Below are 119,130 nucleotides of genomic sequence, written 5' to 3'. Positions count from 1 at the left end.
AATCCACATATTTTGAAACAATATGAGAACAGAAATGCTACCATCCTTCGAAATTCACACTTATCCAAATTTTGAGATGTATTTCTCCAATCACTGTTTTTAAAAATGCATATATTAGGGGAGAATTTGCATAAAAATGATTAGTGAAAATAACATATAGAAATGTGTTATATTAGAATAAATTACTTGGAAAATATATGCATTAGTCAAAACTGCATACAAAAATGTTTCTTAGGAGGAATTTACAGTAACGCTGAATTTTCTTGAGGGTTTTTTTGAAAAACAAATTGCTTCAGAAATGTGGAGAACAGAATTTAAGTTTTAAAAAATGAGAATTAACTGAAATTGGCAGCCTTCCGTGCTTACTCTGAAGTAAAAGAACACAAAGCCTCTGCCATTGTTTTGTTTAACATGTTTAGGCTGTTAAGTGCTGAAGTTCTCCTTATTTGTCATTTGAAAGCTGTGCCTATCCCTGCTGGTACTCTGTTCCCTCATGAACTAAACAAGATCAATACAGGAGGCTGCCTCGTTCCTCAACCAAGGACAGTATTCCTTGGATCCCCCTTTTCATCCATTCTTTGCAGCCAGAGTAATTAAACACAGGCATCAGCAACTCTAATTAGGGGCAAATCATGTTAGCAATGGTGGAAATGAATAATTCAGGAAATAATCCAGCAGGGAGCAGACTTTTAAAAAGAAATAAAAGAACTGTGTGTAAATGCCCTCTTAATTCTCAACCTACTTATAGGCAGAGAAAGCGGGTGAAGCATTTCTCTGAACTTGAGAGGGAAGAAAAAAATCTCCCAATAGTTTACTGGGGATGGGGTTTACCATTGGTAGCACAGCTCTCTGCCTGAAACTTTCTTTTTAATTCTGCTGCAAGGGGCAGTAGCAATAGCAACTGCGTAGACAGTGTGGCCATATATGGTGTCCCATATTTAAGAGTTCTGGAGCACTTAAGAACATAAGAACATAAGAAGAGCCTGCTGGATCAGGCCAGTGGCCCATCTAGTCCAGCATCCTGTTCTCACAGTGGCCAACCAGGTGCCTGGGGGAAGCCCGCAAGCAGGACCCGAGTGCAAGAACACTCTCCCCTCCTGAGGCTTCCGGCAACTGGTTTTCAGAAGCATGCTGCCTCTGACTAGGGTGGCAGAGCACAGCCATCATGGCTAGTAGCCATTGATAGCCCTGTCCTCCATGAATTTGTCTAATCTTCTTTTAAAGCCATCCAAGCTGGTGGCCATCACTGCATCTTGTGGGAGCAAATTCCATAGTTTAACTATGTGCTGAGTAAAGAAGTACTTCCTTTTGTCTGTCCTGAATCTTCCAACATTCAGCTTCTTTGAATGTCCACAAGTTCTAGTATTATGAGAGAGGGAGAAGAACTTTTCTCTATCCACTTTCTCAATGCCATGCATAATTTTATACACTTCTATCATGTCTCCTCTGACCCGCCTTTTCTCTAAACTAAAAAGCCCCAAATGCTGCAACCTTTCCTCGTAAGGGAGTCGCTCCATCCCCTTGATCATTCTGGTTGCCCTCTTCTGAACCTTTTCCAACTCTAGAATATCCTTTTTGAGATGAGGCGACCAGAACTGTACACAGTATTCCAAATGCGGCCGCACCATAGATTTATACAACGGCATTATGATATCGGCTGTTTTATTTTCAATACCTTTCCTAATTATTGCTAGCATGGAATTTGCCTTTTTCACAGCTGCCGCACACTGGGTCGACATTTTCATCGTGCTGTCCACTACAACCCCGAGGTCTCTCTCCTGGTCGGTCACCGCCAGTTCAGACCCCATGAGCGTATATGTGAAATTAAGATTTTTTGCTCCAATATGCATAATTTTACACTTGTTTATATTGAATTGCATTTGCCATTTTTCCGCCCATTCACTCAGTTTGGAGAGGTCTTTTTGGAGCTCTTCGCAATCCCTTTTTGTTTTAACAACCCTGAACAATTTAGTGTCGTCAGCAAACTTGGCCACTTCACTGCTCACTCCTAATTCTAGGTCATTAATGAACAAGTTGAAAAGTACAGGTCCCAATACCGATCCTTGAGGGACTCCACTTTCTACAGCCCTCCATTGGGAGAACTGTCCGTTTATTCCTACTCTCTGCTTTCTGCTTCTTAACCAATTCCTTATCCACAAGAGGACCTCTCCTCTGATTCCATGACTGCTAAGCTTCCTCAGAAGCCTTTGGTGAGGTACCTTGTGAAACGCTTTTTGAAAGTCTAAGTACACTATGTCCACTGGATCACCTCTATCTATATGCTTGTTGACACTCTCAAAGAATTCTAATAGGTTACTGAGACAGGACTTTCCCTTGCAGAAGCCATGCTGGCTCTGCTTCAGCAAGGCTTGTTCTTCTATGTGCTTAGTTAATCTAGCTTTAATAATACTTTCTACCAGTTTTCCAGGGACAGAAGTTAAGCTAACTGGCCTGTAATTTCCGGGATCCCCTCTGGATCCCTTTTTGAAGATTGGCGTTACATTTGCCACTTTCCAGTCCTCAGGCACGGAGGAGGACCCAAGGGACAAGTTACATATTTTAGTTAGCAGATCAGCAATTTCACCTTTGAGTTCTTTGAGAACTCTCGGGTGGATGCCATCCGGGCCCGGTGATTTGTCAGTTTTTATATTGTCCATTAAGCTTAGAACTTCCTCTCTCGTTACCACTATTTGTCTTAGTTCCTCAGAATCCCTTCCTGCAAATGTTAGTTCAGGTTCAGGGATCTGCCCTATATCTTCCACTGTGAAGACAGATGCAAAGAATTTATTTAGCTTCTCTGCAATCTCCTTATCGTTCTTTAGTACACCTTTGACTCCCTTATCATCCAAGGGTCCAATTGTCTCCCTAGATGGTCTCCTGCTTTGAATGTATTTATAGAATTTTTTGTTGTTGTTTTTTATGTTCTTAGCAATGTGCTCCTCAAATTCTTTTTTAGCATCCCTTATTGTCTTCTTGCATTTCTTTTGCCAGAGTTTGTGTTCTTTTTTATTTTCTTCATTCGGACAAGACTTCCATTTTCTGAAGGAAGACTTTTTGCCTCTAAGAGCTTCCTTGACTTTGCTCGTTAACCATGCTGGCATCTTCTTGGCCCTGGCAGTACCTTTTCTGATCTGCGGTATGCACTCCAGTTGAGCTTCTAATATAGTGTTTTTAAACAACTTCCAAGCATTTTCGAGTGATGTGACCCTCTGGACTTTGTTTTTCAGCTTTCTTTTTACCAATCCCCTCATTTTTGTGAAGTTTCCTCTTTTGAAGTCAAATGTGACCGTGTTGGATTTTCTTGGCAATTGGCCAGTTACATGTATGTTTAATTTAATAGCACTGTGGTCACTGCTCCCAATCGGTTCAACAACACTTACATCTCGCACCAGGTCCCGGTCCCCACTGAGGATTAAGTCCAGGGTTGCCGTCCCTCTGGTCGGTTCCATGACCAACTGGTCTAGGGAATAGTCATTTAGAATATCTAGAAACTTTGCTTCTTTGTCGTGACTGGAACACATATGCAGCCAGTCTATGTCCGGGTAGTTGAAGTCACCCATTACTACCACATTTCCAAGTTTGGATGGGGGGAGTATGGAGTATGGAGACTGCCACCAAAAAAAAAGTTGGTGAATATTTTGAGAAAAGTTTGGAAGACATAGCCGTTTTCTGTGGGGTGAAACAAAAAAACATTTCTCAGGATTTTTTGGCTGTGCTCCAGTCTTCTGGGGGGAAGAAGTTACATTTTCTGCTATAGGGAAACAACAGGAGGGTTATAGTCAGGAGCTGATGCCATCTGGTCTCCTTCCCCTTGTAAAATGTGAGTGAATGGGGCCTGGCCATGCCATAATGTTTGGCCTGAAACCAACCAAAGTGTGTTCTAACATTGGCAGATGGATGGAAAGCAGAGTGTTTGTAATTTGCTTTGTTTGCATACTAGTTACATATTCATTTGCATCGCCCAATCCAGCCAAGAGAGATCTACACATAGAAACGGTGTTCATTCAAAGGGTACAAAGCAAGGGACCACTTATCCAGCACTTTGTGGTGTGTACAGGATCCTGAGATGTAAGAAGAGCCTGCTGTATCAGGCCAGTGGCCCATCTACTCCAGCATCCTCTTCTCACAGTGGTCAACCAGATGTCTGTAGGAAGCCTGCCAGGCATCATGTTTTTACTGTAAAATGTCAACAAGAGTCTTGCAGAGTACGCATAGAAATATCATGAGATGCTGGCTTTGACAGTGCTGAACCCTTTAGATGGGTGTGAGGAGCCAACAGTGGATTTAGATCAAACTCTCCTCTGCTCAGAGATTCAGATCAGGATATGTGTGCACTGGCTGTCAGTTGGGGGCCTAGGTTTTCTATTCCCAAAAGGATCTCTAAACTGTGACTAGGCCTAAAACATTAATTGATGTTTACTGTAAGCAAGTGTAAAGTACCACACACTGGGGCGAAGAAACAACACAAACCTTGGTGCCTGGCCAAGAAAGGCATCTTGCAGTCATGACTGATAGCTAAATGAAAATATTGCCCCATTGGGCTGCTTCTGTGAAAAAGCTGGATTCCATGTTAGGGATCAAAATAAAACTATCAGAAAAAAATTTTTTGGCTGTGATCACTGTTCATGATATTGGCATAGCTTAAAACTATGCGGAATAAAGCAATCAAAATGATAAATAGGCTGGATCAACTCCCAAATGAAGAAAGGTAACATTTGGGGCTATTTAGCTTAGAAAAAAGGTACGGTGGAGGACATAATAGAGATGTGGAAAAAGGATAGACAGAAGTATTTCACACAGCACACATGGCACACCATACATTTAAAACACTCTGAAAGCACATTTTCCCCAAAGAATCTTGGGAACTAGTTTGTTAAGAGTGCTGGAGATTGTAGGGTGAGGACTAAACCACAATTCCCAGAATTTTGGGGAGGAAGTAATGTGTTTCCATTGTGCTTTAAATGTGTGGTTGTGTGTGCAGCCTTTAAATTATGGGATTTGCTACCAAATGTGGTGATTAGGCATGGGGGAGAAATTTGATTCAGTTCTCAATTAAAGCCAAATCTATCAAATTCACACTTTCTGAAACAATGAGAACTGAAACAGCCATCATTTGAAATTCGCACTTACCAAATTTTGTGATATAGTTCAGTGTATACAAAAATGCACATATTGGGGAAAGTGTGCATAAAAATGAATATCTTAGTGAAAATAACATACAAAAATGCATTTTAAGGAAAGATTGCTTGCAAAAATGTGTACATTAGTCAAAACTCCATACAAAAATGTGTTTATTATGAGAAATTCACACTAAAATGCTGAAGGATTTTCATGAGGATTTTTCTTTAATTGCAGATTGCTGCCAAAATATGGAGAACTAAATTTAAGATTAGAAAAATGAGAAACAGAGCTGAAATTTACAGATCTTTCCATCCCTAATAGTGGTGGCCACCAACTTGAAAAAATGGAAATGGACTGCCTTCAAGTCAATCCCGACTTATGGCTACCCTATGAATAGGGTGTTCATGGTAAGCAGTATTCAGAGGGAGTTTGCCTCCCTCTGAGGCAGAGCTTGGAATATTACTTTTAAAAAGTAATAAGTTACAGTTACAATTACTTGGCCCAAAAAAGTAGTAACTACCATTACAATTGCTCTGAAAGTAACTGATTACTTTACTTTTTCTCAAAAGTAATCACTACAATTACATTTCAGTTACTTTTTAAAAAAAACTCCTACAAGGTGCTGGCCTTGGCTGCTGCACATCTAAGAAGCCTAAAACAATATTAAAAATAAACACACACACACAGGGGGTAGTAGAATAAAAAATTTTATCCATAAGATTAACATAATGGCATAACAGAATCTCACATCCCCCCAAGCAATGAAGATACCCCAACTCTTGAAATCAAATTTTACACTTGAAATGCTTTTATAATATGTTTCTGTTATATCTCAAAAGAACAAGATGCTCAAAGAGCATGTCAGACAAGGAATGTCTTTTTACAGTCATTACGTTGCCACCAGTACTGAACAGGCGTTCTACTGCGGCGCTTGAAGGCATGCCTGTGTTGTGCTGCAAAAAACACCTCAGCACACGTGGAAAGCCATGGAGTGATGACAGTTCCCTGCTGGGAGACCTCAGGTACCTCACCAGTTCCTCCTCAGCAGTGTCCACTGCTGACTTCTTGCCCTGGGGCAGAAAGTTAAAGAAGTCATATTCTAAGTCATCTCCTTCCTGGTCTTTATCTGAAGACTGATCACTATCCTCATTAAGTACACCCATCTTTATTTCAGCTTTCAACAAGGCTTCCATTGTGTATCTAAGAAAGAGAGAGGATATGTTAACACATATATGTTAGGAAACCATCATCTGCTCTTCATTTCCTGATGCTTATCATGTCCCCTGGTTCAGGGTCCAGCCTGAGCCTGTGGATGATGACATGGAAGGTAGGAAGGTGACCAAGTCACCACACTCATGGGGCAGCACAGCAGACCCTTAAGGATTACCTGCAGCAACCCAAGGTTGTGATGAGGAGCCCCAGGAAGAAAAGGACCAGCCCCTGCCTACCACCTTAAGCCCTCTGATGCCTCCCTTGAGACAACATTTCCCTTGGAGTAATCCACCCAAAGGGCTTTCCTAATGTTCTTACTTGTTGGTATGGGTGGCGGCCTGACACGATTCCAGCCAATCTAGTTTGAAGCGTGGGTGTAGGCAGGCTGCCAGAAGAAGCCTCTTGTCCTCCCAGATAGCTGCAAACCGCTTTCTTAGGGCTTCACGCACACCTCTCAGCAGCTGAAAACAGTATGTGTACCTCTCAGGTTTGTTTTCCAGTCCTTCTAACTTGCGGTCCAGATTGCAGAGCGTTGGTAGCAAATACCCCATGAACATGCCGTTCTCCCGTTGCAGGATATCTAGGGACTGGGCTAGTGGCTCCATAATCTCTGTGTATTCCTGTACCACTTCAATCTCAGCAGCTGTGATCCTGGACAAGGAGCAGCGGTCCATTATGGCATGCATTTTTAGTGGCACAGTTGACAGGAGCTCATGTAGTTGCTTCAACGCATCAAAGGTGGAATTCCACCTGGTCTTATTCAGTACCTTCAGATACACACCATATTGCGCATGGATATACTCAGCAATCTGGGCTGACTGGTTCTGCTTGGACCACAACTTGCTGCACTTTCCCATCAAGGAACGAAACTCTTTCTTGAAAGGACCAAGAAGACTACTTTTGGAGGAGTCAGAAAGCATGGCCTCTATGTCTTGTGTTGCCACAAGGTTGAGGGTGTGGCTAGCACATCTCTGGTGTGGTGGTAAAACAAAATCCTCTCCTGAGTCTGCAGCTTCTTCCTCTGCCTCAGGTCCTGTGTCCAGGATCTCACAGATAGGCACAAACTCCACCTCAGCCTCCTCCTCCTCCTGGTTATCACCATCATTGTCACTGGTGCCTACAGCTTCCACTGGTTCTTTGGCCATGAAAACTCTGAACGCTTTCACAAAGTTGGAGCCATTGTCTGTAGTAGTGCACATAACTTTGTTGTGGATCCTGTACTGCACATGTACATCATGCAGTGCTTTTGAAAGGACATTGTATGTATGGCGCCCCTTCAGACGCTTACAAGCCAAGGCCCTGACCTTACGTTTCAGGGTAGTTGGGTTGATCCAGTGGGCTGTTACCCCAAAGTAACTCTTCTTGCCATTGGTCCAACAATCTGCAGTGGTTGCTATATATGCCACAGCACCCATTCGGTTTGCAAGAGTTTCTCTCATGTGGCATGCTCTCTTCTCAATTCTGTCTCTCAGAGTCTTGGCACATATGATGGTGAGATCTTTGGGGAGTCCAATGCGAACCAGATTAATGAATGATGGTTTGTCCACAGTCTGAAGTGGTAATGTCTCCTCTACAATGAAATCAATGATTCTCCTGTCGAGATTGCTCTGGGTGACAGGCTCCCTGCCAGATCCCCACCTCTCATGGGTTGTCTGCTGCTGCTTCAGCATTTTGGGAGGAGGGGTGTCATGCATTGGTTCAGGAAGGCCACGTCTCCTTGCCTTTATTGCTTCTTCAATTGCTCTCAGCTTCTCAGGGTGTGCCCTCTGAGGAAGAAGAACAAAGCATGAATCCAAGAAAAAATGGAAGAGGAACTTCACAATTTAAACATCAATAGACAATGGACACTCTTTGAGGACCAGCATGACAAAGGCTTACCTCAAAATGTTTCTTCACATTGGATGAGGAAAAAACAGCTGAACTCAGATTTTTGATCCTTGGAAGGCAGTAATTGCATCGTACAACAACATTTTTCCCACTCTGGCTCACAAATGTACAAGCTTTCTCAAAGCCAAACCATGGTACTTGCTGTTCTGCAGATGTGGCTGTGGGCAACTGGCACTGCTTCATGCCCTCCTCCTCCTCATGCACAGGGCCTCCTTTCTGAACCTCACTTTCTAGTTTTGCCTCCTCAGGATCAACAAGCTGTGACTCAAGTGGCCGCACTAACTGACTGCTGCTCTCAGCAGCAAAACCTGCAACAGGCGTCTCTGTAATAAACAAGAGATAATGCTCCTATATGGGTGAACTTCAGCTGTGATGTGCCCCCATCTCTTCCCCATGCTGCAAGATGCCCCAGTCAGAGTGGAAGTAAGCAGGTCGATAGCACAATTAAAAGAGATCCTATTTGCATCATTTTTGCTCACTGAATAACCCTGCCTGGGCCAGTCTAACCTACTATCTCACAGGGTTGTTGTGAGAACAAAATGAGACTAGAGTAAAAATCCCCACATAGCCATGAAGCTCACTGGGTGACCTTGGGCCAGTCACTGCCTCTCAGCCTCATGAAAACCCTATTCATAGGGTCACCATAAGTTGGAATCAACTTGAAGGCGGTACATATATTTTTTATTTTGAATATGATGATTATGATAATAAATATGCAGCATTTCAAATTAATTCTGTATGAGAAGCATTCCATGCCAAGCTTGGAAAACCAAGGATGAGGTATAAAATGTAGACAAAAATACTTTTGACAAAATGCCGTTTATCTTTTATATCTGTATCTATAATTAGCAATACAGCTGAATGATGTATGTAAAGTATTTTTTCTTTCCCTTTTCTTTTTTATTAATATTTTAGTACTACTGCTAAAGTTCTGATGAAAGAATAAAGCATTCATTAGCCAAATTCAAATGATTAGAACACATCACATAAATTCCACTGAAGTTGGAGTTTTTGCCATAGAAAATGAAAAAAACATATAACCTATGATAGCCCAATAGACAATCAGAACTAATATAAAACCGTGTTGCTTCTCATTGCAAATCTTGCAAGATCTAAGGTAACTCTAGATCATGTGAGTTCAGGTGATGCATGTTATGTACATTTGTATAGATATTAGCAGAGATTGTCAACAGTCTATCTCTCTCTGGGACTGGGAATCTCTCTCTTTCTCACAGAACATGAGTTTGAGAGCTGGGGGACTGAGAGGAGGAGCTGCAAGGACCCTACTTCTCACCTCATCTCTGCCAAGAACAAAAAAATCAGCCTTAAGCCATTTATTATACGCCTAATGATTTTTTATTTTTATTATTATTATTATTATTACTGAGACAGTTTTTGTCCCACATACAATTCAGTCTTGTGATTAAACAGGACAAAAATACAAATAAAAAGAAAGATGGAGTTCAAATAAATATACAATAAAAAGTTAGCCGGCATTTTAAAAGGCAGGAGTGCTCTGTCTGGATAAATACAGCACACAGGTATACATGGGAACAAGGGGGAGAGTTCAAAAAGGGGGGGAAGGACTGTAGGCCGAAGTTTCAGAAGTGCCTTGTGATTGATGGAGGGGGCAGCAGAGGCAAGGAGAGGCAGTGGGGGGGGCAGAACGGTGCTGCGGGGGGGCACACACACACAAATCATCGTCACTCACCTCCACAGCTCTTCGGCATTCTGCTGCTGCCTTCTCCTCCATTGTCCTTGCCCTGGCTTTTTCCTCCGGCGTCCATTTTGTCCTCTCAGACGCTAGCAGGCCCTGCCTATTCACCTCTTCCCTCGTGCATCCTAACACAGATCACGAGGGAAGAGAGAGTCTGCGCAGAGGTCCAATCAGTGTGAGGCACATGCCTTGTGTTAACCAATCACAGCCAGGAGCTGTCTTCCCCTTGTTCCCACCCCCAAGTAACATGCAACCTAATGTGGAAACGTTAAAGTTGCATTGAAAAGTAGGGAAATTACTAGTCGTTCCGTTACTTGCCAAATGTAATGGAATTACCCACTCGTTATTTAAAATTGTAACGAATTACAAGTAACTCGTTAAAAATAACGAGTTACTTCCAAGCTCTGCTCTGAGGCTAGTCCACCCCAGCTGGCTAGGGCCTGTTCAGCTTGCCACGGCTACACAAGCCAGCCCCTTCCTTGTCTGCAACTGCCTGGGGGGCAACTGGGCTCCTTGGGACTATGCAGCTTGACCACAGCTACACAGGTGGCAGGGCACGTAACCCCTGAGCCATTCACTGTGGGGGTGATCTTAGCTGGCCCTTTGCACCCAGGAGACACGAGCGGGAATTTGAACTCACAGACTCTGGACTCCCAGCCAGGCTCTCCTCCCCACTGTGTTATAGCTATAAATGATTAGATAAATGAATGGAGGATAAAGCTATCAATGGCTACCAATCAAGATGGCTATGTTCTACCTCCAGATCAGTGACAGCATGTTTCTGAAAACCAGCTCTTGAGGAACAACAGTGGGAGAGAGCTGTTGCCCCCATGTGTTGCTTGTGGACTTCCCATAGGCATCTAATTGTCCATTACAGGAAACAGTGCTGGAGTAGGCAGGTCTTTGATCAGATGCTGCTCTTACATTCTTAAGATGCTCCTCTTCACCCCCCCCCCACTACTCATGCTTCTGGTTCACTATTGCAGCTTGAGTAGTTGCTTTAGCTTTTCTTAACGGAAAACAAGTGTGTGGGAATCAAAATCCATATGTAGCTTGTGCCTTAACCCCATGTTGTTTTTGCTAAGGTCTTTTCTCTTTTTTTAAAAAAATCTACCATGGAAATCCCCCCACCCAAAAAAAACCCATGTAGGAAGCGGCTTTTTAATTCTGGCAACTTCCCTCCTCCCCCATGGATAAAAAAAAATACAGTTCTACCATTGTTCATTTCCATTTCAATAGAAAAAGTAGCTGTGATTTTCAGCAGAACTACTCAACCCCCCCATGTACTGTTTCTGCTGCTGCTCTTCCAAGGAAGCCTGCAACCTCTACTGCAGTGTTTTTTTTATTCTAAATGAATAAAACCAGTGCCAAAAATTACACACAACTTTGTTGTACGTAGCTGGTCCTTCTGTATGTATACACTTTCCAGTGACAATACGCAGGTGGCGGTGAAATATGCCAGGCCTGTTTTCAAAGTGGTCTGCTGACTAGGGCATTGCTAAGCGAGCGTGTGATGCCTCTAGCATTGTTGAAGTTAAGCAGCTGTGTGCACATGATCAGTATTATAGATAGAACACTGGGTGCCTTATGTAAGACATTCATAGCTTTCTAAAAGAGCGGAATATAAGCGTAATGAATGTTTGCTTTACCAGTTACAAGCCACCACCCAGACCCTGCACTTGCTGTATACAGGAGCAATGCTAACTATGGGAAGCCAGTGTAACTTACACTGGCTTACATTAAACCGGCACAAAGTACACCAGATCCAAATCCCATTTAGGAGCACAGCTACTTCTGGTTGAGCCAGCCCAAGCTTGACAGAGGGAAAGTAAGTTTTTAAAATAGTTTGATTTACACTACCCTTTTTGCCACTGTAAGTTCCGCTGGGTTGCCAGATCATATGACTGAGCTGAATAGAGTTAGGGTCCAGCATATTTCCCCCCCCTGCCCAGTCCTGCCCCTTTTGGGGGAGTGGTGCCTGCCTCAGCTCAGCCCCAGCTGAGCAGGGATGATGGACTTATGCCAGCATAACCCAGGCTGAACCAGAGATCCATCAGATCCTATCGTGCTTATCCTGGGGGATCAGGGGTTTGGATTGCTCCCTATTTGTCCCAGTTCTAAAAGCCTTCTTGTGACATTGCTAAAAAAAAAAACCTTCCAAACTTGTGTTTTATTCCAGGTATATTCTGTAACAGGTTCTTGACAAAATAATTGAGCATTATGGTGCTTTACTAGTTTTTCTGTGATGTTTCCCCAGTACTATCACATTACTGCTGTTCAAAGGGGCTACAGTGCAAAACAAAAGCAACACAAAAATAAAAACAGAATTAACAATATTTGTGGTATTAAAAGTTACAGGAATCAGCAGGAAGTTACATGAAAGGCACTCCCTGGGGATGACGGAGGAAGACTGCTGCAACCCTTTGCTTTACCAGTGATCATCACCCACGCCCATACCCTGCACTGCTGTACACAGGAGCAATGCTAACTATGGGAAGCCAGTGTATGACCTGAATAGTATTGAAAATAGGATCATGTATGACTGGAATGTGCAATAAAAAGAATTTCTGGAGGGGCCCTTCAGTAAAGGTGCAATGCCAGCAATGCTCAGCAGCTGTCAACAGTATGCAATGCAGACACCAACACATTTATAGTACAGATGGATACACTAGCCAAAAGCCACAGTTGATCATGTAAATTCTCATACCAGGCTCCCAATTATCTCCTTTCCCCATCCCCTTCACATTCAAGACCCCTATCTATTATATGAATGTCCATAGGTACACACTTGCACAGAACAGGTACAAAAATTAAAATATTTTTATGACATCGTAAAGAAGACTGGAGCAAGCCAGGGATGGTGGTGGATCTTTTCAGCATGCTGCTTACTAGGGAATGACAGAGAAATCCTAACCATGCCTACCCAGAAGTACCGTAATTCCTACTGAAGTCAATGGGGCTTATTTCCATATAAGTGTAGTTAGGATTTTGGCCTTAGTTCCATTCAGCACAGTAGGACTGAGTTCTGAGTGAAACAAGCAAAGGCTTGGGTTGTGTGGCTGCAGTCTTTTGCACATTTACTGTACTTGAGATTGTATCCAACTGAAATCAGTGAGACTTCCATAAGCAGAGTGTGATGTAGTGGTTAGAGAGTTGGATGAGGACTGATAAGTCCCAGGTTCAAATCCCTCACTGGGTCATTTTGGGTGAGCCGATATCTTTAAACCTAATCCACCTCAGAGACTGATTGTGATGATAAAAACACATAAAAATTGTTTTCAGTATTAGAAATGAATTGAGCTCAGTCCTTTCACACAAAATCCCACTCCTGATTATCTATCTTCATGTCAGTCTAATTTTGTTGATTTGTGAAACAAATCAGAGTTGGGTTTTTTTTAAAAAAAAATCACACTACATGTGTTAATGGGATTACTAATGCCAGGATGTCTGTTATCAGCAACTAGTTTTTATTTGGTGGTGGGGAGAATGGACACTATTAAAAATTATAACTTCTGCACTTTATGCCTGTCATTTCCTTCAGATCTCATTGTTTATAACCCCACGTGTGTGTGTATCAGGTAATTCTTCATGCATTCATAAAAGCTCATGCCATAATATTGTTTTTAGTCTTTAACCCTTTGTTTTTGCTGCAACTGACTCACAAGGCTACAAAACCTTACAGATGTGCTAATGTAGCAGCGGGTCCTCCTGATCTGCCTTCTGCCCACCCCTGGGTTAGTCTGGGTGGATTGATGAGGCTCAACAGAATCCAGCGGAGGAGGACGCTACTCAGCTTTTGTATATTTGGCAATGCCACCATTCGCCTCTACCTCTTAGCCAGATCTATCCAAACTGCGATGCTTTATGGGAAACCACTGACCAGAAGCAGCGGATTGGCTTGCCTGGACTGAGCAGGCTCTTGCTTGGGATTGGCTGGGACCTTTGGAGAAGCCGGCCGTTGATTGGTGCCGGCCGGGAGGAAGCTGTGCGGCGTCCTGCGTGATTCCGTCACTGCGTCGCCGCCGCGCCCTCTCACCGAGGTTTGAATGTGAAGCGGAGCTAGAGCCGTAGGAGGAGTTACTGCTGCTGTCGTCGTTAGCAGCCCTGTCAGGGGGATCCGTCAGGTGAGTCCGGGTTCATGAGCGCGGTGAACCCTCTTTGGTGGGGTCTGGAGTCCTGAGGCGGGAGGAGTGGAAAGGGGGGAGTACTGCCGCGGTCCTCTGTTTTTCCTTCCTTGAACGGCTGTCGGGTTTCGGGCCCGCGGCATAACCGAGGGAGGGTTGTATCTGAGCATGCTGCGTCTGTCTCAGCCCGCCCCTTTTGGGCTGCGCGTGTTCCGGTTGGTTGTTCAGCCTATCCCGCGATGAAAACGCCCAGTTGATTGGTCTTCACAGTTGTCACTCTGGCGGGTAATAACGAGGTAGTGTGATCCGAGTACTTTCAATCACTGTCCCTCTCCATTTTCCTCTTCCTCGCCTAATGATTAGGAGAGGCCAAGGCTTTCTTTACACATTCAGTCCGAAGGGTCCACACCGCACCCCGCCTCGGAAGAGAACTCAGGGGCCAGTGACCCTCCATGCTGCTGACGGAACCGAATTCTTATTTCCTGATTCCCAAATGTAATAAGGGGATGCTCACAAAGCTTAAGCGGCAATCCTGCCCACATATTCCTGGGAGTAAGCCCCACTGAATAGAGTTAGGTTTACTTCAGGATAATAATGCATAATATTGTGCTGTTAATAGCTCTAGAAAGACATGTTGGGTGTCACACTTGTATGGAAATAGTGTGTTTCCTAATTTGAGCTGGATAAAGAGTTGTGGTTATTCAGTGGTGAGGGAAACCCACTCTGCACATGCCCTGAAGGCAATTCTTAGCATCTGTACAGTGCGTGTATGGAATATTGCATTTCAAAGCATTTCCATGTACATTTGTGGTAATTTGTATACCATATCTTTTCCGTATTGCAAATAGGGGCTGGATAGTGGCTACTTGCTAAACTAGTAGCAGAGGCAAGATTTGAATTTGGTGTAGTCTCTGGCCCCTCTACCATTAAGAATAATTATTTTGAAGTTGGGCTGTTCACTTCAGTATAACGACTTATGCATCTTTTGGTATTGCAGTTTTTCCATAAGCCAATAAGCTCAAAGCAGCTTGGACAGATTATTAAAAACCTAATACATAACACAACATATTAATGCTTTAAAAACGAGGCAATAACACTGCCACCACCTTAAAAAAATCATCACTAGGTTACAACATATTAACCAGAAATGTCATGTCTGCCAAAATAGTCTTCAGCCTTTCTTAAAAGTAAGCAGGGCCAAAACCTCTCATATGGGAGAGAATCATTGTGCAGCCTCAGAGCCACCTCTATAAAAGCCCTGCTTCTAGATGCAGAGAGTTGTACATCATACAGTGAAGGACTATGTGAAGCTAGAGTGGAGGTGGATACAGGGACAGGGTCTTTAAGGTATGTGGGTTCTAAACTATGAAAATCTTTGAAGATTACCTTGAACAAGGTTTGGAAGCAATCAAGATAACCAGTGCAAATGGTTTTTAATGACTGAATATTTTAATGGTATTAAATGACTGAATATGTTCATATCTCCCAATATTTTTAGGAGCGTGCAATAACATTTAGTAGTTGCCAGTTAACTACTGGGTTAAGTTTGAGGTGCTGGGTTTGGTGTATAAAGCCCCACACAGCTTGGGACCAGGTTACCTGATCTCACCCCTTATATGTCCAGTTGAGCAATGCGCTCTGCAGGTGAGGGCTTGCTGCAGATACCATCTTATCTGGTGGTGTGTTCTGCAGAATATAGGAATCGGGCCTTTAGTATTGTGGCACCAATCCTTTGGAATTTCCTCCCCTAAAATATTAGACAGGTGCTGTCTCTGTTGTCTTTTCGGTGCCTACTCAAGACCTTCCTCTTCAGACAAGCCTTTTAAGTAGAGACCTGTATTCCAGTGTGCATCTATATTGGAGTTATTTTTAAGGTAGATTTTTTTTATTCTTTTATCACTTGTTGCTTGCTGCCCTGGGCTACTTTTAAATAAAGAAATAAAATTTTGCATCGGTAAAACAGGCTTATAATTGGCTATATGCTCCTTATGCAACAGTGATTTCTTAAGGAGTGGGTGTAAAGTTGACTTTTTAAAGTTGGGCAAGACCTGTTCTTTTCCAAGGGAATGTTTATAGTTGTAGCCAGAAGCCATCATCAGCCATGATGGGCTTGGGACGAAAACTCACATTGTAGCCTTCACAGCTCCAAGCAACCTGTCAGCATCCCCTGTGGAAATTAGGTCAAACTGATCCAAGCAACTGCAACAAGTGATGCTTCTGACAATATTTATTAGACAATATTTAATTGTGTCCTAATTGGACTGTACTTGAGTAACTTTATCAGCGAAACTGACCGCTAAATAATAATAATAATAAATAATAAAATTTTATTTATGAGTCGCCTATCTGGCCGAATTAACGGTCACTCTAGGCAACGTACACTGACATAATAAAATACAATATAAAACCAAAACCACATTCAACAATTAAGCTAAGCAATGTTAAAAGCTAACCCATCCCAGAAATCCCATAGGCCTGCCTGAACAGCCAGGTCTTCAAGGCCCGGCGGAAACTTATCAGGGAGGGGGCATGACGAAGATCGAAAGGAAGGGAATTCCAGAGGGTGGGGGCCACAATCGAAAATGCCCTCTCTCTGGTCCGCACCAGCCTAGCTATTTTAACTGGTGGGACCGAGAGAAGGTCTTGTGTGGCTGATCTTGTCGGGCGGCATAATTGGTGATGCTGGAGGCGCTCCTTTAGATAAACTGGGCCGAAACCGTATAGGGCTTTAAAGGTCAGCACCAACACCTTGAATTGGGCCCGGTAGACAACTGGTAACCAGTGTAGATCTACTAACACCGGAGTGATATGATCACGGCGACGGCTGTTCTTAATCAAATGTGCTGCCGCATTCTGTATCAGCTGTAATTTCCGGACCGTTTTCAAGGGTAACCCATGTAGAGCGCATTACAGTAGTCTAAGTGGGAGGAGACCAGAGCATGTATCACCCGTGGGAGCAGATGGGCAGGAAGGTAGGGTTGCAGCCTCCGTATCAGATGAAGTTGATACCAAGCCGCCCGGCTCACTGCTGAAACCTGAGCCTCCATGGACAGCTGGGAGTCAAGGATGACCCCAAGGCTGCAGACCTGGTCTTTCAGGGGCAGTTTTACCCCATTAAACACCAGGTCCATATCTCCCAACCTTCTCTTGTCCCCCACAAGCAACACCTCAGTCTTGTCGGGGTTCAGTTTCAGCCTATTCCTTCCCATCCATTCACTTACGGAGTCCAGGCACTTGGACATGGTGTCCACAGCCAATTCTGGTGAGGACTTAAATGAGAGATATAGCTGAGTGTCATCCGCATATTGGTGACACTGCAGCCCAAATCTCCTGATGATGGCCCCCAGCGGCTTTACATAGATGTTGAATAGCATGGGGGAGAGGATAGAACCCTGTGACACTCCACAATTGAGAGGCCAAGGGTCTGAAACCTCATCCCCCAATGCCACCCGTTGGTACCTGTCTGAGAGATAGGAATGGAGCCACCGTAAAACAGTGCCCCCAATTCCCAATCCCTCCAGGCGATCCAAAAGGATACCGTGGTCGACGGTATCGAAAGCCGCTGAGAGATCCAGGAGGACTAGGAGAGTATATTCTCCTCTATCCAACGCCCTCCTCATATCATCCACCAGGGCGACCAAGGCTGTTTCAGTTCCATGTCCAGTCCTGAAGCCCGATTGGAAAGTATGGGCGGTGTCGTATAGCCCCTGCGTAATCATGCAGAAGATTCCGCTGGATGTGTTTCAGCTGATTTAGTGGTAATGGAGGAAAATTATTTGTTTGCTGCCATCATGACCACCTCAGAGTTCTCCTAATGATCTCTGGCATTCTCAATCAAATCAAATCAAAATTTTATTACAGTCAACAGAACACTGAATCATCAGATAAAAACAGATAATATTATTACAACCTCGTTAAAAAAATATAAATGGAATATATATAAATAAGTAAAATAATACTTAAAAATAAGTGCAAAGGACCAAATAACAAACAGTTGGTTTGGAGACTATCAAAAATCATTAATTGTCTAATATGAATAGCCAAGTTCAAGTTCATATCTCAGTCAAATTTAGCATGAATGTTTTGTCACTTAGTGTTAAAGCTGGTCAGTAAACTAAGGAGCTGGATCCATGGTAGAGACACTGGAGGGTCACTCTCAGTTGCCTCAGTCAGTGGCCCTATTCCATATCTCTGTTAGGGTACAGACTGAGTAAACTACCTTCATCATCTCTCATATGATCCATCAGACCCATGTGTTTACATGTGATGTTCCTCCGTCCTTTGCACAGCTGTTTCTTCCTGGCCCCATGGCTCACAGCACGTCTGCCAGTAAGCTAGAATTCAGGAGAAGAGCTCAATGCTCCTACCTCTACTTCCTCACTAAAGTTCATGGTTGCAACTGAAGCTGTCAACACCAGAGTTTCAGAAAAGAATTGAGAGTATAGTGACCTTTTTGTTGCCCTGTTGGGCTTTAGAGGAAATTCTTCCTGGACTTGTTTCAAGAAGTCTCTGACATTGTAGCCAATGGTTGTGTGTGTGTGTGAACATGTGTGTGAATGAGCACTGTGGTTCCTAATTTTGTGTGTGTGATGGTCAAGAATGTTGTATTTGTCCTGATCTGGAATCCAAAGATTCTCATGTAGATACCCAGAAGGTTTCATGTGTGCCTTTAAGGGGTTTCTTCTTCAGTGGTTGTTCACAAGGGTTCCCTGACTTTCCAGAGAGCTTTTCAGAAAGCAAGGGAAAGAAATATATCAGGCAATTCAGAATCATGGAGCAATATGCAGAAACTTCGCTTGCGACTCTTTTAATCTTGTTTCTGAGTTTTTAGTAAAATGGCCAAACACCCAATTTTGCATAATCTTGTGTTTCTCTTCTTGATGGTCTCTTGAACTATTAGGTTCTGCAGTTATGGAACTGAGTGATGCCAATTTGCAGACATTGACAGAATACTTAAAGAAGACGTTAGATCCTAATCCTGCCATAAGGCGACCTGGTAAGAGTTTTAAAATGTGAAAGTTAAGCCTGCATTGAATTATTTCTAGTGATAGTTTACTCCAAAACATTATAGGACCTGTTCAGCCATTTTGGATGTTTCTTGAATTTTTTAGATTCAATGGTATTGGCAAAGAACAGGGTTTTTCAAACTCTTGTAGCACCATTCATAGTAATCAAAGGGAAAACTGCTTTAAATTTTCGCAGATATAATTCTTGAAGGAACAGTCTGATGCTCACCAAATTTTATTTAATTTATTTATTATTTGATTCTTCCAAATGGAAGAAGAGTACTGAACTAGATGAAACTAATATATATCAGATTAGGGACTGTCTTTTTGCCCCTTCCCCTGCCACTTTAAATGCAATTCAGTTGTGTGGACAGGATGACAGACCTCTGGAAGCTTCATATGAGAGCTGAACGTATATAATGTTTTAAAATATTAGAGGTCCATCTGTGCCCTTTTTTGAATCACAGCCAAGTTGCTGATTATTAAAGGCAGGTTAGCTTTAATCTATCTACAATCAAATCTTGATGAGGGAGCCAGTCGCATTAACTGTCCATAGTGAAATCTGTCTTGGAGGTGATTGAGCATGATGCAAAGAAAGTTGGGTGCATTGAAATCTAAGTGAAATCAGGTTTGGGGTTGAAGTATTTAAGCACTCTAGTCCCTTTGACTTCATCGGGCAAGCTTTACATATCTTAATTATGCCCCACGGCCTCAGGATGCTAAAGGTGAATTCAGAGGGTTCTGCTCAGGCAAAGCATCTGAATCTGATTCATGAGAATCTGAAGAAAAAGGAAGCTAGTTTCAATAAGACAGGAGGAGGGACATGTTAGCAACATACATTAGGAACACATGAAGCTGCCTTATATTGAGTCAGACCATTGGTCCATCTCGCTCGGTATTGTGTACACTGCCTGGCATCAGCTCTTTGGGGTTTCAGACAGGGAATCTCCCCCAGCCCTGCCTGGAAATGCTGGGGATTGAACCAGGACTTTATGCATGCAAGGCAGATGCTCTACGACTGAGCTACGGATGTGTATTTTGCACTTCTCTACTTATTAGCTATTCAGAGAAACTAGTGCTACAATCATATGCATGCTTATCTTGGAGTAAGCCCCATTGAATGTAGTGAGACTCATTTCTGAATAAACATGTACAGAATTGCACTGTAAAGCAGGTAGATAGTTTAGTGTGGCAGCACCTACTCTGTGGAATTCCCTACCCTTAAATATTAGACAGGCACCATTTCTGTTATCTTTTTGGCATCGGTTGAAGACCTTCCTCTTTCAACAAGCCTTTTAAGTTGTGACCTTATCCCAGTCTGCTTCTGTGTTGGAATTGCTTTTTAATATGTTTTTAAACATTTTTTTAAAAAACAATGTTTTTTAACCTTTTTTTAAAGACGCCTTCAAAGCTCTTCTAAAAATGTTTTTAAAGTTGTTTTGTTTTAATGTATTTTAAAGTCTGTTTTTATGGTGTTTTAAAGTGCTTTTAGTGCTTTTGTTTCCCTCCCTGGACTCCTGCTAGGAGGAAGGGCGGGATATAAATCAAATAATAAATAAATAGATAGATAGTTCTGACTCTGCTGGCTTCTCAAAAATAGTCAAGATCACAAGAGCTACTTTTGCCTAGTGGAATTGTTAACTTTTTCCCCTATGAGCAGCAGATGCTCAGGTCAAATCTCACATACCTTATGAAACTGCTCTGTTTGAAGATAGGTTTGCCATGCAGCATGGAAGTTCAAGTAACGTTAAGTAGTCTTGGCTGCGTGGAACTAGTTGTGTAGTTCTTTGAATCCAAGCCAAAATATTCTATTAATACTTCAAAATATAAATGAGTAAATATATTAGCACACACATATAAAATTCTACAAAATACGTAACTATTTATTAACTAACCTCATTAATTAATTTGCTTATTCCTGTAATAAATTTTGCTGTATATTCTACATTTCTGAACAATTTCAAGAGGCTAATTACCAGTCAGAGTTTTCCAGTAAAGTGAAGGGGAGAAGATGAATATTTTATGTATCTTACCTGTCAACAGCCATAACATCTACTTTATGATAGTCCAGACTGGGCTGCCTTTGCAGAGATTGTTCAGAAATATAGAATTTAAGAGCAGTGTCCTGATCTACATTTAAAACTATGTGCAGTTGACATATGTCAGACGTTTAGTACTGGTGGGAATGCAACTCTACCATCATATATTGGTAGTGATATCCAGCTAAGTCAGCCTTTGCCAGACTGGTGTCCTCCAGATGTTTTGAAATATGACTCCCATCAGCCCCAACCAGCATCCCAAACATCTGGAGTGCACCAGGTTAGTGAAGACTGGACTAAGTCATACTCAGAATAGCCCACTGAAGTGAATGGACTTGTTAGTAATGAATAAAGTCAATTGATTTTAGTGGGTCTATCCTGAGTATGGTTTAGTTGGATACTACCCATTAATTTCTGTTTCTTCCCTATATAATGTTAAATATTTGCTTGCTTTTGTATCTGATTGTGTTAAGTGGTTGGAATTAGACTGTGGAATTGCTATCCTTTTTGCTAAGTTCATGATAGATGAATAAATAAATATTTACAGCGGAAAAATTCCTTGAGTCGGTTGAAGGAAGCCAGAATTACCCACTGCTACTCTTAACACTACTGGAGAAGTCACAAGATAATGTCATCAAAGTCTGTGCCTCTGTCACATTCAAGAATTACATTAAACGGAACTGGAGAATTGTAAGTATTTTGATTATTACAATCGTATTAATATAGTGTGTTTCTTTGTAAAGTAAGTGGTTATTCATAATGGACTAAGATGTTGCCGAAGGATTGTAGGACATCAGATATGGTATTGTGGCAAGCCAATGAAGAAAATAGTAATTTTGTATATGAAATCCCAGATGAATAGTTTTCTTAGTACTTGTGTGTTGTGTCATATTTCAAAAACCATGCTAGTGTTAGGGATCCACATATCTGGCTTGCTTTTCTAACTAAGCCATTATTGGTGGTCTCCACTGGCCCCTCTCTTCCCCAATTTCTGTAGTGCCTGCATAGAATTTTGTGAAAGGATGGATGGTGGCCCTTGTGTTTGGCTTTTGCAGGATACAAATATTTTGCTGTTACTGTCTTCTGCAAATGACATGTGGGAAGAAATATTAGAACTTGAGGAAGGAAAGTCCTTGCTAGATGGGGAATGGGGTATCACTGATGAGTAGGTGAATTAATTTATTGAACCTGGGCTACCATATGACATTGTTCTGATTTTGAAGATTGTTACTGTCATGCCCTACACCACCCCGCAGTTGCCAGGTGCATGTTAAGGACTCAATTCCCCACTCTGGGTAATTGATCCTGTCCAAGCAATCCCCCTTCCCAAGGCTGTGCAAACCAACACCAACCCTGCAAGGCAGAAGATAGGCTGCCACCACCCCTTAACTTGAATAACCACTCTGAGTCAGGGGAAACCCAGAGCCAGCAATAATTCTACCAGGGATTTCTAAGGACAAGAGCCAGACAGGCACTCCTCATCCAGAAGCCCCAGGCAAAGCCGAAACACAGTAGTTCGTGGTCAGTGACCAAGGTACCAGGTTCAAAGCCAAAAGTGCCCTCCCGCAATGAACACACATGGGTAAATAGAAGTAGCTTTATTGAATAAAACATGTGCACAATAATAGCAGCAAAACAGTTCCTTCAAACCTTCACCCAAACAGGGGTTTAGGTAACAAATATAAGAGAGTTCCGACACAACCAAAAATAACAAAATTAACTAACCTGGTCTACTTACTTGAAGAGGTAGTCGTCGTAAATCTCAGCTCTCCCCAGAGAGGCATAAGTTGGTTAGTGAAGGCAGTGGAACCCTACTCAGGTAACCACCCGTCTAGATGGAACCCAAGGGACCAAAGCCATAGGTCTCACCCCCTATACTTAAGAAAAATCCCTCGCAACAGCTCACAGTACATTAGCCAATCAGGGGGCTTTCCAATGAAGTAATCTTCCCGAAGCTTCTTCACTTTTCCCGCCTAACAGGCCCCCTCCTTCCCCCCTGATCGCTCTCTCAGGCCTGCTTGACCTTGAGTACCAGGCTTTCAGCAGATAACAGAGATAACCAGGTGCTGCTTCTCCAGCTCTTAATGGCAGCTGAGAATGAAACTTTAAAGTTTTCCATTCACTCAGAGGCCCATCTCCTCCCAAGATGAAATCCCCATAATTCTCTGCATCTGAGCCATGTTACAATAACCATTCTGAACCATGCTACAATGTCATGACAGTTACTGTCATTAGAATTGGTCTGTTAACTTTTAAAACTGTGAAATGTGTCTAGTTCAGATCTTGCAGCTATTGCTATTTTTGATTATATGAAGTTAGAACACTTAATCACAGCTGCATTAAATGGTGCATGCTGATATTAATATTGATTGTTTTAGGGATTTGGGGGATATTCCAAAACTTGTTTTAACACTTTAAACTTTAGTGACTTTTCAGGTGCTGTCTCAAATATGGATATTGATTGATGCTGAAAAAAATAAGTTCATATAAATTGTTAAATCATCTTGCTTGATGCATCCACATGCCAGTATGTGGTGCTTACAGCTGAGGGGTGCAGCTTTGGTTCTAGTCTGTTATCTGACTGTCTGTTTTTTAGGAAAAACAAACAGGAAGGCATCAGTCACAGGAAGAAAAAAGGAGGCCTGCAGAGGAAAATTTTCCATAGGAGGTGGGCCATCACTGCGGGTAATAGTTCCACCTATCGTGCGAAGGCAAGAATGTTTTTGAAGTCAAGACTAGGGGCGTCAGGCCCCTCCCACTCTCCAGTTCATTCTTGCCTTCGTACGAACAAGATTGGATCTATAGCGTAGCAAGTAGCTTTTAGCTAAGTTTCGCATATTTGTCTGCTCATTTGTCTTCAAGTCCTTCCTTTCCCTGTTTGTGTTTACCTTTCCATTTAAGTTTGAGGGTCCCCACAGAGACCGCGGCTGCGGTTCTCTACGTTTCTTGGCCAATTTTGAGCTTTTTATTTTTTGAGCCTTTATTTCAGCTTATTTCTCTTACTTGTTTGAGGCTTGTTTGAGGGTCCCCTCAGAGACCGCGGCTGCGGTTCTCTTCGTTTCTGTCCGCTTTTTATTTAAGCTTATTTCCCTTACTTGTTTGAGGCTTGTTTGAGGGTCCCCTCAGAGACCGCGGCTGCGGTTCTCTTCGTTTTTGTCCGCTTTTGAGCTTTCCCCCTGGCTCTGTTGCATCCATCGGGAGCTCGCGGCTCTATTTTTTTCCTGTGCCGGGCTGTCTCAAGCAGCGCTTTGAGGAGCTCTTGGAGAGACTGCGGGCTGCGGTTCTCTCCCAGGTGGGAGCTTGCGGCTGCGGCTTCCTGCCCTCTCTTTCTCCCTCTCTCTCCGTGACTTTAATTTTCGCCGCGGAGAGCTCTTTACTCGGCGGTGACAGTGACTTTCCTCCTGCTGCCTTTCCCGACACAGGCTTCTCTCGGCAGTCTCCTTTTGGGTTTTTTTAGAGCTGCAAGTGCGACTATCGACCCCGCACCTCCCCCTGCGAGACTGTGCTGGGCAGCCCTTCCCCCAGTTCGTTACCAGTCGGCCGCCATTGCTTCTTCCCCCTCCGCCATTTTCGGATCATTTTTTCCCGCTCTTTTTTCCGGGCGCCATTTTTGTTGAATTCAAATTTCCCGCCTTTTTTGTTACCCCTTTATTAACCAACGGATACCTTCCCTGCAAGTTATCTGTATGTGTGTTGTATGTGTGTTGTAGACAGACTTACAGGGCTTCCTTACACACAAATTTACAGTGGCTGACTTGTACTAAATTTGAATTATATTCAGTACCATCAAGGCTGGAGCTTTAATATCAGTGGCTGACTTGTACTAAATTTGAATTATATTCAGTATCATCAAGGCTGGAGCTTTAATATCAGTGGCTGACTTGTACTAAATCTGAATTATATTCAGTACATCCTGCCCCCTCTGTGGCCGTGTACCACGCCTGAAATCCAGCCTACAGCACTAATCTGAACTATATTTTGTACATCCTGCCCCCTCTGTGGCCGTGTACCAAGCCTAAAATACAGTCTATATTATACTAATGCTGATACCACAGTGCATCCTGCCCCCTCTGTGGCCGTGCACTTAGCCATCTGCCAGTGTATTCTACCCCCTCTGTGGTCGTACACTGTGCCAGTTTGGGTCTTTACATCCTGCCCCCTCTGTGGCCGTGTACTGCACACAAGTTAATATAAGATGGCAGAACACCCAGACATGTCGCAATCAGCCAATATGATGCCAGATCAGCCAGGCATGTCACAAACAGCCAAGCCACAATATTCTAAGGCGACTAAGACTAAGCATGTTAAAGCACTGGCTAAGACAAAACATCTTTCCAGCCATAGCAAACCAAAGCGTCCACGCTATGACTCTGTGCCAACCACCGCCACCACCACAGCAACTCAGGCACACATAAGCGATATATTTCATTCCCCTGCTGCTTCCTCTGACGAGGAGGATTTTGCTGGCTTTCCCACTCAGCTTTCACATAACCAGCCTCCCTCCGTTTTACCGCCCCAAACATCTGCTCCAATACCTACTCAGGCACAAACATCTGCCACAACCGGGCTGCAGCTGTCCCCAGATTTCCTCTCCCAACTTCAAGCCATGCTGGCATTTTTCACCCAAATGCAGTCACTACCACAAGTTCCTGCCATACCTCAACTCAACATGGACCAACGTGCGTGTCATGTAGCTCATCCTTCCTGCTCACCAAATCCCTTTGATGTAGCCAGAGGCAGATGCATTGACGAAGCCTCGTATGCGGAGGAGTCAACCTTCACTGACCACGTTGAAGGAGATGACTGTAGCGACTATTCAGATCATGAGGAGGATACATCGTATTGTTTGTTTAATGCCTCAGACTATCAGCCCCTGGCATGCAGGGTAGTTAATACCCTTGGTCTCCAGACTGTGCCTTCAACTTCTTCCACCCCAGCCATCAAAGGGGCCAAGGTTCTCAAATCCCCTGCACCTATTGAACACTACATCCCGGTGCCAGACCCAATTGCCAAATTGGCCTCTGAAGAATGGGCTCACCCATTTCAATCTCGCCGCTTCAAGAAACAGGCTGACAGGCTTTACGCCCTAGCTCCGGACTTTGCCACCAAGTTAGACGTCCCTGGCATAGATGAACCAATCGCTCGCCTTGTTTCACGATCTCTTTTGCCCAGGGAAGGGGAATTCCAACTAAAGGACACTACTGAGCATCGAATAGACTTCGCCCTCCGCAAAAATCACGAGGCCACTGCCCTCTCCATGCGTGCCTCCGCTTCAGCCTCCATTTTCTCCAGAGCAGCTATGATGTGGCTGGATGATCTTCTAGAGGACACTAACCCTGATCCTGTCGCCCTCAGAAGGTCACTGATAAAGTTGCGTAAGACAGCAGCTTTTGTGGCCGATGCCACCTTGGATGCTACTCAATTGGGGGCACGAGCCATGACAGCTCAGATAGTCGTGCGACGGACCCTCTGGCTTCGCCACTGGCAGGCTGATTCAGTGGCCAGAATGAATCTGTCTAGGGCTCCTTACTCCGGATCTTTACTCTTCGGCGAGGAAGCTCTAAAGGCAGTGCTGGTTGATCCCAAAGACGCCGACAAACCGGTTCTGGCCGCTGTCAAGAACATCGACCACAGGCCTTTCAGGCGATTTCCTTCCTTCCGTACTAACCAGCCCTTTCGTGGAACGCGGCCAGGAGGACGAGGCCGCGACTTCAGATCCTATGACCCCACTTCATTCAGGGGCTCCTGGAACCGACGCTTCCAGGGCAGAGGTCAGTATCAAGGGCAACTCATCGTCCTCATATAGGGGAGGTCCTCGCCAATGCAAGCAGTATTAACACACTGCCCATAGGTGGCAGATTACTTCATTTTGGAGACCGTTGGCTGCGCCTCACTACGGTCTCCTGGATCAGGGAACTTTTCAGTCATGGCTATGCCATAGAGTTTTGGGCAATCCCATCAGACAGATTCCATCCGTCCCCTTGCCCAAGGGCACGAGCCAGGCACAGAATCATGCAGACAGCTATACAACACCTCTTGGACATAGCGGCAATAGAGCCAGTACCCACAACTGAGAGGTCGGAAGGGATGTACTCCCTCCTATTTGCTGTGCCAAAACGAGATTTATCATGGAGGGCGGTATTGGACCTCAAGTTTGTCAACCGTTTTGTAACATATCGCAGGTTCAAAATGGAATCACTCTACTCCATTACAGAGAGTTTACATGAAGGAGACTTCCTGGCTTCTATTGACCTTAAGGAAGCGTATCTCCATGTGCCCATTTCCATAGCCCACAGAAAGTTTCTTCGGTTTGCTTTTGGCCACCAGCACTCGCAATATAGAGCGATGCCATTCGGCCTCTCCTCTGCTCCAAGAGTGTTTACCAAAGTGCTACTCATCCTAGTGGCTTATCTCCGGACCCAAGGGGTTCATCTCTACCCATATCTGGATGATCTGCTAATACGGGCCAAGTCTGAGGAGCTGGCTCATCATCATTTAACAATCACCCTCAATGTTTTGCAGGCCTACGGCTGGCTTGTCAACTTCAACAAAAGCCATCTCCAACCAACCCAATGCCTACTACATCTAGGGGCAATGTTGGACACCCTGCAGGCAATGGTCTTCTTGGCTCCAGATCGCATCACTGCCATCACAAGCATCGCAAGGTCCCTGATGCAACAAACATCCGCAGACGTCATGCTTCTCGCCAGAGCGCTCGGGATGTTCATCTCTACAATCCACAGTGTGCCATGGGCTCGAGCCCACACTCGGCACCTTCAATGGACTCTGTTGCCATTTCAACAGGACATTGCCAGCTCCAACCATCACAAAGTTCGTTTGAGCCCCGCACTACGCCTCTCCTTCCGCTGGTGGACCAAGGTTCAACACCTCTCCAAGGGCACGTCGTTCAGAGAACCCCGCAGAACCGTTGTAACCACAGATGCCAGCCTCATCGGTTGGGGAGCCCACTGCAACTCCCAGTACGTTCAGGGGGTTTGGTCCACCGCAGAGCAAACTCAAAGCATCAACTGGCTGCAGCTAAAGGCTGTCCACTTAGCTCTACTTCATTTTCAGTCTCTGTTCCCTTTGGACCATGTGCTCATTCGAACAGACAACACGTGTGTAAAATCACATTTGAACAGACGGGGGCACCAGGTCTCGTCCTCTGCAGGACTTAGCCTCCCTCATCTTTGTCTGGGCAGAACAACATCTACAATCCCTGAAAGCAGAACATCTCAGAGGGATTTGGAATGTGACAGCAGACTGGCTCAGCAGACAACAGGTCTTTCCTGGAGAATGGAAACTTCATCCAGCCATTTCCCATCGTCTCCAGTGTCGGTTCGGCGTCCTCTCAGTCGACCTGTTTGCTTCCAGTCGCAATTGCCAACTTCCCAGGTACTTTGCACAATACCTGGACTCAACAGCAGAAGCAGTGGATGCTCTGACAACACCGTGGCCAGACGGTCTATTGTACGCCTTTCCTCCCATACCATTGTTAGCCAAAACCTTGAGGAAGGCGCGAACCGAGAGGGAACAGCTGGTTCTGATAGCACCATTTTGGCCACGCCGACCGTGGTTCTCAGATCTTCTGGCAATGTCAGTGATGGATCCTTGGACACTTCCAGTCAGGCCAGACCTCCTATCCCAGGGTCCAGTACTGCACCAGGACCCTACTTGGCTCAATCTAACAGCGTGGCGTTTGAACGGGGACATTTGAGGTCGGCTGGCCTGTCTGACGCTGTGATTGATATTATTTTGGCCTCGAGAAGACCATCTACCACTCGTATTTATCAACATACCTGGGTGGCTTTCTCCAAGTGGTGTCAGTCCCACCACCATGATCCATCCCAGGCCACTGTGCATCAGGTGCTGCAATTTCTCCATAGCGGCTTTATGATGGGACTTCGACCCAACACTCTACGTAAACATGCGTCCACTCTGTCGTCCATTCTCTCAGTGTCCTCTCCTGGAGATCATATTTCCTCACATCTGTTCATCAAACGTTTTTTGAGGGGAGTCGCCCTACGCTCTCCGGCTGTTGTCCATCGGTTCCCCTCATGGAGTTTGCCGAAAGTTCTGCAGGCTTTGCAACGCCCTCCGTTTGAACCCATCAGGACTGTGCCCCTACGTATGCTGTCCTTCAAGGTCTTGTTCCTGATCGCAATCACATCTGCCAGACGCGTTTCGGAGTTGGGCGCATTGTCTTCTGCTCGACACCTCTGCGTCTTCCATAAGGACTCTGTTGTGCTGAAGACCGATCCTTCCTTCCGTCCCAAGGTCAATTCAGTTTTTCATTGCAACCAGGACATTGTTTTGCCTTCCTTTTGCCCAAATCCTACCCATCCTCTCGAGAAGGCTTGGCATTCGTTAGATGTCCGGAGGGCTCTCAAGACCTACCTGTCTAGGACCCAAGAGATTCGACGAACGGAGTCTCTGTTTGTATCCTTTCACCCAAGGTCTATGGGGCATAAAGTATCCAATTCTACCTTATCCCGTTGGTTAACGGCATGCATTACTTTAGCATATGAGTCCCTGAAGCTGTCAGTTCCAGCTAGTATAACGGCTCATTCTACCAGGTCAGCTGCCACTTCGGCTGCTTTTGCCACTAATGCTCCTGTTGCCGATATTTGTAGGGCTGCAGTCTGGTCTACCCCACACTCATTTATAAGGCATTATAAAATTGATCGTTATGCCTCTACTGACGCATCTTTCGGCAGACGAGTGTTGCAACAGGTTCTTAATGAGGATTAACACGTGGGTGGTCCCTCCCTGTATGGGCTGCTTTGGTACATCCCGCAGTGATGGCCCACCTCCTATGGAAAATGTACCATTGGTCTCACCTGAAAGGTGATTTTCATAGGAGTGGGCCATCACGACCCTCCCAGTTGGAGGATGACTAGAGATTTTATAAATGGGTTACATGTTATTGTTACGCTATTATATTTAAATGTAAGAGTGAAGTCAAGACTTTTAGTTCTGTTATGTTGTTATGTTAGAGTCATGTTGTTATGCATGTGACTATTATGTTATTTTCCTGGCGGGCCTGTTGGCCTTGTTCTTGTATTTTTAGATATCTCTTTTTAGTCTCACTACGAATGAACTGGAGAGTGGGAGGGGCCTGACGCCCCTAGTCTTGACTTCAAAAACATTCTTGCCTTCTCACGATAGGTGGAACTATTACCCGCAGTGATAGCCCACTCCTATGAAAATCACCTTTCAGGTGAGACCAATGGTACATTTTTATCAGGTCCAACATGTTACGTTTCATAATAAATTCTTCAGGGGCACTACAGACATAAGTGATATGAAACTTAAGATACACACATATGAACAGAAGCTTAATGGCAAAGCCTTGTGCACAGTTATAATAGCACAAATGGTAACTAAAGTTTTACCATCGTGGCTTGTATCTGATGGTGCTGGTCCACTGACGGAAGAGTTCCATCAGTGAAATGGGAAGGAAAACCTATTTTTGGCAATTCTCCCTGCCTGGTAGAATTTTGCCTTGCTAAATCTTCTTGAAAGAGTTGAGGGACCCTCTAGAGCAGATTTACGGGTGGCACAGGGAGAGGGGCAATGACCAAACATGGCTTCCCTTCCTGTTCTGCTGACAGAAGTTTTCAATCAGCAGAACTGCACCTCTGGATACAATGTTTTGTTCATATGTGTATCGTAGTTTCATATTTATGTTCATAGTACCCCTGAAGAAGAATTTATTCAAAAACGTGTTGGAGTTAATTTTTTCCCTGTACATTTCAAGGTCTTCTCCCTTGTCTGATTTTTATCAAGCTTTTCCTCAAAGAAGCTCAGGTGGCATACATGATCTCCCCCTACTCCCCACCACCACCCTTAGTCTTCATAACAGCCTTGTAAGTAAGAGACTAAGAGATGGTGACTTACAGAGGTTTTGTGGCTGATTGTGGAGTCTAACCACTGCAGCGTACTGGCAGCTTTCATGAGACGTTTGTGCCTCTGAGGCTGAGATGGCTCTTGAGACACCAATCTTGTGAATACTTATGGCAGGAGTAGGCAGCCTTTTTTTCTGTAAAGACCTACATTCTGTTGGGGGCCATAGGCTGGCAGTTGGTGGCTTTCTTAACATCCCCTTTGTCCAGCAGGAAGGTGTTGAACACTCTGGTCTTGCCAGATGTCTGAACTAATCTCTTGCACAGGGCTTTTGAAATTAGGCCAAGGGTTATAGGTTGCCCACAACTGAGTTACAGATTAGCCATTACTGTTTTAGCACTGGTGAAATGGTTTTCTGAGATATTTGTCATTACTTGTGCAGAATTCCCTTGTTTTTGAGACACTTTAAATTTATCCAGAGCATTTACTGACAAGTGTATTAATTGTATTCAGTTTAGCACTAAGTAGTTCTGTCAGTGCAAAGATTCCTGCTTGTGCAATGAAACTTCTCCCTCCTCCCCTGCATGCCCCCTAAATCTGTTCTAGGAGTTCCCCCAACCCTCCAGAGCAGTTTTTGGGAAGGGGGAAGTCCCTGTTGCATGGGTCCTAACCCTTGTGCTGATGGAACGGGTTAGTAAAATACTGCCCAGTGTATCTAAGAGATGTTGTTATACTAGTGTAACTAACATTTTGTTTGTAGATTGAAGATGAACCAAACAAAATATGCGAAGCTGACAGGATAGCCATTAAGGCCAACATAGTGCACCTAATGCTTAGCAGTCCAGAACAAATTCAAAAACAGGTGAGCTGACAATGTAGAAAAATGGAATCCTGCTTATTTCAACAGGGTATTGTTCTTGTGCAGGAAGAATGTGTTGATAAATAAAATTTTGTTTTAAAACAAGTAGCAATACATACATCGAGGATATATGAGTCAGTCTGTTTCTGATCTGTGTCAATTTGACATGTGTTCCTTTCTGTTTCTTCATTAATCTATAACTTTTTAAAAATCTGTATGTTTTGTTTTTAAACATATATTGAATGCATATTTTATCTCGATGTATACATTTCAAAACGTATTTTATCCTAAAATACATTTTTGCTCGTTTTTACGCATTTTGGTAAGCCCAGAATTGTACCACAAAATTTAGGAAGTCTGAAATCCAAAGGATAGTTCTGTTCCAATCTATATAAGTATTAATATGAATTAAAATATACATATTATATGTGTATTATAACAAGAACAAAAGCTGCCATTTTTTCATTAGAAATGAGATAAAATCTGCATTAACACTCTAGACGAGTTGCACTTATCCCTCTCAGTATTATCAAATACAGCTGATGTGCTGAAGATGCCAGAATAAACTCTGAAAGTAATGTCCAAGACTTCACATAGAGATGTGTGTGATTACAGGTGTGCAGTTGAGAAACAGGTTGGGGGGAATCCTTTGAAACATTTGGATAGATTTTAAAGTCCAGGAAATGTTTAAGAGGAGTGTAAAACTTCCCCTGTATGCCAGCTGAATTTTTAATTCAGAGTGGCTTTCTTCCTTTTTCACTTCTCATATGCAATATGTTATAGCTTGGTATCCTGGGTGAGTAGGTAAAAAGCAAATACTTGACTAAAAGTGCCATAATCTTAGGGCAAAATTAGCGATGATACCGAATGTGTGTCCTCCCACTGAAAACGGCAGCTGCACATGCAACCTCTTCTCCATAACATCTTGTAGGACTTAATTGTGGCCCGTTGTCATGTGGTCCCCTGTCCCATAACTCCTGCCAGGTGACATTGGAGTGGAGAAGTGCAAAACCTTGTGAGCGAATAAGATCAGCTAGACATTACAGAGTGAGGAGCAGGGAAGTAGGCATGTACTGGCTGTGCAGTCAGTAGCAGTCACATAGTGAACATGTAATTTGTTCCCTAGATGAAGGCCTGTATTACTTTAACTAAGTATCTACATAATGTTTATATTTATCTCTGTTTTTTTTTTTAAGTTAAGTGATGCTATTAGCATAATTGGTAGAGAAGATTTCCCTCAGAAATGGCCTGACCTGCTAACGGAGATGGTGAATCGCTTTCAGAGTGGAGACTTCCATGTTATTAATGGAGTTCTTCGTACAGCACATTCTTTATTCAAAAGGTAATGGGGGGGGCATAATCCAAGTTCTGATTTGAAAACAAAAGCACTTTCTATTAATAATGGATTTTGACTGCTAACTTCTTTCCTTTGCTTGACTCTAGTTTACAGACCCCCAGAAAATAATCAGACACAAATTAAATAAGTGTGACTTTACATCTTTTGTCAGGTATCGTCATGAGTTTAAATCAAATGAACTGTGGACAGAAATCAAACTTGTCCTTGACGCCTTTGCATTACCCTTGACAAATCTCTTTAAGGTACAGTATTGTGTTTGGAATCTGGAACTGATTGATATACTATATAGGCAAAGTGCTTTACAATCTTTTTTTTACCTTCACAGCCATCCCTTAAAACATTTAACGCTAACTATTATGAAGTCGCTACTTACATTTTACATGCTGTGATAGTAAGATATACAAGGTGTCTGAGAAAATTTGAATAATAATAACAATAAAATTTTATTTTTAGGCCGCCTGTCTGGCCGAATGAACGGCCACTCTTGGCGGCGTACATAATTAAAAATACAACATATAATACAGTTTTAACATATAAAACAATTATAATCCACCAACCTACATCTATACACTGTAAACTAAAATTATCTAGGAGACTTGTATGCCCGCTGAAACAACCAAGTTTTCAATCGTTGGCGGAAACCTGCCAGGGAGGGGGCATGGCAAAGGTCGTATGGGAGAGAGTTCCAGAGGGTGGGGGCCACAACTGAGAATGCCCTCTCTCTGGTCCACACCAGCCTAGCTGTCTTAACTGGTGGGACCGAGATAAGGCCTTGTGAGGCAGATCTCGTCAGGCGGCATATTTGGTGATGCTGGAGGCGCTCCTTTAGATAAACTGGACCGACACCGTATAGAGCTTTAAAGGTTAACACCAACACCTAGAATTGGGCTCGGTACACAACTGGTAGCCAAATTTTCATGCTTTAGACCACTCTGTCTCTTCTTTAAGGGTGTGTTAGCTTCCTATGGTATGCAGACGAAGAGTAACAAAATTATATTGATGCTTCTATAAAAATAATGCTGGTGGTGTTCAGGCCGCTCTTTCTGTGCTGTGGCTTTGGTTTTATTTATTTATTATTTGATTTATATCCTGCGCTTCCTATCGGCAGAAGTTTTGTTGGTTTTATATTTTATTCATTTAGAATATTTGTTTTTGTATATATCCTGTATTTTTAGCATAAAAGAGAAATTCATTAGATTTCATTGAAATTGGAAAAGAGGGCCTAATTTGTACCATCAATGCATTTTCAACAAATGAAACATTGGCAAGTGTCTTATACTCTACAGATTTTGTTAGTGATTGCTACTAATTTTTTTATTTTTCTAGGCCACAATTGAGCTTTGCAATACTCATGCAAATGATGCCAGTGCTTTGAAAGTTCTCTTCTCCTCGCTGATTCTGATTGCTAAGCTGTTCTACAGTTTAAATTTTCAAGTAAGCCATCTGTTATGTGTTCTTCTAGCAGATAGTTCTGATCCTGCAAGTAACCTTCTAGTATAATCAAGCTACTGTAGAATTAAGGAGCAATTTCATGGTGGATAATTGAATGATCAAGGACATTGGTGCTGCTTCCAAGCAAAATACTTGATGGGTTATGGAGATGATGGAATGTTTAACACAGGAATCTGATTAAAAGTCAATGCTTCACAAATGTGATAAGTTGTTTGTTAGAGGATAAGTTGTTTGTTAGAGTTTTAACAAATCTAAAGTAATGTGCACATTACCTGTTTTGTATAACAAGCCTGGCTTTTCAGATTTAGAATCAGCATTTCTTCTTTCTGTTAAGGGTAAGTTTGATCAAAGCTTATGTTCAGAGGCAAAAGAAAAAAAAGCGAACAACAGTTGTTGACAGACAGAGCATCTCAAATTTAGGGGTAATAGACCTAAAGTGTAGTTAAAGCAAAGTAAAGGTGGGTACTTTAGGTTTTATTCTTCATGTGCCGTGGTGGACCAGTAAATGAAGAAGCAGGGCAGATTACATGAATCTGTTGTGGCTATGACTGATGTGGTCTACAAAGATCCTTAATGGTGGGAGCCCAAGGTGAGCAAAAATGATCTGACATAATAGGCTGCTGTTCCATTGGCTTGTAGTACTGTCAATTGCTAAAGCAAGCTGGTTGTTACAGAGCTCATGCTATACTGATTGAGAAATAAAAAGGGTGATGGGATGCATTGTGAATGAGTCAGAAGATACACAGAAATTGACTTGATCCATGTCTCTTCGGTTTTGGAGTTCCTTTAACAGTTGAGAAATACATTTCATAAATTCTGTTAATGTAATGTAGTGTTCCTGTATTTCTGAGCTGATTGCATGTCAGAATAGAAATGAAAATGTACTTCTTAAATAAGCAAATTATCAAGTAGAAAATAAAATAAAATATGGATCTGTTTTTTAATTTTGCAGGATCTTCCTGAATTTTTTGAAGATAACATGGAAACCTGGATGATGAATTTTCATAATCTTTTAACTTTGGATAACAAACTCTTACAGACAGATGTAAGTAATAGTATAAAACTGGGGAAGCTATGGCCTCCAGATGCTGCTGGACTACAGCTCTTGTCTTCCCGACTGTTGGTCATACCAGCTGACACTGATGGAGTCAATAACATCTGGAGGACTAGTTTCCTCATCTCTGGCATAACACCTTTTGTAAAGTTTCTATGTAGTGGGAAAGGGAATAAAAGATTCAGCATGAGCTGCAAAACAGATGCTTTCCCTGAGTTCTGAATAGGGTACTGATGTTGCAGTAATTCAAATTTGATTTTTGTTGTTTTTTTGGAGGGAAACTGCAGAACCATCGTAGGAAATATTGGGGGCAGATGGGGATTTTCCCAAATAAAAAGTTGCGTCTCTATGGTATGTGTAACATACCATAGTAACATGTCCATATGTATATAGTGGTAATTCTCTTGCCATTGCCTTATGTGATGATTTGGCAATGGGGAAATTGACTTCAGAAAAGGAAAACTATATTACTACCGTGCCTGCATTCAGATGAACAGGGTAGGTAATTAGAGGTCATTTTATATTAGTAATATGGAGCATTCCCTCAGCCTGGCTCAGATTTGGGCTTTGAGAAACTAAACTATTTTCCAAAATGCTTGGATTATTTTGGAGTCCAGTCAGGACTTTCTTGTACTAGAGATTGTATCTTTAGGAGTGTGACAGTGTCCAGTTCCCAGCCACTATGAGCCTCCTAGGCCACCTACTAGCCTACCCCCTCCAAATCCCCTCACCTCCTTTACTTTGCTTGTTTGGGCAGATGTCAGAGATGCTAGGAAAACTACATTTCCCAAATAAGTTGGTGGATTTTTTTTTAATACCAGGATGAAGAAGAAGCTGGTCTTCTGGAGCTTTTGAAATCCCAGATTTGTGACAATGCAGCCTTATATGCCCAAAAATATGATGAAGAATTTCAGCCTTATCTGCCCCGCTTTGTCACAGCAATATGGAATTTGTTAGTCACAACAGGTCAAGAGGTTAAATATGATTTGGTAAGTAGCTCTTTTCCATCCAGCTTGAAATGAACCTCTTATGTTTTGTCCAAATTATGTTGATTTCATGTTTTTTTCTCTCTCCCTGCAGTTGGTAAGTAACGCAATCCAGTTTCTGGCTTCGGTTTGTGAGAGACCCCACTATAAACACCTGTTTGAAGACCAGAATACACTGACAAGTATTTGTGAAAAAGTTATTGTTCCCAACATGGAATTTAGAGGTAAATATATCCCTTTTTAAGATGTTTGATTAACGTTTCTCAGGAAATGGAGTCTTTAACAATGTGGGCTTTAGAACTGGCACACTATCCATGCAGCTCCCACTATCACTGACCATTAGTCATGCTGGCTGGGGTTTATGGGAGTTGGGATTCCAGCAGCATCCAGAAGGTTACCGTTTCCCCATCCCTGGTGAACATTAATAGTCAGTGACTGAATTAACTCTCATATGTTCAGAGGAGTTGAGTTCCTCTTCCCCTAGTGCTTCTAGATCAGTTTAATCTGAGTTTGATAAACTGCTTTGGTAGTATTTCAGTTTGGATTTTTCCCTTCTCTATATGTTTAGAACTGGTTCAGACATAACACCAAACCAAATTTTTGTATTCCAGAAGTGAGTCTTCAAGCACCAAACAGCGATTTCCAATTGTGGTTTGTTGTTGATGCTTCATGGTTTGGCATTATGTCTGAAGCATCCCAAAGATGAATGTTTGCTACTACTCTAAACAATCCTCAAAATCTTTTTTATGCAAAAATACATATCAATTATAGTCAGGATCTAAAGCAGCTTATGCCACTTAAAGTAGTTAAGTGGAATCTTTTCTTTGAACAGCTGGGCTTACCACCACCACCTTTGGCAGTGCCACATCATAAATTGCTTTCAGAACTCTCTCAGCTTTAAAAGTAATTTGCCATGCAGTATGGGGCAGGGTTGTTTAAAGGAGGAATTAAAACATGCATAGTTTTTATGAAAATAGTTCCACGGTGTGATTTGCATCCTTGCCTGGACTTGAAGCATTCTGGACAAAAGAGCTTTATTTACTAGTATCAGTTAAAATACTGATGGTTCATCAACTCCAATGCCTTTGTCTTAGTAACTTCACAAAATAGTGCATGTTGCTGATTTAACATATTATTTACAAGAATATTTGATATTAAAAGAAATCTAGTTTATACATCAGGGCTGATCCTTTACATATTTGTGGGCTACTTTTCTGCAGCTGCTGATGAAGAAGCTTTTGAAGATAACTCTGAAGAATATATCAGAAGAGATTTGGAAGGATCTGGTAAGCTGTTTTATACTGAGTGTATACAGATTAGATAACTACTGCAATTTTCTGGAGAGTTGACATCTGCATAACTACATCATGCTGATCTTCTTGCCCTAGAATATGCATGTAGTTATATAGGGCTTAAATACTGCTGTCCTTTAGGCTTCAAATATATAATGGGTGTTGTTTTTCATTTGTCCTGTAATTCCATGGATTTGTACGTTGGTCAGTAGATGGTGGGCTACATCTGACTTGACCCTTCAAGCAGTTTTGCTTTCTCTGGGATTATTTGTTTTTGCTTTACTTTTTAATAGTTACTAGTATATTACTGCAGTAGCATGAGGACAGACACTACATCAAGTTGCTGCTACACCTTATTTATTTAATATTTACAGCCTGCCCTTATGGGAAAGCTTAGCTTCCACTCCTCAGTTACCCCAAACAGGTCTGCGTATAGTTCTGCTGTAACCCAGCCTGCTTAAGACTTCATATATATAATTCACCCTCCACTCCATTCTCTTCATGCAGCTTTAAACACCCTCTTTTCTAATGTATGTAGTCTATTTCTATGGATTACCATAGAAGCTGAAATAGTTGGGTTAAGAGTACTCTCTTCACTTCTTACTTGAAAGCTTCAGTCATGTGAGTGCATACTTCAAATTTAACACTCACTGAAATCTGTGGAACTGCGAGAGTTCCTTCTGGGCACATGCTGTAAGGAGCAACCATTTTTAGTGAACATTTTGTTCCCCATGTGGTCTTACATGGCTGACTATATGAGGATTATTTATTTGTTTGTTTGTTTGTTTGTTTGTTTGTTTATTTATTTATTTATTTATTGTACTTATATACCACCCCATAGCCGAAGCTCTCTGGGTGGTTTACAGTAACATATATTTTATAGGAGCTCAAGCTATATTTTAGATTGTTCCAAATTTCTTTGTTAAAATTCTACTGCTAGTTCTTTTAGTGCTACTTAAGCTAGTTGCATTTAAGCACCTCATATGGGCTTATCTTTACTAGCTTGGACTCAGCATCCTAGCTTATTTATAAAGCTTAAAAAGTCATATCAGGTGCCCAAATAGCAATTTAGTACCATCTTGTTAGATTGCCTTGAACAATTTTTATATGAATATTTTTCATTTTGGGGAGAGTAAAGTACCAGTTAACCAAGGCACTGAATGTTGTTTTACTCTTGTTTTGATGTGATAGCCTTACAATGTTTACTTTTATTAATATTCATGAGAGTCAATCATTTTGTCTGTCTCTAACACAGTAGAGTGAATCCAGTTTAGCAATTTTGTAAGTAGAGCTTCAAAATCAAGAAAATACTACATTGTTTGAGTGTAACCTATCATGCATCTTATTTTTAACTCTGTGTGCTGCAGATATTGATACTAGACGCAGAGCAGCCTGTGATCTTGTAAGAGGGTTATGCAAGTTTTTTGAAGGACCTGTGACAGGGATCTTTTCTGGCTACGTTAACTCTATGCTGCAAGAATATGCAAAGAACCCATCTGTCAACTGGAAGCATAAAGATGCTGCTATTTACCTTGTAACATCTTTGGCATCGAAAGCTCAAACACAAAAGGTACTTGTTGGTGTTTGATTGGAAGTGCAGGGTGCTGTAAGCTTAGTACCCATGCAGACCCTTTCCCTTGGTGAGGAAAACATTGAATATTAAGCACTCTTTGGAAGAGTTTCATAACAGTGTTTGTCAATCATGACATGTTTTACAATTCACAGTATTTTAGATATATAAGGTAGATATCAAAGCAATCTGTATAGAGTTGGTCAACCCGGTAGCACAATGGAGTATTTGCCCTGGGAGCTGCCCCTGCCGTCTCTACTTCCAGGGTAGCTCATGTTGCCTCCCCTCCCATGTCTTTCCAGAAGTATGTTAACTGTGTTGTCGATGGATTGAATTACCATGATTTATCAACCTCTTCCAGGCTTGGCAAAATGTCTGGGCTGGGACTTGAGCACTGCTGGAAATATCTGAGGTGGGGCACATGGAAAATAGAGCGGAAGTAAAGCTTCTGACTAGGGAGCTTCATAATGTAAAGCTAAAGGAAGCACAGCCTTTGGTGCTTTGGGGATACCATGTGTCATTTTGTTCATTTTGCCAACAAAGTGGAATCAGAAGCACTAATTTACCTATTGTGCAGATTTAGGGCATCTCTACACATCTTGAAAAGCAGCCAGAAAGCTCTCTCTCAGCAAACGGCTGTGCCATGATTAAAGTGTGTCTTCTCAAGAATTGTTGTGCCTTGAGGTACAGGGGTATCTATATTTAGTCTCCCTGCTTCCCAACACTCTATGGTTGAGGTCACTCGAGTTTTTCTGTAGGTTCTAAAGTTCTGTCAACACTTTAGATCAATATATAGAAAATTCTGTTCGCTGCAGTTTATCAAATTTCCCCTTCAGGGTGCTATTGCTGCTGTCCTATCATGTCCCTGTTCGGGCGCCATCTGTTACCAGCAAGACTAGCCCCCTTGCCAGAGAATAATAGGGTCCAGGGTTCTTGCTTTTCTCCCTTCCTCCATGTGTACATAGAGTCCTTGTATGTTGAACATTAGGTCACCTAAGCTCGCAGGTTATCAACAGCAGTCATCTAGTGTAGGCGGAGAATAGAGGAGATCCCACTCAAGAATTCTTGAGTCTTGGGAGTTACCAGAAATCTTCTTTTTGGGAGTCAGACTTCAGACAGCCTTTATAATACATGCTATTTATTCATAACTGGCACACTACAACTAATAAAATGCATTCTATGTGGTCTTAGCCATCATTGCAGAAACAGAAAAATAGAAATATATATATCAGCATGAAAGAAGTTGCTGGATATCCATTTAACATCAAAGTACAAGACTCTAAAGGCACATCCTAGTTAAAACAAGTTACAATAGTTGAAGGACTGAGTTAAACTCTAAGTCATATCACACAGCCAAAGTACAAAGTACATAGGTGATGCATGATGACATGTATTTCTATCAGATGTCATGGATGGAACAGATGGATGGTTCTCCTGCTTTCTTTGCCCCCCCCCACTAGCAGCACTGAGGGACCCTGAGTGCTATAAAACCTGGCCTTTTATACCCTTTTTTCAAAGGGAAGGTGTGTTCCCATGGTCTTATCTGCTTTTTGCTACTTCTCATCAGACTCCCATCAGATGCTCCTGCTGAGTCTATCTCAACTAGTTTGCTTAACCTCTCCATCTAAGGATTTCCTCTTACTTCATATCGACTGTTTACATGACACACTGGCTGTCTGCCCAGACCTGTTATCTTGTATCATACTCAATTGCATGAGAAAATCATGCTTTGTATATCCCAGTTGTTTCTCGGGAAAATTACAGCTGTAGTCAGGAGAAGGAGGAAAAAAGGAGGCAGTTTCAAACTACTTTTGTTTTACTGTTTGGCTTATACAAACAGCAGACTTTATACACTATTTCAATAATTCTTAAGCATCTTGTAAGCAAATCTAAGCATATGTAAATGATTTCAGCACATTATTTGCATATTTTAAGCCATATGTGGGGCTTCCCATTACAAAACCTAAATAATATGGGTTTGCCTTAACCATCATGAAGAATCCTTAGCTCTCTTTCAGAACTATTAAGTTTGCAGTGTGGACTGCTAATATCAGCTGTATTTTAATGATAAGAAGCATAGCTTAAAATACATTGTAGTTAACTTACCTTTCACTTGCACCTTTCATTACTATAGCCAACTTAAAATATCTAATAATTTAGTACCTTATAAGTAGAAAACAAGAGCATATGTTCTCCATTTTACATGCTTGAAGCCAAAATACATAGTGAATATTTGCAGAAACTGCTATATGTAATTCACATGAGCACTTCAGTAGTGCATATTTAAATGGGAGCTTGTGTAAACCAATCCAAACAATTTTTTAAAAATGGATTATCACACTTTTTTTGTTCTAGCATGGAATAACACAAGCCAATGAACTTGTAAATCTGACAGAATTCTTTGTGAATCATATTCTACCAGATCTGAAGTCTCCTAATGGTATGTTTATAAATTTATATAAAATATCTATAATACTTATAAATAGAAAATAACAGGAGAATCATTTAGGATCTATGTGACATGCAGGGAAAACGTCATATATAACTAAAATAGTTATTTAGTGAAGTCAGAACTTTGGAAGCTCTATTTGGTTTATCTTATCAAATTTTAATGGACTGTCATGTATATCAGATTTTGGTAAATACATGTTTGGGATTGATGGGAAAGATTTCTGACTTGAGATCCTGGAGCACCTCTGTCATTCAGAGTGGACCAGGAGTGGGGAACTCTTCTCAGCCTGAGGGCTACATAAAAAGTCAGCTTTCTATGTTTTTAATATGGCATCCAGAAACTGAGGGCAACTGGAGTTATTTTTTGGAGCGATGGGGGAAAATAGTGTGGAAAGGTATAGAACAAAGAAGAGCCAAGTAAGGATGAATTTATTTTGTGTCATTCTGCTGTCTTGTCTCTCACTTTAGCAGCTTGAGACTGTTGGTGGAAACCTTGCTTCTGTTGATAAATTGTGTAAATACGCTGTGAAATTTTAGGGACTCTTAAGCTTCTGTTTTATACATAATTTGTATATATGGTAACATTACAGCTGAAGTAACTAATTTATTTTTACAGTGAATGAATTCCCTGTGCTTAAGGCTGATGGTATCAAGTACATAATGATTTTCAGGAACCAAGTAAGTTGTTGGTTGGTTGTTGTTGGGCTGAATTATTAACATTCAGCTAAAATTGTTTAATAGATGGACTATTTTGTGTATGCAAAATACTCTAAATAGTGTACATACATACATATGAATTATTTTACAATGTGATTTCACTATTTCTGGAAGATAACATAATTTATATTGAGTTTTCTTTCATCTATTGTGAGCAAGGTAACGATTAGTATACAGATGGGAAGCCTCCTTCCCTGACATCTAGGAAACAGACCATAATTGATTTTTTGGGAGGGTGCTCCAATTTCATGGTGGATGCTTCTTAGAACAAGACAGTAGGTCACTGACAGGGCTCCTGTTTTCCTCTGTGTGGTCTTTTTTTTTAACAGCCTTGCCTGCTATCTTTTTCTTCATTCCACCTCCCTCCACCCCAAACTATACTCTTCTAATAGTTTGAAACATTTAAGGATATAGTCCAGTGGTCCCTGAGAGTGTCCTTGGGGCCATAGGATATTGTGGATTTCATTTTATGTAGTCAGAGGCAGAGGTCTGCCCCTGGAGGCCTCTTTGATGTGGCTGGAGGAACCTCCATGGCTGTCCCTTCTCTGGCATCAGCACTCTGAGAATAAGGAGAAAAAAGGAATATGCTTGGGGCATATCAAGAGAGGCTTTGGATCCATAGGTTCCAGTGTCTTCCCATTCCTCTGACAAGGAAGGGAAAGTATGCTAGCCTTGCAGCTGGGATACTTGTTTTCCCTCCCCCTCCCCCTCACTGTCTGCCTTGCTGGGCTCTGGTTTTGTTGGTTCTTCCCCCACCTACATTGGATTGCTCTGCCCAGGAATTCTACTTTTACTGACCCATGATCTTGGTTTAATAGAGTATACACTCATTTAGGAAAAGCTTAATACTGATGATGATGATGATAGGTTCTATACTGTCTGTATACCTCAAGTAGGGAAATTACAATGATGTAGTGTATAACAGGTGCAGTGACCAAAAGACTGCAATCACAGATGCAATATTTCAATCAAATGTTTCTGCTTAATTCTTCCAAACTGCTTGGTATTTGCTTCTAAAACATTTTTACTTACGTGTCTATTTTGTAGGTACCTAAAGAACAACTGTTGGTGTCTATTCCTCTCCTAATCAATCATCTTCAAGCAGAAAGTGTTGTAGTTCATACTTATGCAGCCCATGCCCTTGAGAGATTATTTACAATGAAAGGGGCTAACAATACTACACTGTGAGTTTGTGTTCAGTTATGTCTGCTATGATACTTATCCATTCCTTGATCCTTTGTCGCTCTGGCTAGATCCCTTCCTGTATTTAGAGAACCCTAAAATGATAATACCATGCACATTTTTATAATGCTGGTGCTTGCCTTTTCTAAAACCAGAGCTTTTAGTTGACTTTCGATTTGACTTTTCAAGTAGGGCTTAAAAGTGGGTTTGCCCTTCTCAGTCTCTCTGTTCCTTACACCTTCATTCTCTAATATTTCATACATTCTCTCTGGTGTTCACTTAGGATTGACAAGACTCCTCACAAAGGGGGTCTTGATGATCGATTGGAAAAAATACTGGAGATATTCAAGCACTCTTTTCTTCTACAGAATTACAGCTGCCGAGATGGCACCATATGTGGAAATGCTACTAACAAACCTTTTCAAAGCTCTGACGCTTCTGGGATCATCTGAAAATGAATATATTATGAAAGGTAAGAGGCTATATTTATTAGTCCAAACAATTATCCTCAAGTCCATTTTTCCATAACTTAGTTCCCCCCCCAAGTTGGTATTTTTGAATGTTGTACTATGTGTTTGTACAGAACTTAGTAAACAAGTTGCCTTGGTTGCATTGGACGTTCTTGTTTTGTTGCTGCCCTGGGCGCCTTCTGGGAGGAAGGACGGGATATAAATTTAATAAATAAATAAACAAATACATACAACAAGATCTGCTATGTTTATGCAGATCCAAAAATTGTTGCATTACATATAATGTTACAATATATTCTGCATTCAGTAATATAAATCTCTGAATTTCCAGCTATCATGAGAAGCTTTTCTCTGCTTCAGGAAGCAATAATTCCCTATATCCCTTCTCTCATCACACAACTCACACAGAAACTGCTGGCTGTCAGTAAGGTAAAAAAGATACTATTTCTATTAACATATTACTTCTGATTTAGAGCCTCATTTATTGTCACTTGTGCTGAAACAATGTATAGTCAATTAAAATACTAAACTTGCTTGAAGATCATTATGGAAGCAAAAGGTACTAGCCAGGATCCAAAGATCCAGTATGCTAGTCTGTGCATGCAAGGTTGCTTGGGCTCATATTTTTTTAACAAAGGCCCCTCAGGTAAAATGATCCTTTCTTTTTGTAACTGTTTGGTATTGGGGGAAGTTGCGGAGGTGGGTCAACTGTTCAGAGGTAGGGGAATGGTTAAAAGTCACTGGGTGAACAGAAACCTTGGGTTAGCTGTTCAAACCCTGGCCATTTTATGAAAGTTTTTCACCTTTCATTTTAAATAAATGCTTTAAATATATCACAGTTTACCATTTGGAAATTTACATTTTGGTTTGTATGAACAGTTTGCATATAACACATTTGGAACAGAAACTTGAGTTTGACACTTGTAGCCAATCCCATGTTCACTCTGTCTCTCTTCACTCGATGCCCCCCTTCTCTTCCCTGAGACTGTTTAGCCATATTTTAGATGTTTTAGGGGCCTAATCTGCTGGACAGTTCACCTGCATAAGCACCATTAAAAAGAATGTGAGCTGTACATGAGCAGTGCTGCGGGGCCTATTTCCAGTAGATTTAGCCTTTTTATTTGGCTAACCTGTGTGGCTTCTGAAGAATCATCATGTGCCTTAGGCTATATTGGAAGTGGAAGATGTGGCCCTTGAGAAGTTGTTGGACTCCAGCTCCAACAAGCAATGCAAATTGTCATGAATTACAGGAATTGTAGTCCAGCAACATCTTGAGGATCTCAGGTTCCCCATCCTTGGGCTAAATATTTAAATACAGTTTTTAGTTGCAGAAGAGGACAAGATCTGGAACACAATTAATGGAATAGTAACTTTCTTTAACCTTAGGTTTAGTCTTATTTATATAACTGTTTTCACAGAATTCTCATGCATGTTACATGAGGTTCTCCAGTGGGTACCAGGACACCCCCTAGTGCAGCCTTTCCCAACTAGTGGGCCACCAGATGTTGTTGGACCACAACTCCCATCAGCCTCAGCCAGCATTGCCAATGCTCAGGAAAGATGGGAATTGTGGTCCAACAACATCTGGTGGCCCACTAGTTGGGGAATGCTGCCCTAGTGGGTATTGTCTTCCCTTGCTAGTGCTTGAGGCAGGAAAGAGTTAACACTCCAACATACCATGACCCCTCCCATGGAATGCTAGTTCATTCTTCCTGCCTTGCTTGAGCAGTACTGATTTGAGGATCTGTAATAAGGTGTCATTTAAGCTGAATATAAGCATTTAAGCTTGTTAGAGAAAATACTTGTGTTTGATTTTTGTTTATGTTTACTAATTTGTCCATCTGTAACTTAATTTGCATGGTGGAAAGTAGCTTGGTAATTAGAGGCATACTGCTACTAATCTAAGAAGTCGTTGGGATTCAAGAGGGGATTCTAGCCAGATTAGGCTAAAGTTGGCCGTTTGTAGTTCTTTGCATGATTAGAGACTTAAAGTATGAAATGTTATGTTTGAAAGGGAAGAAGATCATACACAGCTTATTATGTGATCTACACGTCATCATGGGTGTGCAATCATTTGGCATTGCTAGGGAAGTCAGGTTTGAAGGGGTGTGTGGGATTTTTTATTGGTTAAAAAGGGGAATGGGTTTTTAAAGGTTGAGAAACACTGTTCTAGGTAATGATAGTTGCCCTGAAAACAACTTCCTATTTTTATTTTAAGTCAAATCATATCAGTGATTTTAGGCTGTTTACTTCTTTTTTTAGAATCCAAGCAAGCCTCATTTTAATCATTACATGTTTGAATCAATATGCTTGTCAATAAGGATAACTTGCAAAGCAAACCCTACTGCTATTGGAAGCTTTGAAGATGCCTTGTTTATGGTGTTCACAGAGATTCTGCAGAATGATGTGCAAGGTATAAATAAAACATTAATCAGTTTCTTTGAACTACGATATGCACAGTAAATAAATCTGTGCATGGCAGTTTGATGCTGTGTACCATACCCATAGTTCAGATAACAAGAAGATGTACCTATTTAGATCTTCATTTTACATAAGGAAGATTTACCCCTGATCTACCCAGATCCATATTTTCTTGGCTTTATGATGTTGCATGAACTAAAGTAAACAAAAAGAAGGAATTTGTTTGTGTGGCTACCTTCATTTTAGTTATGTTCTTAGCCCACCCTTTGTCCAAGAACCTCAGGGTGGCATAAATGATCTTTTCCCACTGCCTGGAAAGATAGATTAGCCTGAGAGTTTGTGACAGGTTCAAAATTACCCAGTGAGCTTCATAGCTGAGCTGGAGGAAAGATCCCAGGTTTCCTTCCCCAATCTGGTGCTCACCAGATATTGTTGTTGGACTACAACTTCCCAAATTCCTCAACACCTTTTGGTGGGCACCAGAAGACTGACACTAACCATTGCACCACACAGCCTCTCATTCAAGAAGCAGGGAGGCCTGAGTCAGCCATCTTAAGCTGTGTATGTAGCAGTATTAGCACGTATGGACATTACCCTCCGTGCCACTTTTTAATATGTTAACATAAATTGTTTTTTCCTTTTCAATAGAATTCATTCCGTATGTTTTTCAAGTGATGTCTCTACTTCTGGAGATGCATAAAAATGACATCCCCTCATCATACATGGCCTTATTTCCACATCTGCTTCAGCCAGTCTTGTGGGAGAGGTCAGGAAACATTCCCCCTTTGGTGAGACTCCTTCAGGCCTACTTGGAGAGAGGTGCAAATACAATAGCGAATGCTGCAGCTGACAAAATCGTATGTATAAGCTGATTGCCATGTTTGATTTCTAAATGTGTGTTTCATAAAGATGAAATTGGAAATGAAATTGGATTGTGCTGTTAATTATTTTGGTATCTGCTGTCTTTTTCTTGCATTGGAAATACAAGTTTTTAATTCAGATTCATTTGTGAATAGCTCCTGAGCTTCATTAGACATGGTTGCTGACACTAAGGAAAAAGTCTGTACCAGACTGCAATCCTATTAAGGTGGAATTCAAAGGTTCCACACATATAGTTTATTGCACCAAACTAAACACATTTTGAACGAATGCTCTTCAGCAAGTTCCTTGTCATGCTGCGCTGGTTTCAGACTTTTCCCTCCGCATATGGGAAGGCTTCTTTCATTCAGGGAAGGAAATGAGATCCAGTGGAGGTTCCCACTGGGGGAAGCAAAGGAGAAGTGATTTTTCCCAATTCCCCTTCTCCCCTATAAACCCCACAGCCACTTCACACACTGTTCTGGAAGGTTCCCTGACCCTCCAGAGCAGATTGTTGTGCGCTGGGGGGAAGTGGGGAAAAGTTACCTCTCTTCATTCTTCCACCAGACTGTCCTGTAGGTGGAGTTCTGCTCACTGCTAGTCTGGGTCTAACCCGCTGTCCTTAGTCTTCCTTAGTTTGGGTATGAACAAATAGCAACCAAGGCTGCCAGTTCACTGCTCACTGCTAGTCTGGGTCTAACCCGCTGTCCTTAGTCTTCCTTAGTTTGGGTATGAACAAATAGCAACCAAGGCTGCCAGTTCACTGCTCACTGCTAGTCTGGGTCTAACCCGCTGTCCTTAGTCTTCCTTAGTTTGGGTATGAACAAATAGCAACCAAGGCTGCAACGTCCCTCTTTCCTTTGACCTGAAGACAGATGACTTGGTCACACTCTACTAACTTCCAAACTGGATTATTGCAGTCCAGTCTACATGGGTCTTTCGTTGAAGATGACTCAGAAACTTCAACTGCTGCAAAACATTGCAGCCAAATTCCTGACTAGGGTTCCATTTAGAACGCACTTAACCCGTTTTAAATGGCTGCATTGGTTGCCAGTTTGTTTTCAGGCCCAATTCAAGGTACTCATATTAGTGTTTAAATAACTTAGGCCCCAAATATCTGAAAGACCATCTCCTTCCCTACAGACCCTCTCAGGTGTAAGTTATTTTTAACAACGGATAAGAAATAAAACAACAATGAATCCTTAGCTTTTCTATTCTGTTTGCTTCTGTCTATTTAGAGTAGCCTTGCAAATAAGTTCAGTAGAGTTACTAGTCCAGGTTTCAGACTGATCCTTCAAAAAGTTGGGGCTGAAGGAGCTGCAGATGGATTTCATATGAGTGGCTGGCTGATTATAAAGAAGCGGCAGCCCTTCCAATCTATTGCAGAGTGCTATTGTGACCATGTCTATTGTGACCAGGTCCTGTTTATCAGCTTTCCATAGGCATCTGGATAGCCACTCTGAGAACAGAATGCAGGACTAGATGGGTCTGATCAGGAGAGTTTCTTATATTCTTAATCTGCATTTGATGTTAGGCATTTGTCACTTATAGAGAATGAACTCTTATAAATCTTTCCAACTGATTGTCTAGAGATTTTATTGCAGCATTGCTATTTACAAGGTATAAATTCCCCATCATGACCAGAAAGGAATTTTGATATACCTGCTTAAGTAGGCAGTCATATCAGAATTCCTTTCTGGGGGGATTTTATAACTGCTAGGTCATTAATTATTTCTCTTAATAACTAGTAATATAACTTTGATTTGTTTTTTTATTTAATTTACAGCCTGGACTATTAGGTGTATTCCAGAAACTTATAGCTTCTAAACTTAATGACCATCAAGGATTCTACCTTCTCAACAGTATTATAGAACACATGCCCCCGTGAGTACAAACATATCAAATTCAAGTAGCTTGCATGCTTGGAGATCTCTGATAGGATTCACTTAAAATATGCTGAAAGAAAGTTATGAAATAGTATACTGAAATGGTTTACTGGGTTGATTAACCAGTTTCAGCATCTTTTTACATTTCTAGTGAATCCATTGATCAGTACAGGAAGCAAATTTTCATCCTTCTATTCCAAAGACTCCAGAATTCCAAAACAACAAAATTTATCAAAAGTAAGCTCTTTGTTTATAGCTCTGTGATTTGGGGAAGAAATGTGGGTGGCTTAGTATGCTTTGAATCAGGACATGCATCTCTTGGCTTTTGATTTGACTTGAAAGATTAAGAGAGAGAGCATATGGGTCAGAGTAATGGGAATTGGAAGCAACTTGAATTCTGTTTCAGACTATTGTGAGGGCTGACTTGGAGAGTATTTGTGATGGTCTCTCTGGGATAACAGCTTTGCCTGGTGAGTCCTGGAGGCTCTGTGAAAGCAAAAAATGAGTTTTGTGGGCTAATAGCAGTAAAGATACAAATGCTTATTCACTGTGTTTATGTTTTTGAGAGAGATGCATGCTAATACTCGTATAGGTGCCCTTTACAGCTTTTCATTAATTATTCTTCTTTTGATAGGTTTCTTAGTCTTTATCAACTTGTATTGTGTGAAATATGGAGCAATAGCACTTCAGGAAATATTTGACAGCATACAGCCAAAGTTAGTATTTTTTTAAAATTTCTATTTATTTACTTACTATTACATTTATACCTCATCTTTCCTTCAAGGAGCCCAAGGTGGTATACATGGTTCTCCCGCTTCCTGTTTTATTCTCACAACAAACCTGTGAAGTAGGTTAGACTGGGGGGGAGTGACTGGCCCAAGGTCTGATGACTAAATGGGGATTCGAGTCCAACACTCTAACCACTACATCACATTGGCTATACCAGGGATCTCTGTGTTCTCAGGGGCTACTCTGTTTCTCAGGCAGAAGGTGTTGGGACTGGAACTGAATCTGAAAAACAACTCATCTCCTCACAAGTAGGCTTCATAATTAGGTTGGTGCCATCTTGCAATAAGAGCTTGACAGTTATGTGCTCAGCATAGTTGGAGCATTACATACAAAATCCCTAAAAAGAAAAGTTGTGAAAGGGTGGACTAACTTTCATCATTTGAAAATGTTGTTTTCCTCTCCCTGACAATTATGAAATTATGGACATTTTACCACATGCATGACTAAAAATGACTAAAATGACTAAAATCTGGCCAGTGGCCAGATAAAACAGCTTCAGGGGCCTTTTTTATGCTGCCTATTGTCATGCTGTGTATGTATGTGGGCTTATATGTTGCAAGCATTCTTCCATTCCAGTGATGGCACAATTAATTTATGTGCACTTGGCCTATGGAATCATAGTTGAACCACATATATACAAATGTCAGGGTGAAGGGCAGTTTTAGCATTTACTGGATCAGTGTTCTGATGTATGAAGAAAAAACTCTTAATTATATAGGAGAAACTTGATTGCTAGCCCATTCCCCCCCCCACTGCTCCTATCTGCCTATCCCCATCTATACAAAAATACTTCCAGTGAACATTTGCGGAGGGGATGCTTTTTAAAGCATCTATTAGCTTTAAAAAAGTCCTTCAGACACCGACTGTTATAACAGTGATTGCCTGTGACTAAGTGATATTGCTTTCCCTGTTGTCTGGAGCTTTGTGTTCATGACAGTGTTATGGAAACTGACCCAAGTAGTGTCACTTTGATAACTGCCTAGAACCCCATTGTACAGAAGTTGTAATGGAGAGATGGTGGGATTTTACTAGACTCAGTTGCAACCTTTACCCTATTTTTCTGTCAACTGTGAAAAATACTGCATCAGCCAGGAAAATTAGGAGGCTGTGAGGACAGCAATGGTATATTGAGCATGGGTATTCTGGGTGTATTGGGTTATCCCTGTAGAGGAGGGGTGAAGAATTGGATCCAGACAGAGGGCTGGGTCCTGAAGCAGCGATAGTGTTAGGTGATGCTACCTCAGTCCATGGCTGCAAAGGAAGATTCTTTGTAGATGCAGCTTGAATTGCAAAGGAAGAATCAGAAGTAAACTCTAAGTGTAATCCTAATTATTACTTTGCACGCGTGATTTGGTGCCTTTTCTCTGTCGCCGTGTAGTGTTGAGGAAAGCCCCTGTATTCTTGGGGAAATAGTAGAAGATGGAAAAATCTGTTCAACTTGCATCAGGTTCTTAAAGAGTTTCTGAAGTCTACCACTTCCACAGAAATGCTGAGCCCTCCTAACACTCTTCTCTTGCAAGTAACACTACATTTATTTTAAAAATTATAATGTATACTGGTATGGCCAGGTGCCTGTATCACTTTCTTGATAACATCCAGGTTTTCAGATGTCTGAATCAGTTGAGTCCAAGCCTCTCTAAATACCTGTACTTGATGCTTAAATGCATTAGGTGGATTATAGCAAAATTAAATTGCTTTCTTTTCACACTTAACAGGATGTTTGGGATGGTTTTAGAGAAAATCATAATACCAGAAATACAGAAAGTATCTGGGCAAGTAGAAAAGAAAATCTGTGCAGTTGGCATCACAAAAATACTCACAGAATGTCCTCCTATGATGGATACAGAATACACAAAGCTGTGGTAAGTGCACTTACTACTCTGATGAAGCTGATTGACAAATAGCGCTTCTGAAGATGAAGAAGAAATTCCTTTTTTAAAAAAAGTATATCTTACCAAGGGAATGCACTAGTTTTTGCTTAAATAGTTGCAACTCAAATTCAGTTACTACTAGGAAGTACTCCTTTTACAGTAGTAGGAACAGTTCCAGTGGTACTTACACTACTAAAATAGTGGTTACATTTCAGTAGAATTGCACAAGAAGTATGAATTATAAGGAAAACAAATGATGTATAGCATAATGGAACCAAGAACACAGTATATTGTTTTCCTTGGGCTCCATTCAAAATACAGGAGCAACTCAGAGTACAAAAATTCTAAGTTTTTCTTAATCCGACTGAATATTTGTGCCATTATAAATTTCTGCTCTGGCTCTGATAAATGGATCTAGTTAGTCCTCTGCCTAAGCAATATTGGGCAAATGTCTGCTGCTGAAGATTTGTTGTTTTCCTGGATCTGTTTGTAGGCCATTGTAATGTTTCGTTGTAATGTGTTATTTTTGTTTTTATGCTATACTTTTGGCGTTTATATTTTGTAAGTCATTTAGATTCTTTTGCAGCGAGTGACTAATAATTCAAATAGTATATTTAGATATTTTTCTATTTAGGACACCCCTTCTTCAGGCCCTCATTGGTCTCTTTGAGTTGCCTGAAGATGATACCCTTCCTGATGAAGAACACTTTATTGATATAGAAGACACCCCAGGATACCAGACTGCATTCTCCCAGCTTGCCTTTGCTGGGAAAAAAGAACATGATCCAGTGGGCCAAATTGTGAACAATCCTAAAATCCATCTTGCACAGTCCCTTCATAAGTTGTCTACTGCATGCCCAGGCAGGGTAAGTTACTTTAATGTGTTGTTGTAAACTAATGGGGGGGGAGATATGAATTGAGATGGAAGAAGTCATTTGACTCTTCTAATTTTGTTTTCTTAATCTAGAAAATATGGTGTGTCAGAATTAAGATTGCTTTTTGACTACTATCCTAAGAAGACTTGCTCATAATTGCACCCTGTTGAATCCAGTCATGCTGGTTTCACAGATGTGTTGGGTACTTGGGTGCCAGTTTTCTACAAGAGTGATTTCCAAAGGGTGTACTTCACTTTCTCATTATCTAGTTCTGATGTACCTTAATTTGTCAAATTCTGGTCAGCAACTAGATTGGCCAACTAGATTGTTACTTGGTTGTGGCATTGTTCCCAGTGCTACCTCCCTCTCCCAGGTCATCCTCACTCCAGACTACTCATCAGGTAGAAGGGCCCGAGTTGTTACTGCTGCCTCCACTTAAGCTTAAGAGATGGGAGTGTAATTTTCCACCTAGGTTCATGCTGGTAGGATTGAGGAAGAGTTTACTTTGGAAAACTGCATACATGATTCCACCTTTTTCAATTTACTTGTATCCAAAGTTAACCTTCCTCAGCTCTAGCAAGATTATGTAGCGCCCCTGCCCCCATGGGTTAAGGGACCAGGAGTTTTACAAATGCCTCTAATCCTTAATGCAGCCTTTCCCAACCTTTGGGTCTCCAGTTGTTGCTGGACTCCAGCTCCTAACAGTCCCAGCCAGCATGGCCAATCGTCAGGAATGATGGGAACTGTAGTCCAGCAACATCTGGGGACCCAAAGGTTGGGAAAGGATGCCTTAATGGCTAGAAACAGAGGAGGTACTAACTGTACTAGCTCTGCGCATTGTTTTCAGTGACTGTATCAAAGTGAGGAGACACAGATAATACCCTAAGTGCTGACAGCAAAACCAAGCTGCAATATAGAAACATATGTTAGGATGCACAATTAACACTTTAGGATTTGGGAAAACTAAAATGTTTAATGTTAATGAGTATCAGCAGACAGATGTGTTAAAAGTACTGCAATTTAAATGCATATTAATAGTTATATTGTATCTTGTGCTTAAAGGTTCCCTCAATGCTGAGTACTAGCTTGAATGCAGAAGCTTTGCAGTTTCTTCAAGGATACTTACAAGCTGCAAGTGTAACATTGCTCTGACCTCTTTATTTTGAGTGACAGAAGTTCAAAGTTGCGTCAAAGAATGCTGAAATTGACTGTTCTAAACAAAGCTCAGACAAAGCTCGGAGTTGCTACTTCAAAAAACACATCACTGAATTATTGCCTGATACAGAAGCTGAATGATATTTTGTTCATTTGATCATAGTTAAAGAAGCAAGTGACTTTCCCATTCCCAGTTTGCTTTCAAAGGGAATAGTAATAGGAGTTTCTCATTTGGGATTGATTGGATTTCCACATCTGCAGTGTTTGGGTAACATTTTTAAATGTATAGAGTACTGGCTGCAAACTCATGTGGTCACTATATTTTTTTTCAGTTTACTGCCATTTGTATTTCTTTTGTGTCTCTAAAAAAATTATCCGAATTGTGAATAAATAAGCTCTTGTTTAAAGTATTTGTCTAGCAAAATATATCTTAATATCGTAGAATAAATTGTAGCTGTCTGCAAAGAAATTGTCAAGTAGTCCCAAGCGATACCCAGCACTACTTACTTTGCTTTCCACCTGAGCTTTAACTTGACACTATTCATGACTAACATTAAAACTGTATTTGGAGAGACATCTTCATAGCATTCTGACTGTCTCTTTAGTGTGTCAGCAATACTTGAACATCATACATTATACCCATCTTTCAGGAAATGCATTGCTATGAAATTATAGTGGAAAATAAATGTCTCAGATTTAATCCATGCAGATGCTTCCTGTTAAGCAATTGTGTTCAGCTGTATTGGGGACTTCCTGGTAATCTTCAACATAATATTCTAAAACTGAAAATTTGAATATTAATAAGTAAAAGGCAACAAATATTGGAGGACATGTATCTTACTAAATTCTGTCTAGGAGTGTGTAATTGCTAGTGTTAATAAAATATGGTTACAAGTACCTAGGAGGCTACCATGAAGCTAAACTGTTTAAGATTACAGATATTCAGAAATAAAGAAAACCAAGTTAGGCATTTTATTATTTCTTGTCCTATCCTAACAAGATTGAAAAGAACTTTACAAATTAAGTGCTATATAAATAGGAGTAATAGAAGCAACATTTTTAACATCTTCACAGTTGTATGCAGCTTGAACCTCCTTAAAAATAATTACTATGCAGCTTCAATATTATAAGCACCAGACTCAGAGAAGACTCTTGAAGGTACATGATGCAGTTCAGCTGTGAAGTGTGAGGGTCTGGGCTTGAGTACTGCATAGATGTAAGACTACTGAAGAACCATCTGCAAACCATTATCTGCAGCAAGAATGGGACACAAGCAAATTTAAAAGTTAAAAGGATCAAATGTATTCTGATTTTCTTCTGTAGTACAGACCTGGTTGTGTGTATATAGCACCAAACATCCTGGTGCAAAGGCCCAATAATGGGCCTTAAAATATGTTTTTGTGTACCATTAGTGCCATGTCTTGTGAATCTTATCTTTTGCAGAAAATTATTTATTTACTGTTTTTCAGTCCCATTTTTATACACTTATCGTCTCCTAGAGTGGCTCACATCAATAAAAAAGAAAAGGCCCAGTCAGCAGGCTTACAAACTTAAAAAAAAAACACAGAAAAGAGGAGAAGCACAGAGCAGGGTGATCAGGTTCTTAAAGGCTACAACAAAGTGGTGCAGTTTAAGGGGACATTTATATCCAGTTCAGGCCAGGCCACCAACCATCGTTGGTGGTTATGCTTGAACAGTAATAGGTGGCTCTTGGTCCTTTGACTAATGGATGAGGCCAGAGTGGTGTTTCCCCTTCCTTCTGTGGTCTTGGGGCAACCATCAATTGAGCTGAGTGTTCTTGCAGGCAGAGAGGGGATGAGGCCAGGATGGTTCTCCCCCCACCCCTCATCCCTTGCCTTGATGATATCCTTAGGGGCAAAGGACGCAGTCTCTCAGTTGCTGTAGGTCCCCTGGCCAATGGCAACAGCCAGACTATGTGGTGGTCAGTGCTAGTCCTACTCAGAGTAGATCCATTGAAGTTAATAGAAATAACGAACTTAGGTTAATTTCAATGGGTCTGCTTTGAATAGGGCTTAGCTGAATGCAACCCTGTGCTTCTCTTCTTTTCTCTAGTCCCAGCGAAATTGTACAATACATTTTTCTTCCATATCCATTCCTTCAGGACCTGTGCTAATATGAGTAAATACAATTTCTTTTGGGTGATATCGATACTTGGAAGTATACATATTCAAAGCATTTTGGGAATGTTTGCTTTTGGGAAAAGCTTGCTATTTAGGGATTTGTTTACTACTGAATTTCCTTTAAAAAACAAAGAACTTGTACTGGTTGTAGACTCTCATTTTGATTGTTTAGGTTATACATTAAAAGATTATTGCATAATTACGCAGATACAACCAAGCCCTTCTGTTCTGGGTGTTTCTAGTTCCCTGGGGAGGTTCAGAACCTCAGTCAGCCACAAGGTGGCCTTGAACATATCAATACATTTTCCTTATCTGTGAGAATAATAAGAATAATCTGTGTTGTGTTCAGCTTGTGATAGCTGAAATCTGTTGCACTTACTGCTGTGTACCTGAGAATATTCAGTTTCTCAAGAAACAGGCCAGAGTCTGTGAGGGAAGGGAATTTCTCAGTTTGTCTGGGATAAAAACCTTTTATGGAGTGTCCGAGAACTAGGAAGAAGTCCTGAAACGCAGGGAACTTTCAGGGTGACACCCAAAGGAAGCTGAACAACAGACAAAAGGCCTAGGAAACAGCCTCAAGGGAACAGTAGGTGATGGACGAGTCTTGAAGAAAAGGCAGATGATACAGAAAATTGAAGAAAGAAATGTCTACTCCAAGAAGGGATTCTGAAGAAACTTGGCAGTGCTTTAAGAATGCTTTAAATATATTGAGGAGGGTGCTTTAAGAAGCAAGCCAGGAGGGAAGCAATAGGGCTCTGTACTATTGGCAGGGAGAAAATGGGCAGATGAAGCTGGTTTTGGAGAACAAGACAGTGGTCAAGAGCTGGAAAATACAGAATCAAGACCCTGATAAGAATTCACCATTTGTGTTGTCTGTCATAGTAGCATTTGGCAGCCAAAAGGGGGCAAAGAAATGTTAAGTCAAAATGATTGAGTAGAGCTTAAAATTTACCTAAAATGTGCTTCAGTTATAAGCACACAAAAAAAGTGTTCATGTTGTATGTAATATCTCTTTGTTACGCAATGCTAAATGGGTCCTTGTTTTGCTTATTTAGGGCTGTCACTAGAAATATTGGTGGTTTTTATGAGCTTTAGATCAATTATATTTGCATAAGTATGAAACCATGAGTTTCTGGCTCAGGCTGCTTCTAAGAGGGGCTTACTGATTTCAGTGAGACTTGCAGGAAAGCAAATCTGCAGAATTGCAGCTTATGTGGGAATACTTCATGTGCTGGTCATTCTTTTCCTTGCCAAGCCAACTCCTTCACGAGACAAAGAGCAGCAATGCCTCCAGCATTCTGTCCCTGTTCTCTTACCCAAGGCTGAAGGATGGCAGGAACCAATTTAGAAATGTGGAGAGAGAGAAGGGGGAAACGACTCCTCTAAAAATTATAGGAATCACTTGGAAGGCTTTCAGTCAATGAAACAGTGCAGTTCTACTTCAGAACTCTTTTTATAAGCAAAATATCCTGTGCTTTGTTTCCTTAGTGTTATTTTCGGGGTCTACAAGGCAGCAGATGCTGGGGATCTCAGTGGCAGGCAACAGCCTCCCCTCCCTCCAGTTATTCCTCCTGAGTGTTTTCAAGATGGATAGGATCAGGCTGCAAAAGTAATTCTTCACAGGTAAACAGAAAAAGGAAGGAAGAAAAGACATAGTCACCTGGAAAGGATATAATTAATCATTGACCTTTTTAGGGTCAGTTTGTTTTAGATTTTTGAGAAGGTGCCACCCTCTCTTGTCACTTCTTACTCTCCTCCCCTTCCCAGGATGACTTCCCCCCCCCCCCCGAGACAGAAAGGAACAGACTGTACATGGTCGTTTTTCCAAGAGATCTGTATTAAAGTCAGATCCAGTAGAGTTAATCAGAACCTTGAAAAGTGCATAGAGTATAAATCTTCCAACTTCCTCTGTTGCCTCTGTAAATGAGAAAAAGGTAATCACCCTCATGAACAAGAGTGTTAGTAACTGGTGGTAGGTTCCAGGGGAAGACCTCAAGGGCATTACGCTGGCTACCCATGGGATATATTATACCTTATGCCATATATTTCTCTGATTCTGCGTGCTTTGGGGGTCCATATCTTAGGCATATGGGAAGAGAAGACAAGGGTCTCAGTAGTGTTGACCATGGTTGCTCTTCTCTAATGCTCTGAAAATTTTCCTTAAACCCAATTTTGTAGAACATAGCTTTTTTGTGGTGGGTGCAAGGAAAGGCTCCATTTGCTGTTCTACCTCAGGTGGGAAAATGTCAAAGGTCAGCCCTATTTTAGACTGCGAGCAGGGACTATATAACTCTTGTAAGGAGCCATGTACAGTCACATCATTTGATTTCCTTTGTGTTGTCTGGAGAAAAGACCGCCCTGCATTGGTTAGGTCTGTTCTCCACTGGGTGCATAGTGAGGAGGAAATAAAGATGGCTGTCTATGAACATATGCATAGGAAGAACACAGAAGCATAAACTCCATTAACCAAAAAAAGGACAAATAAAACAAAAACTACATTGTTGGGTTGTAAAATACTCTGAAGATTTTGGCAATGCAACCACCAATGCATGGGCCTTCTGCAATCAGAAGTGATGTAATAGGGTTAAAAAGATGACTATATATTGTAAGAGCAAAGTTCTACCAAAATTAATATTTGTTTAAATAGAGGTTCCTGTGTCTTTGATTAAATCTAAAATGGCACACAGTTTTTGTCACCCAGCTTTTGTGTGCCTTATAAAAAAAAAAAACCTTGAAACATATTAGAGGAGGAATCCAATTTTCCACTTTCAAGTACATCCTACCTGTTAAATAGGAAGGACTTGCTCAGAGCTCTGCCAGCCTGGCACCCTATGCTCCATTGAAGGCAAAGGGATTTATTTTTTGAGTAAGATTGGTTAGGAGCTTGCTGTAGTAGGTCATTAGACCAGGGTGGGCAGCAGGTAGAGCTCTGGGTGATTTGAAGTAGACATATAATGTCCGTTTAACAGTGAAACGGACCGTTTAACAGTGAAATGACTTTTTCTGCCTGAAATAGGCTGCTGAAACAAAAGCTAACTATGTGTGGATTTTTATTTTGCGAAAGGACTTTTGAGTTCAGGTGTGTTTTGGTTCTAAAATCAAATCCCTAGGCTCAGAATGTGCTAGGAGGCACTCGGTTCTTTAATGTCTTTTGCTCCTGGTTCTAATTGGTAGGTCTTGGGGTTCTATGAAAAAACATAGATCTGTCAAGCCTGAAGTTCTGCAGAGATGTACAGCACTTTAAAAAAAGCCCACTGGGTTTGAGGGAGCGTCTGCAATAACAGCTAGAAGTTCGCACAGGGGCAATTTTGCTGCAGTATCTACCTCCGATCACTTTCACCGCTAGCGCTATTAGGACATGTAAGCACTGTAAGCACTTACCTACTCATTTGACGCATAAGCACTTTTCGGAAGCCTCCTGGGGGCCTGCAACTGGTTTGCTTTAAATAATGCAGCATGCTTGGATCAGCGGCTTCAAGTACTATTTGGTAAAAGACTACAACATCCAGCATCCCCCAGCAACTTTCTTGAGTTTTAGGCAGAGCACGAGCGAAGTGAGATGTTACAATCCCCAAGAGTTATATATGTAGCTGACGTGTCCTATTTATAAAGCTGCAAAATTGCTTGAAGGGGTGAAGTTAGAGCGTTTGACCTAGCTGAATAAGAAAGCTGCCCCTCTATCTCCCCTGCACCCTATTATGCATATTTTTTCTCATTTTGGATTTGGGTTTCAAACTTGGTGACTCAGGCCACAATTTTAAAAAGAGGAGCGGCAATATATTCATCATGTCTATGATTCAGGAAGAGTATGTTGAATTAACGATACCTTTAAGCTAGAGATGAGAAACTTCTAGATGATGATGCTCCTATCAGCCCAGCCAGCATGGCCTATGGGTAGGGATGATGGGAGTTGTAGTTCAACAACGTCTGGAGGGCCACAGGTTCCCGATAGCTGCGCATACGTTTTTGGGGAGCTGTTGGTTCGTGCTCTCGATTTCAGTAGAGCTAACATGAGGACTTGTGCGCTATCTAGAGCAAACCTGAGATTTCGAAGAAATAATTCCTACATTAAATAATTATAATTCAGGACTTCTGCCAACCACGTTCTTTATTCGTCCAAAGATTTCCTGCGACATCAACACTACAGCTACCAATAATAATTTTACAGTACTAGACTTCCCCCCCCCCTTCTGGTCTTTTTTTATCTACCTGGAGCTGGGAAAACAAGTTTATTTCTAGTTTGTTGTACCCACTTTCTTTAAAGGAAACGAAACTCAGACTGCAATCCTATTATGTTGCACGCTTATCATTGTACTTAACGGGACTTACTGCTTAACGAAAATACACGTGCTCAGCCTGTCAAAAGGGGACCTCCTGTGAGGCCCAACCTTGGGAATCCTCCAGGGATCATTTCCTCGAACGCTTGTCCCTGTACCCGTGCGCGGTCCCTCCCCGCGTTCAGCTCTCAGATTTTTTCCATCCCGTTGCCGGTAATATATAAATGAAGGACACTGTTCCGCGTAGCATCTGGCCCCGCCCTTTGGCTACCCTCATTCTTGCAGGTACGAGGGAAGTAGGGCGCGCTGGAAGTTACAAGATTCTGGCAGGCGCGTGGTAGGAGACGTGGAAGCGAGGCAGTCTGTGGAAGAGTAAGAGCCAGCTGTCACTTCCCGGGGGGGGGAAGGCGCGCGCACGCAGCATGATGGGAAATGTAGTTTTCTCCCTTAGTGTGTGAGAGGGACGCCGATAAGAGTCGCCTAATGACAGCCAGGGAGCGGTAGTCCACCGGGAAGGAGACGAAGCGAAGCTCTGGGAAAGCCGGTCCATGGCCGGATTGGCGACGTGCGCTGCGTTGGGCGGTGCTATAAATAGCCGCAAAGAGCCTGGTTGGCTCCTCCCCTCTTCCCCCTCCCCTCGCGTGGTGCCGTCACTTCCTTCCCGGCCGGAGCTGGCCCCGCTCATTCTCTTTAGTGTTTGCCCTGTGTCTGCCGCCGCCGCGACTCGCTCGCCTCCCCCCCCTTCCCCGGACCTCCCCCCTCCTTGCCTGGGAGCTGCCAATGGACTGAGGCGCCCGATAGCCCGCCCGCCAACACGACGAGCCGGCCCGGGAGCTGCAGCCCAAGCCGCCGCCACCACCACCAGGTGAGGGGTGGAGAGGAAGGGGGAAGGGGAGAGAAAAGCAGCGGGAGCCTCCCTCTCCCCCCCCCCCAGCAGGGATGGGATATGTGGGAGGGGAGAGGCCTCAGCCGGGCCTGCGCTTAGGTTGGGGCCTAAGCGGGACGGCCGGGCTTGGGTTGTGGGAGGGAGAAGACTGGCTGCTCTGAGAGGGTGGCCGGCCGTGGCTCTCGCGGGGACGCTGATGGGCAGGTGGGGGGCGCCGAGCTGATACAGGTTCTCCCTTCCCTTTTTTATTATTTAGGGAAGGGGTGAATTGGGAGCCCGCTCGAAGACCTCCCCTTTTCTCCTCTGTTTCCCCCCCCTGTTTCCCCCCCCTCCTTTCTCCGGTCCGTCGTCGTCTTCATGCACTCTTTCGTTCTGCCGTCGTGGTTGCGGTTCACGCACAGGGCATAGCCAGCCAGCCACCGGCGCGCTCTGTCTTCTTGTACTCCTTCTCCTCCTCCTCATGTCCTGTTTGTGGGATTCCCGGGGGCATCTGGTTGTGAGGAACATCAGGACGCCGGGCTTGAAAGGCCTTTCTTTGGTCTGATGCTGCATAGCTCGTCTTATATGTTCCTGATCGGCATTTCTGATAGGATCTCCATTGCACATAAAAGTTCACGGGTAGCAAGATGGGAAAGTAGGAAAGTATTCCTCCTGGCTACCCCAAATTACTTGTACATAACGTTTTTGTTTTAAAGGGTAGTTGGTAGCAAATCTCGGTACAGTGGGCTATGGTACATGTCTCTGCCTGTCTCTCATCCTGCCTCTTCTGATCAGTTGATACTGAGCAGTGTATTTAATGTTTCTTACTGATCATGTGCCTTGTGTTCTTAATATGTACATGTATTTGCCAAATTTCCTGGTGTTCTCATAATATCTGTGTAAGGCAGATGCTAATATTTCTCTTTCTTGAACTGGTAGTCATAGCAGTTGCAGGGCATGTGGTTTTTCATTTCACTGATCCAAGAAAATAAGGATATGGTGGAGTGGAGCTTCAAATGTAGATTCTGTGCTGTATACTGAATCATACTTTCTCTCCTTTAGGCTTCTTCCAGGACTTGCTTTCTCCAGCATAGTCTTGGAATAATGCTTTCACTTTAGCTGGAAAAATGGTATTTTGTGTTCTCACTTACAAACGTAAAGCTTTTAGTGCTTCATGGAAGTAACAAATGGCTTTAATGGCTTAATTTTTTCCCACTATACATGCCCACAAACTTAATTGGTCTCATGCCATTTAACTTTAGCTATATAAGCAAGCCTTTTTCTCTTTCATGTGGAGCAAGAACCACTTTTGAACCGTAAATACTTTTGTATTTGCGTCTCTGCTTCAGTTTGGGCAACATGAATTATAGAGAAGAATGCTTTGCCATAGCCACATTGTCACAGTTTACTATCCAGCTGAGAGGAAGAGGAGGATAGACTTTTTCAGTGAGAACCTGAAAAAAATTTAATACCTTGGGTTTCATGAAATAATAAATCTATTCCACTAACACCTTGAAATTTTGATGATTTTCTTAACATTTTTGGCTCCTTGTAAAACAGACAACTTTTTCCAAAGAAAAAAGTTATCCGGAGAACCAGCAAAGGACTGTAGCTCAGTGGTAGAGCCATCTGCTTTGCCCGCAGAAGGCCCCAGGTTCAATTTCCAGCTTCTCGAGGTAGAGCTAGCAGAGAATCCTAGCTGAAATTCTGGGTAGTCACTGCCAGTCAGACTGTCTGAGCTAGATAAGCAATAGTCTGACTCGGTATAAGGTAGCTTCCTATGTTCATATGAGGAGTGTTCTAAAATGAAGAAATCACAGGTATTGGTGTTTGCATGCCACAGATATCACCAGCTCTAGTGTTAACTGGTAATCAAGAGAAACATCAGTCTGGTTGTTTTATATGGCATTATATTGTGACAATGCACACTTACCTTAAGTATCAGATGTTAAAATTGCATTTGCAAGTTCAACATTTAAATTAAACTTCAGCCTTGTTGGACTACTAAGACACGTTCTCAGACTAAAGCTCCAATCTTAATCACAGTTACTGGCAAGTAAGTCTTACTGATCTTGGTGAGACTTGTGCATGACAAAGTTGTCAAAGGAGAAGGGAACAATCTAACTGAATTTACATTTGTGAAACTATTACAGTCATGTTGTACAGGTTTACTGAGGGCTGATGAATATATGGCCTGTATATCCCTTGGTTGCACAACACTTGGCAAACTGACTATTAAAAAGCATTATTTTGGAGGAAATGCAATTCTATCTGTGATGGATTATTCATACCTGCCATGTGGAGCTGCAGTCAACAAGCGATAAACACAAATGTGTGAACCTCTTTGCAGAGCATAGGATAACACTTAGTTTTCAGGCATATGCAAAAGTGTCTAAATTTCAGTAAACATGTGAAAAATGCTTGTCCCTACAGGTTGTGCTTCTACTTGGCAAAGCTCTAAGTAAATGATGTTGTACTGTATGAAGCCTTGGCAGAAACAAACTGAAATGAGGCCAGGCCGGTAGGATGCTCCTACTTCAGTTGAAGATGGTGAAATGAGCAGAAGGTTTTCTCACTGTGAATACTTTTTTTTTTCATAACAAGTATAGCCTGGGGTGATCCACAACATCAAATCTGTGATGGTGCAGATATGGCCGAGTACAGTGTTCTTCAACCTTTCGTCCCCAGTTGTTGCTGGAATAACAACTCCTGCCATTCCTCAACCATTGGCCATGCTGGCTGGGAATGATGGGAGTTGTAGTAAAACCTGGGAACTCAAGGTTAAAGAACACTGGCCTAGTGCATGAATATTTTTCCTGACTATAAGAGCTGTGTATGTGGTGTTTTAAATAAGCAGGCCTTAACCCTTCTGAAACATGGGAACCAGCTTCTTTAATAAACATTTATTCTGAAATGTAATCTGAGCCCTCTTTACAGAATTCAGTACTATTGTAACACAAGTGTAGTCAACATGGTGCCCTCCACATGTTACTGAACTCCAGTTCCTGTCAGCCCCAGCCAGCATGACCAATGTGCAGGGATGATGGGAATTGTAGTCCAGCAGCATCTGGATGGCACCATGTTGGCTACTTCTCCTGTAAAAGTTCAACAGTCTGCTAGGGACTGCACAGCAAAAATAAAAATCTAATAGCAGTAGGAGAGGCTGTGCTAGGATCTTTCAGATAAGGATAGAGTGCTGATCAAATATTATTTAGAGATGTTCTCAGTAAGGTAAACTTTTATATTATAGCCAGTTTGCTGAGAGGAACTAAAACCAACTGTATGCAAAATACCTCTCATACTGGTCATGTGCTATAACTGCACCCTCCAAACAATACTGATCAGGTTTTTTTTTTACAATAATTTTTATTCAAATTTTCATAAAACATACAAAACAAAATCATAAAACATTCAAAGACAAAAAACAAAACAAAACAAAAATGATTAAACAAAAAAATAAAATGTTGACTTCCCATTTGTCGCAGATCAAATCAGTTATAGGTCTACAATATATAACAATCCTGTCTCTTAAATTATATTATAAAATCACTTTCCTCCAGTAGTTATCTTAATTAATCATCAAATCTCATAAACATTACTTTATTCTTTCCACAAAAAGTCAAAGAGAGGTTTCAATTCTTTAAGAAATATATCTATCAATTTTTCTCCAAATAAACATGTCGATTAATCCATCTCATTAATAATAATAATAATCTTATTGTCATAGCCATAGTCCAAATAAACATATCGATTAATCCATCTCATCAAAATCTGTTAGGTCCAATAATTTCAATAGCCATTATTCCATTATCCATATTAATTCCATCTTCCATCTTCAATAGTCCTGTTAAGTCCAGTAATTTCAGTGTCCAATCTTCCATTATCAGTATTCCATAATAATCTTGCTGTCATAGCCATAGTCATATAATAAGAGTCTGATGGGAATTTCCTCTATCCCAAATATTTTCTTGCCATCAATTCTGAATAAGTTGCTGAAATATTGTTGTAAAGTCATATCTCTGTTCTTCTTTTTTACAAAATGCACTGGCTCATCTCTTGAGAGTTTTTCCATTGTCACATGGCTGCAGTTAATTCCATAGATTTTCTCGATATCAAGCTCCATCATGTCATTCCAGTCCAGAAGATTATCCAAGCCATTGATAACTTTATCTCTAATATCTTCATTAATTTCTTCAGAGATAACGTTAAATTCCAAACAGTAGATTTTATTTCTAATATCCATAAACTCCAGATCTTTTTCCAATTCCACATTTGTTCCAATCTCCAGGGCTTGTATCTTCCCTTTATTTTTTCTTTTCTCATCTCTGATCTCATTCTCCTCTCTCACAGGATCCCCTATTTCTTTAAGCTCCTGCGTCATTTTGCTCAGTTCAATTTTCAGCTCCTTACTGCCCTGTCGCAGGGTTTGTTTCGTTATCTCAATCTCATCCATTATTTTCTGAAACATAGTTACTTCCAGATTCTCAGCCACTTTCTTGATTGCCATTTTTAAAACCACGAAAACAAAGCAAAACAAAAATAAAGAAGAACCACTTCTTATTTCAGCAACAATTGGGTTAATATTCCAGGCTTGATGACATCACAGTATAAACAGAGCAGCCTGCCTTATCTCTCTATGTTCAAGAATACAAAACAAATTTAGTTCCCAGCATCAAAACAGTTAGTGGCGTCGTGAAGAAGCAGATTCGTCAAAATAAAGTAGACCAAAAAGAGAATAGTCCCAGACAATATAATGTTCCTCGGAATAGAAATCCCTCTTCTGTTTATATCTTTAGAATGCACTTCCAGGACAGCTTTTTGCAATAGAAACAGAGATAAGCTGTTAATTTCGTGAATAACAGAGAAGAGTTATAGCTCACCCAGAAGTTCTTTAAAGCTGATTCATTTGACAAATCTCTTTTTGCTGCAACAATTTAAACCAAGTAAAAAAAATAATAGAAAGAAGGGTGCTTGCCTGTTAGTCCGTTTTCTCTTTGAAGAAAAGATAAACGTATCGCATTAATCAGATAGAGCTTGTTCGGAAGTCCGTCCGGCATTGCTGGCTGGACCTTTTCTCATAAATTAATGAAATCCAGTCCTCCCAACAAAAACAGGCTTTTGAGGTTGATCTCTACGTTTCTCCCTGCCCGGGAGAAATTTCATCAGTCAAAAAAAAAATGTTCTGACTGATTTATATCTGAATAAGCTTCTTTTGAGGCAGGAGCCCGTCTCAAAAGCAGGCACAAGCGAAGTCACCCTTCCCGGAAGTCACCCAATACTGATCAGTTTTGACTGGCCAATTGGTATACTAATCAATCTTGAATAGAGATGCAATCAGGGGCGATTTCTTCTGTCTCACCATCCCTGTGTCAGTATAGTACTTTGTCTCTCAATACCCAGCAGTTGGGCAAATTGTGATCTTCCAGGATGGTTTGAGCTCTTCATCATGATGTTCTACTTGCAAAGTTTACTTACTGTTTTCTTATTGTCATTTTCATTCTGTATGTCACCAGTATGTTCAGTAGCTTCTTTTTGTCTAAGATCTTACTGGTCTGGATACAGCCGAGCTCTTTCTTGCTGGCTTTGGCCACCAGTGCAGACCTACTGAAGTGGAAGAAAGAGAAAGGACCTGGCATAGAGCTGTGAGAGCATAGCCAAAGGTTTGCCTTAGACTGGGGCTGGCTCAACCGACACTGCATCTTCTGCTCCTTCCTTCCTCTTAATTCTAAAACTCAGCTTGAAGTCTAGCCTACAACATGGGACCTGCTTCTATTCTTTCACCATATATTTCTGTCTGCTTTTCCATATGGCTAGTTTGACCCACCATGGGGCATCATAACTTTACCAATTGTTTTGCATCTGCCCTACAATCTGCTTATTGTGCCATCACAGACAGACTGAATTGAGCTAAGGTAGCAATTCCCCTTCTTTCAGAAGCATTAATGCTCTCTGCTTTATAGCATAGTGGACTGTTGAAGGCCATAAAATGCCAGGAGGTATTTCTACTTCTGCAGCAACAACAAAAGCATTGCTGCAGGCACCATCCTACTAGCCATCAGTGTTGGAATTGGCAGTCTCTCTTAAAATATACTTACCCTGCTACCTTAGAGTTTGGCAGACCAAATTGTTTCCATTTCAAAGTGTTTGTGTACCTTCTGCCATTAAACATAGAGGTTAGAGCGACTAGAATGTGTGGATTTTGTTTTTTACAGCTACATAATGCAATCCATCAGAAAACCTGTGAGCACAAGTCCTGCTGAAATGAATGGGAACTGAGAGAGAGCACTGATGCACAACATTCATTTCACTTCTTAGAGGAGTAGCTATATTTGTCAGTTACAAAACAAAAGATCTAGTAGAACCTTAACATTGGACAGATTTAGTATGGCATAAGCTTCATTGATTTTTTTTTACTGATACATCTGATGAAGTGTTCTGTGAACAATGACCTGCTTCCCCCATAATGCTAAGCTGTGGTTTATTAAACTATGGCTTTTAGGGTTTTGTGAGGACTGCCTAGTGGCTTAACTATTGTTTGTTTACTGCAAACAAACATAATCTGAAATTATAGCTTGTTTTAAGAACTTTGGTATGCTTTATTTTACTTGGAATATTTATAAACTGCTAAACATAATACATCATAGTGGTGCACAATAAAAAGCTCACCAAAAAGAATCAGATACTTCCCACTATTCAACTTATCCTTATGTCTGAGCCTGTGTAACTTCAATGGGCAATGTGTTTCACAAGACAGTTTCCAATGTACTGAAGGACCTATTACAAACCTCCAGCGCATGTGGTACTACATGTCTGATTACTTTTGCAAGGCACTATATTTTTTCAACTGATGTTATGTGCAAGATACTATGAAAGTCTTTGCACACTCCTATAAGTCTGTGAGCAAAGATAGACTAGAAAAGCAATGCAAATACGTAGGCAGATGCTACTAGAAATGGACAAACGTGCATTGTATGTAATGTTGCTGTCAGGATGCTGTTATATGCTATACTCTACAATACAGTAGTATATCTACATGAAAATGTACTGTGATATGGCTTCTGTGAACTTTGGTAGAAATGTGCACAGTTCATTGATTCCCTATTGTTGAATTCATTTATTCAGCGAACAAGCCCTCATTTAATTCATTAATGTTCAACTTTTTTTGAATCAAGGCTTTAGCCCAGCTTGCGGGATGGGCCCTCTTAACTTTTCCTACATATGTTTTGCCTTGCTCTTTCTCCTCCCCCCCCCCCGTTCTTTCTCTCCCCTATCTTTTGTCTTAAAAAATAAAGTCCTGAAGTGGAAGAGAAAATAGATTATGCCAGCAACAACTTCACTTTCTTGAGTTCAGAGAGTGAACCACTTGCTGATGACCCATCTGCTAAATTCTGCTGCATAACTTTTAAAATTTAGTAAATCTTCACCTTAGACTAATCTACAAGGCAATACTTGTTAACAGTTAATCCTTCCCTTTTCTTCCCCTTTAGCATGTCATAGTACAAGCCCCTAGACATGCACTATCTAGCACAGTGCCTAGCACTCTTCTGGTATATTTAATAAATTATACCACTTGGGACCATATTTCCTGCGGAAGTAGTCTTGGGGTTTTGAGGAACAGTGTTGCTTCGCATCCACCAGAGGATTCAACTCTAGATTAGCTGTGACAGTAATAGGTGAGCCTGAAACTGTTGATGCATTGCATGATTACAACATTTAGAACCCCATGAAGTACCTGCTAAGGAATGAAAATCCAATTTTAGGATTATACTTGAGTCTTAACACAAATGACTTCTTAAACACAAAGTGGAAGTAATGTAATGTAATCCCATAGTGTCAGTAGAAATTGAACCAACATCTTTTTTTACGTTCTTTCTTTATTTATTATTTGATTTATATCCTGCCCTTCCTCCCAGTAGGAGCCCAGGGCGGCAAACAGAAACACTAAAAACACTTTAAAACATCATAAAAACAGACCTTAAAATACGTTAAAACAAAACAGCATTAAAAACATTAAAAAAACTTTTTAAAACATCTTTTAAAAAAGGGTTTAAAAACATATTATTAGAAAAGTTCTTATTAGTGTTATTTAGCTTGCAGGGCCGGCTCCGAAGGGCAGCCAGGTGGGACCCTGGGTGAGGGGCCCTGGGGCTACAGGGGCCCCTCCTCTCCCCTTCCACGATCTGCGGAGGGATCGCTGCTGCAGATCACAGGGTGGGAGCTTTGGAGCCCCTGCCATTCCCTTGCTCCACCTACCTTTCTTGGCTGTGTTTTGCAGCTGCGCAGCTGCCGAGTTTTCCCTAAGGGGCTGAAGCCTCTGCTGCCATCTTGGTTGATGGCATGCATGTGTGCGCATCCCTGCCATTAAGCAAGATGGCGGCAGAAGCTTGAGCCCCTTAGGGAAACCTCAGTCGCCATCTTGGTTAAGGGTAGCCCTGCGCACGCAGCCGCGAAAGGTAGGTTGAGCGAGGGAATGGCAGGCGATCTGCGGTAGGAGAGCACTGGGGCCCAGGGCAGGCTGATGCCCAAGGGCCCCATTAGGTTGCAATGAGTTCTGGAAAAAACACTCATTGCAATGGTAAAGAAAAAGTACACAATCTACATCTGGGTTTCTCTCTCCACTTTGTCCCCCTTTTTGACTTTCATTAGGACTAATTTGTGGCCAGATGGTCAGTGGTCAGGGATGACTGATTTTATAGTCTAGCAATATGTATCCAGCCCTGGCTATTTGTAAATATTTTAATTAATAAAATATGAACATGTACTTGCATCAAGTGCTAGGGGAGAGCAAGAGTTTGTGTCTTTTCTGTCACCAAAGTTAGTATTTGTGTTTTCATTACTTGTGCAAGAACAGCACTGAAAGGATTCTAAAAAGCATATGACCTGCTGCATGTATTATTTACATCATCCACCAAGCCCTCACAGGTCAGCTCATGCAATCCCATCCTAATGTGCCAGAAGCAGAAAGCAGATGCGATGCAAAGGTACCTGCAGAGCAAGTTAAGATGGCTCTTGCAAGCAAACTAACCAGCATGAGGGAAGATAAGGGTTCAGCCTGTGTCTTCTGGTCAGTTGTAACACTAACAGTCGGTACTGTTAGGAACATCAAAGAATGCCGATGTTTTCACGAAGTGGTCTGGCCAGTTTTGCTTGGAGCAAGAGGGAACTTGATTAGTAAACAAGTAGTTGGGCAAATTACAAACTATTTTTGGCTTCCAATGTCATTAAAGAATTTCTGTAGTAGATTATCTAACTCTTAGGTATGTATTTGTTCTTTCCTTAGAATAGTTACTAATTAGCTCCTGTTGCTTTTTTGCATTTTAAAGTTATTTGCTACCTGTTGTTGCATGTGACTTGTGTAAATGACAGACATAATTGTCTGATGTTCCTAGAAATGTAAAGGTTAAACATTCAAGCAGTCAAAAAATAGTATTTAAATTCTCACCAATAATTCAGTAGTATCTTAGTATTTTGAAAGAAATGTAGATTGATCACTTGGTGGTTCGTAAAAGGGTCACATCAGTTTGGGCTTCTAATAGCCATTGTTGAGCCCAATATTCAAAGGCTGCAACCTAGTTGAACATGTGCGCTGCTTCCACACTACTCTGTCACTTCCTCTGTGTGAGTGCTGTTTGAGAGATCATTGCCCATTGAAGGTTTGAAATGTCACCTTGCTTACCTTAGTTTTTAAGAGACATGGAATGTAACTTGTTAGTGAAGACAATCTTGCTCGACCATGAGTAATCACCGATGATGATGATAATAGCGGTGATGGATATATATCTTATAACTTGACCCCTCTCAAGTTCTTGCACTTTCCACCTTCCCAACTCAGTATCAAACTCATTATGCAAGTGAGCACATGGAGATTCATACAACAATAGTGTGTGTGTATATCATCTTCTACATCATGTGAGAACAATAAATCATCCGTATAGGGCAGGGAACCATCCCCAAGCAGAGGCAGGTGGTGTTGCAGCACCAAGATGGGCAGAAGGGAAGAAGCTTCTGTAGCATCTTACTATCTTGAGCTTTATTGTAGTCACTAGTATCCCCAATTGCCAGGACAAATGCCAGAACTGTGTGTCATCTTTGGAAGTATCACCAGCTGCAGTGCCAAGCTTGAGCTGGTCTGGGGAAAACTTCCATGTGTCTTAGGGTTCTCTCATTGCCTGATGCTCTTTCCCCTCTCTCTCTTCAGTATTAACAAACAATGACTTTAAAATGACTGAGAGGTGAGATTGGCTGTTTCTATTCTGAATCATAGGAACATGGGCAGCTGCCTTGTACCAAGCCAGACCATTGGTCTTGTTAGCTCAGTATTGTCTACTCTATGCTAACTTGCAATGGCTCTCCAGGGAACATTTCAGACGGTGATATTCTTAGCCTTACCTGGAGATGCCGAGGATTAAATATGGAACCTACTGCATATACAGCAGATTCTTTACCTCCGGGCTGCAATCTTTCTCTAGCCTAATGTCCAATGTAAAACAGAGTGTATTTTCAGGAAACTAAAGCTTGATAAAATCATGATAGGGTTACAAAATGAAGATTTAATGGTCACAGGAGCCACAAAACATTTGTACCTTGGTTGGACCAAGAGAGACTTAGTTGCCATGCTGTGTTTTGTGCCTCCCATGTCATAACCCACATACTTAAAATGGTTGAAGAGGAGAAAGATTTGAGCAGTTGGCCTAATGATACATTAGTGTCCTGCAACTAGCTCTTGTGTATACTTGTCGCTACTGCTCCATAAAGCTCCCAGCTACCTACCTATCTCAACATATTGTGTTAGCCTTTTTTGTTAAAGAAGAAGAAGTTGTATGCCCAGTTTTTCTAACATCTCCACTGTTATATATCAGTGTAATCAAATCAAGGTTTGTCTGGATGGTGTTCTGTTATTTTCAGTTCCATGTAGAACATAGAGCAAGAATGGTACTCAAGCCCCTGTCATCTTTCTACGTTTACAAAAAAAGGGCTGGAGTGGGGAGAAGTGAGAGCTCGTAGGGTGGCATTCTATCCAATAAAAATGAATGGTGCGCATTCAATTTAGCTAGTAACTGCTAAGTATATTCTTTATGGTCATCAGGTTTCTGCAATCCACCACTGCCATTGTACAAAACAGTAAGAGTGTCACAATTAAATTGAGACAAAGGGCAGTTTCATATGGAACTATATTGCAATAACTAAATTAGGTTAATGTAACGCATTTGCTATGAAGAAATTATTAATTGGGAATGTTCATGAATGTTCTGTAACTTTTTTAAAATTAGAGAAATGATCAAAGCATCTGCAAAAAATACTTTCTGAAATATATTCTTGCCTGATTTGGGCTTATACAACTAGTGTCACTTAACTATGTAGGTTTAGGCATAGATGTCACCCGACTTAAATTGGGTTTCATCCTCTGTATATGCAGAGAGTTGACACACCAGGAATTTACAGCCCCAGCGTGCTGGTGTGGTTGAATGCTTTAAGTCAGGTGTCCATTCCTATGCTTTGTGATTATAAATCCGCACAGGTAGATTTCTTAAACAAGGAAGCAGAACACATTATTTCTTAGTCCCAGATAATTTTAATGGGAGTGGATAGAAAGCTGTGAAATCTCAGAAGAGAGCCTTCCTGCCGTTGGAGGGGAGAAACATTTTTTTATCATGTTATGAGACTCCTTCCATATATCATGCATATGGAACACTGTTGTGAGCTTTAGACTGATGTATGTGAGTTTATATGTGCATACAATGCTGATGTGCATGGCTGAGAAGAGGCTTGTTAATAGATAGCACCAAGATATAGTTAAGAAGGGACAGTTGCCAAAATTAAACACAGTTCAAGCATACTTATCTGGCCAGTTTTGGCAATATAGAAACAAGACTCCTTGTTCCCTTCCTTCATGATCAACAGCTTGCTGGCTTTGAAGAGTAGGCATCAAATGTTGTCATTTAACAATCTCAAAAATGTTTGGAACAGTGAAATTCTTCAAATCAGCCTTTTGGGGAGTACAGTGGCTTTGGTCTTGTTTAGATTTACATCTGTTCAATTTTGAGTCACTTCCCTCAACAAAAAGTCCTGAAGCAAATTGCAACAAGAATATAATACAGTATATAAAATGTATAAACGTATGAAAAACATATTCAGAGTAAAAACATCCAATTGATGCTGCCCAGATGCCCAGGAAAACAAAACTATATCTGCCGGGTGTCAAAACATTGTCAAAATTGGTGTCAGGCAGGCCTCCCTTGTGAGAGTATCTAAGAATTCCTGGCTAAATTTTAGCTGTAACTGGTGCTGCCTCTTGAAGAACCATTATGAAATATATCTTTGCAGCTAACACTTATGAAAAAATAAACATTTTTTAGCTCTCAAAGAATACGTGGTGAACAATTTTATCCAATGAAATTTTTTCTCAAATTGTCTTTATAGCTAATAATGTTGATGATGACAAGTAGATCATTGTGGAATACTGTAATATTGTAGTTACTTCTGAAAAGCATCTTTCTAATGTCTTTTTCCTTTTTCTTTTTTTGTTTATAGGCAGTATCCAACATATAAATTCCCTTGGAACTGAAGCTAAAAGTACACTGTCCCTGGATCATTTAAAGGTAAAGAAAACCTGGCTATTCAATCCAGCCACTTTTTATCACTGGCAGATATTTTGAGAAGGAAAACATTAATGAAAAGTATAATTGTGGGTGTAAATATATGGGAATTCTACTGTAGTTTCTTCTCTTCAAATGCTTCTTTACTGTAGGTAGCATCCAAAGCTGCCTGTGTGTGAGTGGAATGGACTTATTCTGGCACAACAGGACTTCACTGTCCTCTTCCCCATCCCCCAATCTGCTCCGAATGGTTGGAGGATCTACTTCCTAGCTTTCCCATATCCTGGCTGCTGTTTTTACTTTCCCAACACTTCTGTTTTCTCTCCCCTGTTTCATTACTGTCCATAGCATCTTTGAATCTGTTGCTAAGTTCAACAGTATTTCATATACAAAGAAGACAGCTTTTAACCTGAAAGGAAACATTTAGGAGATGGACCAGTCAGTATTGGAAACAGTAGATGCAGGGTAGTTGAGAGTCTGTTCATTTCTTTGGAAACTTATCTATATTCTGTAGCACAGTGCTAATATTTGCATCTGGTGTAAGCTAGTAGAATAATATTTACAAGCAAGAAAATTTTAACTAATATTCAAACTACTGAAATCTATAATCAGATCTGTGTTAAGTGTTTTTTATTTATTGAAAAAGTCAAAATATTGAGGCAGTATTCCTGCACATGAGTTTTCAAAAGTATATGCTCTAGATGTGTTGATCCCAGTAGAGCTTTAGGGGCTGTGCTTGTTAAAAATGAAGCCTGCATTCAGCAGAGAACCAGTTTTAGTCTTTTGCATATATCCAGGTGACTCAGTGCCCTTCATGTAGTGGTGAGTCATTCTAAACAGATTTTTAGATGGCAAACCTCAATTGTGTGTCGAGGTAATGGGATGTGTCCATGTTTTCTGAAAGGGGCAATGTGGGGGTAGATGTTTGTGTGTATGTGCATGCACAACCATTTTGTAGAAAAAGTCTTTTAATGAGCAGTTCAGCTAGTGCAGTTGCTTTGGTAAAAACAGGTTTGCTCAGTGACAGTTCATGTGTCATGCTTTATCTCTTATGCAAATTGTGCTTACTACATGTTTGTGGACACATTCTGTCTTAAAACGGAGCCTTGAAATTGTCATTATTGAACCTAATCTTGAGAGAACTTTAGGTAAGAGCAGCCTGCCCCCCCCCCCATACTTGTTGCTTCTTGGCCATTTTCTTTCATTTGCTAGTAAGAAATGGGCTTCGTATGAAGATTCATGAAAGGAATTGGGCAAGAGTTACTTTGTGCTGTAGTTTTGTCTCTTTTTATGGGGTTTCACCAATCTAGACTGTTGTAGCTTATGCTGCCCACTGCCAAACCTGTATTAATGTAATGTGAGAGGAAAGCGCCACAGATTTTAAAAGGCCTGACTAGTGATGCGTTTTCTCTGTACTAGATATGAACAGGAGTACAGCTTGCAGCCTATCAGGTCCCTTCCTTGGAAATGTAGGGACATACCAAGTCAGGCTATGGGCAAAACTAGACGCATCATTCACACAATTATTTTTTATTATTATTTGTTTAATAAAATTTATATACCGCTTGACTGTGAGACACCTCTAAGCAGTTTACAAAAAACAGTAAAATTATCAATAAAAACAGTAAAAAAAGTAATTAAACATTTTAAAAACAATTAAAAATCACACTAGACTAAATAAAATACATCTGTATGTCTGGATAGGCTTGCCTGAACCTTATCAATTGTGCAAATGGCTTTTCAAAAGAGAATTGCGGATGTAGGACCCGATCCAGACCCTGGAGTTGGAGGCCAGCAGCTTTGACACTTTGTTCCCTGCTGCGGTCCCAAAAAGTAAGTGTGTGTCAGCAGGTGTGGGAGGGCCCAGTCCTGATTGGGATCACAGCATAGGACATCGGGTCGAAGCCACTGGGCCTAGATGTGAATCAGGCCTCCACATGTGCAATGTACTTCTAAAAAGCAATTGTATAATTTATGATTGTCATGTCAAGTTTGGCGCTATTCATCCATTTAGCCTAGTGTTTCCAGTGGCGTCACTAGCGGGAGTGCGGGGGGGTGCGGACCTCCAGTGCGTGCCCTCCCAGGGGCATGGACAAGGTGGCTGGGCTTGCATACGCACGCACTCGAGGCCAGCCACCCCGTCCATGCCCCTGGGAGAGTGCACGCCGGAGGGGCACCCAGCCGGACAAGGTCTGGGAACGCTGGCGCGCCTCCCTCAACCCGCCGACGCTGCTCCAGGTCTCGCCCGCCCGCCTCCGAGGAGGAGTTGGAGCAGCCTTGCTGGGCAAGGGGGGGGCGGCTCTGGGTGTCACCCTGCTCATGGTGACACCCGGGTGCGGGCCGCACCCTCCGCACCCCGGTAGTGACGCCTCTGAGTGTTTCCTATACTAACCGACAGGGCTCCTCCATGTTTCTCTCAGATGTCCCTTCCTTTGTTGCCTGATCATTTTAGTTGGAGATGTCAGCAGAGCCTGGGACTTTCTGCATGCAAATCCTGTGCTGTATTCAGCTTGCATTTGCAGTAAGAGTAGTGTAAGCCGCTGCTGTGCTGTAAACGTCAGGATGCCTGCCTGTCTGTGAGTTATGGTCTCTTCTCTAAACATGTTCAACTCTATTTCTGACAGCCATTTGTGATTTTAAAATTGGCCATTTGGGGAACTGCAGAGCTTTGACTTTTGGAGCTGAGCCAAGCTATTGTAATTTACAGGAAGCATTAATGCTGAGTTGGAAATCAATAAAATCCTTAAAATAGTGAGTGCCATGTTAACATAAACTTAATAAAGCCAAGCTGTAAAGCTGTTTCAGTAATGGAAATCATGGAACTTCTTTTCCTTGATATCCTCTAACAGCCTGTGTCTAAACATAATTTAATGACTGCTTGAGTTCAGCACTATTTGAGAATTCATTTTCACGGATGTTTGTCCGTGCTATTCTGTACATGCAAGTATTAGGAAATGTTTATACATTGGACAGCATTCTGCTTCCTACATGCAGTCCAGCATCAGATTCATCATGGAGCCTCTGGATTGTGAATTTTAGCTCTTAGATTACAATTTGTAATCCAGATCAACCTTACCACATGGATTGTAGTGATTTGAAGCTCCCCCCCCAGTTGCTGCTGTACAGTAGTGTTTTTAAGATGTTAGAAAATCTTTTAGACTTCCGGGAAGGGTGACTTCGCTTGTGCCTGCTTTTGAGACGGGCTCCCGCCTCAAAAGAAGCTTATTCAGATATAAATCAGTCAGAACATTTTATTTTGACTGATGAAATTTCTCCCGGGCAGGGAGAAACGTAGAGATCAACCTCAAAAGCCTGTTTTTGTTGGGAGGACTGGATTTCATTAATTTATGAGAAAAGGTCCAGCCAGCAATGCCGGACAGACTTCCGAACAAGCTCTATCTGATTAATGCGATACGTTTATCTTTTCTTCAAAGAGAAAACGGACTAACAGGCAAGCACCCTTCTTTCTATTATTTTTTTTACTTGGTTTAAATTGTTGCAGCAAAAAGAGATTTGTCAAATGAATCAGCTTTAAAGAACTTCTGGGTGAGCTATAACTCTTCTCTGTTATTCACGAAATTAACAGCTTATCTCTGTTTCTATTGCAAAAAGCTGTCCTGGAAGCGCATTCTAAAGATATAAACAGAAGAGGGATTTCTATTCCGAGGAACATTATATTGTCTGGGACTATTCTCTTTTTGGTCTATTTTATTTTGACGAATCTGCTTCTTCACGACACCACTAACTGTTTTGATGCTGGGAACTAAATTTGTTTTGTATTCTTGAACATAGAGAGATAAGGCAGGCTGCTCTGTTTATACTGTGATGTCATCAAGCCTGGAATATTAACCCAATTGTTGCTGAAATAAGAAGTGGTTCTTCTTTATTTTTGTTTTGTTTTGTTTTCGTGGTTTTAAAAATGGCAATCAAGAAAGTGGCTGAGAATCTGGAAGTAATTATGTTTCAGAAAATAATGGATGAGATTGAGATAACGAAACAAACCCTGCGACAGGGCAGTAAGGAGCTGAAAATTGAACTGAGCAAAATGACGCAGGAGCTTAAAGAAATAGGGGATCCTGTGAGAGAGGAGAATGAGGTCAGAGATGAGAAAAGAAAAAATAAAGGGAAGATACAAGCCCTGGAGATTGGAACAAATGTGGAATTGGAAAAAGATCTGGAGTTTATGGATATTAGAAATAAAATCTACTGTTTGGAATTTAACGTTATCTCTGAAGAAATTAATGAAGATATTAGAGATAAAGTTATCAATGGCTTGGATAATCTTCTGGACTGGAATGACGTGATGGAGCTTGATATAGAGAAAATCTATGGAATTAACTGCAGCCATGTGACAATGGAAAAACTCTCAAGAGATGAGCCAGTGCATTTTGTAAAAAAGAAGAACAGAGATATGACTTTACAACAATATTTCAGCAACTTATTCAGAATTGATGGCAAGAAAATATTTGGGATAGAGGAAATTCCCATCAGACTCTTATTATATGACTATGGCTATGACAGCAAGATTATTATGGAATACTGATAATGGAAGATTGGACACTGAAATTACTGGACTTAACAGGACTATTGAAGATGGAAGATGGAATTAATATGGATAATGGAATAATGGCTATTGAAATTATTGGACCTAACAGATTTTGATGAGATGGATTAATCGATATGTTTATTTGGACTATGGTTATGACAATAAGATTATTATTATTATTAACGAGATGGATTAATCGACATGTTTATTTGGAGAAAAATTGATAGATATATTTCTTAAAGAATTGAAACCTCTCTTTGACTTTTTGTGGAAAGAATAAAGTAATGTTTATGAGATTTGATGATTAATTAAGATAACTACTGGAGGAAAGTGATTTTATAATATAATTTAAGAGACAGGATTGTTATATATTGTAGACCTATAACTGATTTGATCTACGACAAATGGGAAGTCAACATTTTATTTTTTTGTTTAATCATTTTTGTTTTGTTTTGTGTTTTGTCTTTGAATGTTTTATGATTTTGTTTTGTATGTTTTATGAAAATTTGAATAAAAATTATTGTAAAAAAAAAAGATGTTAGAAAATCTTTTTAAGTTGTGTATTGAGATCAGATTAACACTTGCATTGAAACTTTTTATTTATTAGATTTATATCCCACCCTTCCTTCCATTTCCCCACAAACTCTTGTATGTATTTTCAGACTTTACTTTCATCTGTACTTAAATCCTCAAGAGGCAGCTTGCAGATCATTTCTGTCTTTGACTCATACTTTCTAAATTTCATGATATTCATGACATCAATTTTGAAGGCCCTACGGAATGTTTAGACAAATTGCTACTATTAGCCCCCAGTGATTGCTCATTCTTAAAGCTGTGAACTGATCAACCTTTGCAGATTCAAGAGAAATTTTAAAACTTCCATAAGCCTTAATGGGAGAGGAAAGTGGATTATGATAAATTAACATTAGCACCTTGTACCTGTTTTCATCATTGAGATAATATAAATTCAATTCACCAAGCACTACTGCTCCTCAATTCATTCTTCTACAGTGGGATCTGACATCAATTAAGTCTGGTGGAGTGTGCCCAGCATTGTATCTGGGCTGAGCTGCATTAGATAGAAAGATTGCCTAGTAAGCATGCCCTTTGAAGAAAGTCTGAACAATTGCTTTTCTCAAATACCACCTGAACGTGTATGGTCAGTTCTGCATTCAGTTGGCAGCACAGGTTCATCATGTCCAAATGGGAGGCTTGTGTAGACGCTATGTACTCCACCTGAAGTTATGCATGAGTACTTTCAGTATTGGCCAGATGGCCAAAGATTCTTTTACAATAGTCTTATAAGTATTTGGCCTTAAATGCAAATTTTCTTGGGGCAAGGTGTCTACTTTTCACGTTCTGTTTCTAACTGAAGAAATACTTGCTGTCACTTCAGAGACATCATGATTTTATATGTTCTTAAAATGATTACCTTTACAGTTCAATATACAGCTGCATCTCTATATCACATCTAATATTATTATTATTATTATTATTTATTAAATTTATATACCGCCCGACTAGCAATAGCTCTCTGGGCGGTGAACATAAAATAGCATAAAAATACAATGAATAACAAAATAATACTAAAATACAATCAACAATCCAATACAATAAACATTTTTAAAATTAAATCAGTGTAACTTAAAATGCTTCAGAGAATAGGAAGGTTTTGACCTGGCGCCGGAAGGAGAGCAGAGTCGGCGCCAGGCGTACTTCCTCAGGGAGACTGTTCCATAGTTCGGGGGCCACCACTGAGAAGGCCCTAGATCTTGTCATCACCCTCCGGGCCTCCCTGTGAGTTGGAACCCGGAGGAGGGCCTTCGTAGCAGAACGTAGTGCACGGGCCGGTTCATATCGGAAGAGGCGTTCCGCAAGGTATCGTGGTCCCGCACCGTATAAGGCTTTATAGGTTAATACCAACACTTTGAATCTAGCCCGGAAACATATTGGCAACCAGTGCAAGCTGGCCAGAACAGGTGTTATATGCTCGGACCGCTTGGTCCTTGTCAGCAATCTGGCCGCCGCATTTTGCACTAGTTGTAGCTTCCGAACTGTCTTCAAAGGTAGCCCTACGTAAAGCGCATTACAGTAATCCAAACGTGAGGTTACCAGAGCATGTACCACTGATGTAAGGTCCTCTTTACTCAAATAGGGACGTAGCTGGGCTACCAACCGAAGTTGGTAAAACGCATTCCTAACCACCGAGGCTACTTGAGCCTCAAGTGAGAGGGAAGAGTCTAAAAAGACTCCCAGACTACGAACCCGGTCCTTTAGGGGGAGTGTAACCCCATCCAGGACAGGGTATATATCCACCATCCGATCAGAGAACCCGTCCTCCAACAGCATCTCAGTCTTGTCTGGATTGAGCTTCAGTTTGTTAACTCTCATCCAGTCCATTGTCGAGGCCAGGCAACGGTTCAGCAAATCGACAGCCTCACCTGAAGAAGATGAAAAGGAGAAGTAGAGCTGCGTGTCATCAGCATACTGATGACAACGCACTCCAAAACTCCTGATGACCTCTCCCAACGGCTTCATGTAGATATTAAAAAGCAGGGGGGACAAAACTGACCCCTGCGGGACCCCATATTGGAGAGCCCGCTGTGTCGAGCAATGTTCCCCAAGCACTACCTTCTGGAGACGACCCGCCAAGTAGGAGCGGAACCACTGCCAAGCAGTACCTCCAACTCCCAACTCCGCGAGCCTCTCCAGAAGGATACCATGGTCGATGGTATCAAAAGCCGCTGAGAGATCAAGGAGAATCAACAGAGTTACACTCCCTCTGTCTCTTTCCCGACATAGGTCATCGTACAGGGAGACCAAGGCTGTCTCAGTGCCAAAACCGGGCCTAAAACCCGATTGAAATGGATCTAGATAATCAGTTTCATCCAATAGCGCCTGGAGCTGGCCAGCAACCACCCGTTCCAAGACCTTGCCCAGGAATGGAACATTCGCCACTGGCCTGTAGCTGTTAAAATTGTCTGGGTCCAAGGAAGGCTTTTTCAGGAGTGGTCTCACCACTGCCTCTTTCAGACAGCCCGGGACCACTCCCTCTCGTAAAGAGGCATTTATCACTTCCTTGGCCCAGCTACCTGTTCCATTCCTACTAGTTTTTATCAGCCAGGAGGGGCAAGGATCCAGTACCGAAGTGGTTGCACGTACCTGTCCAAGCACCTTGTCCACGTCCTCGAGTTGAACCAACTGAAGCTCATCCAACAAAACAGGACAAGACTGTGCTCCGGACATCTCACTAGGATCTACTGCTATAACTTGAGAGTCTAGGTCCTGGCGGATACATGAGATCTTATTCTGGAAGTGATCGGCAAACTGATTACAGCGGGCCTCCGATGATTCCACCGTGTCCGGAGGGTTTGAATGGAGAAGCCCCCGGACAACTCGAAAGAGCTCCGCTGGGCGGCAAAGAGATGATTTAATAGTGGCAGCAAAATGATGTTTTTTAGCTGCCTTCACTGCTCCTACATAGAGCTTAGTCGAAGCACTAACCAGCGCATAATTGTACCCGTCGGGAGTTCGTCTCCATTTCCGCTCAAGCCTCCTCCTATCTTGCTTCATTGCTCTCAGCTCCGGAGTATACCATGGAGCTGTATGAGCTCTACACAGGAGAGGGCGTGCAGGAGCGATCGTGTTTACAGCCCGGGTCATCTCCGTATTCCACAGAGCGACCAGGGCTTCAGCAGGAGCGCCAGTCCTATCAGCCGGAAAATCCCCCAGAGCCCTTTGAAAACCTTCAGGATCCATTAGTCTCCGGGGGCGGACCATTTTAATAGGTCCCCCACCCTTGCAGAGGGAAGAGGTTACTGAAAGTCTAAACTTCAGCAAGCAGTGGTCTGTCCATGACAAAGGGAGTGTTGTAAAACTCCCCACATCCAGATCACTTTCCCCATGTTCAGTAGCAAAAACAAGGTCTAGAGTGTGCCCCGATACATGTGTTGGACCACTAACATATTGAGACAGCCCCATGGCTGTCATGGAAGCCATGAAGTCCTGAGCCGCGCCAGACAAAGTGGTCTCGGCATGAATGTTGAAATCCCCCAGTACTATTAGTCTGGGGGACCTCAACAATATATCCGAGACCACTTCCGCCAGCTCAGTTAGGGAAGCCATTGGGCAGCAAGGTGGGCGGTACACCAAAAGGATTCCCAGCCTGTCCCTCTGGCCCAACACAAGGTGCAAACACTCCAGGCCAGTAACTGAATGAACATGGTGCTTGGTGAGTGAGATGGAACTCTTATAGACGACAGCTACCCCACCTCCCCGACCCTCAGATCTACCATGATGCTGAACCAAGTACCCCGGTGGGCAGAGCTGAGAGAGACCAACTCCTCCCTGCTCACCCACCCAGGTCTCGGTTATACATGCCAGATCGGCTGCCTCATCCACAATCAAATCGTGGACGAGGGAGGTTTTATTATATACCGATCTGGCATTTAATAACAGCAACTGGAGATCTGAGAGTTGGCTGATAGGACTACCAACGACCTTGCGGGTGTGGGAAGGACCGGAACAAGGCACAGCCACAACATGTCTGGACCGCGTTCCCCTTACCTGGCACGTCCTTCTCACAGCGCCATACCTTCCTTTGCCCGTCACTACGGTAATTGGGGCCCCCTCAAGTCTCCCCGCCTGATGGATAAAACTCTCTCCGAAGGATTCATAAATATAAAAAAAGTATAAGACTAAAACCAGCCAAAGGCCAGTCTTACTTTGTAGCATAAGTGCTGCTGGACAGTTGGAGAGGCACTTAACACACCCAGAAAAGCCCCTGGTACATCCACAAAAAGTGCTGCTGACAATATGTCTCAAGCAGTAGGGGAAAAAGCAGAGTGGAGCCAAACAATTGAAATGTTCCTCTGCTGCAGGATCTCATCACTGTAAGACTGCTCAGCCAGCCATTGTGCAAAATACTGATCTTATATGCTAACAATATTTTATATTCACTAATAGGCAAAAAAGACCCTAGTGTTCTAAGAATGTACCTATAGCCCACAGATATTTCTATCAAACTTTAAAAATCAGGGGAATTGGGCAACTATAGTGAATGCACCAGGGGAGCAGGAGACCTGACCTCCTCTCTGAGATGTCGTAGTGCCCTACAAATTTGACAGAATGCAAACATAATTTGGGTTGGTCTTTCACAGTCCAATCCACTTCCTGTGTAGCTTCTGCCTCTGAGCGGTGAGTGGTGGCAACAATACAGATCCCTGAATTAGAAGTGTATTTACTGATTTGTTCAGAGACAATGGACAATAAAAAACCAAATAGAAAATATAGGCTCCTTGGGTGTGCTCAAATACAAAATAGCAAAACGTGAATGTTGAGGCATGTACCTGAAAGGTGTTGGTGGCATTTCAGCTGAATATTTTATCTGGAAAAGATGAAAAGCAATTGACTGAATCTCTCCTTTTTCTTTTCATTTAAGGTAAAAATTCAAGCACTTGCACAGAAATAGCCTGCATTCAAAGCCAAGTTTACCTGCAGTGGTTTGTTTCGGATGGAAGTCAGCATGTCTCAAGTTCAAATCCAGAATCCATCTGCTGCTCTTTCTAGCAGCCAAATACTAAACAAGAACCAATCACTTGCACAACCTTTGAGTATTCCTTCTCCCACTAGTTCTTTGCCCTCTGAAAATGCAGGTAGACCTATTCAGAACTCTGCTTTACCCTCTGCATCTGTTACATCTAACAGTGTAGCTGCAGGTAAGCTTGAGAGTGCATTTGATAATGTCTCAGTCATGTCTGATGTGAAATTATTCTTCAAAGTGTGGGTGACAAATAGCTTAAAAGGAAAATAGGTCATAATACTGGTGCTGTTCATAATGCTACTTGTTTTATGAAGTTGTTTTAAAAAATTGCAGTTATAAATAAATGTTTGAATGGAACAAAAAGAAGTATAAAACCAGTTCCTAACATGGTTTTATAAATGTTTTATATCATTAAACTCACTCTTCTGTCATTCTGGTTTTGTGCATTGTTTTCTGATCAATTATTTAGCCAAGGAGGCAAGGACATGTTTAACAGGGATTGTTTTAGGGGCTTTCTTTTTGACACAGAGTGGTTCTGTTAGCGACTGACTGAACTGTTTTGTGTCTCCAGTTTTTTGAGATAATCAGACATTTAAACCAAGGGAGGCTTTTGTTGCTCAATTTCTCAATGTCAGCTTAAGAGTGTCCAGAGCACTGAATGGCAACTGTTTGCTCCAGTCCATTCTGCTGTTCATACTCCCTGCATGACATCTTTTAGCTACTTCATTTACAGCGTAACATTTCAGAGAAGGGGAAAAACCTGGGTTGGGTCCTGAGAGTGGAACTGTCAGTGAGTGGAACTCTGCTTGCTCAGGCTTTTCCTGGTTCCTTTCCCCTACTGAGGCCCTCTGGAATGCATTTGAGAGGGCATGGGGGGATGGCTACAGCAGGTGGGGAAATAAGGAACATTTAACAGGGCTGTCTTGTACAAGCGTAAGTGTCTTTCCACTTATTCAAGATACCTCTAGATACAAATCATGGTGCGTTGCCAACTTTCCCCTGGAGTCCCATTTAATGTAATTTAAATAATTATAATCCACACTTTCACAAAAAAGAAGGTGGTGTACAACATGAAAACAATACTTCAAGGTCAGTAAAAGCATAAAGAGCATATCAATAAAACTGGTTGTTTTTAAAAAATCAAGTTTCAAAGGCCTAGTTGGTCAGGACAGTTTTTAAAAGGCATCTGAAAGAAAGCAAGAATGACTCCTCCTTAACTTCTGTTGGCAAGGAGTTCCACAGGGCAGGGCCTGCCACAACTAATGACTCAGTCCTTGGTGAAGGCAAACCAAACTTCAGGGGCATGGGGTTACCACCAAAAGTGCCCCAGGGGCATGGGGTTACCACCAAAAGTGCCCCATTAGAAGAACTCTGTGATCCATGTGGAGCATAAGGAATCAGCTGGTCCTTTTAAGGTCCTTTGGGCCAAAGTAGGACTTTGTGGATCAGCACAAGAATCTTGAACCTGACTTGGTAGCAAATGGGCAACCAGCGTAGCTCTCTCAGCAAAGGAGTTGCATGTTATAAGTAACCTGCTCCTGTGAGGAGTCTGTCCATTGCATTCTGCACCAATTGTTGCTGTTGGACCAGATACAAGGGCAGCAGCTCCTAAAACACATTGCAGATTTTCATCAGTGGAATCTGTAGAAGCTGCATTCAGAAAATCTTCCAAATCATGATTTAGGAGACTGTGAATAAATGTGTGTTAGTGCATTTGCTGTTCAAACTGGCAAACTAAGGTTTGAGTTACCCTTCCAAACAATGATTGCAAACTGGATTAGAAAATCATCTGAACCCACCTACTGTGTGCTGATCTTCAAAGGTGGTGGTATAATACTTGAATAGTGCAGAATTCCTTAACCATTGGCCACCTCAGTTGTATGACAATTCAAACTGCACAGTTTTGGTCGTCTACAATCTCTGGCCACTTGATAAGCATAGAATTATACAGATAACCAGTTCTCTGTGCAATTAGAGATGCTTTGCAGTGAGCTTTTAAACACTTTAAAAAACTTTAACGTGTCATGAGATCCCTCTTTCGGAATATTGCAAGCTGGAAGACAGAGGGCATTTGTGGGTTGGGCTGCCTTCTTTGTACAACCTACTTTTCTGTAAAGCCTGTTGAGCTCTGTGTACTTGTTTCCTTCCCAATGAGAATGAAGGTTGCATGACTGGCATAATGGAAACTCTGTACTCAGGATAAAACATTCAGATGGGATCCCCTTGTTTAAAGAGATAACACAGTAGAAGCTGAGAGAAGCACAAGGCATGAAATGCTATCATTTTTTAAAAAATATTGAATGAGAAGTTAAGAAGATGAAGATCTGGAAAGCAGCTTAATTCTCAGGGGAAGAGGAACTGTTGGATTAGGATTGACCTCTCTGAATATGTCATAATAGGGGGGGATCTTTCTGAACAGAGTCTTCTGTGTGGATCAAACAGAAGGCCCATTGCCTTTAAACTTCAAATCAAGGATACAGGTACCTAGCTGGTTTTGTTGCAAATCAAATTAGTTTGATCGCTCCTCATGGTAGATCTTGCAGCTGTAATATTCATTCGCTGTCTGCTCTTAAAGGTTGATTGTAGGACTAATTTTATCTGGCATTCTGGACATCTAAATTAACCTTCTCTGAAACCAATTTACTTTGGGCATCTTCTGTAGAAAGCTGGTTAATTTTATGTTTAAGCCCCTCTGCAATGTGTTCCCAGCGTTGAGTGCTAAACTCCTCTAAGAACTTCTGTGAATGTTTAGTAATACTTGGGAGATTACTTTCATTTCATCTTACTGAAGTAGCTGTTTGTCTTGTCTTTCAGTTCCTTCTAACATGGCAAACCCCAAAGAGAAAACCCCAATGTGTCTTGTGAATGAGTTAGCCCGTTTCAACAAGATTCAGCCTGAGTATAAGCTTTTGAGTGAGCAGGGTCCAGCTCATTCGAAGGTAAACAGTGCCTATATTTATATTATGTATTTTTATTTATTTATAAAAGTAATTATATACTGCCCTCTTGCAAAACATCAGGGCAATGTACAGCAACATAAACCTTTAAAAACAATATAAAACAATCATTAAAATGACTGCCTACTCAAGCAGATTTTCAAAACTGCACAGGCCTGTTGGCATAAACACTTGTTCAGAGACACCTATATGACTTCCATATTCATAGGGAAAGGATTTCCTGAGTGTGTGTGTGTGTCTTTGAAGTTATACATGAGGGGTCTGTTAGCCTGACATGGTTTCCATTGTATACCTGTGTTGGTGCCAGGACATGTGGTGGGCAAGAGTATAACCAAAACACTATTTTAACTTTTTACAAGACAGGTTGATTTTTCTAAGCTGCTGCTACTAATATGACTCAGTGAGTAGTGTAGGCTCGGACCTTTCCTCAGATCCAACTGGTAATTGTCCCTTCACCTCCGTATCAACCCCCAGCTGTAAAATGGATATGGGGAAGAATGGTGAATGAGAGACCAATAAAGTAACTGCGGTATGCACTTCAAGGTGCTTGTTTTATTCTTTATAGCCGTGCATGGCCTCAGGTCCTGCATTCACATTAGAACTTTCAAGTTTGATAAAGATTTCCAGTTTCCTTTACTTTAGGAAGTAGCTTTCTGGACAGCGTTAGGTGATATTGGAGGTCTGACTGTGCACGTAATAGCTCTACACACAGCCTTTGAGTCCCTTTGGTTTTTTGCACTATTTATTATCACCTTCCCTGAAGTCCCTGGCCACAGTAGAATAAACGTTTTAAATACATTTGATACTTGTATAATGATGCACATGACAATTAAACAGTCCCTTAAGAATCACCAGTGTGTTGTGCTTGTGCTTTTGGACCTGTGCATGTTACGGTCTTGACCATCTGACCATCACACGCATGCAAGATCAGGCAGTGGTTTGTCATCACAAAAGCTTCGTTCACTTTCGTAGGTGTTTACAGTGCAGCTGACTCTCGGGGACCAGCACTGGGAAGCTGAAGGAACTAGTATTAAGAAAGCTCAACATGCAGCTGCTGCCAAAGCTTTGGAAGGGACAAGATTTCCTAAACCTACAGCTCGCCCATCACGTAATGAAGGAAAGAACCCAGGTATGTGCTGCTAACAAAGATTGTACAGCTATAGAGTTATGCTACTCACACAAGCCAACAGTTGAGGTTGCAGTTGTACAGTGTGCATATTACCTAAAAGGACCCTGAATTTTCATTTTATATAATGTGGTGCTACATTGTGGTATCATTCATTCATTCACACATATATTAAAGTGGTTTACATAAAAGCAATCAAAGTACAATAACATTTAATAAAATTTCCTAAAAATAATAATAAGAAAAAACGCAGCTGTATGTCACATGGTAACCACTAGCCATCAGTTCCTGGTTGCCAAACAGCCAGAAACGTTCCACTCTGCCTGAATATGCATGCTAATATAGCCTATGGTTTTGGGCAACTGATACCCATCGTACAATCACTGGCTAATAATTTCTAGTTCCCTCAGTTCTGTGATTAAAAGTCTGTGCTAGGGATTACAGAATTCTTCCACTACTTAGAGTTTGAAGGCTTTGCTTGCTGTTATTTATTTTATTAAAACATTTCTATCTTCCCTATATCAGTTAATCTCAGGGCAGGGTTACATATTCCATAAAACAGTTAATACAATAAACCATAACATGAAATCACAACCAACAATAAAATAACCTCTTAGGCATATCCCCCCCCCAAAAAAAGTCTATAATTGCCATGACCCAAACACCAGCATTAAAACAGTGAGGTTTTAACCTGCTGCCAGAAAGAATTTCTACATAAAGTAGCTTTTGTGTTCCTGGTGCCTTTTGCCACTCTTGCATCTGGCCCCTGAATTTGACTGTAAAACTGCATTGTTTGGCTCCACAGGGGAGCAGGAGTATGATAAAATGATGGTGCAGAATTACTACTTAACCCCTCAGTTCTTTTCAGGGTTTTACTGGAGCACAAAACCTTGATAGTTCTATTCCTTGGCTATGTTTTTACTCAGTTTTTCAGACAATTGTCTCCCAGAGGCTCTCGTCATTTTTTGTTTTACAAAAAAAGAGAAACGAGCCCTGCCACTCGGTTTACAGATGAAAAAGACAAGATGCACAGGGGAGGGGAAAGCAAAGGTAGGAAAGGAAAATCCGTTCAAGCCCAGAACAAAGTGGTGAGCTACAAGCATTTGTATCCATTTCAGGCCAGGCTAATCTTCCTTTGCTGGAGTTTTTCCTACAAATATCAGTTAGTGGCTCTTGTTCCTTTGGTCAGTGGATGGGGCCAGAGTGTCCTTTGTTGCTGCTGCTGCAATCCCAGGGCAACAGGGTGGGATGTTTAGTGTTTTTTCTGCATGGAGGTGTAGAAGATATTCCTATGAGTGAGTTGTAGTTATGCTTTCCTTGAAAAGAAAAGACCGTTTTTCAATATGCGAAATGAGCTTGGAAATGGGTGGTTTGTGCCTACTTGAATCCAGAGAGCTACATTAGCGGCCTCTAAGGTTTTGGATGTGCCTTGAGATTTTTTTTTTTACACTTTTCGTTTTAACAGCAAATTCCCATGCCACGTCACAAACTGCTTCTGAAACACCTTGGTTCCAAAGGAAGATTGCCAGGTATGGGTGGGTAAGGGCACACTGCTATTTTGTGACAGTTCAAAGCATCCTTGGGCTTGCTGAACTAATTGTGTGGGTCTTTGGATCCAAACCATTGGCTGCAGTATGTTTCCCAGCTCTTTGCCATTTTCTGATCTACTCTGCCGCCATCTCTCCTCAACTATGTGTACACTTACCTCTCTCCATACCTGGCATTTTAATCTTCCTTCTCAGCTTCGTTTTAAGCTGCTCCTCAGAGTACTTAGCCAAGAAAACAGCGTTAAGATCCCAGTAGAATGTATTCTATCAATGCATTATGATAGGAATATCTCCTGTCCAGCCTTAATGTGGTTTGTATTAAAGCATTTTCTGCTGCTAGACAAGCTGTATTAACACTTCATTAGATAAGAACCTTATGCAGGTTTGTTTTATTATATTCTGTTGCAGTTGTTCCCTATTTTCCCCCCATGGACTGCGTGAAAATACTGAAGGTCTTTTCAGACCGCTTAGTGATATTTCTGCCTCTTGTAGCAATCGTAATGTGCTGTATGATGTATGATTTTTAATTGTATTTTTAATTCTTTTATTTCTTAATATGTTGTATTTCAAATTCAGTATTATAATACCATCAACTGCAATATAAGAAATAAAAGAAGTAATTAAAATACAATTGAAAATAAATGTTAACAATCTCCTGTCTTCAATGACAAATTCACAGACACACCACAGACCACCTGAATGAAGCTTGTGGACCACTGTTTGGAAATCCCTGTTCTATTGCTTTTTATCAGTACAATGAGTTTTAAAACTTGGAACAGCTGGCTTTGTCTGACAGTTGTGTAAGTCTCTGGAGAAATCTTGATATTTAATGAAGGCAAAGCAATCCAGAGAGCAATTTGTGTGGCTTTTGAGATCTTGGTTGGCATCCAGAGAGTTTCATGCATGTGCTTAATGTGTTTCCATGCATTTGTAAAGGCTCTGGGTTTTTTCCCTTCCACCTGCAGCTCTTCATGCTGCACCAGATGCCAGCCACTATGGAGAATCATCTGACCTTCAATAGCAACTTCTGAAGCACACAGGCTACAACTTGGCGTGGGAGTAGGGGGCTCCAGTGCACTTGACGCCCAGATGTAGTTTTTGGATTTCTGCCATTGATTTTAATTCTCCAAAACAGATTTGTAAACAGTGCCACAGTATTATGCAAATAAGAAATGGCTGGCAGTCAGGTAAATGCAAAATGCCAATATAGGCAGCATCTGAGCTCTCAGTGAAGTGAAAAAGTGTTTATATTAAACCAAGTGTGTGTAATGCAAACCTTTGTAGGAATGGTAACCTTCAATTTGAAGAACAGCATGTCTGCTACACGTTCTTCTGCACATATAGTACTAGGCTTTCCAGTTAAATGCCAGTATTTAAATACCACTTCGCAAATGCAAATCAAGTTACATGCTGCAGCAAAAACATCTTCAGTTGGCATTTTCATTAACACTTGGTTTCTATTAAACAAGCATGCCTCCCCCTAACAAATGTAAATGACAAACTACAGATTTTCAATACTTGAAAGTTGCCTTCTGTCATTATTTAATACACATGTTCTTCTCTCCATCCTCCCATTTGATGCTTCTCAAGTTTTCTCCTAGCTATTGAGGGAATGAATGTCTGAAGCATAGCGTGGAATTCTTTTAGACCTCCACCTTTAACAGTTGCTTTATCTTCTTTTCTTTAGATAGTGTAACCCCCACAGTGGAGCTGAATGCACTTTGTATGAAGCTGGGAAAGAAACCTATGTACAAGCCTATAGATCCTTACACAGAGATGAGGTCTACGTACAACTACAATATGAGAGGTGGTGCTTATCCCCCACGGTATGTCATGCCATGATTCTCTCTCCTGTAATAGTCCTCTCATCATCTATCAGTTTTACAGTTTGGGGGCTTGTGAAGAATACTCCACTTGTCTTACTAGGACAAGCAAGTTTTACACATGAGCTGAATGGACACTTAAAGGCAACCACTTGAAAAATGTTCCATGATAATGGCCAGCGACCACTGCATCACAAAACTCTGAATCCACCTCTCAAAAATAATACTGTGGCCTTCCCAAACATAGCTATAGTAAAAAGAAAATGGATGAATAAACTGTCAAAAGATCTGTGCTGTCTTTGATAGGAATACACAAAGAGAAAAGGCTGAAAGCCAAGATAGATTTTATCTTCATTGTTTTTAGATTTTTAATGTCTAGGTATTGTATGCCTATTTTGTACATCGCCCGGAGTGGCTGGACAGCCAGCCAGATGGGCGACTAATAAATTAAATAAATAAAATAAATAAATACATTTAGAGGAGCAGGATTTAGGCTGAGAAGTGCAACCCCTACCTCTGCCATTCTGAGCAGTACATGTGGTGCAAAGGATGGGAGTATTGGGCAAAGCTTCCTGGTTTGCACTGTTGGGGAATGAGAAAATGCAAGGTTCTAGTTTTGGTGTACAAAGCCCTGTGCAGCTTGGGACCAGGATACCTGAAAGATCATCTTACCCCTTACATACCCAGTCGATTACTGTGCTCTGCAGGTGAGGGACTCCTGCAGATACTTTTTATCAGGAGGTCTATTCCACACAGCATAGGAAGCAGTCCTTTAAGGTGGTGGCACCTACGTTCCCGCCCCTTAAATATTAGACAGGTTATATCTCTGTTATCTTTTCAGCGCTTATTGAAAACCTTTTTTCAACAAGGCTTTTAAGTAGAGACCTTATCGTAGTCTGCTTCTGTCCTGGAATTGCTTTTTAGATGTTTTTAAAGATGTTTTGTTTTCATGTTTTTAAAGATGTTTTGTTTTCATATGTTTTAAAGTCTTTCGTTTTTAAGATGTTTTAGGGTGCTTTTAGTGTTTTTGTTTGTGGCCCTGGGCTCCTTCTGGGAGGAGGGGTGAGAAATACATGAAATAAATAAATAAATAAAATTGGCACTCTGCCTCCTAGCCAATTAAGCCACCATTCTACAGCCTCAATCTCCCTAGTGAGGCTTAGTAAACACTTTCAGAATTCTTTCTTTAAAGCACCTCTTTATCTCTCTTTCTTGATTCAAGTATTATTTGCTTGCTGTCTCCCCTTTATTTATAAAACTCTTATAAAATGCTACGTTGGTGTACAGCGATGTATGCAGACACAGTAAAACACAAAATACCATAAATCATTAAAATTAGTGACTCATTTAAACAACTTAAGAGTACTGTTGGAATAAAAAGGTCTAAAAGAACAGCCTGAAAGTTAGCTGTGAGGATGCCTGCCAAATCTTTCCTGGAAGAGTGTTCCACAGCATGAGACTGGCCCAGCTTCTAACTGAAGCAATTTGGGCTTCTGAAATGCTGAGGAGAACTAACAGTGCTTCTTTGGATTATCTCAGTGATCAAGCTGGGATATAATGGCTCAAGTAGTTCTTGAGATATCCTGGACCCAAGTTGTTCAGGGTTTTGTATGGAAAGGAATGGTATAACTTTTTTTCCCCTCCCAGTTCTTCCCCTTCTGGTGTGATAAACATTTCTGCAAAAACATTCCATTTTTTTTTAAATAAAAAAACTAGCAAGTGAAATTGGAAGGAGGGCACGCTGCATTTTTTTGCAGGGGGGGACATCAATAAAGTGACAGCCTCTTTTTAAGAGCTGATCAGCCTACATAAAGTGCACAAAATTTATTACAGATATGAGCATATAACATTGTGAAAATGAATGTTCTGTCGAATGTGGCAAATTTATCGTTAGGATAACCTGCTGGTTGAGTTACTCTTTGCTTCTGACTTTAATGTTAATATTTCTAATCTTACAATGTCTGCACTTTTGAAGGCTAACTTTTTGAGGGCAGGATTTTGAGGGCTAACAGTGATGCACTGTACTCAGTGTTATTTGAGCTTTTGTCTACTGTCAAGGATAAACTTGTACACCCCAGATCTGAAATGTCAAGTCTTTCTGTTTTTAGGTACTTCTATCCATTTCCTGTGGGACCCTGGCTCTATCAAGTGGAGCTTTCAATCGGGGGACAGCAGTTTCATGGGAAAGGTAGAACAAGACAGGCTGCTAAGCATGATGCGGCTGCTAAAGCACTGAAAATCCTGCAAAACGAGCCCTTGCCTGAGAAACCAGAGGTAGTATATCTAAAACATTGCTCAACTAACTCATATGGTTTGGAGTTAACTGAAAGCTGAGTTCTTGTTTCATTCACTAGATTTGCATACAAGCTGTGGCTTTAAATGTTTGAAGGCTTTCACTGACATATTTTTGTGTCATTTATCCTAGCCTATCTGTTGCCTGTTTCTGCTTTATGCTGGAAATAGCACTTATGCTGTGGTGGTCCCCCTGCTTAGCTGTAGCGAATCTTAGTACTGCTGCTTGAGAGTCTTGCCACTAATAATGCAGCAGTTGCTATTACGACACACAGGCTGCGTGCAGAAAAGCGAACCATATATAAGATAGAAATTGATTTTTGCAGGTGCATTTCTCAAAGTAGCGTAGCCACAGTCGCTTAATGTGAGGACATTATCTGTTGCAACGTGGAGTAATCTAGGAGTAATCTAGAGCACTGTTGTTCAGTAAATAGACCAAACAGGTAAATCGCTGGCTTGCCATAGCTCTCCTGACAGAATGAGGACCTGAGCAGCCAACTGCTCCTCACTGGTGTAAGCCCTGAAGCCTAGACCATATACCCTAAATACAGCATAGTGCCTGGGTTATTGCATGGCTTAACTATATTGCATTGTGCAAATTATGACTTCAAAATCAAGGCTAGCTGTTGAGTGGGCATATGCAGAACTTAGAGGTGAAAAATTAGGTCTATTACTGGATTTTGGGGTAAGCTTATGAAATGAGTTTTGAACCCAAATTGTACGTAGTAAATTTAGAATAATGGGGAGGATGCATTATGTTAACTTGAGGTAGATCTATGGCCAAGTCTGTGGTGGAATTAAATCTGTTTTAGATTTTGTAGGTCAGGTTCTTTGAGGCTTTGTATAAACGTTGAGGGCGAGATCGGTATTGTCATATGTTTTTAAGTAGTACTTGTGCAGCAACTGGAATCCTATAAATATGTTTCACATAATGCTGGCAGTCAGTTTATTGATAAAGCTTTATCAACTTTGGAAATCCAAAGCAAATCTCTTCAGTCATTGTTAGCATCAGAGTTGCATAGAAAATTGTATATACTGTTTTACCCATAACTTGATCTACATGAAGAAGAATATAGCCTGCTTGCAGCAGAAGGTGAATTGAGTTACTGACATCATGCACATACACCTGTGAAATGAGATGAATGGTAAATTGCTTCATCTGGCATTGCCTTTGAAGGTACTTAAATTGTTTATCTTAGTAATATTTACCTTGACCAGCAGTTCTACAAGGTCTTGGATTTTCAACATTGCTACCTGAGATCCTTTAACTAGAGGGATCAAAATCTGGGACCTTCATATGCAAAGCATGTTTTGTATTCAAGGTGTGGCTGATTAGGCACTTCATAAATAGCAACAGTCATTTGAGTTTTTTGTTGGTCTGCCGCTTACATTATTTCCTGCTGACAGTAAAATAAAATTCTAAAGAATTGTTCTCTGCTTCAGCTCTCATTAAGTCCACATTGCAGTATATTTTTGTTAGCTGCAATTAACTAATTTTGCATGATAATTATTTGGAAAGAGATTATAGTACTTGTGATGTGTACCACTGCATGGCATGACTATTTTTCTTGACTGCTGTAGCTAGAAGGGTATGTGTATTCTAGGTTGTGTATTTGTTTTAATATATATTGTTTTTTATATATAGTGTACATCACTTAGAGATTTTTGAAATATTAAGCTGTTTAGAAATGCTATAAAATAAATATTTGTTTTTAACCTTGATAGCCTTATCAGCGTTCTAGTTAGTTGTTATAAGTTATCTAAAGAATGTGGTCAGACTTCTGTAATGCATAGCTTTAATTAGGTCTAATAGGTGATGGCTGCCTTATGAATGAAGTTTGAAGAATCAGATTATAAACTGGCATCCTAAAAATGGCTCAAGCAGAACATATAATATCCTCGATCTTATAAACTAGCATTCTGCTATTAATCTCCTTTGTACTATCATTTGTCAATTAACCAACAGCTGTTTTCCAAAACTAATTTGTCAGTATTACTACAGTTCATATACAGTAGGACCCCGCTTTTTGGTGGCCCACTTTTCAGCATTCCACTAATACGGCGGTTTTCAATTAGAGTAAGGCCCCACTCATACAGTGCTTGTTCTGCTTTTATGGCGTTTTTCAGGCATCGGGCACCATTTTATTGACGGAGTTCTGCTTTTTGGCCGGTTTTGCTTTTCGGTGGGGGTCTGGAATGTAACCTGCTGTATGACTGGGGCCCTACTGTATTTTTAAAAATCCATGGTACTGTCATTAGTAAAAAAAGAGATTCAAGGTTTTAGCTTGTAATGGAGGGGCCTAGAATGAAGTCCTGCAACAAAAACGCTTAGCTTTCAAGGTGAGGGTTAGAGCCCTCCCCTCCCTGTTTTTATCTTTTAAGGAGATAGGATCAGTGCTTGAGTAGGTGAATAATTGCACTAAGAAAGGTGGTGAACCAGGCAAAACACAGCAGTCCCCTGCCAAAAAAAAATGGCAATTCTAAAGCCAAGCCTTTGGGGGCAGGGAAGTTAAGAATTTTAATAAGCCATTCAGTTGACATTGTTCATTGTCTGCTTGGATACAGGTCGTCTACTTTCTATTTATTGATCATTTATTTTGATATTACTTGTTTTACTTATACTTGTTTTTAAAATCTATTGATTTAATCTGTGTTTTCTTACGAATATTTTATACCTTTATGTTAAACCACTTAGAATTTTTTACTAAGTGGTGTATTTTGAGAAATAAATAAAACATGTGACTTCCATGTTTTATTGATTTTCATTGTTTTTAAGGATGCTTGTTTTCCTGCCCTGGGACCATATGGTGACAGTCAGGCTAGAAATCTCAGAAATAAACCACTAGTTTTCCATCATAACTCTTTTAATTGCATTTGCTCATTCTCTGTACGTGTAACGCTCTGTAGTGTATGTCTCTCTGTGTATAAAATATCTGTTGAAACTTCTAAAGCCAGAGTTTATGCTGAATATGATTTGTATGGGGCCTGAATGCCCTGCATAGCTTATTTCCCTTCCCCTGATGCAGAATAAGCTAAGTAAAAAGGGCACTCTTCTCTTCCTGTTCTTTTAGTGTGTTGACTCCAAGGGCTAAATTTCTTAAATGTCAAAACTGCCATCCTGAAAGGCATAATAAAATATTTATCTTCTCTAGAGGAAGCAAATACTGTATTTCTCCTCCAGAAAGAGAATCTCCCATGCCTTCAGTCTTCACTGGATGACTATTACAGCTGAGCTCCAAAGAGCTACATTAGGTGTCCCTTAGGGGTTGGGTGCACTCTGTGGATTGTCTTTTACTACTTTCCTTTCACTAGCAGCCCCTCTGCTAAACTACAGACCACTTTTGAAAACTTCCTGACATTTAAAAAAGTGGTTTGCCATATGATATTTGGTGGGGTGGAGTGGGGCTGCTATTGGCAAAACACAAGCACAACCCTCCCCTTGGGCGCATAGAAATAGTCATGCCAATCTCTGGATAACGGCCTGAAACTGGGAAGTCTGAAAATGAGTAAATAATATTGGGCTTGTATTTTGAAAAAGGATATTCTGAAGCTCTGGACTTTCTTGCCAGTTTTTACGTGTTGCCTGCAAGTAATTTCATGTACACATCAAAATTAACCTTTCCCATGCTTAACATATGCCCCTGGCATCTTTCAGGACTACAGAGTATTTCCATGTAGACTTTCAGACAAGGAATAATTTTGGGAAATTTCACATGCATGTCAGGCAATCATAGTGAGAAATGTCCTTGAGCCTTCAATTTAATCTGCTTTTGAAAAACTCATGTTTAAAATTTCTATATTAACCTTGTGGCAGAGTGGTTAGTGAGCAGGTATGATAGCTGTGCAAAAGAAGCCTCTTCAACATAATTGTTCTTCTCTTAGATAAATGGGAGAGAACCAGATGATGAAAATCTCAATAAATCTGAAATAAGCCAAGTGTTTGAGATTGCACTTAAAAGGAACTTGCCTGTGAATTTTGAGGTAGGTTTAGTTAATTGCTCTAAAAGTGGTTTTATTTAGAATATTGAAGATAGCGCTATAGGGGATACTATATGGGATACTTTTGGGTTGGATACAACTGCCCTTTAAAACTATGTATTAGAATACATCCAGATTCTCTTTTCCTGAGTCCAGTAGTTCTATTGCTTTTCATATCTAAAATTAATTCCATTAAAGGGGGAATTTTTTAAAACAATGGGGTGCTGGCAGCAGTTCAATTATTCAAAAGTACTTGAAAGAAAAGGAAGATGGCACTAATGCCTTTGGTTAATTAAAGTATGGGATGTAACTGATATATTTGCTTGTGTGAGTAGAAGGCACTTGGGGGAGGGAAAGAGGGTGTCTCTGATTTTTGATGAGTTCCGCTTTGCTTCATCCCCCCCACTATATCCCACACCACTCCAAAGGGGTCCTCGGGAGCAGCTGTGGAGGGTATGTGATGGCTACAGGGGAAAGGGGCTTTCTTGCAAGGGGAAGGGGCTCTCTCCACAAGTGAAAGTCCATTGGTGGTAGTTGGATTCATTGGATAATAATGAGCAAGTATCCTGGCATGAGATTATAAAAATCCAATTGATTATAAAAATCCAATTGTATCATTCATGTTTAAGAATGTACTGTCTTGCTGATACTGTATGTAAAGTGCAAGAAAAAAGGGAGTGTGTATCTCCTAGAAGCATTTGTTTTATTCTGAATTAATATTAATTAATTAATGGGTATTTGCTTAATGTAAGCATGGATGCATGCCAGGATTTAGTACGGTTTTAATTTTTTAAATAAAAACTTGCGTAGATCTAAATATTTGCAATTTGGGTAACACGTTCATCCAAAGAAAGTTAACTTTGTACATGCTGAATGGAATAAGACTATAAAAACAATGAAATGTCTTAGCATGTAAATTTTATCTTGATTTACATTTTTAACCTGCATGGGGTGAGAGGCATTTAAAATATGGTCACTTCTTGTTTTATTAGGAATGCTGTTTAATTTAGCCTTGTTCCTCCCTCCCCAGAATTGTAGTTTAGTTCATGTAATTGAAGTTTGCTACAACCATTGTACCCTACCATTTTTAATAAATGTTTATCACGCTTTCACTCAGTTTTTCCCTCTGAAACAGGTGACCAGGGAGAGCGGCCCCCCTCATATGAAGAGCTTCGTAACGAAGGTATCTGTGGGAGAGTTCATGGGTGAGGGTGAAGGCAAGAGCAAGAAGATCTCAAAGAAGAATGCGGCCATAGCAGTCCTAGAAGAGTTGAAGAAACTGCCTCCCCTTCCTACGGTTGAGAAAATGAAGCCACGAATCAAAAAGAAAACAAAATCAATAGTCAAGGTGAGAGAATTATACACTAGTCAAACCACAGCTATTGTAGAAGGAAATTCCTAACTTATTGATTGATTGATTGATTGCATTTGTATACTGCCCCATAGCCGAAGCTCTCTGGGCGGTTTACAACAATTAAATTGAGATTCACACAATCTTATGCTGTAGTGGAGGCTTGTATCTGCAGGCATCAGAACCCTTTGCATGCTGCTGCAGTGTCAAACTTTTGGTGATCATGTATCATTAAGAAAACATTTATCTTGTCAAAATTTACAGACCTGTGTTGTTTGTTTGTTGCCATCGGAAAGCCAAATGCTCTTGTTTGGTGGAGGCTTGCACAGCTGGCATTTTCACTGTGTTCTCTCCTTTGAAGTGTAGTGTGCATGTTAAAACTTTGTGTAACTGCCTTGTGTAGAAATTCACTAATGGACAAAAACCTTGCGGTTTAAGAACGTACCTATAGCCCACAGATATTTCTATCAAACTTTAAAAAGCAGGGAAATTGGGCAGTTATAGAGAATGCACCAGGGGAGCAGGAGACCTGACCTCCTTTCTGAGATATTGTACTGCCCTACAAATGTGTAAAATTGCAAACACAATTTGGGTTGGTCTTTCAAAGTCCAGTCCACTTCCTGTGTACCTTGGAAGAATTTGGTACCATGTGCCTCTGAGCATGTGGTGAGTGGTGGCAACACCTGCCATCTCCAAAGATGGAGAATTATATTTTTATATGTTTGTTGGTGTTCTTACTTTGCTTCTTTTCTGTGTTACCACTGTTTCTACAGAGAATCTAACCTAGAAAATTATATTTCTCTCATTATTCATTGTAGAAATATGTGTAAAATTTATTTTTATTAATTTCAAAGGCTTTTTATTGGTCAATATCATATGATGGTGAAGATAGCCTTTTTTCAAACTGGAGGTTATGCTGTATTTCTCTTTTGGGCGGATTAACAGTTGAATCTGAAACTGCAGTTTGATGTAAAATCAGATGGATTACAATATATTGCTACTTAAGCAATAACTCTAGCTATTGGAAAAAACAAACTTGGCCTGCCAAAGATGCATGTTTTCAGCCTGCTATGCTTAAACTACTCCACTTAAGGAAAGGTGGGCACGCTCAATTAAAAACATAGAGCACACCTATCATTTTGCTAGAATATATTTCACCACCCACTGTTTGTCTTGTGCAATCTGAGACACTCCTGATGTCCATTGGAAAATATTCTGCAGAACAGTCAGTGCCATTATTCCACAATTGTTTTTGGAGCTTTTTTTTAGTGTTGTAAAGTGTTGCTGTAGTTCATATATTCAAAGAAACAGAAGCAAAAGAGAATGATTTACTGTAGGAAAATTCACTAAAATTGCAAAGTAAATCAAATATATTTAAAGTGACTATCTGAACTATATCAACTGTTTTAATATAGTTGCTTCCTCCCTGCTAAAACAAGATCAGCACAGCACATGTCTTGTTTCTGTTACTTGGGCTGACTGCAGGTGTTGCCACCACTCACCATATGCTCAGAGGCACATGGTACCAAATTCTTCGAAGCTACACAGGAAGTGGATTGGACTTTGAAAGACCAACCCAAATTGTGTTTGCATTTTTACACATTTGTAGGGCAGTACAATATCTCAGAGAGGAGGTCAGGTCTCCTGCTCCCCTGGTGCATTCACTATAGCTGCCCAATTTCCCTGCTTTTTAAAGTTTGATAGAAATATCTGTGGGCTATAGGTACATTCTTAAACCGCAAGGTTTTTTGCCTATTAGTGAATTTCCCTTCTTTTTAGTCCAGGAGGTAAGAAACAGGATCCTGTGCAAGTTTGCTGAGAATGGACTGATCATTTGCATGCTTATTGAGTTCAGTGGAATTTACTGCTCTGCAATCATGCTTAGGATAGGTGAAACTGACTACGGGGGATGAGGAGGGGGAGGAAGGTAGGTTTGATAATTTGCATGTTTATTGAGTTCAGTGGGATTTACTCCCATGCAATCATGCTTAGGATAGGTAAAACTGACCATATAGGAGGAGGAGGGGAGAGTAGAGGGAAGGAAGAAGGGGGAGAAGGGAGCAGAAGGAGGGGGAAGGAGAGGATTAGAAGGAGAGGGGGGTTGAGGAAGGGGAGGGGGAGAGGTGAAGGAAGGGGAGGGGCAGAAGGGAGGTGATGGGAGGGCAGGTTTGATCATTTGCATACTTATTGAGTTCAGTAGGATTTACTCCCATGCAATCATGCTTGAAAATGAAATGGACTGCCTTCAAGTCGATTCTGACTTATGGCGACCTTATGAGTAGGGTTTTCATGGTAAATGGTATTCAGAGGTGGTTTTACCATTGCCTTTCTCTGAGGCTGAGAGGCAGTGACTGGCCCAAGGTCACCTAGTAAGCTTCATGGCTGTGTGGGGATTTGAACCCTGGTCTCCCAGGTCGTAGTCCTAGGACAGGTAAAACTGACCATGGGGGAGGAGGGGATTGGAAGGGGAGGGGGGAGGGGTGAAGAAAGGGGGAGGAAAGGAGCAAGAGGGAGGGGATAGGAGGGAGGGGGAGGAAAGGTTTGATCATTTGCATGCTTTTGAGTTCATTGGGATTTACTCCTGTGAAATCATGCTTAGGATAGGCGAAACTGACCTTGGGGAGGGGCAGAAGGGAAGAGGAGGGCAAGAAGGGGAGGGGAGGAGATTGGGTGGGTGGGCGCTAGACAGAAGGGAAGCCCCTTTCCTTTCCAAAAGGAAAACATTGTGAACACCATCATTCTTTTTCAGGGTTTCCTCTACCTTTTTATTCTACAGCAGGCACATATAACCTCCCACCCAAATTTAAACCAAAGCTGTCCCTGGCCACATCCATACCAGGCCTTTATTTCACTTTAGACAGTCATGGCTTCTCCCAAAGAATCCTGGGAAGTGCAGTTAGTGAAGGGTACTGATAGTTGCTGACAACCTTCCTGTTCCACTCACAGAGCTTCAATCAGAGTGGCTGACTGTTAAATTACTCTGGCCACTGGAGCTCTGTCAGGGGAATAGGAGTCTCCTGTCAGCACCCTTCACAAACTACACTTCCCAGGATTCTTTGGGGGAAGCTATGACTGTCTCCATCGAAATCAAAGTCTGGTGTGGGTGTGGCCCCCTGATTAGGCAAGCCCAGAAGCTGTGAGTCTGGCTTTTAGAACACTGACAGTTGGTTCTTACTGAGCATGGCCAACATTCTCATTGAGTTCAAACCAAAATTAATTAAAAATCAGCCTAACTTTTAAACTGCAGAAGATTGTCAGAGTATGGGGCAAGGTACTCTGTGAACATGGCTGATTTTTAATTAATTTCAACCAATTATGAGAACTCTGAAAGAAAAAAGTCCAAAAGGGGTCTGGGTTTTTTGTCTCTCTTTTTACACTTTGAACTCTCAATTCTCTGAGTGTTTTGTGTATTGCCATGAAAATTGAGAGGGTTGTTAAGCAAGCATTTCTGAGTTCAGGACTATGAGTTTTGTAAGGTTTTGTTTTGAAATGAGCTTATGGGAAGGATCAGAATGGCATGGGGGTATTTTAAATTTAACATTGCGGAATGTGAAAAATCCATGCTGACTAGTATACAGCCACTCTTGTGGCTGTATAATAACATAATCAAATGAGGCATAGCCTAATCAAATAAGTACAACTGGTGATGTAGTTTCAAGTATATTGCATATCTTCTTTAAAAAAAATCCCAACACCCTAATTACTGGAGTGTTTTAATATGACTACTGGATTGGAACTGCTCTTGACAGTTGTTAGCTGACTCCTAGTTTTTCTATCTAAACTGCAGACAAGTCCTGAATATGGCCAAGGTATGAATCCTATCAGCAGACTTGCTCAAATACAGCAGGCGAAGAAAGAGAAGGAGCCAGAGTACATGCTCATCACAGAACGTGGGCTTCCAAGGCGCAGGGAGTTCGTTATGCAGGTTTGTGCTGTGCTGTCCAGCCATGTCAACCTGTGGCACGCTTTACCTACTAATTAATTTGTTTGAACTTAATAGGCTGCTTTTGGCCACAAGAGCCCTTCAGTGCAGCTTTCCATAAAACAGCCATAGGATATTATAAAACCTCATAAAATAGTTCATTTTTAAAAACACACAGCAGCAGTTCATCTTCTATTAAATTATTAAGCACAGTTTCTCAGCCTGACAGAACGATACTTAAAATATGCTGTAAAGTAACATTTACAACTGAGTGAGCAGGATGGATTTTCCTGGGAAATAAGTATACAGGTGGTACTACCAAAAAATCTCTTGTTTTTGGTAGAGGTTAATCTTAACACATATTGGTTTTGGTGGTACTGCCATCTATCTGGTAGATCTTAACACAAGAATGGAGAGGGGGTAGGTGTGTATGTGGGAGCAGGTGTTCTTTTAAATATCCCAGACCCAAGGCTTCAAATGTTTAAAATCAGCACAGTGTATTGAGTTCAAAAACGGTAAACAGTGAAGTTAATAGAAAACGGGTATAAATTATCTTTGTGGCAAGATGTGCTAGCACATTTTGGACTAGCTGACGCGTTCTGAACTGCTCAAGGGCAGACCCTGTAAAGTTTATTACAGTAGTCAAGAGGTTACCAAGAATGCTCAGAAGTGAAAGCCTTGCACTAGTTAGACAAGAAGCCTATGCCATGCAGAATGTAGTCCCATGGTAACTTCTGCACAAACAGGTTTATTTCTTTGGTGCTCACATGGTTTCTTCCTTGCTTGCCCCCTATCAGCAGTAAATGCTGCTTAGCTATTTGATATTTCCTGGAAAAATAAGGGAGAAGAGGGGACCAAATATATAAGTCATGTTCTAGATACAAATGTTTCCCACTACTACAGCCACTCCAGTCTCAGCTCAGAGGCCCCTGCAGTAGCTTCCTAGAAATTAAGCAGTCTGAGGGAACTAGTTAGAGTAGTGTTTCTAAGGGTAGCATCACGTCAGTCTGTCTTTAGCACTCTCATGGACAAATTGCTCAAGGGTGCTAAGTGATGCTTAAAGAGAGGGGCACTTTTGACCATGCTGAATCTCTACCCTAGAAGTGTGAAATTGTACCTTTAACTGCCAGACTATTTTCTCTAGTAAAAGGATATGTAAACTAATGCAAACAAAAACGTTGCAGCACAGCTCACGGCCAACTGCTAGTATAATTGCAACTGTGTGTGTATGTAGTGTTTATATCCTGCCTTGAGAACTTTTAATCAAAGTTATCTAGGTAGCTTACAATATATTTAAAATATAATAAAATGGGCAAGAGTTCTCCAACACTCCAGCTGTCACTAAATCTCCTGGCCTGGAACTAGCTGTTGAAGCAGCCAGATGTTAACCCTTGCAAGCTAGGGCTTCCTCACAGGGCAGCTGCTGCTGTCTTTCATGCTCTCTGGTGGCCAATGCAGGAAGGATTGGAGGAGGAAAGGAGTAACAAGCCTCCTTCGGTCCTTGCATGTTGCAGTGTTTTAGCTGACAGAGTTGGGGCCATGATGCAGCAGGCACCAAACTTCATTGTGCACGTGACTCTCCATAACCTTGCCCTGAATAACATTACATTGGGGCTCATCTCTCTGTTGCTGACCAAAGGCACAGCAGCAAGAGGGGACTCCATAATCCCTCGGTTTGCTGTTCATCCAGGATCTAATGACATAATCCAATGTGTGTTCACTTAGAAGCACCAGTCCTGCATGTGTTCATTGGGGCTTACTCCCAGTTTAGCATGCACAGGATTGAAGCCTAGGAGGAGCTGTTGTAAGGCTGTATTCAAGCCAGCGGTCTGTGGAAATCTGCTTTCATTTAAAAATGAGTGTTACTTCTTTTACATATAGAAATGTGAGGGAAAACATGCAGCCAGTATATTACTCAGTAAGAAATAAAATTTCCCACTTCCAGTGTTCTGCCCACTGAGTGCAAAGCTACTGTGTTAACTGACAGGAGGTATTTTTGAATGTGTTAGATTATTTTTACTGTATTAATATTTTGCCACCATGAAATTATTATTTATGTTCTAGCTGTTTAATTTGCACTCCTACTGCTACTCCTACTCCTGCTGCTCCCCTCACCATCAGCTCTCAGGCTTCTCATAAAATGGCTGGTTCTGGCCCTGAGGCTGCAATCCTGGGCAAGGTTTTAGAGCGTGTGGTCGGTCGCCAGCTCCAGGCTCTATTGGATGAAACTGATTATCTGGATCCATTTCAATCGGGCTTTCGGCCGGTGTTTGGTACAGAAACAGCCTTGGTCGCCCTGTATGATGACCTCTGTCGGGAGAAAGACAGAGGGAGTGTAACTCTGTTGGTTCTCCTTGATCTCTCAGCGGCTTTTGATACCATCGACCATGGGGCGACTTGCGGATTTAGGAGTTGGAGGCTCTGCTTGGCAGTGGCTGTGCTCCTACCTCGAGAATCGTCTCCAGAAGCTGGTGCTTGGGGAGCATTACTCGAGTCCCTGGGTACTCCAATATGGGGTCCCGCAGGGTTCAGTTTTGTCCCCCATGCTCTTTAATATCTATATGAAGCCGCTGGGTGAGGTCATTAGGAGATTTGGAGTGCGTTTCCAGCAATATGCTGATGATACGCAGCTCTACTTCTCCTTTTCATCTTCTTCAGGTGAGGCGGTTAATGTACTAAACCGCTGCCTGGCCGCGATAATGGACTGGATGAGAGCTAATAAACTGAGACTCAATCCTGACAAGACTGAGATGCTGTTAGTGGGGGGGCTCTCTGCCCAGATGAGTGATGTCCGACCTGCTCTAGACGGGGTTACACTCCCCCTAAAGGAGCAGGTCCGTAGTTTGGGGGTCTTATTAGATCCGCTCCTGTCACTGGAGGCTCAAGTAGCCTCAGTGGCACGGAATGCGTTCTACCAGCTTCGGCTGGTAGCCCAACTACGACCCTATCTGGACAGGGAGAACCTCGCCACAGTTATCCATGCTCTGGTAACCTCTAGATTGGACTACTGTAATGCACTCTACGTGGGGTTACCTTTGAAGACGGTTCGGAAACTTCAGCTGGTGCAGAATGCTGCGGCCAGAGTTCTTACTGGGACAAAAAAATTTGATCATATAACACCTGTCCTGGCCCAGCTGCACTGGCTACCAATATGTTTCCGGGCCAGATTTAAAGTGTTGGTTCTTACCTATAAAGCCCTTAACGGCATCGGACCGCAATACCTGGCGGAACGCCTCTCCCGCTATGTACCTACCCGGTCACTGCGCTCGACGTCAAAGGCCCTTCTCCGGGTTCCAACGCATAGGGAGGCCCGGAGAGCAATAACTAGAGCTAGGGCCTTCTCAGTGGTGGCCCCCGAATTATGGAATGCCCTCCCTGACGAGATACGCCTGGCGCCTTCTTTGTTATCTTTTCGGCGCCAGGTAAAGACCTACCTCTTTGCCCAGGCATTTTAAATTTAATTTTCATTTATTTTAATTTTAATCTTTTGTCTTAATTTTGTTTTTAAAAATGTTTTCTATTGTATTGTACTCATACCCACATGTATTTTAATCTGTTTTTACCCTGTTGTACACCGCCCTGGGAGCTTGTTGCTATAGGGCGGTCTAAAAATGTAATTAAATAAATAAATAGATAAATAAATCCTGTACCCACTTACCTGGGAGTAAGCCTCATTGAACTCAATAGGTCTGATTTTGAAGTACATATGTAAAGGATTGCTTTTTGAGTTAACTACACCAGTGAGTGCTAGGAGAAAGAGGGGGGAAAGAAGAGGAAGGCTAATCTCTCTTTAGTACCATAGGGATTCCTACCACTTGGTGACCACAGAAGCTTTTAGGATAGTGCAGGAGGACTAGAAAATGGGATGGAGACAGAGAAGAAAAGATTTGGCTGCAAGAGAGCAGAGAGAGAAATAGAGGATAAGTTCAGCTGTGCCTATGCTGCCATTGCCTCTGGCAGCTGCCTCCTGCAACAGAGGCACTCCAGAGGAGGCATGGGGGCAGCTGTGCACTTTGTCTCTGGGGAGTTCTCCTCCTCCCCATGGTGCAGTTTCAGCTTCATTGGCAGCAGGGCTTGCTTGATCCTTCTCTTCCCTGAGCTAGCCCCAATGATGCAACAGTGTGAGAGGGGAGAGCACCCCATGGCTAGCCAGTGCCTGACTTCTTCTGTCATTGAAGGATGGATGGCAACAGCAGCAAGTGATAGGGACTCACTCCACCACTCTCTGCTCCCATTCCACCACCTGCTCCAAGAGGCCCATCTTGCCTCGTGCCTGGGTTGGCCCTACTAGAAGTTATTTCCTATCTGAAATCCTATTCTAAACATCAAAAGTGATAGAACCCTGTCTTGAGTTTCCTTGCCATGTGTCGAACCCATCCAGACAGAGCAATTTTTAAAAGCTTTGTCCCATGTTTTTCCTATGTTTCTGTAATTAGGAACTTTGTTGTTTGATCAGCAGTACATATTGGTTTAATTTCTTTTTTCTCTAACTGGAATGTATTATCTTTGTGTCCCAAATTATTATAAAGGGCAAAATAAGCAGAAAGTAGTTCTCACCTCCAACCTTTCACCTATGTAGATTCATTTCACCTTCTAGCCCTACCAAAACACTGCACCTATTATATTCCATATTCTTCTTTAGCCCATATTTGCCACTCCTCCATCCTTCTGCTGACACTGTCCACAGACCTGTTCTCTTACTGATTAGATTTTCGTATTATTCAAGGTTTCAGAATGAGATCAGTGTACTCTTGTAAAATTGGACTCTAGGACACCTCATCTCTACCCTGTCAGCTAATCATTTCTCACAGGATCATTTGGGAGCTCTGTACCTTGCAAATGCACTACTTACATAAGCAACATAGTTCAGTACTATCAGGGAGCTGTTAGATATTCTTCAACCCCCATCTAGATAATTGCAAAGCGCAAAATTCATTGCCACATGCATTCTAATAGACTTGTAATCATGTTGTCTTGATATTCTAAACTGACTTGGGGCATTAAAACAAAAGTGAAAGTAAAAGAGGGAAGTTGTGGAGTGTTAATTGTCTGGTTTGTGCCACAGCGCCTCCAGTAAATAGCATGGATGCACCTGGCCCTGATCAGGATCAATCATCTCCACAATTTCTCAAGCCATATTTGAATAGATAGGTTGCTAATGTTCATCCATGCTTGGTTTGCCTTTTTATATATATAAAAGAACACTTTCCCTACTGATCTGTTGCTCCATCCTAGGTGAAAGTTGGCATGCACACAGCTGAAGGAATGGGAACTAACAAGAAAGTAGCCAAGCGCAGTGCAGCTGAAAACATGCTGGAGCTCTTAGGATTTAAAGTCCCTCAATCACAACCCCCAAAGCCAGCACTAAAGACAGAAGAAAAGGTAACAAGTTTTTAAATGATGGGCCATGTGGGTTGAGACTACATGCTGAAGAACATCTGTAGAATTCACAGGACGAGGAATGTAGTTCTGGAGCCAAACAGGCTGTTTGTAAACTGAATCATCGAGACAATTTTAGTTTCTTGACTTGATTGTAGAGATGACCTTGCTTAAAGTTTAAAATCCAAGTTTTGGGAGTCTATAATGTGTGGGTTATGCTGAATCCCAGAGATACTATACAGTCCTTAATAGAGTCCTGCATATCTTGTAATTCTATAGCCTTCATTCAAATTATGGTGTAATGAGCAAATGCACTGCCCCTGGTTTTTCTCTGTCCTTGACAAAAACCAGGGGCAGTGCATGTGGTTTTCCACACTGTCTGGGGTTTAATACCTCCTTAGAAGCTTTGAACAGTGAGATTATTATTAACATGGCATCTTGGTCTCTTTCTCCATGACTGAGGGTCTTTGTTCGTGTACAAGTGAACCGTGTGCAACGTTGCTTCAATACTATGGATGTTAACATATTGCAGTTGGGTCCTTGGAGTGAAAGAAGATACCTGCCTCAACGTTGCTGATAGCTTAATATTCTGTCACATGGTGCTGAGGGCAGATGTCATCTATCTGGTTCATAGGATAGCCTTGGATTGCTGATTATTAATATTAGGGATGGTGTAAGAACAAGATGAGAATATTTTTTGTTTTGACTATTAAAAGGTTGTTACAAGTCTTCAACTTTTCAGTATAGTATAACAACTCTAAATAACTCTTTTCTGCTAGACACCAGTAAAGAAGCCGGGTGATGGAAGAAAAGTAACATTTTTTGAGCCTGGCTCTGAAGAAACATCAGCTAGTAAGTAACTTTCATTTTATTCATTTTTTTTAGTATTATAGGTGTATCAAGGTGGATTTACAAATCAGCTACCTTAAATTGTGATTTAAACCATCAAGAAGGTAAGGCCAGTTATGACATACTATTTGGTTGATATAGCAGATAGTTACCAAGCGTTAAGAGGAGTAAAAGGTGAACCAGATAGGTCAGCGGGCACCTGTGGTGCCAGTCCTTGCTTCCCATTATCAAGCCATAATCTAAATACATGAATTATTGTGCTGTATGATAAATGACTGGAAATATTTTCCCCATTGTTATTTTTTATAAAGAAAAGCAGTCTTTCATAAGAGTGTCACAAGTTAAGATTGAAGATACTATGTTTCATTACACTTGACTGCATTTTAAACCCCGTTATTCGTGAGAGAGAAATGTGTTATTGCTGAAACATTAAATCTGATTTTAAACTTTTACATATATATATATAAAAAATAAATCATTGTCGGCCCATTAGAGAAACAGCTATTTCCACTTTCTCACAAAATCATTGTCGGCCCATTAGAGAAACAGCTATTTCCACTTTCTTACATGGCACCTTACTTCACACAGCCTTGGCAGGTTAATGGCCTCCTCCTCCTCCTCTTCGGCTTGCTGGAGGCATGTGTGGAGAAAAGAAGCAGTGTTTCATACATGGTGGCTATGTGAAAAGATCTCATAGAATCATAGAATAGTAGAGTTGAAAGGGGCCCATAAGACCATCGAGTCCAACCCCCTGCTCAATGCAGGAATCCAAATCAAAGCATTCCCGACAGATGGCTGTCCAGCTTCCTCCTGAATGCCTCCAGTGTCAGAGAGCCCACTACCTCTCTAGGTAATTGGTTCCATTGTCGTATCGCTCTAACAGTTAGGAAGTTTTTCCTGATGTCCAGTCGAAATCTGGCTTCCTGCAACTTGAGCCCATTATTCCGTGTCCTGCACTCTGGGACGTTCGAGAAGAGATCCCGGCCCTCCTGTGTGTGACAACCTTTCATGTACTTGAAGAGTGCTATCATATCTCCCCTCAGTCTTCTCTTCTTCAGACTAAACATGCCCAGTTCTTTCAGTCTCTCTTTATAGGGCTTTGTTTCCAGTCCCTTGATCATCCTTGTTGCCCTCCTCTGAATCTGTTCCAGTTCAACTTTTTTAGAATATAGTTTTTGAGGAAATAAGTAAATTAACCAACCAAACGATTATACCAGATCCACAAATGGCTTTACTGATTATTTTGGTGACTCATAAATAACTTCTAACCTTTCTACTGACTGCTGCCACTTGCATTAGTGAGGCACTGGAAGGCCTTGAGTCCAAATATGTTAGAAATGTGACACCAGAAAGTATAGAATGTAGCGCTTATGGAAAAACTTACACAGAAGGTTAAAGACTTAAGCAAAGGATCAAGTATGCTATTTTGGAGGTGTTCTTTTACTCAGGCAGCAAATTCTGAACACACCTGTACTCCACCTTCAATACATGGCAACTTCTGAGAGGATGACCTTGGATAAGTTACATAATGACTTGCATGTTGGAATTGCTTTTTAAGATGTTTTTAAAACTTGTTTTTTAAAAGATGTTTTAAAGACGTCTTGTTTTAATATGTTTTTAATGTGTTTTGTTTTAAAGATGTTTTAGAGTGCTTTTAGTGTTTTTGTTTGCCACCCTGAGCTCCTTCTGAGAGGAAGGGTGGGATATAAATTTAATTTAATAAAATAAATAAATATTATTTTTGTTTGATATCCTGGACGTGACCTCTTGAACTTGTTTCTGTACCAAGGGCTCCCTTGATGGTTACTGTTATTTGGATTTTGGTATTGTTTACCGCCAATAACATTTATGTGTGTGTGTGTACATAGGTCCCATCAGAGCAAGTGGAACTTTCTTTTTTAAAAGTATTTTTTAAATTATTTTATTTTTGCACACAAATGATAAATAAAAACAATAAAAGCATACATTCTCTGATAAAGTACAGAAAGAATTATCAATTTGTTTATTTTCTTGTGTGTGAGTATAAAATAGTTCAATCCAAAAGATTTTTCCAGAGCAATATTTATTTATTTATTTATTTAAAATATTTCTATCCCGCCCTCCTACCCTATAATAGGGCACTCAGGGCGGCTTACAAAAATAAAATCAGGCATGTACATAATAAAATTGTAAGAAGTAAAATCACAAAAACATTAAAAACAAATTAAAATACAATTAAAATACTTAAAATACTATATATATATATATATGCACACATATACACAATATACACATAGAGGGTGGATTCCAGCCATGTTTCCTGGACTACACAATGCATATTGGATTTTTATCCCCCCTGACCACATTAAAATAGTGATTTGTTTTTGTTTGGAAGTGGCAGATCACTTGGTATTTCAAGGTGTCAGTTTATATCAGGCCTTATTTGCAGCATTAGCTGTATTTCTTGTAAACTGCTTTGAGCCTTTGAGAGAAGCACTTGACGTTCGTACACATTGGGTTAGATACAGCATAGCACTAAGACGAACGTTCTATCCCTCTCTTCCCTCCATGAAGTTTCCCCTGTCCTCCCAAACAAGTTTGTGAACTGCTTGAGATGAAGAGGGGGGATCCCACTGTGCAAGCGGAAGTCATTCCGCTCATGCAGTTATTTAGTTGAATGCTGCCCCTTATCCCCAGAGGGAGCACTACCATCTTGTAGAAGGCCAAGATAGGATTTGGATTTCATAAATGACTTTGGATTTGATGCTTAGTGATCTTGCCAGTTTATGTATGCCTGCCAGTTAATGCAGCTTTATTTGTTTGTTCTGTCTCCTTATTAGGTAATAAAGAGGATGAGTTCAGGATGCCTTATCTCAGCCATCAGCAGCTTCCTGCTGGCATTCTTCCCATGGTTCCTGAGGTTGCCCAGGCTGTAGGAGTTAATCAAGGACACCACACCAAAGAGTTCAATAGGGCAGCCCCCAATCCTGCCAAGGCTACTGTGACAGCTATGATTGCTAGAGAGCTGTTATATGGTGGCACTTCACCTACCGCTGAGACCATTTTAAAAAACAGCTCCTCGGGCCATGTACCCCATGGACCTCTCACTAGACCCTCCGAACAGTTGGACTACCTTTCCGGTGTTCAGGGAATCCAGGTAAACTGGTTTCAAGCAGAATGCTTCAGGGTATATCTTCATAAGATTTGGTTTGCTCAATAAAAAACCTTATTCCACAAAGCCATCTGGCGTTCATGCTAGAGGAGGGTAGCAATTCAATCACATCAACCTCTTCCTTCAGATGGAAAGTTGCCTAGCTAGTATATGACTTGAAGGCCTATACCATGTCTTTTGGTGTGTTGTCTACTTAATCACTTCACAAACATGCATCCATGTATGTATGCCCCATCGATCAGACACTGCACTTAGATAACTATTGCTTGCACCAAAGTTCCTAGTAAACCTCTTTCAAGCAGGCTTCTGCAGCTGATGTGTTATGACTGAATTTCTTCCTTTGTTGATGAGACATTTAGACTCAGCATAGGTTCAACTTGTTTTCCCATTCTCAAATGTGTACCTGTGTACATGATCAGGATAGTTATGGCTCTTGCTGGACCTGAGGTGCCACTGCAGGTGAGAGCTCCACCAATTTTAGATTTTTGTATTTTCTTTAAACTTGGGAAGCAATCTCCCTCCATATATCAAGTCATGTTCTGCTTGATATACTAAAAAAACAACACCCCCTTCCTGACGTACTACTTTCCTAAATATAGGAGACTATTCTAACAAGTAACCTCTGTCCAGTAGTCTGATACAGTCTAGCAAGAGCTGCACCACATTTTATGTACCTTGAGAACATTTCTACCCTGCAGTTTGGTCTAGGAACCCCACCAAAGTGGCTTACTACAAAAGAATGTAACCCTGAAAGTAACTGAGTAAAACAACAATATCAAACAGCCCAAGTGTGATGTGTGTGGAATTGCCAGAGGGGGGGCTGATTTGGGGCTCCAAAGGATTTAATAAGAGAAACATCTCCCAATTCAGCAACAAAAAGCTAGGCAGACTTAAACTTTTTATCTTATATAGGCAAATGCTTGCTGAAACAAGTTGTTATTTTCCAAAAAGCATAGGGGCAAAAGGACATCCCGATTTAGGTGTTGCAATTGAAAAGGCTCCGTACACCCCTACTGCACTAGTGATAGCAAGGAAACAAAACGGGCACAGAGCTTGATCTGAGCATGCAGGCAGAGTCGTATAGGTGCATGGGATCTTTAAAGGATTTTCCTTGTGATATAGGTTGACTGAACAGTTTCTGTAATGTGTAACTTGTTAGGCTTGTATATTTATGCTTAATTCCCAATTTGCAATTTCCTTTGTCACACTAATACATTAAGAAGCACGGATTAGATATATTATGCAGTGGAAAAGTTTAAAATGTCAATCCCATTATTGGAAGTTACGGCTTCCATTCTAGATGTAGCACATTTTCTTCAAATACTTTGTACTCTTAGGATTTTTAAAGCCATTTCTACTTTAGAGCCAGTAGTATATTGAGCGTTTTGCAGAATGTAGGGGGTCCCACCATCACCCTCGGCTTAGTCTGCATGAGATGGACAAGAGGGTGCTGTGCATTGGAGTGTTGGAAGGAAGACAATGGGGAAGATCAATCAGGGAGCTGAAGTGAGTCTTGAAGGTGAAGATGTTACTGGACTTCGAACTCCAATCCACAGCCAGCATACCTAATGGTCAGGGGTAATAGGAATTGTAGTTCAACAACTTCAGGAGGGTTGCAGGTTCCTATCCCTGGAATAGGGAACAAAACCACTAGACTACATTATTTATTTATACCCTGCTTTTTAGCCAAAGGCCCTCAAGGCGGCTTACAAAAAACGCAAATATAAAAATACAATATAAAATACATCAATGAAACAATACAATTTACAAAAGTAACAATGTAAAATGCATGACACATGAGGGAAAAGGGACAGGGAGTAGCCACAGACCATAAATGCTGCTACTGTTGGATTATTTTGATGTTCAGACCGTGGCTTTGTGGTTTCGGTCTCACAGATACTGTAATTCAATTGCATGTATTTGAAATTGAACCAGGGGCCAGCAAACGTTGACCTGAACACTAGCCAGCCATTATTTGTACATATGGCTAGCCTACCCCCAGTTGTCCAGCACTTGCAGAGGACATGAGAGATAAATGAGTTCTTCTCTTTTCTGCACTGCTGTTTGGAGTAGATGAGAACAAGAATCTTCCGCTTGGGAGAAACTCCAGCTGTTTCCTTATCTATACTGCAGTGCTAATAAGAATTCTAGGGAGGAAATAAGACTTTGCCAGGGGTTGGGGGACACTTTTTTGGAAATAATTCAAACTTTCTTTTTCTCAGGTTGAATACAAAGATTTCCCCAAAAACAACAAGAATGAATTTGTGTCTCTTATAAATTGTTCCTCTCAGCCACCACTGATCAGCCATGGAATTGGAAAAGATGTGGAATCTTGCCACGATATGGTAAGACAACCTGGAGTACCGCCTGACTGATTTATAGAAATTAATTTGTATAAATTGTGGACGATCATTAACTTCCTCCTATGTAACTGCTTAAATATTCAGTCAGGGAGTCTCTATTAGGCATTTCCAGGTTTTTACACTTGTGGTCCAGAGGAAACTACATGTAATCTAGGTAATCTAGTGATTGATGGCAAATGTTGAAAAATGTAGGAAGACCACTTGTAGAGTGTTTTAATATCTGTTGCAGAGCTTGGAAAAGTTACTTTTTTTAAACTACAACTCCCATCAGCCCCAGCCAGCATGGCCACTGGATTGGGCTGATGGGAGTTGTAGTTCAAAAAAGTAACTTTTCCAAGCTCTGATCTGTTGCTATACTTGAAAGAGCCAATTTGAATTGTGAACAAACACACTTTTACAAAAAAAAAACTAACACTGTATCTTCATTGACCCATCTGAGATTTAAACTCTCTGGAATGTACCGTCCTAGTAGACTCGCTGCTCAAAAATCTTATGCTGTTGTGTCTTACAAGAGAAAAATCTATCGTGTGAAGATTTATGTAGCAGAAGTCTTAACTTCAGACCCCTACTGTCAAGGTTTTGAGTTGGCTACAACTTTGGCTGCTACATACAAAACATTCCTCCTACGCTGAGCCTTACTTCACACATTCGTGTGTGGTGTGTGTGTACGCACACATACACATGCTATGTGTATATAAGCTAGAGTGTGTGATTTGATTCTGCTGAAGCCCTTTTGCTTGAGGTTATGAGAAAGTTATGTCTGTAATAAAAATCAAGTCATTTGTTAAATTAATAACAGCCATCAAGTGAGAGTGCATAAGCCCATCCTCCAAGATCTTTATGGGGACGGGATGTAGAGGAGGTCAGGAGGCAGCACAAGGCTTGGCTTTGCCGCTACACATGTTTCAATGCCAAAAGTTTGCTTCTTTAAACTGTAGAACAGATTCTCAGAATGCCGGATTCTGCTTCCTGTACAAGTTATGCAAATGAGGTGCAGTCATATATACACACAGCCTTGATATCTGCAGTAGATGTTTGCAGCAGATGAAAATGTTACAAACAAGGTCATTTGAAATATGGCTGCCTGGCTGAGGCTTCAATACTGTCTGCATGGGGAAATTCCAAAGCAAACTTAATCTTGAAGGCTGGGCAAAAATTAAAAAATCGTCTTCAGATACTGCATAAGCTAGTTACTTAATGAAGTGCCTCTTGACCTATGTTTTTGCTTCTTGGCAAGGCACTCTTAGCTGAATCTACATTGCTTCTGGTTATGTAGCCACACTTCTGGTGGCTCAGTCAGACTTAACCTGGCCAATTCGGCCATAAGAAATTATTTTCAGTCTGTGCTGTTGGGACAGGTTTTCTTCCATTGGCAAAACAGCACAGTACACATGAAAACCCTATGTTGGAAACAATCCTTTCATTTCTGTGTAAGTGGCCAACTTTATTGTACAGTACTCTTTCAGCTTCTTACAATGACATGCACCCATGTTGAATGCAGACTTTTATCTTGATCTTTTTCTCCTCCAGGCTGCATTAAACATCTTAAAATTGCTGTCTGAGTTGGACCAACAAAATACAGAGATGCCAAGAACAGGAAATGGACCAATGTCTGTGTGAGTGAAAATTATCTTTTGTTAGCATCTACCTCCCTTTTGACTTAGAAAGTTGTACTGCCTTTTTTAGTACTCAAAATACATTTTCACAGAAATATCATGTGCCCTTAGAGAAGTGTTTTTGTTTACATGGAGAGTTACAAAAAGCAACCTTTTATCATGTTATATGGGTGGGAGAGTAGGCTTATGCCCAGAGTTGTACATTATTATGACTACCTTGTTTTAGCTATTCCAATATAACCTGCCATTCATGTTTCTTGTGAAGTTTTTTAATTTATTAAATATATATCCCACCCTTCCTCCCAGAAGGAGCCCCAGTTTTGAATGTGTTACCATAAGCAGAACATCATGTGAATCATCCCCAATCTCAGAACATGCTTTATTGTGTCTGTGGAGCAGGGTTCTCTTGCCAGAAGAAGCTTAATAGGATTACAGTAGGGCCCCGCTTGTCGGCTTGCCACTAATATGGTGGCACCAGCGGGGCAATCAGCTGTAGCATGGGGAGCTCCAGCCACCACGCTCCAGCTGACAGGGATCAGCTGGAGTACGGGGAGTTTGTGCGCTACAGCTGATCCCTGTCAGCTGGAGTGCGGCGACTGATGCTCCCCGCACTACAGCTGAGCAGGGTCCCACTTTCTGGTGGCTTTTGCTTTTTGGCTGGGGCCTGGAACGGAACCTGCCCTTTGAGTGGGGCCCTACTGTACTGGTAGTACACTTAAAGCAAATTGATAAATAAAATAGTGGGAGTTTGCTATTTCAAAGGAAAGGTGGTCCTTGGCATGAGTTTGGAAGAACCACAAGTGTGTCTGAGTAATCCATAATCCAGAGCATGGCTCCATTCTGAGAAACCTTTTTTCACTTTTCTAGATGCGTGAAGCAAGAAATGGAAAGCGACCCTCTCCTCAAACCGGCTAGCTCAAACACTTTGGGACAAACACTGGACACCACTGCCTAAAAAGGCTTGACTGGACCCAAACCTAAAAGCACCAGAGAAAATCAAATGCTTCCTAATTGATGTAACCTAACTGTTTTAGAGTGCTACAGTTGTCACAACCCACTGTAGTATCTAAATCATAACCGTTGCTTTTCAAACAGTGATAAATTTTTAGTTTCATTACTTTATTTTGAATGACACTATAAATTTTTCATTAAAAAAAGTTTCTTAATTGTACCTAGAACTATAGCACAGTTTAGAAACTTTTGTTGTCTTACACACTTACCTATGAACTAACTTGGGAAGATCATATCCATGTATGTGTTCGGTCTTTTGTTTTTAATGAAATTGTAAAAATTTCACTGGAAACAACTGTGTGCTTGCCATTTGATTTAAAAAAAAAGTCAGTTAGGCAAGCCTAGCCTACTTATCAAACGGTTAAATAAATAAATATACATTTTAGGAATTTTTAACTTTATTTGATCATTTTGATTTCTAGAATAATTTGAAGGGGGGAAGGGAAACCTGAATGCAACAGAAATTTAAATGGTCACTAATCTTTGTTTTAAAAAAATTGTGAGTGTGTGTCTGTATATAAAGACACACAAACTCAGTACAGTACAGGATATGATCTCAATGTAGTGCATATAAAACTGCAGATTGATTTTCCTTGAGTGCTTTATACTGTTTAATTACATCTCCATGTAGGGCTGAAAAAAATACCTATGTTTATATATAAACTGTGTTGCTTTTGATGTTGTGTTTATTGCACACAGTGGTGTGTGCAATAAAGTTTTTGCATATGGTCCAGGTAAAGCACGATAGCCTTGCAAGTTAAGTACTGCTTCAGTTCATTGTTTACGCTGGAATTTTTTCTCCCCATGGAATGTAAGTAAAACTTAGTGTTTGTCACCAATAAATGGTAAATACTAAAGTGGTGCTTTTTTGTTACCTGGATTTTTTTTCAAGTTTCTTGTGCTAAAATGGGAAAAAATAAAAAGCTAGTCAGATCATGGTTAGTCAAAAATTTCTCTAAACAAATTGACAAAAAAGAGGATATTCAGAGTAATATTTATTTCCCTAAGTGCTCAACATGCTTTACATAACATTCTCAGGAATCATTCCAACTAATACAGGGCTATTCTCCCTGTATTTAGAACCGTGAGGGTTGGAGGGCTGAAGGAGGGAGAATGTTGTACATCTTTGGGCTATCCGTGGTCTTAACCACTACACTAGCACACTCATGCCTTATACCCACTATACCCTCCCAGTCCATTGAGTCTAGCATTTGCAAGTTGTGCAAGGAGCCGTCTTAACAACAGATGTGCATGGGAAACCTCTTTTTGCACAGAATTCTTTGTGTTTATCACTGTTTCCTTTAGATCTAAGATTTTGTGTTGTATCTTTAATATACATGGTGTTTTGTATATTAAATAAAACTTTAGCCTTATTTTTCCATTGCAACAGGCATTTCCTATTATCAGCAGGTTGTGTCTGAGTGATGCACATGTTGTTGTCATGTGCCTTCAAGTCGATCACAACTTATGGTGACCCTATGAATCAGCGACATAGCATTCAGATGAAATCTTCATGCCGTAGAGCCCATGCAAAGTTTACAGAAATGAGTAGAGAAGGCAGCAGTATTTGATAGGTTGAATCTTCTCAAGGCTATTACTAA

At 41.2% G+C, this 119,130-nt stretch overlaps 2 protein-coding genes and 1 long non-coding RNA gene across 9 annotated transcripts; 2 read left to right on the top strand and 1 right to left on the bottom strand.

Moving 5' to 3' along the window:
• Positions 1 to 13,895: 13,895 nt before the first annotated feature.
• Positions 13,896 to 54,607, top strand: CSE1L (chromosome segregation 1 like). Of its 3 annotated transcripts, none has more exons than XM_061631349.1 (26): positions 13,896 to 14,061; positions 18,962 to 19,057; positions 21,654 to 21,796; positions 31,713 to 31,814; positions 33,008 to 33,153; positions 33,320 to 33,410; positions 34,495 to 34,602; positions 35,573 to 35,665; positions 36,496 to 36,663; positions 36,755 to 36,884; positions 37,881 to 37,946; positions 39,320 to 39,522; positions 41,878 to 41,962; positions 42,590 to 42,651; positions 43,738 to 43,874; positions 44,241 to 44,344; positions 44,674 to 44,771; positions 46,605 to 46,755; positions 47,412 to 47,620; positions 49,408 to 49,505; positions 49,659 to 49,744; positions 50,142 to 50,223; positions 50,472 to 50,561; positions 52,012 to 52,158; positions 52,802 to 53,033; positions 54,105 to 54,607. In XM_061631349.1, exons 2-26 carry the CDS (start codon positions 18,973 to 18,975, stop codon positions 54,192 to 54,194), a joined length of 3,006 nt encoding a protein of 1,001 aa, XP_061487333.1. In that variant the 5' UTR covers positions 13,896 to 14,061; positions 18,962 to 18,972; the 3' UTR covers positions 54,195 to 54,607. The 3 variants fall into 3 exon arrangements, with proteins under 3 accessions (XP_061487333.1, XP_061487332.1, XP_061487334.1); XM_061631348.1 differs by lacking the exon at positions 13,896 to 14,061 and adding an exon at positions 14,450 to 14,556; XM_061631350.1 differs by lacking the exons at positions 13,896 to 14,061; positions 50,472 to 50,561 and adding an exon at positions 14,451 to 14,556.
• A 3,546-nt stretch (positions 54,608 to 58,153) lies between these two features.
• Positions 58,154 to 61,187, bottom strand: LOC133387158 (uncharacterized). Its single transcript, XR_009763392.1, has 3 exons — positions 60,668 to 61,187; positions 60,165 to 60,378; positions 58,154 to 58,255 (listed from the first exon to the last, which is right to left on the bottom strand). It is a non-coding gene; the product is annotated as an uncharacterized LOC133387158 (long non-coding RNA).
• Positions 61,188 to 61,226: 39 nt separating this feature from the next.
• STAU1 (staufen double-stranded RNA binding protein 1) lies at positions 61,227 to 118,391 on the top strand. 5 transcript variants are annotated; one of them, XM_061631352.1, is made up of 16 exons: positions 61,227 to 61,480; positions 74,012 to 74,079; positions 84,063 to 84,339; positions 86,979 to 87,103; positions 88,094 to 88,250; positions 91,482 to 91,620; positions 93,726 to 93,891; positions 97,792 to 97,890; positions 99,023 to 99,235; positions 103,026 to 103,163; positions 108,396 to 108,542; positions 109,319 to 109,391; positions 112,208 to 112,524; positions 114,762 to 114,884; positions 116,433 to 116,518; positions 117,386 to 118,391. In XM_061631352.1, the coding sequence occupies exons 3-16, from the start codon at positions 84,135 to 84,137 to the stop codon at positions 117,471 to 117,473; spliced, it is 2,076 nt and encodes a 691-aa protein (XP_061487336.1). In that variant the 5' UTR covers positions 61,227 to 61,480; positions 74,012 to 74,079; positions 84,063 to 84,134; the 3' UTR covers positions 117,474 to 118,391. The 5 variants fall into 5 exon arrangements, with proteins under 5 accessions (XP_061487336.1, XP_061487338.1, XP_061487337.1 ...); XM_061631351.1 differs by having other exon boundaries at positions 61,228 to 61,480; positions 99,005 to 99,235; XM_061631354.1 differs by lacking the exon at positions 97,792 to 97,890.
• The last annotated feature ends 739 nt before the right edge of the window (positions 118,392 to 119,130 follow it).

This window comes from Rhineura floridana, chromosome 6 (genome assembly GCF_030035675.1).
Source record: "Rhineura floridana isolate rRhiFlo1 chromosome 6, rRhiFlo1.hap2, whole genome shotgun sequence".
Taxonomy (NCBI): Eukaryota; Metazoa; Chordata; class Lepidosauria; order Squamata; family Rhineuridae; genus Rhineura; species Rhineura floridana.
The sequence above is the reverse complement of the archived record's forward strand: the minus strand, read 5'-3'. Positions and strand labels throughout refer to the sequence as shown.

Bases quoted from the DNA above. Each gene is read 5' to 3' on its own strand.
- CSE1L (XM_061631348.1), top strand. From the start codon at position 14,514: ATGCTGCTGACGGAACCGAATTCTTATTTCCTGATTCCCAAAT. The intron at 33,154-33,319 runs GTAATGGGGGGG...ATCTTTTGTCAG, and splicing joins GCACATTCTTTATTCAAAAG to GTATCGTCATGAGTTTAAAT. The intron at 50,562-52,011 runs GTTGGTGCCATC...CACACTTAACAG, and splicing joins CAAGTAGGCTTCATAATTAG to GATGTTTGGGATGGTTTTAG.
- STAU1 (XM_061631351.1), top strand. From the start codon at position 84,135: ATGGAAGTCAGCATGTCTCAAGTTCAAATCCAGAATCCATCTGCTGCT. The intron at 93,892-97,791 runs GTAGTATATCTA...TTCTTCTCTTAG, and splicing joins CCTTGCCTGAGAAACCAGAG to ATAAATGGGAGAGAACCAGA. The intron at 99,236-103,025 runs GTGAGAGAATTA...TCTAAACTGCAG, and splicing joins AAACAAAATCAATAGTCAAG to ACAAGTCCTGAATATGGCCA.